This window comes from Pleurodeles waltl, chromosome 6, assembly GCF_031143425.1.
Source record: "Pleurodeles waltl isolate 20211129_DDA chromosome 6, aPleWal1.hap1.20221129, whole genome shotgun sequence".
In the NCBI taxonomy this organism is placed as follows: domain Eukaryota; kingdom Metazoa; phylum Chordata; class Amphibia; order Caudata; family Salamandridae; genus Pleurodeles; species Pleurodeles waltl.
In genome coordinates this window covers 964,839,473-964,983,651 of record NC_090445.1, presented here as the reverse complement: position 1 = coordinate 964,983,651, position 144,179 = coordinate 964,839,473, and the positions used below count along the sequence as shown (strand labels likewise).

General features: G+C 46.7%; 1 protein-coding gene across 1 annotated transcript; it reads right to left on the bottom strand.

Moving 5' to 3' along the window:
• Positions 1–26,414: 26,414 nt before the first annotated feature.
• LOC138300433 (uncharacterized) lies at positions 26,415–135,797 on the bottom strand. Its single transcript, XM_069239794.1, has 11 exons — positions 135,663–135,797; positions 135,376–135,423; positions 113,046–113,121; positions 108,299–108,430; positions 108,074–108,197; positions 97,519–97,579; positions 97,385–97,431; positions 90,575–90,650; positions 87,212–87,289; positions 40,103–41,503; positions 26,415–27,011 (listed from the first exon to the last, which is right to left on the bottom strand). Exons 2-11 carry the CDS (start codon positions 135,402–135,404, stop codon positions 26,741–26,743), a joined length of 2,295 nt encoding a protein of 764 aa, XP_069095895.1. The 5' UTR covers positions 135,405–135,423; positions 135,663–135,797; the 3' UTR covers positions 26,415–26,740.
• Positions 135,798–144,179: the final 8,382 nt, after the last annotated feature.

Here is a 144,179-nt window from a genome sequence, read left to right as displayed (position 1 = left end):
GAGACTAGGGATGCCCCGGTTCCAGTCTGCCAGCAGGTAAGTACCTGTGTCCTCGGGGGGCAGACCAGGGGGGTTTTGTAGGGCACCACGGGGGACACAAGAAGGCACAGAAAGTACACCCTCAGTGGCACAAGGGCGGCCGGGTGCAGTGTGCAAACAGGCGTTGGGTTTTGGATAGGAAGTAATGGAGGGACCTGGGGGTCACTTCAACGATGCAGGCAGGCACAGGGGGGGCTCCTTGCGGCAGCCACCACCTGGGCTAGGCAGAGGGTCGCCTGGGGGTCGCTCCTGGAGTTCGGTTCCTTCAGGTCCTGGGGGCTGCAGATGCAGTGTTGGTTCCAGGCGTCAGGTCCCTTGTTACAGGCAGTAGCGGTCAGGGGGAGCCTCTGTATTCTCTCTGCAGGCGTCGCAGTGGGGGCTCAGGGGGGTCGTCTCTGGTTACTCACTGGCTCGCAGTCGCCGGGGAGTCCTCCCTGAGGTGTTTGTTTTTTGCAGGTCGAGCCAGGGGCATTGGGTGCAGAGTGGAAAGTCTCACGCTTCCGCCGGGAAACATGAAGTCTTTAAAGTTGCTTCTTTGTTGCAAAGCAGTTGCAGGATTTTGAATAGAGCCGCTGTTCACGGGTGTTTCTTGGTCCTTGGGTGCAGGGCAGTCCTCTGAGGCTTCAGAGGTCACTGGTCCCTGTTGGATGCGTCACTGTTGCAGTTTTCTTCAAAGTTGGGAGACAGGCCGGTAGGGCTGGGGCCAAAGCAGTTGTCATCTCCGTCTTCTCTGCAGGGCTTCAGGTCAACAGTCCTTCTTCTTGTTAAGGTTGCAGGAATCTAGTTTCCTAGGTTCTGGGGTGCCCCTAAATACTGAATTTAGGGGTGTGTTTAGGTCTGGGAGGGCAGTAGCCAACAGCTACTGTCCTTGAGGATGGCTACACCCTCTTTGTGCCTCCTCCTGTGGGGAGGGGGCACATCCCTAATCATATTGGGGGAATCCTCCAAACTCAAGATGGAGGATTTCTCAAGGCAGGGGTCACCTCAGCTCAGGACACCTTAGGGGCTGTCCTGACTGGTGGGTGACTCCTCCTTGTTTTATCTCATTATCTCCTCCTGCCTTGCTGCCAAAAGTGGGGCAGTGGCCGGAGGGGCGGGCATCTCCACTAGCTGGGATGCCCTGGGGCGCTGTAACAAAAGGGGTGAGCCTTTGAGGTGTTACAGTTCCTGCGGGGGGGGTGAGAAGCACTTCCACCCAGTACAGGCTTTGTTCCTGGCCACAGAGTGACAAAGGCACTCTCCCCATGTGACCAGCAACATGTCTGGTGTGTGGCAGGCTGGCAGAAACTGGTCAGCCTACACTGGAAGTCGGGTATATTTTCAGGGGGAATCTCTAAGATGCCCTCTGGGTATATTTTACAATAAATTGTACACTGGCATCAGTCTGCATTCATTGTGTTGAGAAGTTTGATACCAAACTTCCCAGTTTTCAGTGTAGCCATTATGGTACTGTGGAGTTCGTGTTTGGCAAACTCACAGACCATATACTCTTATAGCTACCCTGCACTTACAATGTCTAAGGTTTGTCATGCACATATGCCCTCACCTGTGTTATAGTGCACCCTGCCTTAGGGCTATAAGGCCTGGTAGAGGGGTGACATACCTATGCCACAGGCAGTGTGAGGTTGGCATGGCACTCTGAGGGGAGTGCCATGTCGACTTAGTCATTTTCTCCCCACCAGCACACACAAGCTGAGAGGCAGTGTGCATGTGCTGAGTGAGGGGTCCCTAGGGTGGCATAAGACATGCTGCAGCCCTAATAGACCTTCCCTGGCATCAGGGCCGTTGGTACCAGGGGTACCAGTTACAAGGGACTTACCTGGGTGCCAGGGTTGTGCCAATTGTGGAGACAAAAGTACAGTTTAGGGAAAGAACACTGGTGCTGTGGCCTGGTTAGCAGAGTCCCAGCTCACTTTCAAATCATAACTTAGCATCAGCAAAGGCAAAAAGTCAGGGGGTAACCATGCCAAGGAGGCATTTCCTTACAGAACGCACCGGATTATCAATGATTTTTAGTATTTTTTTGTTCATTTATGGAGGATTCTTGAGTGAAATAGGTCAAAACTTGTTCATCATCAGTTAATGATCGGACCTCCAGTTGGGAATCCTTAGAAGGGCAGAAGAAATACTTAACAATGCATGCGAATGAATGTCCTCCAAAATGCCACAAACTAGTGATACTGCTTTAGACGTCAAAGGATCCAGAGTGACCACCTGCAAGGGGAACAATACAAACCAACTAATGGCATTTGAACCTGTCTGTGTTACTATAAAAAGCCTATTCAGAAATCTACGGTGGTCCATCGAAAGCCATGAACAAGTCCAGCATGCCTAGCTGGTAACTCTTTCCTTTGTCCTTATTGAACACGTAATTCCAGGAGTCAGTTAAGGTACCTTGTCTGCCTTCCTTTGGCTGAAAGTCCAGTTGAATTCTGAAAAAGATACCTCACTTTGATAACTCTCTGGTGAATACACTAAAACAGATTCTTACTAACGAATCTTCCTCCACAGACCAGGCAACATTCAGAAACTGTTGCAATATCGCCCATGAGATATTGTGACTGCACCATCATAATCAGTTACAAATCCATCTCAACTTTTGGTATGACCACAGTCACGTATGGGTACCATGCCACATGCTGACACCAGTTTATTGATTGGTCTCTTCCACCCCCTCAGACACTGAGCACCTTTTAGCTTGCAAAGCTAACTTGGAACCTTGCTTAAAATCCACCTCACAGAACAGGGAGATGGGCGGACAGTGAAAGGTCCATGGTTGGAAAGAGGGTAGGCAGCGTTAGAAGAGGTAAATAACGTATTCCTCTGATTGACAGTTATAACTGCAAGTCCTCGCTTAGTAACTCAATGCAATGCCCCCTTCAATGAGGTGGGGCAAAGGAGTGGACATTACATAAGGAAAACCTGTAAGGTGAAGGGGGCAGACACAATGACCCTCCAGGTATGAGAACAGATACAGTAGGGCCTGCTGAAAGTATGGAAAATGTCCAAAAGAGGGACAACCCCAAGCCAGGGCTGTAATCACAGCCTTTGTGGCTAGAGTATACCACAGTTTGAGCCAAAAGGCAATCAAATAGTGACAAGGTCTAATTTTGAACAATCTTTCCCATTTTGGCACTGGTGAATCCAACAAAAAGTTGATCATTCACTCTGTACTCCTGTCTTGCCACAACTGGTTTATCCTCTCCTCAGAGAGATGTGGCAGAGAGAAGTATAAAGGGATCACAATGGACTGCCCCAAATGGAAGGGTAACACCACTATCAAAAGAAAGTTCGCCTCAGTACTAAGTACTAGCTTGTCAGGGAAGTACTGCATGGATCATGGAATGACAATGCCTGTAGCTCACTGATGTGACATTCTAAATGAATGGAATGAGAAATAATCTTTGGAGTTAGGAGCCTCAAACTACATTCGTATGGAGGCTGGAAAGGAGCACATATCCTGGCACACCTGCTCAGCGCCAGGATACACTCCAGGTGAAAGCGCACTCTACAAATCTGCGTAACATTAAAGCAAAGTGAGAACTAAAATGAAGGTCCCAGTGCTGCATAAAGAAGTAGGGAAAAGGGCTACACATGTGAAAGTCACTTGAATAACATCACACCAGGTGGTTTGAATCAGGAGGGCTTATCAGACAAACTAAGCAAGGCCAAAAGGGCCAATAAGTAACCTACAGCACTAGCCACAGCAAAGCCTTGCTGGGCCGGAGACAACGTACACAAAAGGACATCAGACAAATTAGCTTGAAGAGAATCAACCTGCTTTTCTTTGAACCATGTAACAAACTTGGACCAAAGGTTTGAGACGATTGGAGTTGAGGGAAGGCAGCAAGCACCCAAAATGACATCTACCACCTCAGATGGGAGATCAAAACCTCTCCGCTGGTTATGCTAATGTATGGCGATGTAAATTGTGTGGATGCTGTGCTCTGCCCTGTTGCTGGGTCAGCAGATCCTCATGAAGAGGAAGCTGAGGAAGGCAGGTGCGGAGAGTCAGAAGTCAGGGTACCAGACCTCCCACCCCCTCTCAAATGCCCTTCAGCCCTGATGTTGAAGGATATTGCCAGGCAATTGACTGTGGGTGATATCCTGTGAAGTTTCAATCACTGCCACAGGCTCAGAGCTTTTTGAGACAGGGGTCACTCCGATCTGCTTGTAGCAGTATCAAATGGCGTTCATGTTGTTTATCAGTGCTTGTATCAACTTGAGTTTGTTGGAAAGCAGAAAGACCCTGAGGGCCAGAAGGTAGCATAATGCTCCAAAATGCTAGATAGGATGGCGGCTCCTAGGAAGACCAGAGGGCCTTGATCTCCATTTCATTCAGGTAACCTCCCTAACGCAGAGTGGCCACATCTGTCATCACCAAGACCTAAGGAGAAGAAAACAATTGCCACTCAAGTTGGAATCTGATATTTGGCATCTGCCACTGAATCTCCTATGCCACCTGCACAGAATGCATATCCTATTGGTGATGCATCGCCAGTGCTAAGCACACTACAGAAAAGAATTCCGCTGAAGGGCCTACATGTGCCAGTGAGAGCCCCCAGACAAATTCAAGGCACTGGAAGCAGTCTCAGAACCATCAAAGCTGGGACAGTAGCTCTCACTTGAAACAGTGGGATTATAGCCTGAACGTCACAATCTCTATATGGTAGTGGAAAAGCTTTCAAGGTAACAGCATACAGAATGATCCCACACAAGAGACGTCTCAATAACGGTAGACAATGGACTTGAGCTCGTAAATAGAAAACCTTAAAGTACAGTGCATTACCACTATTGTCTGAAGGTGGTCTGAGATGAGCCGATACCAACCAACTCTCAGCCACCAGTCAAGGCATGGGGCTACATGGATCTTTGACCAGTGAAGTTTGGCTGCGACCAACAACAGCATCTTGGAAACCTGAGGAGCACTGAGGCTGAAGGGATGGATGGCAAAAGGCATATCCATGAGGAAGGGCTGGACATTCCTGTAAAATCCAGACACACATCCAAACATTATCTCGTATGACAACACTGGTGCTCGAGCGACAGAGGCTGTAGTTTCCAGGTTGTACCTTAAAATGTATCTTTGCACATTCTGTCCATCCCGTTTCACCTGCCTGAAAGAATTATGAAATTCTTCAGGCAACGTGGGTACACCACCAGCTGCCATGACCCGAAGAGTGAGCATAGCAACTTAGGAGACAACCCGCATTCCACCATTAAAGCACTAGGCTGGTTGATGAGACGAATTCTAGGCGAGTCCATCACAGATAATTTGTTTGCAACATGCACAACACAATTTAAACTATCATTTTAGGCAATGACATCTCTGCATAGACAAATGTTTTTATAGAAATACTTTGGTGCAAAAAGACAGTTGGGAGTGAAGTTCCGGATCCACGTAGGAGGGTGTGGAAAAAGAGGAACTGGGGTGCGCCAATGTGCAGTTCTGTGTCCTCATGGCCAGAGGCAGGATGGAGGCTGTGGTGCCGTTTGCAGTCGCACATGGGGTATTGCAAGCGTTTCAGAATTCAGTCTGGCACTTGTTCATAGTGAGGACAATTCTACTCAGCACGGGCAAGTCTGTCATAGATCTGAAGTTAGACAAACTGGGAACTAAGCTGGATTTTTTTATTTTATTTTTAACAACAGGAAGAGTATTCCTTTTTCAGTTGTCTCTTAACATGAAAAGTTTGCCAGCTGAACAAAGAAAGGTGCGGACTCAATGAACAAGGTACTCTGGCAAGTCAGTTTGTTTATGCACTCAAAATGGCTTCAACATCCGCTAAGGGGCGGTGTTGTAAAATAAACTAACCTACTAAGAGACACAGTAGAGAGGCACACAAGTGGCGGCTCACCGTCTATCGGCCGCTGTCCGACCTAAGATTGTCAATTTCTTTTTTTAATATAAAGATTTACGTACCTCACATGTATGCGCGCAAGAGCCACCGCTGGTTAACGAACGAGACAGGGTATTAACAGAAGGGACCCGTTTAAATTGTTCTCTAGATTGATTTAAAACAAAATAGACAATACCATCTGAATCCAAAGAGATACCACCTAGAACAGGGGGTAACGGCTTCTCTCAGCTGGTTGGAATCGAAAATGAAAGTCCTAGACTGTTGTGAGGACGATCTCAGTCAAAATTCAGGGGGCATCCCCACCTCCCACTAATTTAATGGCACAACGTTTCTGCTGCGAGACTCGGATTTTCTCTAGGTGTACTAAATCTACCCATGAAGAGTCACTCACGAGTAGGTGTAGTTGCAGGAAATCTACTGGTGCCGCCATCCAGGGTAAGTAATCACGGAAGCAGCAAAGGATTGGCATGTCCACGTATTAGGAGCAAACATGTATGTGTTTTACAGAGAAGCACGACAAGAAATCAAAAGAGCGGATTGGAAGCCTCTAAGGTTTTCTCGGACTCCGGGTGAGACACGAAGAGAGGGAGCAAAGCTTAAACCGTCCGAGGCAGCGAAACATTTTCAAATTCAATTTAGAAGAACGAGATGGTAAAGAAGTGAGCGAATGCAATTTTCTTGTTCTAAGTTTGACAATTTTGCCTATTTTGGTTAATCTATCTGCTATTCACCATGTTGTCTCAAGAATGGGCTGTTCATGAATTTGAACAATGGATTACTACGTTTTTGTGGGCATAATCAACATAACCACCAGATGGTTCCCTCTGACTCATTTATACGTAATTGACAATTCGGACCGTAGTTTCATCCTAAACCCAATACTTTTGAATCCAATTATGTCGATTGTCTGAGTGAACAACCAACTGGAACTGACAAACTTCAAGTAGCTGGAAAAAAAAATCCCTCATTATTCAACGAAAGGTGGACGCATGTGAATCAAACAGCGGGCAGTAGGATAAGGAGTGTATAATGGTGGGCAATATGATCCTATACAGATTATTTGAGACTGGACCAGGCTATAAGGAGCTGCAATAAACATTTGGAGTGTTAATCATATGAACAGGATACTGTGCTTTAGACAATATACAAAATATTTTTCGATTGAAGATGCGAAGATTGAGCTCTTGCTTTCATACAGGCTGCAGTAGGACTACCTAGACTTCCAAACGCCAGATCTTCCGCAGCAAAACATTAATGTGACATCAGGGCATAATGCGTTATGCCTTTTCTGGAGAGAAGCTGAGATTGGCGTTTGGAAGGAAAGAATTCACAAGTTAGTGAACAAATATTGCATGGGCCGCCCAGTTCTATAAAGTCGAAGTTGCTGAACTGCCAAGTTTCAAAACTCCTCCTCTCGAGACTGTACCACTACTCGCGGGCAAACAAAGGTAATTTCCTTTTCTGCAGGGCTACGAATAAGTACCACTGGGGAAAGACCCTAACCTTCCCATTTGGGGCACTTTGATTTCTCCCTGCAGTGTCTGCTCGGTCAAGCAGTAATCCTGGAAACAAGTTCCATATTGAGGGTACCCTTGCGATGCCCCAGTACCACTGGTGCTGTGCTTCCTAAGGTGGACTTGGGTGTCCCTTCCTTAGGAATGTAAAAAAGTAACTCATGTTTTCTGTTGAGTTGTGATTTCCTTTTTGATGTGGTAGAAAAACTGAGCAACAGCCAGCCTGATCTACAACATATTTATGCATAGTTTTAAGTCTACTGGAGCTCAGGCATCACTTTCTACCAGGTCCTCCTGGTGGGCACCAGCCTTCAAATGATCTACCCGTTGTTCTTTTGGATGCAACAATAACTTTTAAAAAGATGTGTTCTGCCACCAAGTAAGGGCTTACCTTACATGTTAACTAAACTGGATTTTGTCAAACCACTGCCCTTTTGATTGCAGGTTTTGCTAGGCATTTAGCACTCCCTGTTTAACTAGCATATTAAGGCAGAAATCTGTTTTTTAATGGAACGCATGATGACATAAAACCCAGAACAGCATTGCCTTTCTTCACTGTGCAAGCACACACAACTCAATACCCTTGTGATACGAGATGTATTTTAACTTGACAAGACAACTACATCCACACGTAGTAATCTGGGCATTTCCCCTTTAGATATTAGGGAGGACCAGACCTTGTTGAGAACAGGGTCTTTTTTTTTTTTTTTTTAAACGAGTTTAAGAATGTTTAATGAGGCCTCAATACTGCTGTGGCAAGTTGAGAGTATGGTACACTAGTCATAAATGCAGGGTATATATTAACTTTTAACTGCTAGTTGGCATTGGATCCATGCACTTTGTGAATTATGATTTGAAGTCAAAGCAGCTACCATAAATAGGTAGAAGATTGTTGACCATAAAACAGTCATGCTTTGGGTGGATGGGAATAGAAAAACAGGCCTTCTAAAGGCATACAGATGGAGTAAAATCTCCAACAGCCAGAGACTGAAATATCATATATAGTAATCATAAAGAAAATGTTTACATCGGTATCTTGGGTACTTGTTTAGAGATCTTGGATTGGCCTCTACTCATCTGTTAACCCACTCACTAGCTAAAAAGTCAATTAGGCACCTTCATAATCTCTCCCTTTAGAAGTTGCTTTTTTTGGCTTGAAACTGTGCAAGTTGGTGTTATTTCTTTTTTGGAGGGCTTTAAGAAGGCAAAAACTCTACAGACGTTCCGATATTGTGTTTAACAGCTGTAGGAAGTTGGCTCTGTATGTGCTATTTCAAAGTAAGGAATAGCATGCACAGAGTCCAAGGGTTCCCCTTAGAGGTAAAATAGTGGTAAAAATAGATAATACTAATGCTCTATTTTGTGGTAGTGTGGTCGAGCAGTAGGCTTATCCAAGGAGTAGTGTTAAGCATTTGTTGTACATACACATAGACAATAAATGAGGTACACACACTCAGAGACAAATCCAGCCAATAGGTTTTTGTATAGAAAAATATCTTTTCTTAGTTTATTTTAAGAACCACAGGTTCAAATTTAACATGTAATATCTTGTTTGAAAGGTATTGCAGGTAAGTACATTAGGAACTTTGAATCATTTCAATTGCATGTATACTTTTCAACTTATTGACAAATAGCTACTTTAAAAGTGGACACAGTGCAATTTTCACAGTTCCTGGGGGAGGTAAGTTTTTGTTAGTTTTACCAGGTAAGTACGACACTTACAGGGTTCAGTTCTTGGTCCAAGGTAGCCCACCGTTGGGGGTTCAGAGCAACCCCAAAGTCACCACACCAGCAGCTCAGGGCCGGTCAGGTGCAGAGTTCAAAGTGGTGCCCAAAACACATAGGCTAGAATGGAGAGAAGGGGGTGCCCCGGTTCCGGTCTGCTTGCAGGTAAGTACCCGCGTCTTCGGAGGGCAGACCAGGGGGGTTTTGTAGGGCACCGGGGGGGACACAAGCCCACACAGAAATTTCACCCTCAGCAGCGCGGGGGCGGCCGGGTGCAGTGTAGAAACAAGCGTCGGGTTCGCAATGTTAGTCTATGAGAGATCTCGGGATCTCTTCAGCGCTGCAGGCAGGCAAGGGGGGGATTCCTCGGGGAAACCTCCACTTGGGCAAGGGAGAGGGACTCCTGGGGGTCACTTCTCCAGTGAAAGTCCGGTCCTTCAGGTCCTGGGGGCTGCGGGTGCAGGGTCTCTCCCAGGCGTCGGGACTTTGGATTCAAAGAGTCGCGGTCAGGGGAAGCCCCGGGATTCCCTCTGCAGGCGGCGCTGTGGGGGCTCAGGGGGGACAGGTTTTGGTACTCACAGTATCAGAGTAGTCCTGGGGTCCCTCCTGAGGTGTTGGATCTCCACCAGCCGAGTCGGGGTCGCCGGGTGCAGTGTTGCAAGTCTCACGCTTCTTGCGGGGAGCTTGCAGGGTTCTTTCAAGGCTGCTGGAAACAAAGTTGCAGCCTTTCTTGGAGCAGGTCCGCTGTCCTCGGGAGTTTCTTGTCTTTTCGAAGCAGGGGCAGTCCTCAGAGGATGTCGAGGTCGCTGGTCCCTTTGGAAGGCGTCGCTGGAGCAGGATCTTTGGAAGGCAGGAGACAGGCCGGTGAGTTTCTGGAGCCAAGGCAGTTGTCGTCTTCTGGTCTTCCTCTGCAGGGGTTTTCAGCTAGGCAGTCCTTCTTCTTGTAGTTGCAGGAATCTAATTTTCTAGGGTTCAGGGTAGCCCTTAAATACTAAATTTAAGGGCGTGTTTAGGTCTGGGGGGTTAGTAGCCAATGGCTACTAGCCCTGAGGGTGGGTACACCCTCTTTGTGCCTCCTCCCAAGGGGAGGGGGTCACAATCCTAACCCTATTGGGGGAATCCTCCATCTGCAAGATGGAGGATTTCTAAAAGTCAGAGTCACCTCAGCTCAGGACACCTTAGGGGCTGTCCTGACTGGCCAGTGACTCCTCCTTGTTGCTTTCTTTGTTCCCTCCAGCCTTGCCGCCAAAAGTGGGGGCCGTGGCCGGAGGGGGCGGGCAACTCCACTAAGCTGGAGTGCCCTGCTGGGCTGTGACAAAGGGGTGAGCCTTTGAGGCTCACCGCCAGGTGTCACAGCTCCTGCCTGGGGGAGGTGTTAGCATCTCCACCCAGTGCAGGCTTTGTTACTGGCCTCAGAGTGACAAAGGCACTCTCCCCATGGGGCCAGCAACATGTCTCTAGTGTGGCAGGCTGCTGGAACTAGTCAGCCTACACAGACAGTCGGTTAAGTTTCAGGGGGCCCCTCTAAGGTGCCCTCTGTGGTGTATTTTACAATAAAATGTACACTGGCATCAGTGTGCATTTATTGTGCTGAGAAGTTTGATACCAAACTTCCCAGTTTTCAGTGTAGCCATTATGGTGCTGTGGAGTTCGTGTTTGACAGACTCCCAGACCATATACTCTTATGGCTACCCTGCACTTACAATGTCTAAGGTTTTGTTTAGACACTGTAGGGGTACCATGCTCATGCACTGGTACCCTCACCTATGGTATAGTGCACCCTGCCTTAGGGCTGTAAGGCCTGCTAGAGGGGTGTCTTACCTATACTGCATAGGCAGTGAGAGGCTGGCATGGCACCCTGAGGGGAGTGCCATGTCGACTTACTCGTTTTGTCCTCACTAGCACACACAAGCTGGCAAGCAGTGTGTCTGTGCTGAGTGAGAGGTCTCCAGGGTGGCATAAGACATGCTGCAGCCCTTAGAGACCTTCCTTGGCATCAGGGCCCTTGGTACTAGAAGTACCAGTTACAAGGGACTTATCTGGATGCCAGGGTCTGCCAATTGTGGATACAAAAGTACAGGTTAGGGAAAGAACACTGGTGCTGGGGCCTGGTTAGCAGGCCTCAGCACACTTTCAATTGTAAACATAGCATCAGCAAAGGCAAAAAGTCAGGGGGCAACCATGCCAAGGAGGCATTTCCTTACACAACCCCCCCCCAAACGAAAGAGGATGAGACTAACCTTTCCCAAGAGAGTCTTCATTTTCTAAGTGGAAGAACCTGGAAAGGCCATCTGTATTGGCATGGGCAGTCCCAGGTCTGTGTTCCACTATAAAGTCCATTCCCTGTAGGGAGATAGACCACCTCAACAGTTTAGGATTTTCACCTTTCATTTGCATCAGCCATTTGAGAGGTCTGTGGTCAGTTTGAACTAGGAAGTGAGTCCCAAAGAGGTATGGTCTCAGCTTCTTCAGGGACCAAACCACAGCAAAGGCCTCCCTCTCAATGGCACTCCAACGCTGCTCCCTGGGGAGTAACCTCCTGCTAATGAAAGCAACAGGCTGGTCAAGGCCATCATCATTTGTTTGGGACAAAACTGCCCCTATCCCATGTTCAGAGGCATCAGTCTGCACAATGAACTGCTTAGAATAATCTGGAGCTTTGAGAACTGGTGCTGAGCACATTGCTTGTTTCAGGGTGTCAAAGGCCTGTTGGCATTCCACAGTCCAGTTCACTTTCTTGGGCATTTTCTTGGAGGTGAGTTCAGTGAGGGCTGTCACAATGGATCCATATCCCTTCACAAACCTCCTGTAATACCCAGTCAAGCCAAGGAATGCCCTGACTTGAGTCTGGGTTTTTGGAGCTACCCAGTCCAGAATAGTCTGGATCTTGGGTTGGAGTGGCTGAACTTGGCCTCCACCTACAAGGTGTCCCAAGTAAACCACAGTTCCCTGCCCTATCTGGCATTTGGATGCCTTGATAGAGAGGCCTGCAGATTGCAGAGCCTTCAAAACCTTCTTCAGGTGGACCAGGTGATCCTGCCAGGTGGAGCTAAAGACAGCAATATCATCAAGATAAGCTGTGCTAAAGGACTCCAAGCCAGCAAGGACTTGATTCACCAACCTTTGGAAGGTGGCAGGGGCATTCTTTAAACCAAAGGGCATAACAGTAAACTGATAATGCCCATCAGGTGTGGAGAATGCTGTTTTCTCTTTTGCTCCAGGTGCCATTTTTATTTGCCAGTACCCTGCTGTCAAGTCAAAGGTACTTAAGAATTTGGCAGCACCTAATTTGTCTATGAGCTCATCAGCTCTTGGAATGGGATGAGCATCTGTCTTGGTGACAGAATTGAGTCCTCTGTAGTCCACACAAAACCTCATCTCTTTCTTTCCATCTTTGGTGTGAGGTTTGGGGACTAAGACCACTGGGCTAGCCCAGGGGCTGTCAGAGCGCTCAATTACTCCCAATTCCAGCATCTTGTGGACTTCCACCTTGATGCTTTCCTTAACATGGTCAGATTGTCTAAAGATTTTGTTCTTGACAGGCATGCTGTCTCCTGTGTCCACATCATGGGTACACAGGTGTGTCTGACCAGGGGTTAAGGAGAAGAGTTCAGGAAACTGTTGTAGGACTCTCCTACAATCAGCTTGCTGTTGGCCAGAGAGGGTGTCTGAGTAGATCACTCCATCTACTGTGCCATCTTTTGGGTCTGATGACAGAAGATCAGGGAGAGGTTCACTCTCTGCCTCCTGATCCTCATCTGTTACCATCAACAGATTCACATCAGCCCTGTCATGGAAGAGCTTAAGGCGGTTCACATGGATCACTCTCTTGGGGCTCCTGCTTGTGCCCAGGTCCACCAGGTAGGTGACCTGACTCTTCCTTTCTAGTACTGGGTAAGGGCCACTCCATTTGTCCTGGAGTGCCCTGGGAGCCACAGGCTCCAGAACCCAGACTTTCTGCCCTGGTTGGAACTCAACCAGTGCAGCCTTTTGGTCATACCAAAACTTCTGGAGCTGTTGGCTGGCCTCAAGGTTTTTGGTTGCCTTTTCCATGTACTCTGCCATTCTAGAGCGAAGGCCAAGTACATAGTCCACTATGTCTTGTTTAGGCTCATGGAGAGGTCTCTCCCAGCCTTCTTTAACAAGAGCAAGTGGTCCCCTTACAGGATGACCAAACAGAAGTTCAAAGGGTGAGAATCCTACTCCCTTCTGTGGCACCTCTCTGTAAGCGAAAAGCAGACATGGCAAGAGGACATCCCATCTCCTTTTGAGTTTTTCTGGGAGCCCCATGATCATGCCCTTTAATGTCTTGTTGAATCTCTCAACCAAGCCATTAGTTTGTGGATGGTAAGGTGTAGTGAATTTATAAGTCACTCCACACTCATTCCACATATGTTTCAGGTATGCTGACATGAAGTTGGTACCTCTGTCAGACACCACCTCCTTAGGGAAACCCACTCTGGTAAAGATACCAATGAGGGCCTTGGCTACTGCAGGGGCAGTAGTCGACCTAAGGGGAATAGCTTCAGGATACCTGGTAGCATGATCCACTACTACCAGGATATACATATTTCCTGAGGCTGTGGGAGGTTCCAGTGGACCAACTATGTCCACACCCACTCTTTCAAAGGGGACCCCCACCACTGGAAGTGGAATGAGGGGGGCCTTTGGGTGCCCACCTGTCTTACCACTGGCTTGACAGGTGGGGCAGGAGAGGCAAAACTCCTTAACCATGTTGGACATATTGGGCCAGTAGAAGTGGTTGACTAACCTCTCCCACGTCTTGGTTTGTCCCAAATGTCCAGCAAGGGGAATGTCATGGGCCAATGTTAGGATGAATCCTCTGAACAGCTGAGGCACTACCACTCTCCTAGTGGCACCAGGTTTGGGGTCTCTGGCCTCAGTGTACAGGAGTCCATCTTCCCAATAGACCCTATGTGTTCCATTTTTCTTGCCCTTGGACTCTTCAGCAGCTTGCTGCCTAAGGCCTTCAAGAGAGGGACAGGTTTCTTGTCCCTTACACAGCTCCTCCCTTGAGGGTCCCCCTGGGCCTAAGAGCTCAACCTGATAAGGTTCAAGCCCCAAAGGCTCAGTTCCCTCAGAGGGCAGAACTTCTTCCTGAGAAGAGAGGTTCCCTTTCTTTTGCTGTGTTGCAGTTGGTTTCCCAACTGACTTTCCTGTTCTCTTGGTAGGCTGGGCCATTCTTCCAGACTCCAGCTCTACTTGTTCACCCTGTGCCTTGCACTGTGCTCTTGTTTTCACACACACCAGTTCAGGGATACCCAGCATTGCTGCATGGGTTTTTAGTTCTACCTCAGCCCATGCTGAGGACTCCAGGTCATTTCCAAGCAGACAGTCCACTGGGATATTTGAGGAGACCACCACCTGTTTCAGGCCATTGACCCCTCCCCATTCTAAAGTAACCATTGCCATGGGATGTACTTTTCTCTGATTGTCAGCGTTGGTGACTGTGTAAGTTTTTCCAGTCAGGTATTGGCCAGGGGAAACCAGTTTCTCTGTCACCATGGTGACACTGGCACCTGTATCCCTCAGGCCCTCTATTCTAGTCCCATTAATTAAGAGTTGCTGTCTGTATTTTTGCATGTTAGGCGGCCAGACAGCTAGTGTGGCTAAATCCACCCCACCCTCAGAAACTAGAGTAGCTTCAGTGTGGACCCTGATTTGCTCTGGGCACACTGTTGATCCCACTTGGAGACTAGCCATACCAGTGTTACCTGGATGGGAGTTTGGAGTGGAACCTTTCTTGGGACAGGCCTTGTCTCCAGTTTGGTGTCCATGCTGTTTACAGCTATGACACCAGGCCTTTTTGGGATCAAAGTTTTTACCCTTGTACCCATTGTTTTGTGAAGAGGCTCTGGGCCCACCCTCCTGTGCAGGTTTTTGGGGGCCTGTAGAAGACTTTACTATTTTTAGTTTTGGTTGTCTCATCACCCTTCCCCTGGGGAGTCTTTGTGACCCCTTTCTTTTGGTCACCCCCTGTTGAAGTCTTGGACACCCTTGTCTTGACCCAATGGTCCGCCTTCTTTCCCAATTCTTGGGGAGAAATTGGTCCTAGGTCTACCAGATGCTGATGCAGTTTATCATTGAAACAATTACTTAACAGGTGTTCTTTCACAAATAAATTGTACAGCCCATCATAATTACTTACACCACTGCCTTGAATCCAACCATCTAGTGTTTTCACTGAGTAGTCTACAAAGTCAACCCAGGTCTGGCTCGAGGATTTTTGAGCCCCCCTGAATCTAATCCTATACTCCTCAGTGGAGAATCCAAAGCCCTCAATCAGGGTACCCTTCATGAGGTCATAAGATTCTGCATCTTGTCCAGAGTGTGTGAGGAGTCTATCCCTACACTTTCCTGTGAACATTTCCCAAAGGAGAGCACCCCAGTGAGATCTGTTCACTTTTCTGGTTACACAAGCCCTCTCAAAAGCTGTGAACCATTTGGTGATGTCATCACCATCTTCATATTTAGTTACAATCCCTTTAGGGATTTTCAACATGTCAGGAGAATCTCTGACCCTATTTATGTTGCTGCCACACCATTGATGGGTCCTAGGCCCATCTCTTGTCTTTCCCTCTCTATGGCTAGGATCTGTCTTTCCAAAGCCAATCTTTTGGCCATCCTGGCTAACTGGATGTCCTCTTCACTGGGGCTATCCTCAGTGATTTCAGAGGTGTTGGTCTCTCCTGTGAGGGAACCAGCATCTCTGACTATTATTTTTGGAGTCAGGGTTTGAGGGACCCTGTTCTCCCTAGATAGGACTGGTAGGGGGGAATTTTCCTCCAAGTCACTATCCTCTTCCTCTGAGTTGCCACCCTCAGAGGGGTTGGCCTTTTCAAACTCTGCCAAAAGCTCCTGGAGCTGTATTTTGGTAGGTTTGGGGCCCATTGTTATTTTCTTTATTTTACAGAGTGACCTTAGCTCCCTCATCTTAAGATGGAGGTAAGGTGTGGTGTCGAGTTCCACCACAGTCACATCTGTGCTAGACATTTTGCTTCTAAAAGTTGGAATACTTTTTAAGAATCTACAACTGGTTCTAGAATCTAATTCAAACTTTTACAAACTTTTAAACTCTAAAAGAAATGCTAAACAGGATCTAACACAAGGCCCTAGCAGGTCTTTTAAGAATTTAGAAAACTTTTCAAATTGCAAAAATCAATTTCTAATGACAATTTTGGAATTTGTCGTGTGATCAGGTATTGGCTGAGTAGTCCAGCAAATGCAAAGTCTTGTACCCCACCGCTGATCCACCAATGTAGGAAGTTGGCTCTGTATGTGCTATTTCAAAGTAAGGAATAGCATGCACAGAGTCCAAGGGTTCCCCTTAGAGGTAAAATAGTGGTAAAAATAGATAATACTAATGCTCTATTTTGTGGTAGTGTGGTCGAGCAGTAGGCTTATCCAAGGAGTAGTGTTAAGCATTTGTTGCACATACACATAGACAATAAATGAGGTACACACACTCAGAGACAAATCCAGCCAATAGGTTTTTGTATAGAAAAATATCTTTTCTTAGTTTATTTTAAGAACCACAGGTTCAAATTTAACATGTAATATCTTGTTTGAAAGGTATTGCAGGTAAGTACATTAGGAACTTTGAATCATTTCAATTGCATGTATACTTTTCAACTTATTGACAAATAGCTACTTTAAAAGTGGACACAGTGCAATTTTCACAGTTCCTGGGGGAGGTAAGTTTTTGTTAGTTTTACCAGGTAAGTACGACACTTACAGGGTTCAGTTCTTGGTCCAAGGTAGCCCACCGTTGGGGGTTCAGAGCAACCCCAAAGTCACCACACCAGCAGCTCAGGGCCGGTCAGGTGCAGAGTTCAAAGTGGTGCCCAAAATACATAGGCTAGAATGGAGAGAAGGGGGTGCCCCGGTTCCGGTCTGCTTGCAGGTAAGTACCCGCGTCTTCGGAGGGCAGACCAGGGGGGTTTTGTAGGGCACCGGGGGGGACACAAGCCCACACAGAAATTTCACCCTCAGCAGCGCGGGGGCGGCCGGGTGCAGTGTAGAAACAAGCGTCGGGTTCGCAATGTTAGTCTATGAGAGATCTCGGGATCTCTTCAGCGCTGCAGGCAGGCAAGGGGGGGATTCCTCGGGGAAACCTCCACTTGGGCAAGGGAGAGGGACTCCTGGGGGTCACTTCTCCAGTGAAAGTCCGGTCCTTCAGGTCCTGGGGGCTGCGGGTGCAGGGTCTCTCCCAGGCGTCGGGACTTTGGATTCAAAGAGTCGCGGTCAGGGGAAGCCTCGGGATTCCCTCTGCAGGCGGCGCTGTGGGGGCTCAGGGGGGACAGGTTTTGGTACTCACAGTATCAGAGTAGTCCTGGGGTCCCTCCTGAGGTGTTGGATCTCCACCAGCCGAGACGGGGTCGCCGGGTGCAGTGTTGCAAGTCTCACGCTTCTTGCGGGGAGCTTGCAGGGTTCTTTCAAGGCTGCTGGAAACAAAGTTGCAGCCTTTCTTGGAGCAGGTCCGCCGGAGTTTCTTGTCTTTTCGAAGCAGGGGCAGTCCTCAGAGGATGTCGAGGTCGCTGGTCCCTTTGGAAGGCGTCGCTGGAGCAGGATCTTTGGAAGGCAGGAGACAGGCCGGTGAGTTTCTGGAGCCAAGGCAGTTGTCGTCTTCTGGTCTTCCTCTGCAGGGGTTTTCAGCTAGGCAGTCCTTCTTGTAGTTGCAGGAATCTAATTTTCTAGGGTTCAGGGTAGCCCTTAAATACTAAATTTAAGGGCGTGTTTAGGTCTGGGGGGTTAGTAGCCAATGGCTACTAGCCCTGAGGGTGGGTACACCCTCTTTGTGCCTCCTCCCAAGGGGAGGGGGTCACAATCCTAACCCTATTGGGGGAATCCTCCATCTGCAAGATGGAGGATTTCTAAAAGTCAGTCACCTCAGCTCAGGACACCTTAGGGGCTGTCCTGACTGGCCAGTGACTCCTCCTTGTTGCTTTCTTTGTTCCCTCCAGCCTTGCCGCCAAAAGTGGGGGCCGTGGCCGGAGGGGGTGGGCAACTCCACTAAGCTGGAGTGCCCTGCTGGGCTGTGACAAAGGGGTGAGCCTTTGAGGCTCACCGCCAGGTGTCACAGCTCCTGCCTGGGGGAGGTGTTAGCATCTCCACCCAGTGCAGGCTTTGTTACTGGCCTCAGAGTGACAAAGGCACTCTCCCCATGGGGCCAGCAACATGTCTCTAGTGTGGCAGGCTGCTGGAACTAGTCAGCCTACACAGACAGTCGGTTAAGTTTCAGGGGGCCCCTCTAAGGTGCCCTCTGTGGTGTATTTTACAATAAAATGTACACTGTCATCAGTGTGCATTTATTGTGCTGAGAAGTTTGATACCAAACTTCCCAGTTTTCAGTGTAGCCATTATGGTGCTGTGGAGTTCGTGTTTGACAGACTCCCAGACCATATACTCTTATGGCTACCCTGCACTTACAATGTCTAAGGTTTTGTTTAGACACTGTAGGGGTACCATGCTCATGCACTGGTACCCTCACCTATGGTATAGTGCACCCTGCCTTAGGGCTGTAAGGCCTGCTAGAGGGGTGTCTTACCTATACTGCATAGGCAGTGAGAGGCTGGCATGGCACCCTGAGGGGAGTGCCATGTCGACTTACTCGTTTTGTCCTCACTAGCACACACAAGCTGGCAAGCAGTGTGTCTGTGCTGAGTGAGAGGTCTCCAGGGTGGCATAAGACATGCTGCAGCCCTTAGAGACCTTCCTTGGCATCAGGGCCCTTGGTACTAGAAGTACCAGTTACAAGGGACTTATCTGGATGCCAGGGTCTGCCAATTGTGGATACAAAAGTACAGGTTAGGGAAAGAACACTGGTGCTGGGGCCTGGTTAGCAGGCCTCAGCACACTTTCAATTGTAAACATAGCATCAGCAAAGGCAAAAAGTCAGGGGGCAACCATGCCAAGGAGGCATTTCCTTACAACAGCCACTTGTCTTAAATATGGTGCTATGCATATAAATACTGAAGAACTACCCATCTAACCTGAATGGCATACGGACAGCTGGAAACGTAGGGCTAATCAAACTTTGTTGAACTGTGTTGGAGGCATCAATTTCCGAGATCCAGGATGATTTTTGCTTTTTCTTTTGATAGAACTATGAAGCGCTCAACCCTCATTCCCTCATTGTTCATGTAGGAAAGGAAATGTCTGCTTAATTTCAACCAGAAAGGCATTTTATGGAACTCTTGTCTGCATATCTGAACAGAATGATTGCAGGCAAGATATCACTCACCAATATTCTGCCAAGGACAGATCGAAGGGAAAGACTGGCAAAAGATAATATCAATTTACCAAAATGCCTGAATAAGCTTAAACTGTCTGGTAGGATGATCCAAAACGTATTTGGATTTAGTTGATGGGTGGAAACCGGTCTATGGATATTGGAGAGGGGTGGGTTTAAGTATCCTGGCTTTGCAGAGGTGCTCAAATGGGTTCTGTGATGGCCTCACTGAAAAGAAGCAGTGGTTCCAACGTTGTCTGTCCTGCTGCAGAACCTCAATCACTACATTTGTTTTAACCTCCACGAAGGGAAACAGAAGGGCAGACCTTCTTTCTCCTTCTAAACACCATGGCCAGTGGCAGATTCCTCCATACAGGGGGCAGGTGGAGAATGGAGTTTAGTACCTGGAAAGGTATGGAGGACACTGGCATTGGAGGGCCAGGAAAATACTTTTTGGGTGCCCTATATTATGTATTTATCATTGGCATTATAGTCATGCGGTTCTGGAAGCATGTCAGAATGTTGCTGTTGAAGGCCTCAAGTTGGGCATGACCTCTTTCAAGGGCGCAGTAGATTCACTTCAGTCTGAAAAGACTGGGTTCACCCGACATTTGTGTCACTGCTGGAGTTTACACGTGGAACCAGCATGGCATTTAGTACTGGGGGGAAAACTCTTACTAGGTGTCTTTCCTGGAGTGGGGTCCAGAGGCAGTCTGCATCAGATCCGCCAACTGGAAGCCTCCTGGGATCCATGTGAAGGGTACCAAACGTTTATTATAATTTTTTTTTTTTTTTAAATCATTTGATGAATCAGCAGGTGAGTCACTGTTGGCCCTGCAAACTCTGGCTGAACCTGGTCTAGTGCATAAGTCTGGAGTGGTGGGCAACCAAGATCTTGATGTACCCAGATATCCATGCAATAGCTCCAGACAAAAGTGGAAGGAAGAGGGGAGCCATGCCTGGACTTCATTTTTTTTTTTTTTTAAACTTACCTGAAAACTCGGAATGGGATGAAGATCTCTTCGGAGATCTACGTCCTTAACTTTGATTGGGCCTTCCAAGAAATCCTATGGTGCCCTCAAAGTAGAGTTTGCCCACACAATCCACAATTGCCTGCAGTTTTATTCATGTGCATTTGTTGTACAGCCATAATTCCCCACTGTAGGAAAGTGCCCTTTCTTGGCATGGTTACCTCCATTTTTGCCTGTTGTCAGTATGTTTGATTGTGTCAACTGGGTTCCTGCTAACCAGGACCATAGTAGTTTTGCTCTCTCCTCTAAATTGTACCCTTTTCTTCCCACAATTGGCATACTGCCTCCCCCCCAACCCCCATGTAAGTCCCTAGGTATTTGGTACCCAGTTATTCTGCCGCCCATGCACAGGGTTCAGCAGGCTTACCATTGCAGTCCGAGTGAACCGGGTGCGTGCACCCGGTTTCACTACAGGTCACTGCACAAGGTCACTGTAAGCCACACCTATCGTAGGCTCTCTCAGCCAGAGGGCAGGGTGCAGGTACCTGTATGTGAGGGTACCCCCTGCATAAGCAGAGGTGCCCCACGAACTCAAGCACCATTTTACTGGACTTTGTGAGTGCAGGGACGCCACTTAAAATATTTACTGGACATGGGTCACTATGACGAGCTACATAATGGTAACTCCGAACCTGGGCATGTTTGTTATCAAACATGTCGGGATCACACCCCAATACTGTTGCAAGTATTAAAAGTACGATTCCCTGCACTCTGGGGCCTCCTTAGAGGACCCCCAGCATTGCTACCACCAGTTTAACAGGGTTTCTAGGACAGCCCGGCTGCTGCCACCCCTCAGACAGGTTTCTGCCCTCCTGCTACTTGGTCTGATCAAGCCCAGGAAGACAGAACCAAGAATTGCCTTTTGGAGAGGGGAAGTAACACCCTCTCCCTTTGGAAATAGGTGTGACTGACTTGGGAGAGGTAGTCTCCCCCAAGCCACTGGTTTTGCTTTGAGGGGCACATTTGGTGCCCTCTGTGCATAAACCAGTGTCTGCTCTGGAACAAAATTGGACAATGGAAAGGAGAGTGATCACCCACCTGCCCATCACCACCCCTGGGGTGGTGCCCAGGTCCCCCAGAGGGTCCCTCGGTTCTGCCATCTTGATTCCAAGTTTGGCAGGGAACTCTGGGTGCATCTAAGTGGAGTGGCCAGGCAGGTGACATCCGAGCCCCCTCTTGATAGGTGCTTACCTGGTTAGGTGGCCAATCCCCCCTTTCAGGGTTATTTAGGGTCTCTCTCTTGGGTGGGTGCTCAGATGTGGCTGGCAAGATTCCAGCAGGACTCCTCTGCAACCTTTACTTCGAATTCTGGCCTCCGGAACCACAACTGGACTCTCCGGGATCAGACAAGCTGCAGATCGACAAGGAAGACTCTTATGCAACATTGTTTAGTGTTCCTGCCAGCCTTTCAATAATTTCCCCACAGTGCATCCTCAAGCCTGCAACTCTTCACCCTGCACAAGAAGGAATCACTTCCCTGCAACTGCAGGCACCTACAACAAGCGACAAACGGCTGCGTGGATCACCTCTGCTGCTGGGCTGCGTGGATCCTGCATCACCGGCGGTGGTCCAGAGTAGCCCTCTTGGTCCTCTCTGCCAGCAGTCCAACTTTGGTGGAGGTAAACCATTACCTTCCCATGCAAGACAGCACCCTGTGCACGGCATCTCTTGCAGCTGCGGAGGCTTGTTTGCATCTCCTTCAAGGGATCTTCAGGCGACGTGCGGCTCTAGTCCCCAGCACTCATTCCTGCAAATCCCAGCCTCCTGCGGCGTGGGATCCACTTTTGTAGTGCTGCATGTGCTTCTCCTGTTACTTGTGTCCCGTCCAGTGAGACTCCTGTGGGTGCTGCCTCTGCTCCTGTGGACACTCAGACACTGAGGGTCAGTCCTCTGTGACTACCCCCTCCTGGGTTGAGACCTCCTGGGCCTTGCTGGTCCCCAGGCAGCACCTTTGTCCAACTAACCGCGAGTTTGCCTTTGTGCAGGAATTACACCAACAATCTTTTGCAGACATCGGTCTGCAATCTTCCTTCCAGCGTGGGACATCCTCTGCTCCGATCTGGAACTCTTCACCGACTCCTGGGCTGCAGTGTTGACCTGTTCAGAATAGTCAACCAACTCCTGCATCCACAGCTAGGTGGGTAGTACCTCCTACTCCTCCTAGACTCCACTGTGACTCTGGGACTTGGTCCACTCTCTCCACAGCTTCTTTCTTCAGAAATTCACAGCTGGTTTTCTTGAAGTCATCTCTGGGTGTCTTTCTGCTTTGCCTCCTTTTGGGTGTGTTAGAGATCGGGTCTCTAGTTAGCAGTCGGTTTGCACCCTGTCCAAGTAGGGACCCTCACTGTAGTCAGGATAAGGGAGATACTCGCTCAGATAACCCCTACTCACCCCCTTGGTAGCTTGGCATGAGCAGTCAGGCTTAACTCAGAAGCAATGTGTAAAGCATTTGCACTTAACACACAGTAATAAGTGAAAACACTACAAAAAGGACACCACACCAGTTTTAGAAAAATAGCCAATATTTATCTATATAAAATAAGACCAAAAACAATAAAAATCCAATATACAGTACGAAAAAAATGAATTCTGCAAGAGTTACTCAAAACTACAGTTACTTGGAATCGAAAGCTCCACCTGGGGCTATCACGGCGTTGTGATCACCAAAACCAACAGTTCAGGCTGGCCGTGGCACTGCGGGCCAGCTACGGTGTTGAGAAGACCTGCAAACAGTATCTTGGATTTGCAGGGTATCGTGATCCTCACGGTGAACTCCGGAGAGTGGCGTCACTGACATTGCGGTGTCTGTTCCGGAGTCATCAGGCCCTTGAAGTCACACACGTCGCAGATCGAACTCCAGGCTGAAGTCAGGTGCGCCGGCGAGGATGGCGTCAGTGCTGCGGTGCGAAGCAAGACGATGAGACGTGCGGTGCCCACAGGTCACAGTGCAGGCAGTGGCTCTGTGACGGCGTCCATTGGCGAGACCAGGGCTGCAGCGTGAAGCAGGGCGGTGTGACGTGTGCTGTCCACAGGTCACGGTGCAGGCAGCAGCGATGTTGAAGCGCTGTCATCGGTAGGCCCAAGCCAGCAGTGTGGGACGGAACGGTGCTTTGTCGCTATCACGAGCGGTGTCCACAGGCCACGGTGCAGGCAGGATGTCTGGTGATGAGACAGGAATCGATGGTGCTGGTGTCGGTGGACCGGGGCTGCAGTGGGGGATGGGATGTGCTTTGCGTACCTCACGAGCGGTATCCGCAGGCCACGGTGCAAGCAGCAGCGCCAGTGTCAGCAGGAGCAGTGTCGCCAGGGATGTCCAGGCTGCGGTGAGCAGGTGATGCCGGACCCACAGGTCGCGGTGCGAGCAGCGGCTCGGTGAAGTCATCTGATGACGCCATCGGTGAGACCAGGATTGCAGTGTGAAGCGGGGCAATGAGACTTTGGCGTCGGCAGGTCACAGTGCAGGCCAGCGGTGTCGCTGTGATTTCTCCTCTTGAACAGCACAAAACAGTTCTCATTGCTGCAAGTCAAGAAAACTGAAGTCTTTGGTGTTGGAGACTTCCAACAGGAGGCAAGCTCTACTCCAAGCCCTTAGAGAATTTTCTCAAGCAGGACACACAGCAAAGTTCACCCTTTTCAGGCAGAAGCAGCAACTGCAGGGCAGTCCAGCAAAGCAACACAGCAAAGGGACAGTACTCCTCCTCAGCTCTTCTCCTTCCAGAAAGATTCTAAAAGTCTGGGGCTTTGGGTCTTCTTATACCCAGTTCTGCCATTGAAATTGTCAAAGTGTTCGCAAGATCCTTCCTTGTCCAGGCACCAGACGCACACTGGGATTGGGGGAGGGGAAATCAGAGACTGCATTGTGTGAGGGCAGGCACAGTCCTTTCAGGTGTGAACGACCACTCCTCCCTCCTCTCTAGCTCAGATAGCTCATCAGGATAGGCAGGCTACACCCCCACCCCCTTTTGTGTCACTCTCTAGAGAGGAGCAAAACAGCCCAACTGTCAAACTGACCCAGACAGACAATCCACAAACAGGCAGTCACAGAATGTTATAAGCAAGAAAATGCCTACTTTCTAAAAGATGTATTTTTGAAACAGACAATTTAAAACCCAACTTCACTAAAAGATGTATTTTTAAATTGCGAGTTCAGAGACCCTAAACTCCACATTTTTATCTACTCTCAAAGGGAATCTGTGCTTTAAGGATATGTAAAGGCAGCCCCCATCTTAACCTATATAAGAGAGCGAAAGAGAGAGAGCGCTTGAGCGGTGAAAACCAAATTTGACAGTACTTCACTGTTAGGAAGTATGAAACACACTAATATATGTCCTACCTTAAACATACACTGCACCCTGCCACTGGGACTACCTAGAGCCTAACCTAGGGATGCATTACATATAGTAAAATTGAGGGTTGAGGCCTGGCAAGTGGGTACACTTGCCAAGTTGAATTGACAGTTTAACACTGCACACAGACACTTCAGTGGCAGGACTGAGCCATGTTTACAGGGATACTAATGTGGGTGGCACAACCTGTGCTGCAGGCCCACTGGTAGCATTTGATTTACAGGCCCTGGGCACCTCTAGTGCACTTTACTAGGGACTTACCAGTAATTCAAATATGCTAATCATGGATAAACCAATCATCACAATTTCCATAGGGAGCACTTGCACTTTAGCACAGATTAGCAGTGGTAAAGTGCACAGAGACAAACCAGCAAAAACAGGCCTGAAAAAAATAGGAGGAAGAAAGCAAAAAGTTTGGGGATAACCCTGCAAAAAGGGCCAACAGGGTGGTTTGGGGAAAATCCAATATTTTACTCCTGCCTTCCAGGTTGGGCGGAGGGGAGGCTTACTGTGGTACTTACTTTTGTGGTTTTATAATACCCAAAGCTCCCCTCCACACCGCTTACTTACCTAGGTGGAGTTACCTTATTTGCGTTCCTTTTTTTTTTTTTAAATTTATGATTTGTGCTCTCCCTAGGGTCACTAACCATTTCTCTACCCGATTGGAAGTGCATATATGAAGTGTAATACTTGCCTCTGAAGGGTGGGTCATCTGTCTAGTGATTTGTGATAATTTGTGCCAAAAAATTAAGTACCTTTATTTTTGAAACAGTGTTTTCTTTTGTGTAAGTGCTATGCGACTACAGTGGTATTGCATGAGCTTTGCATGTCTCCTATATACTGTCTACACTTCACTAAGAGGGGATACCTGGTATATGGTGTAAGTACCTTGGGTACCCACCAGGCCAGCTTCCTACACCCACCATACTAAATTGCATTAGGAAATTACCTGAAGAACCCCAAGGTTTAGAGGAAGCTACAGGTCCACTCAGGAAAGCAAAGAATTAAAGGAACTTGCTTTATGGAGCAGGGGGTGACACTAATAATCCACTGTCACTTCCAGGGTGGTAGAAATAACAGAGCCACATGTTGACATCTACCAGCATGCATGAGCACATCTGTTGAAGTTCTCAAGATCCAGTCTAGCCTATTAAGATTTTCTAACTATTAGGAAACTAATTATAAGTATCCAAAAATATGGAACAATGCAGGACCAAAATTGTTTAAGCTTTGGGGTGATAAGGGCACTTTGGTTTGAGGCTTTAATTTGAGTAAGTTATCATCCATTGCAGGATTTTCACCAGCAAAAGAATCTTGAGTGGAAGATATGTTGAAGGAAAGTTCACAAAACTTGTGGAGGGGGAATCTGGATCATACTTGTAATAGTGACTAACGATCTTACTAGTAGAGTTGACGCTTATACAATGGTGGTACTAATACAAAACTCAAGGGGACACCACAAGTCAATGGTAAGGCACTCAATATGCAATTGCCAATCTTTACCAGCTGGTCTTGATGAGTGAGAGACCTTAATGATTTATCTACTGTGTTCTAGCACATATAGCAGCTCATGTTGACAAACAGTATTTAGCACAAATGTTTGTGGTAAAGCAAGTATGAGAAAGTCAAATAAATCCACAAGAAAATAAATCCACAGAATGAGTTTATTCAGAAATTTTTGTAAAAAAAAAAGTAATAGTATCAGAAAGGCAAACAAAAACAACCACAACAGCTATGCTTTGTATAGCAGAAATCTTAAACTAACAAAATAAAGTTTTGCACCAATGTTTAATTTGTTGCAATCCACGAATGTGTGAGTGTACAATTGTAGTGGACATTCTACAATTTTTAGGAGCTTAACACCAACAGTTAGATGTATTCTGACAATATGAACAAAGGTCTTCTATTAAAGTACATTTCTGAAAAGGTAAAATGTGGAAGTTACAGTTTAAGCACAGTAAATTGCCAAATTTCAATTGAATCTACTCTTCCGCAGCAAGCCAGGACGCTCCCGCAAGTTTACTTCAGTTGTAAATTTTTGTCTTTCAGCCACACCATGACTGTAATTAAATGGTGCAGATGCGCTTTCGTTGGGTCTGTCAAATAGTGGCCGTTCATAGCGTCTTTGGTTTTCTGTTGGTCCCATTGGCTGACCTTGTGAACCATAGGGGGCAAATCGGTCTCCTTGACTTAGCTCATCAGAAAGACGCATCCTTTTACTTGACGCAGGATAGCCTGGCCCACTGTTAAAAGAAAGTTACAATACAAAAATCAATATCTGCAAGTCACTGTACACTAAATGATTCACAACCAATTTAAAAAATGGTGTAAACCCCTGACCATTAAATTCCAAGCAATGAACAATCTCACAAGTTACACATCCCCATTGTAAATTTTTACTTTTCAATGATCAACAAAGGACACTACAGAGAAAAGTTGCATATCCTGTTCCGATAACGTAGTGTGCTTTTGTATCAAATGAACCACCTATTTCAATGGATGTTTTGTGGTTCGATGAGAACCTGATGTAATACTGTCAGCCCACTTTTTAACCGGTATGCCATAGTGAGCCCTATACAAAAGGATTCTGGACTGGGTTGGTGATGGACAAACAGTGCAGAGGTGCATTACTCCTACCTTGTTTGGATCCTCTGTGTGTTGGGCGGATGGCTCTATAGAAAAGTTTTATTTGGGGGTAAAACCAACTGTCTCAATGAATGTGGACCTAAAACGTTGGGGAATCTCTTGTGTCCTTTATAACTCAAAATGTGTATTTAAATATTTTTGCATAATGGACAAGGACATTCCTGTAATCAGCTGTTGTAGAGGTATGCTTTGAGAAAGCCTGCTCAGAGGCTAAGAAAACCTTATGTTGCTGTAGGAAGTTGGCTCTGTATGCACTATTTCAAAGTAAGGAATAGTATGCACAGAGTCCAAGGGTTCCCCTTAGAGGTAAGATAGTGGCAAAAAGATAATACTAATGCTCTATTTTGTGGTAGTGTGGTCAAGCAGTAGGCTTATCAAAGGAGTAGTGTTAAGCATTTTCTGTACATACACAGGCAATAAATGAGGAACACACACTGAGACAAATCCAGGCCAATAGGTTTTTGTTTTTGTATAGAAATATATACTTTCTTAGTTTATTTTAAGAACCACAGGTTCAAATTCTACATGTAATACTTTGCATGAAAGGTATTGCAGGTAAGTACTTTAGGAACTTTGAATAATCACAATAGCATATATACTTTTCAAATAAAACACATAGTTATTTTAAAAACTAGACAGTGCAATTTTCACAGTTCCTAGGGGAGGTAAGTAATTGTTAGTTCTTGCAGGTAAGTAAACCACCTACGGGGTTCAAGTTTGGGTCCAAGGCAGCCCACCGTTGGGGGTTCAGAGCAACCCCAAAGTCACCACACCAGCAGCTCAGGGCCGGTCAGGTGCAGAGTTCAAAAGTGGTGCCCAAAACACATAGGCTTCAATGGAGAAGGGGGTGCCCCGGTCCCAGTCTGCCAGCAGGTAAGTACCCGCGTGGGGGGGGGGGGGGGGGGGGGGGGGGTGCGGGACGACACAAGTTGGCACAGAAAGTACACCCTCTTCGGAGGGCAGCCCAGGGGGGGTTTTGTAGGGCACCGGGGGGGGAACACAAGTTAGCACAGAAAGTACACCCTCAGCAGCACGGGGGTCCCGGGTGCACTGTGCAAACACACATCTGGTTTTCAATTGGAGTCAATGGGAGACCAAGGGGTCTCTTCAGTGATGCAGGCAGGCAAGGGGGGAGGGGGGGAAGGCCTCCTCGGGGTAGCCACCACCTGGGCAAGGGAGAGGGCCTCCTGGGGGGTCACTCCTGCACTGGAGTTCCGATCCTTCAGTTCCTGGGGGCTGCTTGTGCAGGGTCTTTTCCAGGCGTCGGGATCTGAGAGGCAGGCAGTCGTGGTCAGGGGGAGCCTCGGGATTCCCTCTGTAGGCGTCGCTGTGGGGGCTCAGGGGGGACAACTTTGGTTACTCACAGTCTTGGAGTCGCCGGGGAGTCCTCCCTGAAGTGTTTGTTCTCCACAAGTCGAGCCGGGGGCGTTGGGTGCAGAGATGCAAGTCTCACGCTTCTGGCGGGAAACGCTGTTGTCTTGAAGTTGCTTCTTTGGAAACAAAGTTGCAGTCTTTGGTGAACAGGGTCGCTGTGTTTTGAATTGAAAGTGTGCTGAGGCCTGCTAACCAGGCCCCAGCACCAGTGTTCTTTCCCTAACCTGTACTTTTGATTCCACAATTGGCACACCCTGGCATCCAGATAAGTCCCTTGTAAGTGGTACCCCTGGTACCAAGGGCCCTGATGCCAAGGAAGGTCTCTAAGGGCTGCAGCATGTCTTATGCCACCCTGGAGACCCCTCACTCAGCAGACACACTGCTTGCCAGCTTGTGTGCTGGTGAGAACAAAATGAGTAAGTCGACATGGCACTCCCCTCAGGGTGCCATGCCAGCCTCTCACTGACTATGCAGGTATAGATAAGTCACCCCTCTAGTAGGCCTTACAGCCCTAAGGCAGGGTGCACTATACCATAGGCGAGGGCACCAGTGCATGAGCACTGTGCCCCTACAGTGTCTAAGCAATACCTTAGACATTGTAAGTGCAGGGTAGCCATAAGAGTATATGGTCTGGGAGTCTGTTTTACACGAACTCCACAGCACCATAATGGCTACACTGAAAACTGGGAAGTTTGGTATCAAACTTCTCAGCACAATAAATGCACACTGATGCCAGTGTACATTTTATTGTAAACTACACCCCAGAGGGCACCTTAGAGGTGCCCCCTGAAACCTTAACCGACTATCTGTGTAGGCTGACTGGTTCCAGCAGCCTGCCACACTAGAGACATGTTGCGGGCCCCATGGGGAGAGTGCCTTTGTCACTCTGAGGCCAGTAACAAAGCCTGCACTGGGTGGAGATGCTAACACCTCCCCCAGGCAGGAGCTGTAACACCTGGCGGTGAGCATCAAAGGCTCACCCCTTTGTCACAGCACTGCAGGACACTCCAGCTAGTGGAGTTGCCCGCCCCCTCCGGCCACGGCCCCACTTTTGGCAGCAAGGCCGGAGGAAACAAAGAAAACAAGGAGGAGTCACTGGCCAGTCAGGACAGCCCCTAAGGTGTCCTGAGCTGACTAACTTTTAGAAATCCTCCATCTTGCAGATGGAGGATTCCCCCAATAGGATTAGGGATGTGACCCCCTCCCCTTGGGAGAAGGCACAAAGAGGGTGTACTCACCCTCAGGGCTAGTAGCCATTGGCTACTAACCCCCCAGACCTAAACACGCCCTTAAATTTAGTATTTAAGGGCTCCCCTGAACCTAAGAATTTAGATTCCTGCAACTTACCTGAAGAAGAAGGACTGCTGAGCTGAAAAACCCCTGCAGAGGAAAAACAGAAGACACCAACTGCTTTGGCTCCAGACTTACCGGCCTGTCTCCTGCCTTCCAAAGAAACCTGCTCCAGCGACGCTTTCCAAGGGACCAGCGAACTCTGAATCCTCTGAGGACTGCCCCGCTTCAAGAAAGACTAGAAACTCCCGAGGACAGCGGCACTGCTCCAAAAGAACTGCAACTTTGTTTCAAGTAGCAGATTTAAAGACCCCTGCAACTCCCCGCAAGAAGCGTGAGACTTGCAACACTGCACCCGGCGACCCCGACTCGACTGGTGGAGAAACAATGCTTCAGGGAGGACCCTCCGGCGACTCTACGACTGAGTAACCAAAGTTGTCCCCCCTGAGCCCCCACAGCGACGCCTGCAGAGGGAATCCCGAGGCTCCCCCTGACCGCGACTGCCTGAACTCCATTTCCCAACGGCTGGAAAAGACCCTGCACCCGCAGCCCCCAGCGCCTAAAGAAACAGAACTCCTGTGCAGGAGTGACCCCCAGGAGGCCCTCTCCCTTGCCCAGGTGGTGGCTACCCAGAGGAGCTCCCCCCTTGCCTGCCTGCAACGCTGAAGAGATCCCTTGATCTCTCATAGGAAACCATTACAAACCCGACGCATTTTTGCACACTGCACCCGGCCGCCCCCGCGCTGCTGAGGGTGTACTTTTTGTGCTGACTTGTGTCCCCCCCGGTGCCCTACAAAACCCCCCTGGTCTGCCCTCCGAAGACGCGGGTACTTACCCGCTGGCAGACTGGAACCGGGGCACCCCCTTCTCTCCATTGAAGCCTATGTGTTTTGGGCACCTCTTTGACCTTTGCACCTGACCGGCCCTGAGCTGCTGGTGTGATAACTTTGGGGTTGCTCTGAACCCCCAACGGTGGGCTACCTTGGACCAAGAACTGAAACCTGTAAGTGACTTACTTACCTGTGAAAACTAACATTACTTTACCTCCCCCAGGAACTGTGAAAATTGCACTGTGTCCACTTTTAAAACAGCTTATTGTGTTTTATGTAAAAAGTATACATGCTAATGAAATGATTCAAAGTTCCTAAAGTACTTACCTGCAATACCTTTCAAAAAAGATATTACATGTAGAATTTGAACCTGTGGTTCTTAAAATAAACTAAGAAAATATATTTTTCTATAACAAAACCTATTGGCTGGATTTGTCTCTGAGTGTGTGTTCCTCATTTATTGCCTGTGTGTATGTACAACAAATGCTTAACACTACTCCTTTGATAAGCCTACTGCTCGACCACACTACCACAAAATAGAGCATTAGTATTATCTCTTTTTGCCACTATCTTACCTCTAAGGGGAACCCTTGGACTGTGTGCATACTATTCCTTACTTTGAAATAGTGCATACAGAGCCAACTTCCTACACCTCCGCAGGGGGCTTGAATCTTCCTCTAAATTGCTGCTTATGAAAGGAGCCTCTGTAAGGTGTTGTGTATAAGGCTCCCATTGCTTTAGCTGTGTCCGAGTCGTTCCTGAGTTTTTCTATTGTGGCGTCAACCTCAGGACCAAACAGGTTTTAAATTTATTATTATTTTGTTTTTTTTAATCTAAGGGCATATTCAGTCCTGCCTCCTGTATTTCTTGTTTGAATCCATGTCTGTATGGTTACAGTACTATTTACACTTCTAGCTGCTTTATCTGCAGCACCAAGGGCAGACCGTATCTGGTTATTACTTGTGGCCTGACCTTCAACAATTTGAGCTCTTTTTTGATGCTCTTTGGCAGGTGTTGTAATAGCTCCTGCATCTCGTCCCAGTGAGCTCTATCATACTTTGCGAGCAAGGCTTGTGAGTTTGCAATTCACCATTGGTTAGCTGCTTATGTAGCTACCCTCTTGCCAGCAGCATCAAATTTCCTACTTTGTCAAGGGGAAGGGGCATCCCCGACAATTGACTATTGCACCTTGTAAGGAAATGCCTCCTTGGCATGGTTGCCCCCTGACTTTTTGCCTTTGCTGATGCTATGTTTACAATTGAAAGTGTGCTGAGGACTGCTAACCAGGCCCCAGCACCAGTGTTCTTTCCCTAACCTGTACTGTTGTATCCACAATTGGCAGACCCTGGCATCCAGATAAGTCCCTTGTAACTGGTACTTCTAGTACCAAGGGCCCTGATGCCAAGGAAGGTCTCTAAGGGCTGCAGCATGTCTTATGCCACCCTGGAGACCTCTCACTCAGCACAGACACACTGCTTACCAGCTTGTGTGTGCTAGTGAGAACAAAACGAGTAAGTCGACATGGCACTCCCCTCAGGGTGCCATGCCAGCCTCTCACTGCCTATGCAGTATAGGTAAGACACCCCTCTAGCAGGCCTTACAGCCCTAAGGCAGGGTGCACTATACCATAGGTGAGGGTACCAGTGCATGAGCAGGGTACCCCTACAGTGTCTAAACAAAACCTTAGACATTGTAAGTGCAGGGTAGCCATAAGAGTATATGGTCTGGGAGTCTGTCAAACACGAACTCCACAGCACCATAATGGCTACACTGAAAACTGGGAAGTTTGGTATCAAACTTCTCAGCACAATAAATGCACACTGATGCCAGTGTACATTTTATTGTAAAATACACCACAGAGGGCACCTTAGAGGTGCCCCCTGAAACTTAACCGACTATCTGTGTAGGCTGACTAGTTTTAGCAGCCTGCCACAAACCGAGACATGTTGCTGGCCCCATGGGGAGAGTGCCTTTGTCACTCTGAGGCCAGTAACAAAGCCTGCACTGGGTGGAGATGCTAACACCTCTCCCAGGCAGGAATTGTCACACCTGGCGGTGAGCCTCAAAGGCTCACCTCCTTTGTGCCAAACCAGCAGGACACTCCAGCTAGTGGAGTTGCCCGCCCCCTCCGGCCAGGCCCCACTTTTGGCGGCAAGGCCGGAGAAAATAATGAGAATAACAAGGAGGAGTCACTGGCCAGTCAGGACAGCCCCTAAGGTGTCCTGAGCTGAAGTGACTCTAACTTTTAGAAATCCTCCATCTTGCAGATGGAGGATTCCCCCAATAGGGTTAGGATTGTGACCCCCTCCCCTTGGGAGGAGGCACAAAGAGGGTGTACCCACCCTCAGGGCTAGTAGCCATTGGCTACTAACCCCCCAGACCTAAACACGCCCTTAAATTTAGTATTTAAGGGCTACCCTGAACCCTAGAAGATTAGATTCCTGCAACTACCAGAAGAAGGACTGCCTAGCTGAAAACCCCTGCAGCGGAAGACCAGAAGACGACAACTGCCTTGGCTCCAGAAACTCACCGGCCTGTCTCCTGCCTTCCAAAGATCCTGCTCCAGCGACGCCTTCCGAAGGGACCAGCGACCTCGACATCCTCTGAGGACTGCCCCTGCTTCGAAAAGACAAGAAACTCCCGAGGACAGCGGACCTGCTCCAAGAAAAGCTGCAACTTTGTTTCCAGCAGCTTTAAAGAACCCTGCAAGCTCCCCGCAAGAAGCGTGAGACTTGCAACACTGCACCCGGTGACCCCGACTCGGCTGGTGGCGATCCAACACCTCAGGAGGGACCCCAGGACTACTCTGATACTGTGAGTACCAAAACCTGTCCCCCCTGAGCCCCCACAGCGCCGCCTGCAGAGGGAATCCCGAGGCTTCCCCTGACCGCAACTCTTTGAACCTAAAGTCCCGACGCCTGGGAGAGACCCTGCACCCGCAGCCCCCAGGACCTGAAGGACCGGACTTTCACTGGAGAAGTGACCCCCAGGAGTCCCTCTCCCTTGCCCAAGTGGAGGTTTCCCCGAGGAACCCCCCCCCTTGCCTGCCTGCAGCGCTGAAGAGATCCCGAGATCTCTCATAGACTAACTTTGCGAACCCGACGCCTGTTCCTACACTGCACCCGGCCGCCCCCGCGCTGCTGAGGGTGAAATTTCTGTGTGGACTTGTGTCCCCCCCGGTGCCCTACAAAACCCCCCTGGTCTGCCCTCCGAAGACGCGGGTACTTACCTGCAAGCAGACCGGAACCGGGGCACCCCCTTCTCTCCATTCTAGCCTATGTGTTTTGGGCACCACTTTGAACTCTGCACCTGACCGGCCCTGAGCTGCTGGTGTGGTGACTTTGGGGTTGCTCTGAACCCCCAACGGTGGGCTACCTTGGACCAAGAACTGAGCCCTGTAAGTGTCTTACTTACCTGGTTAACCTAACAAATACTTACCTCCCCTAGGAACTGTGAAAATTGCACTAAGTGTCCACTTTTAAAACAGCTATTTGTGAATAACTTGAAAAGTATACATGCAATTTTGATGATTTGAAGTTCCTAAAGTACTTACCTGCAATACCTTTCGAATGAGATATTACATGTAGAATTTGAACCTGTGGTTCTTAAAATAAACTAAGAAAAGATATTTTTCTATACAAAAACCTATTGGCTGGATTTGTCTCTGAGTGTGTGTACCTCATTTATTGTCTATGTGTATGTGCAACAAATGCTTAACACTACTCCTTGGATAAGCCTACTGCTCGACCACACTACCACAAAATAGAGCATTAGTATTATCTATTTTTACCACTATTTTACCTCTAAGGGGAACCCTTGGACTCTGTGCATGCTATTCCTTACTTTGAAATAGCACATACAGAGCCAACTTCCTACACACCTTTTGCTGGCGGCACGGACAACCACTGAGTCTGGAGGTACCTGATGGGTAATGTAAGCAGGGTTTGTAGTTGCAGGGTCTCAGACTCTAGCTTTAACCGGCTCATTGGATTGGGAGGCACTGGTAACGCGAGTGCGTGGAGGATAATGTATTAAAAAGGAAATCCTCTTCCAAAAAGGTACACTGTGCAAAAGTACCCCATGGTACGCTGCTGCCCTAGAAATGACCTGCGTGTATGCAGTAGTGTCTTCTGGTGGGGAAGGTTCGGAAGGATATAAGTGTCTCATTAGTAGGTATGGGAACTGGATCATACAGATCCCAAGGATCAACCGTCCCACCATGAGAATAAGTTCAAGTAAGTTAGTGAAGGCAAAGGTGATGGGGGCTAGTGGTGGTGAAATAAAGTTGTGGTGAATGGAAGGGGGTGGGGGTGGGGGGGGGGGTTAAGAAGTATGCCGAGGTAATGGCTTCTCCAGTTTTGCTGGTGGTGGAGCAGTATCTAGATGTTCCTGAAAAGTCAACTTTTTTAGTCTGTAGAGGAGGTGCTGTAATGATTCTGCCAGCCTCTATGGATATGGATCCTTGATGGTCTCATCCTTGATTGAGAATGGGTTGAATTTCAGGGTCCTCAGAAATATATTCTGATGGTTTCGATGATTTAGAGGACAGTTCATCATATGGCTTGGAGCTCTGCTTTAGATGGCTCAAAGTCCTTGTTCCTCTGTGTAGGAATACTTTTTCGGCTTTGAAGTTTGCAGTTTTTTTCTGGACCGAAAATACAGCTTGTTTCGGCTCAGAGGCAGGACGTCGAGGTTTTGACTCCTCAGAGTGTGGACACAGACTCTGTTCCGAAGTTGAGCTTTTGCTCAACTCTGGTATCAAAGTAGGTGTAGCCTTTTTCGCCACCAAAGGTCGGTCGCTGAGAATTTTCTTACAGGTCTAACCATGGCTCTCTGGTAGTGGTGCATCCAAGGCCTTGGATAGACTTTTTTGGAGTGGGCGTTAGGGCAGATGTACTCGTAGCGTGGCCAGTAGTGATGATTTGGCTATCTTCCTCAGAGTCTTCTTCGGAGTATGTGTCCTGAATGGAAACTGTTGTCTGCTCCTGTTCTACCTCAAGTGTGTCAATATACTCGGTACTTTGACGTCATCTCCAATCTCTTGGCTTTGCGGACACGTAGCGTCTTCTTGGATCAGAACAAAGGACAGACTTAACAATCCTCTTCTTGGGGATTGGGAGACCAGCACAGATTACATACCAGGTGTTGATCGGAGCATGGAAATTTCGCGTGGCAGCGAGGACGGAATCTGGAGTCCGATCCATCAGGCTTCGATGCAGTAGTACCAAACAGGCCCGACATGGGCGCTCACTCCCAAAAGGGCGATCAATGGTTTTCAATGATACTATCACTCGACTATAGATGAAAATCACGATCGAAACAATACAGACTGTCAAAGAAAGTTATCTAAGGTTTCCAAATCAAAATCTTGGAGCAAGATCAAACACGTCCAAACCCGACAGCAGAAAGAAAACAAACAGTGAGTCTATGCCCATGTGCAGAATGACGAATGACCGAGAGGTGTCACTTGATCTTCTGACTCCAAAAAGACTTCTTCGAAGAAACAGATTAGCTGGCAGAAGCAATGCATAATGTGTATCTGCAGCTACACATGCCATCATCTAGTGTTGGGCTCTGAGTGTTACAAGTTTTTCTTCGAAGAAGTGTTTTCAGAGTCACAAGATTGAGTGACCCCTCTCGGTATTTTCTGTTTCACTTGTGTTTTATCTGGATACCCACAAAATAGTGTTTTAGCCCCTACTTCCTGGAGAGTGTGCAGGTAAACAATTCCCTGCTGTCTGTGAGCAGGGCTTGATAGTCTTTACTATCCTTCATCCAATGGTTCCATTCATGACTGGTATGCCCTTGCCTGCTCTTGCAAAGGAGTCAGAGTTGGTATCCCTTCCTTGGAGTTTGTGCCTCCTACAGGTGGTACATTACAGCACTTCACACGTCTAAGGTGTGGAGCTTCCTCTCAGCCTGGGTCTTTGGGTTCTGAAAGAAGCCAGGCACCTGGACACTCTGGCAGACATGAAGTTGTGACACCACCTTTGTTAGTAACTGGGAAATGTCTTTAGTACCACCTTGTCCTCATGGATCTGAAGATAGAGTTCTTGGGTGGTGCTGGCTCACCCTATGTAACAATGAGATCACCATTGAGAGTGAGGTAACTTCGCTCTACCTTGTGCACCAGCTTGAAAGGGTCCAGTCATTAGCTACACAAACATTATGTTTAAATTCCACAACAGTGGTGGAGCTACTCTTTTTGACCCCTCTAGGAACAGTTTTGCCCGCCCCAATTCCCATTGTTTCACAGGTGCAAGCAACTATCGCTACTAAGTGTACATTGAATGGTATGTACGTCAAGTCGATGTCCATTAAACGAGTGAGGTATAAAAGTTCTATGTTGTGGTCAGTCAATGACTGCCTTCTTGTGGTCTTCACACCATTGAATGTATCTGATCCCTTTGGCTTAAGGATTTTCTGTTGTGGGGCGGGAAAAATCCTTAAATGTGTAAGGTTCTCTGGAGCCATGCGGCCAGGCAGAGTGTGGCAACATACCCTCCTGTTCTGCATGTTTAAGACCGCTGGCAATGCCCTCAGTCAGGGAAACAATTGGACCCTTGGATGCCTCCAGTACCTCAGAAAAGTACATCTGTCTGGTCCAGGGCAAGGTGATGCGAATGAGTGTCACATGGATTGCATGAATTTATTCAGCACTCTTGGATTTCGGTGAATCAATGGAAAAGCATATGCACATTGCCCTTAACAGTTTAATCGACCAGGCATTCCCTTTCGAATGCCTGTTTATGATTTAGTCTCCCCCTACAGCATTCACTATTTGATCTACTAGATGCGAGGGAAGTAAAAAAAAAAAAGAAAAAAAAAAAAAAATTGCAGGGTGTTGGCTACCAACCAGTATGGGCCTGGTTATGCTCCCACCCCAACTGAAAGGGGTAACAGTCTTTCAGCTCTCCCCCCCGCACACTAAAATATCTTATTCCATGGCAAGCAAGAGGACATTTGATTATTTTGGGTTTAGTTTTACATTTGTGCCGTGAGAGCTTGGCTAACTCAAATTTGTCCCACTTGGAATGTTGTGGGCTGCACTTTGGACACTGCCATGTAGAAAAATCCACAAGCCCTAGCACATCTGAAAACTAAACATCTGGGTGATTGCAGGGTGGTATGCGTCACATGCATCCCACACCATTTTCTTAACAATGTCCTGCAAACCTCCAACTTTGCTGGAAATCACACATTTTTCCTACATTTCTGTGGTGGAACCTTCCAGAATCTGCATGAATCCACAAAATTCCTACCACCCAGCATTGTCTTATCTACAACAATAAAAATTCCGCACCACTTGCCAGCCTAAATATGCCCCCCCCCCCCCCCCCAAACTACCCTTTGGACCCGCTTTGGTTCCCCCTCAATTTGGATATGTTTTTGGCTCTTCCCTGTCACACCCCCTTAGCCCACCTATGCAAGTGAGGTTTAATTTTTTACCGGGAGACTGAGGGGAACGTTGGGTGGTAGGAAGTTTGTCCTGGTGCGGTGATCCCACACAGAAATGTGGGATTTTTTTTTTTTTTTAAGCTAAATTTGAAGTTGGCTGAGGATTCCAGGTAAGAAAACATTGAGGGAAATAAACTCAAGTCATACCTCCCTGGACTCCCTCGGGTATCTAGTTTTCAGAAATGTCTGGGTTTGGTGGGTTTCCCTAGATGGCTGCTGAGCCCAGGACCAAACGCAGGTCCTGACTAGGATTGCCTTGTGGTGAACAACTGGAAGGAAGGCTTTGAGAGCAAGGTCAATCCCAAGAGCTTGAGGCAGTTTGTGGTGACCCTGCTGCTGGGTCCCTGCTTGGATACTAGGCCTCGTAACCTGAATCTCCTTTACCCTCCTCTCCTGCCTCTGTGGACAATCTAGGAGTACCCATATGGTAACTGCAGTTGACAGGCAAGTAGGTTCTGGGAAGGTGGCATTGCAGCCTGCTCTATATGGATGCCTCCAAAAGACGTCCTAGGGGTTCGTGTTTGCAAGGAGCACATGGCATTCGCATTGTCGGTATCGTCTATTTTCTCTAGCATCTAGTCAACCTGCAGGCCAAAGGTGTATGCCATCGAAGGACAGGTTGAGCAGATGCTGATGGACCTCAGGTCTAAAACCCAGGATAGGGTAACACATGGTGCCTACCCAGGACACTAGTGTTAACCCCTTGTAATGTAGTGTTGGTCTATCCAGAGGGCAGCAGATGGTGTAAGAAATGGATAGAACCCTCAGATGTGTAGGGAAGTGGTGTGGGAGATGCAGATGTGCCCATATTCTTGCAGCGCTTGTGCTTAGGAGCTGGGAAGGTTTTAAAGTCAGCTGTTCCTCAAAAGCAGTGGCTGCTTCTTGTTGTTCGGGTCGGAGTCTGAAGTGCAAATAGTCGGCAGACTGGGCAGCTGCTGGAGTGTTTCCTGAGGATATGTCAGAGGCTTGCCCCTGCGTCCTTTCATGTGCCCACTTTCTTTACAACCATTACCACCCCCACCCCAAAAAATAATCTTTTGAATGGGAAATAGACCTCTAGTGTAGTTCTGTTGTGGCTGGTGAGACCAGCAGAGGTAACACCTCGTGGTGGTTGGTCCAAAATAATTTTGCACGGAGAACAAAGGCGTTCTTTGTATCACTCTGGGTACATTTTCTACAGAAGTACTTTGAGGATTTAGGGTGTGGGTGTGTAGAATTATTTCTACTGAAATCAAAGTCAAAACAGCAGGTTGGGCTACACAAAAAAGGTAAGTTGGCAAACTCTTGTTACAAGATGGAGGGTGGGTTTAAAAAAAAACAAAAAAAAAAAAAACACACAACAATTTGACATGGTCAGTGCCTATGTGCATTACCTGCGAAGGGAGGAGTCACCCTGTTCATTGTAACTCGAAAGACTTGAAGAAAAGCAACGTCCAAACATATGAACCAAACACTAGATGGCAGGACTATACAGATCATGTCTATTTACAGCAACATGCTACAAACATTTCCCTAACATGCAGGCACATTAACAAAAAAATGAAATGTCAACGTCATACAATTCACATGCAACCCACAAAGCCAAATTAATGATAATGCGGAATATTAATATGCTCAATGGCTGCAAATTAGTACCGTTAGCACAATCCAAATGGTTTGATTGCTCACAAAACTTCAACAAGTCAGAATATGATTTACATAAGGCATACTCTGAGAGGTCAATACATTACACTTACCTTTCTGAATACTGATCAGGTGGAAAACTGCTTTGTGACTGGCCTTCAAAAGCTCTTGGTCCTGGTCTGGTATACCCACGATCCTGCATTTCCCTCGGATTGTCATATAAAGATATTTGCCTCTGACCAGGCCCGTTATTAGAAAAACCACCCTCTTCTGGGTTTAGATCACGAGTAGCAAAGTCTTGAAAAGATTTTCCTCGTCTTGCAAGACCACTGCTAATTAAATCTGCATCTTCGACCTCAGATGGCATTTTAAAATGTGGTGTACGACTATCGGGAGGAAGTCGCATTCTTAGTTTATTTTCATTGTAAGAAACATCACGGTTCCCCATCTGCAAGTCCATTTCTAAATCACGCGACTGAGGACCATGAAATGGTCTTTGACCAAAATTGCGATCTGAATAAAAATTATCTTCCATGGGTCCATCATTCTGGTAACCATGGGATGATGAATGGCCATAAGGTGGCTCTCTGCGCTGGTAACCTCTTTTTGAGAAATCCTCTTCTGCTTGCACTGCTTCAAAAGGACGACCTTGAGGCCCACCATAACGCCTTAATCCTTGACCAGGGCCATAGTTTGAAAATTCACCTTCTTCAGTCTGTGCATCCATGCTTGAAATACGAGAATCTCGACCAAGAAAAGACCTTACTCTATTCCCATCATCGGCCTCTCTTTCTGCTTGAAGATCATTCATTAGAGGTTTTGGCCTTTGTCCTGGTGTACTGTCAAAAACATTACGTACCCGTTCTGCTGGAAATCCACGCGAGTCCCCTTCAATTGGAGGTCTGAATCTTTGTCCTGGTCTGTCAAGGAAATCATTTTCATCTGGTTGGCCTTGTGCTTTGAAATCATCATGGCCTGGATAGCCATAATGTTGTCTTTGTCCCTGTGACATAGCAAACGCATCCTGACTGCCACCTTCGCGAAAATCCCGATTTTCAAGAGGGAAAGGTCTTGCTCTTTGCTCAGGCCTGCTGCCATGAAAAGGTTTCTCCTCCATCGTTTTTTGGCCTTTTAGCTCTTCAAAGGCCCTGCTGTCATAAGGTTGTCTGGGAAAATGTTGGCTGTTGTACATTTCAAGATTCCTTCCACTTTCATAATCGTAACGTTCATCAGGAAATGGCCCAGGTCTTTGTCCAGGCCTATGAAAATCTTCCTCCACAAAATTCCGCTTTGATGCTAGGTCATCATTAGACAAGCGCCCGTGAACAGTTTGTTGTCTATGATCGGGCCTATTAAAGACTTCATATCCTTCCATACGCATCTTCTCATTTAAACTGTACTGGACTTGAGCATCCTGGAATGGGTTTACTGCAGCTCCATGGCCAAGCTCTCGCTGCCCTTGGAAGTCACCCCATGGTTGTCCACCAGGATAGGGTCTTTCACTCCATTCAGCCCTGTTACAAATACAAAATTATGGTAAAGCTAAACAATTTCGTTGAAAATATGAACAGTGCATTTAGTAAATACCAGCATGGCTGTGAGAAACTACCTTGAACTGGGTCTAATTGTTTTTCAGCCGGGACAATACACTGTTCATCACAAAATCGCCATTAATGCACCAACAATGGATTATCGATGCCTTTGTCAAGAATAAAGGAATACTCAGCACTAAAACACAGCCACTCGAAAGACATTTACTTTTTGCAGTACTTTTAAACTAACTTTAGATACAGCCAAAACGGGCAGCGTTTACCCTTATAAGTTAAGAGAACATAAAACAATGCACTGCACAGACAAAAAAGCTTAACTGAGGATTTAGACAGTCACTTTAAGGAAACGCAATGCTCTGGAGTATCAGTGTACTGTTTTGAGTGAGACTGCGCTCTCACTTCATTTTTCTGCTCTCCAGAGCAAAGAACGCCAAATATCCAGTCACTGCCCTTTCACCTACTTGCTTCATCAACAATACTTAATTATATGCATCAAAACACATGAAATTTAACATCAATAGACAAGGTTATGTTTCAGACCTTGCTTATAAACAAACATTCACAACTAAGCAATGTGGGTTCCTGTTTGGAACATGGCAAATAGGTAGCCGAAGGACAACAGGAGTTTTGCTTGCGGGAAAGGTATAAGTTACAAGAACAAATCATGCACCTTCATGGAAAAATCTATTAAGGTCCCTAGCCTCTAGTCCAAGCTTCAGTACCATAGCCAATCAGATGTTACAGCATACCACCAATATGGACCATGCTGGGAGATACTTTGATTACCATAAAGATCTAGAAAGGTCAGAGAATGACCATTCACTGTTAAGCAAATCTGCGCGTCAGTCATGTGATGGTCCTGGAGTGTATGGCTCAGTACTGGCCTTGTGGCATCCTGTCATTTATTTGGACAGAAATTCCCCATGTCCAATGGGGGTTTGCAAATATGATGTCAATTTGCAATGCTTTGTCCTCTGCTTGTCAAGGACATTTAGGAAAGGGGTGTGTTACTAGGCATTACTGTTTGGACTCCGATGCCAGAGGCAAGTGGGGCAAGCGTTGCTGAGAAATTTGTTTGCATGGTGTATATCTTTTCCTGCACTCCTATTAGACAGTCCGCAGAGTTAAGGGATGGGCTTGCTAATCTATTCAATGTTTGACTATTGATGAGGACCCCCTGGAAGAGAAGGATAAGTTACTTACCTGTAAATCCTAGTTCTCTTCCAGGGGTATCCTCAAAATCATAAACAACCCACCCTCCTCCCCGGACGCAGGTCTCCTAGAAGTGCAGGACAGACCATATCTCTCTAATCTGTTTGATGCGTTGTCGCCGTAAAAAAGTACTGGCCTAACTGAACCAACTGTCACCTCTCCTTCACCCCTGAGGCATGGTGGGATACTGGAGGTGCTCAGGGTCTTAAAGGCACGGTGCCAAATTTTATGGTTCTGCTGTGTTAACCTGCATGCAGCCTATTGGCTAATAATGCTCCATTGGTTTTCAATGTAGTTTTTTCCCTTTTTCACTTCTGTTGCTACTGCTTCTTTCCCTAGGCCCAACTATGGGGCTCTGGAAAGTTTCTTCTTCTAATTTTGAAAGGGAGTGTTTAAAATAAAAAATAAAAAAAAACTCCATAGAAATAAAGCATTTTAGCCTGTTTATCAATATAGTCTGCATTGCTGTTGTACAAATGTATACATGAGTTTGGTATGAAAATGGTCTACTAAAAATGCTATATTTTTCGTATATATATTTCATACTTATACATGTGTGTATTTTATGTATGCTTCAGGGTCCCCACACGAGGGCGGGAATATTCAATGTTTGACTATTGATGAGGATCCCCTGGAAGAGAATTGCAAATATCCTGTCTACAGCTCTCTGGATCTGATAGGTCATGGATGGTTTCAGATTTTATTTGGTGGTAAGAGCGTCTAAGATAGCCTTCGCATAGTATTCCTTTGTCGGATGCACACATTTTGAATAGGCATTTAATGCAGACTTTAGATGTTCCTTGTCCTCCACTCAGAAAGTGCCTATGCCATTTCTTTACAATGTAGCATGCATCAGGGACTCAGTACCAAAGAATAGAGGGCCTCTTGCACATTTTAACTTTTTCCGAGGCATTATTTTATCTAGGGTACTAGTAACCCAAACCAGAGTGTTATAGTGGTTGTCAACTGGGAACTTAGCATCTACATCTATTAACAGTTCAGAGATGTTAGTATTAACTGAGAAGAACTTGGACCAAGGTCTAAAGGGTGCTGACACTATCCATTGAACCTGAAAGTGTTTCAACTGTCCAACCAACATAAGATGACACCAATTTAAGGTCGGTCCAACATAAAGGCCTACTGGGGTAAAAAGGTCAAGCACAGGTTTGAATGTATGAATAGATCGGAGACCAACTGCTGTAAACCTAGGGCTTCAAGTGAACCTAATAACTCCTTAGAACACATAGCCAATTCACACACTGCCCAAATGTTAGTCACCCAAGATGAATCAGAAGGCAAGAGGAAGCAAAGTTAGCAAATGACTGCAAAAAGGGTGGAGCAGAGCCAGGTGGACAACAGCATAAGACCACAGAAAAGGAATTACCAGTTGGCCCACTCAGTGAAAAACCTAAGGTGTTTCCTTCCTTCAACCTGTCAGCAAGCTTTTGATACCCCAACACACCTTAAAAATCGTGGCTACTCCTCCCGAACTGGTCTCTCAGGGACCTGCCAGAAGAAAATGAGTTACTTACCTGTAACTGCAGTTATCCAGTTTTGGCATCCTTCATAGATTCACATGCTTGAATCATTCCCTGTTGTAGTGGGAGTCCCACTGTACCATAATAAAGCAGTACCTAAAACCATCATAGGCTATAAAGGCACTAGGTCATTAGTTTAACTAGGTCCTTCTTAGAAAAGGACCAAACCTGAACTATGACCACTCAGGCACTAGCATCCAATAGAACACTTCCTGGATAGGTTGTATCCCTCGGACTTTCAACCTCAAGTGGGAATAACATCCTTAGATAGAAGGGGAGCCTCTCAGGGAAGGAGGGTGGGTCGCATGTGAATCTATGGAAGATATTTTCTTATCCAGTATTACATCTTCCATAGATTCACATGCTTGAATCAGAATAGCAGGTAGTATTGTAACTACCCTTAGAGAATGGTGGGCAAAAACAATACACTTTATAGTAGATTAAACAAAAGATATATTATAATTACACATACATATTGTAGGAAGTTGCCTCTGTATGCACTATTTCAAAGTAAGGAATAGTATGCACAGAGTCCAAGGGTTCCCCTTAGAGGTAAGATAGTGGCAAAAAGAGAATACTAATGCTCTATTTTGAGGTAGTGTGGTCGAGCAGTAGGCTTATCAAAGGAGTAGTGTTAAGCATTTGTTGTAAATACACACAGGCAATAATGAAAATGTCACTTACCCAGTGTACATCTGTTCGTGGCATCAGTCGCTGTAGATTCGCATGTTTTGCATAGCTCGCCATCTGGTGTTGGGTCGGAGTGTTACAAGTTGTTTTTCTTCGAAGAAGTCTTTCGAGTCACGGGACCGAGTGACTCCTCCTTTTGTCTCCATTGCGCATGGGCGTCGACTCCATCTTCGATTGTTTTTCCCCGCAGAGGGTGAGGTAGGAGTTGTATTGTAGTAATAGTGCCCATGCAATGGAGTGACTAAGTATGTACCTATTTAAGGTTAAAATAATATATTTACAAATCGTTGAAGGTACCTTCCGAACTGCTACAGGCTCCCGGGGAGGCGGGTGGGCACATGCGAATCTACAGCGACTGATGCCACGAACAGATGTACACTGGGTAAGTGACATTTTCAGTTCGATGGCATCTGTCGCTGTAGATACGCATGTTTTGCATAGACTAGTAAGCAGTTCTCTCCCCAAAGCGGTGGCTCAGCCTGTAGGAGTGGGAGTAGTCTGAAACAATGTTCTTAATACGGCTTGACCTACTGTGGCTTGTTGTGCGGATAACACGTCTACACAGTAGTGCTTGGTGAATGTGTGAGGCGTAGACCATGTGGCTGCCTTACATATTTCTTGCATTGGGATGTTTCCTAGAAAGGCCATGGTAGCACCTTTCTTTCTGGTTGAGTGTGCCCTTGGTGTAATGGGCAGTTGTCGTTTAGCTTTAAGGTAGCAGATTTGGATGCATTTAACTATCCATCTGGCTATACCTTGTTTTGATATTGGGTTTCCTGCATGAGGTTTTTGGAATGCAATAAATAGCTGTTTAGTTTTCCTGATGTTCTTTGTTCTGTCAATGTAATACATTAATGCTCTTTTGACATCTAAAGTATGTAGTGCGCTCTCAGCTACGGAATCTGGCTGTGGGAAGAACACTGGAAGTTCCACTGTTTGATTTAGATGGAACGGTGAAATAACTTTTGGTAGAAATTTAGGATTAGTCCTTAGGACAACCTTATTTTTGTGTAGTTGTATAAAAGGTTCTTGTATTGTAAACGCCTGAATCTCGCTTACTCTTCTTAGAGAGGTAATGGCGATGAGAAATGCAACCTTCCATGTTAGGAACTGTATTTCGCAGGAGTGCATGGGTTCAAAAGGTGGACCCATAAGTCTAGTTAAGACAACATTTAGGTTCCATGAAGGAACAGGTGGTGTTCTTGGTGGAATAATTCTTTTAAGGCCCTCCATGAATGCTTTAATGACTGGTATCCTATATAGGGAAGTTGAATAGGTAGGCTGCAGGTATGCAGATATTGCTGCAAGGTGTATTTTAATGGAAGAGAAAGCTAGGTTAGATTTTTGTAAGTGAAGCAAGTAACCCACTACATGTTTTGGGGTTGCGTGTAATGGTTGGATTTGATTAATATGGCAGTAGCAAACAAACCTCTTCCATTTACTGGCATAGCAGTGCCTGGTGGATGGCCTTCTGGCTTGCTTTATGACTTCCATACATTCTTGGGTAAGTTGTAAGTGTCCGAATTCTAGGATTTCAGGAGCCAGATTGCTAGATTCAGCGATGCTGGATCTGGGTGTCTGATCGTTTGGTTGTGTTAACAGATCCGGCCTGTTGGGCAGTTTGATGGGGGGTACTACTGATCGGTCTAGCAGCGTTGTGTACCAGGGTTGCCTTGCCCAAGTTGGTGCTATTAATATGAGTTTGAGTTTGTTTTGACTGAGTTTGTTTACCAGATAAGGAAGGAGAGGGAGAGGAGGAAAAGCGTAGGCAAATATCCCTGACCAGTTGATCCATAGGGCATTGCCGTGGGACTGCCTGTGTGGGTATCTGGATGCGAAGTTTTGGCATTTTGCGTTCTCTTTTGTCGCAAACAAGTCTATTTGAGGTGTTCCCCAGAGCGTGAAGTAAGTGTTCAGAATTTGGGGGTGAATTTCCCATTCGTGGACCTGTTGGTGATCTCGAGAGAGATTGTCTGCGAGTTGATTCTGAATTCCTGGGATAAATTGTGCTATTAGGCGAATTTGGTTGTGAATTGCCCAACGCCATATCTTTTGTGCCAGCAGGCTCAATTGCGTTGAGTGCGTCCCCCCTTGTTTGTTTAGATAATACATTGTTGTCATGTTGTCTGTTTGGACGAGAATGTATTTGTGAACTATTATTGGTTGAAAAGCCTTTAGTGCTTGAAAAACTGCTAGCAGTTCTAGGTGATTTATATGCAGTTTTGTTTGATGTACGTTCCATTGTCCTTGTATGCTGTGTTGATCGAGGTGTGCTCCCCACCCTGTCATGGAAGCATCTGTTATTACGTATTGTGGCACTGGGTCTTAGAAAGGCCGCCCTTTGTTTAAATTTATATTGTTCCACCATAGAAGTGAGAGGTAAGTTTGGCGCCAGATCTGTAAGGTGACCCTGTGCTTGTGACCACTGTGATGCTAGGCACTGTTGTAAGGGCCTCATGTGCAGTCTTGCGTTTGGGACAATGGCTATGCATGAAGACATCATGCCTAGGAGTTGTAATATCATCTTTGCTTGTATTTTCTGTGTTGGATACATGCGTTGTATGAGGTTGTTGAAATTTTGAATTCTTTGTGGGCTTGGAGTGGCTACTCCTATTGTTGTGTTTATTATGGCTCCTAGGTATTGTTGTACCTTGCGCGGCAGAATGTTGGATTTTGCGAAGTTGACTGTGAACCCTAGTTTGTAGAGGGTTTATTTGATTTGTGTGGTGTGAGCACGTTATTAACGAATGGGTCTTGATTAGCCAGTCGTCTAGATACGGGAATACATGTATTTGCTGCCTTCTGATGTGTGCAGCGACTACTGCTAGACATTTGGTAAAGACTCTTGGTGCGGTTGTTAAACCGAAAGGCAGTACCTTGAATTGGTAGTGTATTCCTTTGAATACAAACCTTAGGTATTTCCTGTGCGATGGATGTATTGGTATATGGAAATACGCGTCTTTGAGGTCTAATGTTGTCATGTAGTTTCAGCAATGGTAACACTTCTTGTAGTGTGACCATGTGAAAGTGGTCTGATTTGATGTATGTGTTTAGTATTCTTAGGTCTAGGATTGGTCTTAGCGTTTTGTCCTTCTTTGGTATTAAGAAGTACAGTGAATAAACTCCTGTGTTTGTGTGTTTGGTACTAACTCGATTGCGTTCTTTTGCAATAGTGCTTGAACTTCTATCTCCAGGAGCTCGGAATGATGTTTTGATAAATTTTGTGCTCTTGGTGGTATGTTTGGAGGGAATTGTAGAAATTCTATGCAATAACCATTTTGGATAATTGCTAGAACCCAAGTGTCTGTAGTGATTTCCTCCCATGCTTTGTAATAATGACCTATTCTTCCCCCCACTGGTGTTGTGTGGAGGGGGTGAGTGACATGTGAGTCACTGCTTAGTTGTAGGGGTTTTGGGGCTTTGAAATTTTCCCCTATTCCTAGGGAATTGCCCTCCTCTATATTGGCCCCGAAAGCCTCCCCTGTACTGTCCCTGGTAACTGGATGGTGTTGCCTGTGAGGCGCTGGCTTGTGTGGCCTGACCCCGAAACCCCCCTCTAAAGGGTGTTTTGCGGAAGGTGCTGTAATTTCCTCTGCTCTGCGGGGAGTAGAGTGCGCCCATGGCTTTAGCAGTGTCCGTGTCCTTTTTAAGTTTCTCAATCGCCGTGTCCACTTCTGGATCGAACCGTTCTTTTTCGTTGAATGGCATATTGAGAACTGCCTGCTGAATCTCTGGTTTAATCCCAGACGTTCGTAGCCATGCATGCCTTCTGATGGTCACAGATGTATTTATTGTTCTTGCAGCTGTGTCTGCTGCGTCCATGGAGGAGCGTATCTGGTTGTTTGAAATGTTCTGTCCTTCTTCAACCACTTGCTTTGCCCTCTTTTGTAGGTCTTTGGGTAGATGTTCAATGAGATGTTGCATCTCATTCCAATGGGCTCTGTCATAGCGCGCAAGAAGTGCCTGTGAGTTAGCGATGCGCCACTGGTTTGCAGCTTGTGCTGCGACTCTCTTTCCAGCTGCATCGAACTTGCGGCTTTCCTTATCTGGGGGTGGTGCGTCCCCAGGTGTGTGGGAGTTGGCCCTTTTCCTAGCTGCTCCTACGACGACAGAATCTGGTGGCAGCTGCGAAGTTATGAAAATAGGGTCTGTAGGAGGCGCTTTATACTTTTTTTCCACCCTTGGTGTGATTGCCCTACTTTTGACCGGCTCCTTAAAGATGTCTTTTGCGTGCCGAAGCATACCAGGGAGCATAGGCAGGCTTTGGTAGGAGCTGTGGGTGGCAGAGAGGGTGTTGAATAGAAAGTCATCCTCGACTTGTTCTGAGTGGAGGCTTACATTGTGGAATTGTGCTGCTCTAGCCACCACCTGAGAATATGCAGTACTGTCCTCTGGTGGTGATGGCTTTGTAGGGTATGCCTCCGGACTGTTATCTGACACAGGGGCGTCTTATAAGTCCCATGCGTCCTGATCCTGGTCACCTTGGCTCATGGTGGTGTGAGCCGGGGAATGTGATGGAGTTTGTGCTGGCGAGACGTGAATTATAGGTGGAGGAGAGGGTGGCGGAGTAACCCTTTTCACCATTTTTGTTTGTGGTGTTTGGTCAGTTTGAAATTCCAGTCTTCTCTTTCTCCTAATAGGGGGAAGGGTGCTTATCTTTCCTGTCCCCTGCTGTATAAAAATACGTTTCTGCGTATGATCTACATCGGTGGATTGCAGGTCTTCCTCAAACCTATGCTTTCGCATTTGGGAAGTCATTGATTGCTCTTCGGTATAAGAGCCTGAAACTGGGTCGGTTGCAGGTTGTTTCGGCACCGAAACCCTGTCTGCATCTTTTTTCGGCTCCGAGGTGGCTTTTTTCTTTTTCGGAGTCGAAACATCTCGGCGCCGATCTTCATCGGTGCCGCTGTCTCGGCGTCGAGCCGTGTCTACACCGCTATCTCAGTGTCGATGTATGTCTCCAGCACTTTCTCGGTCCCGAGAAGGCTGCGTGCCGGTGTCTCGACCGGAGTCGGACGGTCTCGGCACTGATTGGGCCTTTTTCGGTGCCGACGGTCGGTCACCGAATTTATGGGTGGAGCCATGGCCTGGTGGCAGTGGCGTCCCCTGGGCCTTGACAATCTTCTTATGCGTGGTTTTCGACGTCTTACTCACGGTTCGTGGATCGTCGAATTCCTCGGAGTCCGATTCGTGTATCGAAAAGGTTTCTTCCTCTTCCTGTACCTCGAACTCTCGGTGCGCTGTCGGCGTGGACGCCATTTGAAGTCTTCTTGCTTGACGGTCTCGGAGTGTTTTTCGGGACCGGAACGCACGACAGGCCTCGCAGGTGTCTTCACTGTGCTCAGGTGATAGGCACAGGTTACAGACCAAGTGTTGGTCTGAATAGGGGTATTTTTTGTGGCATTTGGGACAGAAACGGAACGGGGTCCGTTCCATCAGCGTTCTTCTACACGCGGTCGGGCCGAGCAGGCCCCGACGGGGATCGAAAACTACCCCGAAGGGCTCCGGAGCTCTTCGATGCGGTGTTGATTCCGACTACGCCGATCCCGAACGCAACAATACCGATGAAAATCTTCCGAAATTTAGCTGTTTTTCCGTTCCGAAACCCGGAGCGACAGGAACACGTCCGAACCCGATGGCGGAAAAAAAACAATCGAAGATGGAGTCGACGCCCATGCGCAATGGAGACAAAAGGAGGAGTCACTCGGTCCCGTGACTCGAAAGACTTCTTCGAAGAAAAACAACTTGTAACACTCCGACCCAACACCAGATGGCGAGCTATGCAAAACATGCGTATCTACAGCGACAGATGCCATCGAACATGAGGAACACACAGACAATTCCAGGCCAATAGGTTTTTGTTATAGAAAAATATATTTTCTTAGTTTATTTTAAGAACCACAGGTTCAAATTTTGCATGAAAGGTATTGCAGGTAAGTACTTTAGGAACTTTGAATAATCACAATAGCATATATACTTTTCAAATAAAACACATAGCTATTTTAAAACTAGACAGTGCAATTTTCACAGTTCCTAGGTGAGGTAAGTAATTGTTAGTTCTTGCAGGTAAGTAAACCACCTACGGGGTTCAAGTCTGGGTCCAAGGTAGCCCACCGTTGGTGGTTCAGAGCAACCCCAAAGTCACCACACCAGCAGCTCAGGGCCGGTCAGGTGCAGAGTTCAAAGTGGTGCCCAAAACACATAGGCTCCAATGGAGAGAAGGGGGTGCCCTGGTTCCGGTCTGCCAGCAGGTAAGTACCCGCGTCTTCGGAGGGCAGACCAGGGGGGTTTTGTAGGGCACCGGGGGGGACACAAGTCCACACAAAAAGTACACCCTCAGCAGCGCGGGGGCGGCCGGGTGCAGTGTAGAAACAAGCGTTGGGTTTCCAATGGGAGTCAATGAGAGACCAAGGGGTCTCTTCAGCGGTGCAGGCAGGCAAGGGGGGCTCCTCGGGTTAGCCACCACCTGGGCAAGGGAGAGGGCCTCCTGGGGGTCACTCCTGCACTGGAGTTCCTATCCTTCAGGTGCTGGGGGCTGCGGGTGCAGGGTCTTTTCCAGCCGTCGGGATTTTAGAGTCAGGCAGTCGCAGTCAGGGGGAGCCTGGGGATTCCCTCTGCAGGCGTCGCTGTGGGGGCTCAGGGGGGACAACTTTAGTTACTCACAGTCTCGGAGTCGCCGGAGGGTCCTCCCTGAGGTGTTGGTTCTCCACCAGTCGGGTCGGGGTCGCCGGGTGCAGTGTTGCAAGTCTCACGCTTCTTGCGGGGATTGCAGGGGTCTTTAAATCTGCTCCTACGTAACAAAGTTGCAGTCTTTTTGGAACAGGGCCGCTGTCCTCGGGAGTTTCTAGTCTTTCTTGAAGCAGGGCAGTCCTCTGAGGTTTCAGAGGTCGCTGGTCCTGGGGAAAGCGTCGCTGGAGCAGGTTTCTTTGGAAGGCAGGAGACAAGCCGGAAGGACTGGGGCCAAAGCAGTTGGTGTCTTCTTCCTTCTTCTGCAGGGATTTTCAGCTCAGCAGTCCTCTTCTTGTAAGTTGCAGGAATCTAAATTCTTAGGTTTAGGGAAGCCCTTAAATACTAAATTTAAGGGTGTGTTTAGGTCTGGGGGTTAGTAGCCAATGGCTACTAGCCCTGAGGGTGGGTACACCCTCTTTGTGCCTCCTCCCAAGGGGAGGGGGGTCACAATCCTATCCCTATTGGGGGAATCCTCCATCTGCAAGATGGAGGATTTCTAAAAGTTCGAGTCACTTCATCTCAGGACACCTTAGGGGCTGTCCTGACTGGCCAGTGACGACTCCTTGTTATTCTCATTATTTCCTCCGGCCTTGCCGCCAAAAGTGGGGCCGTGGCCGGAGGGGGCGGGCAACTCCACTAGCTTGAGTGCCCTGCAGTGCTGGAACAAAGGGGATGATCCTTTGAGGCTCACCGCCAGGTGTTACAGCTCCTGCCTGGGGGAGGTGTTAGCATCCCCACCCAGTGCAGGCTTTGTTACTGGCCTCAGAGACAAAGGCACTCTCCCCATGGGGCCAGCAACATGTCTCGAGTGTGGCAGGCTGCTAGAACCAGTCAGCCTACACAGGTAGTTGGTTAAGGTTTCAGGGGGCACCTCTAAGGTGCCCTCTGGGGTGTATTTCACAATAAAATGTACACTGGCATCAGTGTGAGTTTATTGTGCTGAGAAGTTTGATACCAAACTTCCCAGTTTTCAGTGTAGCCATTATGGTGCTGTGGAGTTCGTGTTTGACAGACTCCCAGACCATATACTCTTATGGCTACCCTGCACTTACAATGTCTAAGGTTTTGCTTAGACACTGTAGGGGCACAGTGCTCATACACTGGTGCCCTCACCTATGGTATAGTGCACCCTGCCTTAGGGCTGTAAGGCCTGCTAGAGGGGTGACTTATCTATACTGCATAGGCAGTGTGAGGTTGGCATGGCACCCTGAGGGGAGTGCCATGTCGACTTGTTTTGTGCTCACCAGCACACACAAGCTGGCAAGCAGTGTGTCTGTGCTGAGTGAGGGGTCCCCAGGGTGGCATAAGCCATGCTGCAGCCCTTAGAGACCTTCCCTGGCATCAGGGCCCTTGGTACCAGGGGTACCAGTTACAAGGCACTTACCTGGATGCCAGGGTGTGCCAATTGTGGATACAAAAGTACAGGTTAGGGAAAGAACACTGGTGCTGGGGCCTGGTTAGCAGGCCTCAGCACACTTTCAATTCAAACCATAGCATCAGCAAAGGCAAAAAGTCAGGGGGCAACCATGCCAAGGAGGCATTTCCTTACACTAGGTGTTACAGTTCCTGCAGGGGGAGGTGCAGGGGGAGGTGTGAAGCACCTCCACCCAGAGCAGGCTTTTGTTTCTGTCCTCAGAGCACAAAGGCCCTCACCACATGGGGTCAGAAACTCTTCTCTTAGCAGCAGGCTGGCACAGACCGGTCGGTCAGTCCTGCACTGAACAATTGGGTAAAATACAGGGGGCATCTCAAAGATGCCCTCTGTGTGCATTTTTTAATAAATCCAACACTGGCATCAGTGTGGGTTTATTGTTCTGAGAAGTTTGATACTAAACTTCCCAGTATTCAGTGTAGCCATTATGGAGCTGTGGGGTTAGTTTCTGACAGACTCCCAGACCATATACTCTTATGGTTACCCCGCACTTACAATGTCTAAGGTTTTGTTTGGACACTGTAGGGGCATAGTGCACCCTGCCTTAGGGCTGTAAGGCCTGCTAGAGGGGTGACTTACCTATGCCACAGGCAGTGTGAGGTTGGCATGGCACTCTGAGGGGAGTGCCATGTCGACTTAGTCATTTTCTCCCCACCAGCACACACAAGCTGGCAAGCAGTGTGTCTGTGCTGAGTGAGGGGTCCCTAGGGTGGCATAAGACATGCTGCAGCCCTTAGAGACCTTCCCTGGCATCAGGGTCCTTGGTACCAGGGGTACCGGTTACAAGGGACTTACCTGGGTGCCAGGGCTGTGCCAATTGTGGAGACAACGGTACATTTTAGGTGTAAGAACACTGGTGCTGGGGCCGGGTTAGCAGGGTCCCAGCACACTTCTCAGTCAAGTCAGCATCAGTACTGCACTGAACAATTGGGTAAAATACAGGGGGCATCTCAAAGATGCCCTCTGTGTGCATTTTTTAATAAATCCAACACTGGCATCAGTGTGGGTTTATTGTTCTGAGAAGTTTGATACTAAACTTCCCAGTATTCAGTGTAGCCATTATGGAGCTGTGGGGTTAGTTTCTGACAGACTCCCAGACCATATACTCTTATGGTTACCCCGCACTTACAATGTCTAAGGTTTTGTTTGGACACTGTAGGGGCATAGTGCACCCTGCCTTAGGGCTGTAAGGCCTGCTAGAGGGGTGACTTACCTATGCCACAGGCAGTGTGAGGTTGGCATGGCACTCTGAGGGGAGTGCCATGTCGACTTAGTCATTTTCTCCCCACCAGCACACACAAGCTGGCAAGCAGTGTGTCTGTGCTGAGTGAGGGGTCCCTAGGGTGGCATAAGACATGCTGCAGCCCTTAGAGACCTTCCCTGGCATCAGGGTCCTTGGTACCAGGGGTACCGGTTACAAGGGACTTACCTGGGTGCCAGGGCTGTGCCAATTGTGGAGACAACGGTACATTTTAGGTGTAAGAACACTGGTGCTGGGGCCAGGTTAGCAGGGTCCCAGCACACTTCTCAGTCAAGTCAGCATCAGTATCAGGCAAAAAGTGGGGGGTAATTGCAACAGGGAGCCATTTCTTTACAGTTCCTCAATAGTGAAAGCCTGTATGTCACTAACTCTTCATAGTGAAGTGATAGCCGCTAGAAATGCCACTTTCCAAGTTAAGAATTGGATTTGACAATGCATGGGTTCAAAAGTTGGGCCCATGAGTCGTGTAAGTACAATATTAAGATTCCACAAGGGTACTGGTGGAGTTCTTTGAGGTATGGCCCTCTTTAGCCCTCCCATGAAGGCTTTAATGATTGGTATTCTAAATAGTGAATGTGTGTTTAATTTGCAAGTACGCTGAAATTGCAGTGAGGTGTATTTTGATGGATGAAAAAGCAAGATTTGCTTTTTGTAAGTGTAGTAAATAGCCCACGATGTCCTGTATGGACACACCTAACGGTGTAATGGGTTTTGCTTGGCAGTAGAAAAAAAATCTTTTCCATTTATTAGCTGTAAGGAAATGCCTCCTTGGCATGGTTGCCCCCTGACTTTTTGCCTTTGCTGATGCTATGTTTACAATTGAAAGTGTGCTGAGGCCTGCTAACCAGGCCCCAGCACCAGTGTTCTTTCCCTAACCTGTACTTTTGTATCCACAATTGGCAGACCCTGGCATCCAGATAAGTCCCTTGTAACTGGTACTTCTAGTACCAAGGGCCCTGATGCCAAGGAAGGTCTCTAAGGGCTGCAGCATGTCTTATGCCACCCTGGAGACCTCTCACTCAGCACAGACACACTGCTTGCCAGCTTGTGTGTGCTAGTGAGGACAAAACGAGTAAGTCGACATGGCACTCCCCTCAGGGTGCCATGCCAGCCTCTCACTGCCTATGCAGTATAGGTAAGACACCCCTCTAGCAGGCCTTACAGCCCTAAGGCAGGGTGCACTATACCATAGGTGAGGGTACCAGTGCATGAGCATGGTACCCCTACAGTGTCTAAACAAAACCTTAGACATTGTAAGTGCAGGGTAGCCATAAGAGTATATGGTCTGGGAGTTTGTCAAACACGAACTCCACAGCACCATAATGGCTACACTGAAAACTGGGAAGTTTGGTATCAAACTTCTCAGCACAATAAATGCACACTGATGCCAGTGTACATTTTATTGTAAAATACACCCCAGAGGGCACCTTAGAGGTGCCCCCTGAAACTTAACCGACTATCTGTGTAGGCTGACTAGTTTTAGCAGCCTGCCACAAACCGAGACATGTTGCTGGCCCCATGGGGAGAGTGCCTTTGTCACTCTGAGGCCAGTAACAAAGCCTGCACTGGGTGGAGATGCTAACACCTCCCCCAGGCAGGAATTGTCACACCTGGCGGTGAGCCTCAAAGGCTCACCTCCTTTGTGCCAACCCAGCAGGACACTCCAGCTAGTGGAGTTGCCCGCCCCCTCCGGCCAGGCCCCACTTTTGGCGGCAAGGCCGGAGAAAATAATGAGAATAACAAGGAGGAGTCACTGGCCAGTCAGGACAGCCCCTAAGGTGTCCTGAGCTGAGGTGACTAACTTTTAGAAATCCTCCATCTTGCAGATGGAGGATTCCCCCAATAGGGTTAGGATTGTGACCCCCTCCCCTTGGGAGGAGGCACAAAGAGGGTGTACCCACCCTCAGGGCTAGTAGCCATTGGCTACTAACCCCCCAGACCTAAACACGCCCTTAAATTTAGTATTTAAGGGCTACCCTGAACCCTAGAAAATTAGATTCCTGCAACTACAAGAAGAAGGACTGCCTAGCTGAAAACCCCTGCAGAGGAAGACCAGAAGATGACAACTGCCTTGGCTCCAGAAACTCACCGGCCTGTCTCCTGCCTTCCAAAGATCCTGCTCCAGCGACGCCTTCCAAAGGGACCAGCGACCTCGACATCCTCTGAGGACTGCCCCTACTTCGAAAAGACAAGAAACTCCCGAGGACAGCGGACCTGCTCCAAGAAAAGCTGCAACTTTGTTTCCAGCAGCTTTAAAGAACCCTGCAAGCTCCCCGCAAGAAGCGTGAGACTTGCAACACTGCACCCGGTGACCCCGACTCGGCTGGTGGCGATCCAACACCTCAGGAGGGACCCCAGGACTACTCTAAGACTGAGTACAAAAACCTGTCCCCCCTGAGCCCCCACAGCGCCGCCTGCAGAGGGAATCCCGAGGCTTCCCCTGACCGCGACTCTTTGAATCCTAAGTCCCGACACCTGGGAGAGACCCTGCACCCGCAGCCCCCAGGACCTGAAGGACCGGACTTTCACTGGAGGAGTGACCCCCAGGAGTCCCTCTCCCTTGATCAAGTGGAGGTTTCCCCGAGGAACCCCCCCCTTGCCTGCCTGCAGCGCTGAAGAGATCCCGAGATCTCTCATAGACTAACATTGCGAACCCGACGCTTGTTTCTACACTGCACCCGGCCACCCCCGCGCCGCTGAGGGTGAAATTTCTGTGTGGGCTTGTGTCCCCCCCGGTGCCCTACAAAACCCCCCTGGTCTGCCCTCCGAAGACGCGGGTACTTACCTGCAAGCAGACCGGAACCGGGGCACCCCCTTCTCTCCATTCTAGCCTATGTGTTTTGGGCACCACTTTGAACTCTGCACCTGACCGGCCCTGAGCTGCTGGTGTGGTGACTTTGGGGTTGCTCTGAACCCCCAACGGTGGGCTACCTTGGACCAAGAACTAAGCCCTGTAAGTGTCTTACTTACCTGGTTAACCTAACAAATACTTACCTCCCCTAGGAACTGTGAAAATTGCACTAAGTGTCCACTTTTAAAACAGCTATTTGTGCATAACTTGAAAAGTATACATGCAATTTTGATGATTTGAAGTTCCTAAAGTACTTACCTGCAATACCTTTCGAATGAGATATTACATGTAGAATTTGAACCTGTGGTTCTTAAAATAAACTAAGAAAAGATATTTTTCTATATAAAAACCTATTGGCTGGATTTGTCTCTGAGTGTGTGTACCTCATTTATTGTCTATGTGTATGTACAACAAATGCTTAACACTACTCCTTGGATAAGCCTACTGCTCGACCACACTACCACAAAATAGAGCATTAGTATTATCTCTTTTTGCCACTATCCTACCTCTAAGGGGAACCCTTGGACTCTGTGCATGCTATTCCTTACTTTGAAATAGCACATACAGAGCCAACTTCCTACATTAGCATAGCAATGCCTGGTGGTAGGTTTTCTTGCCTGTTTAATGACTTCCATACACTCGTTTGGAAGATTTAGATAGCCAAACTGTAGGAAGTTGGCTCTGTATGCACTATTTCAAAGTAAGGAATAGTATGCACAGAGTCCAAGGGTTCTCCTTAGAGGTAAGATATGGCAAAAAGAGATAATACTAATGCTCTATTTTGTGGTAGTGTGGTCGAGCAGTAGGCTTATCAAAGGAGTAGTGTTAAGCATTTGTTGTACATACACACAGGCAAAAAATGAGGAACACACACTCAGACAATTCCAGGCCAATAGGTTTTTGTATAGAAAAATATATTTTCTTAGTTTATTTTAAGAACCACAGGTTCAAATTCTACATGTAATATCTCATTTGAAAGGTATTGCAGGTAAGTACTTTAGGAACTTTGAATAATCACAATAGCATATATACTTTTCAAATAAAACACATATAGCTATTTTAAAACTAGACAGTGCAATTTTCACAGTTCCTAGGGGAGGTAAGTAATTGTTAGTTCTTGCAGGTAAGTAAACCACCTACGGGGTTCACGTTTGGGTCCAAGGTAGCCCACCGTTGGGGGGGGTTCAGAGCAACCCCAAAGTTACCACACCAGCAGCTCAGGGCCGGTCAGGTGCAGAGTTCAAAGTGGTGCCCAAAACGCATAGGCTTCAATGGAGAAGGGGGTGCCCCGGTTCTAGTCTGCCAGCAGGTAAGTACCCACATCTTCGGAGGGCCGACCAGGGGGCAAGGGAGAGGGCCTCCTGGGGGTCACTCCTGCACTGGAGTTCCGATCCTTCAGGTCCTGGGGGCTGCGGGTGCAGGGTCTTTTCCAGGCGTCGGGATCTGGGAGTCAGGCAGTCGCGGTCAGGGGGAGCCTCGGGATTCCCTCTGCAGGCGTCGCTGTGGGGGCTCAGGGGGGACAACTTTGGTTACTCACAGTCTCGGAGTCGCCAGAGAGTCCTCCCTGAAGTGTTGTTTCTCCACCAGTCGAGTCGTGGTCGCAAGTCTCACGCTTCTGGCGGGAAACACTGTTGCCTTTAAGTTCCTCCTTTAGAAACAAAGTTTCAGTCTTGGGTGAACAGGGCCGCTGTTCTCAGGAGTTTCTTGGTCCTTTTAGAGCAGGGCAGTCCTCTGAGGATTCAGAGGTCACCGGTCCTGGGGAAAGCGTCGCTGGAGCAGTTTTCTTCCGAAGGAGGGAAGCAAGCCCGTAGAGCTGGGGCCAAGGCAGTTGGTGTCTCCGTCTTCTCTTCAGGGTTTTTCAGTTCAGCAGTCCTCTTCTTAGGTTGCAGGAATCTAAATTCTTGGGTTCAGGGAAGCCCTTAAAAACTAAATTTAAGGGCGTGTTTAGGTCTGGGGGGGGGGGGGGGGGGGGGGGGGGGTAGTAGCCAATGGCTACTAGCCCTAAGGGTGGGTACACCCTATTTGTGCCTCCTCCCAAGGGGAGGGGGTCACATTCCTATCCCTATTGGGGGAATCCTCCATCTGCAAGATGGAGGATTTCTAAAAGTTAGAGTCACCTCAGGACACCTTAGGGGCTGTCCTGACTGGCCAGTGACTCCTCATTGTTTTTCTCATTAATTCCTCCGGCCTTGCCGCCAAAAGTGGGGCCGTGGCCGGAGGGGGCGGGCAACTCCACTAGCTGGAGTGCCCTGTGGTGCTGGAACAAAGGGGGTGAGCCTTTGAGGCTCACCGCCAGGTGTTACAGCTCCTGCCTAGGGGAGGTGATAGCATCTCCACCCAGTGCAGGCTTTGTTACTGGCCACAGAGTGACAAAGGCACTCTCCCCATGTGGCCAGCAACATGTCTCGAGTGTGGCAGGCTGCTAAAACCTGTCAGCCTACAGGGGTAGTTGGTTAAGGTTTCAGGGGGCACCTCTAAGGTGCCCTCTGGGGTGTATGTTACAATAAAATGTACACTGGCATCAGTGTGCATTTATTGCGCTGAGAAGTTTGATACCAAACTTCCCAGTTTTCAGTGTAGCCATTATGGTGCTGTGGAGTTAGTGTTTGACAGACTCCCAGACCATATACTCTTATGGCTAACCTGCACTTACAATGTCTAAGGTTTTGCTTAGACACTGTAGGGGCACAGTGCTCATGCACTGGTGCCCTCACCTATGGTATAGTGCACCCTGCCTTAGGGCTGTAAGGCCTGCTAGAGGGGTGACTTATCTATACTGCATAGTTCGTTTCTGACAGACTCCCAGACCATATACTCTTATGGTTACCCTGCACTTACAATGTCTAAGGTTTTGTTTGGACACTGTAGGGGCATAGTGCACCCTGTCTTAGGGATGTAAGGCCTGCTAGAGGGGTGACTTACCTATGCCACAGGCAGTGTGAGGTTGGCATGGCACCCTGAGGGGAGTGCCATGTCGACTTACTCGTTTTGTCCTCACCAGCACACACAAGCTGGCAAGCAGTGTGTCTGTGCTGAGTGAGGGGTCCCAAGGGTGGCATAAGCTATGCTGCAGCCCTTAGAGACCTTCCGTGGCATCAGGGCCCTTGGTACCAGGGGTACCAGTTACAAGGGACTTACCTGGATGCAAGGGTGTGCCAACTGTGTAAAACAAAAGTACAGGTTAGGGAAAGAACACTGGTGCTGGGGCCTGGTTAGCAGGCCTCAGCACACTTTCAATTCAAAACATAGCATCAGCAAAGGCAAAAAGTCAGGGGGTAACCATGCCAAGGAGGCATTTCCTTACACAAACTCTAAGCCAGATTGCTAGATTGAGCATTGGATTGGGGTGTCTGATCTGCTATTTGTGTTGCGTTGACAGGTCTGGTCTCTTTGAAAGTTTGATGTGGGGTACTACTGAGAGGTCCAACAATGTGGTGTACCACGGTTGGCGTGCCCACGTTGGTGCTGTATTAGTTTGAGTTTGTTTTGACGCAGTTTGTTGACTAGAAAAGGAATGAGTGGAAGAGGGGTGAAAAGCGTAAGCAAATATCCCTGACCAATTGATCCATAGAGCATTGCCCTTGGATAGGGGATGTGAGTTTCTGGATGCAAAGTATTGTCATTTTGCCTTTTCGCTGGTGGCGAACAGATCTAGGTCTGGGGTTCCCCACTGATGAAAGTATTTTTGAAGTACTTGAGGGTGAATCTCCCACTCGTGTGTTTGTTGATGATTTCTGCTGAGAACATCTGCTAATTGGTTGTGTATCCCTGGAATGTACTGTGATACCAGGTGAATTTGGTTGTGTGTTGCCCATTTCCATTTAAAAAAAAAAAACATTTTGCGTTAGGAGGGAAAGTTCAGACGAACGTGTCCCTCCTTTGTTGGTTTAGAAAATACATGGTGGTCATGTTGTCTGTTTTGATAGACATTTTTGTGAGTAAGGAGTAGAGGCTGAAAAGCTTTGAGTGCTAGGAATACAGCTAACCGCTCTGAGTGATTTATGTGCAGCTGTTTGTGTTGGGCATCCCATTGTCCTTGAATGTTGAGGTGAGCTCCCCAACCAATCATAGATGCATCTGTTTTAAGTATGGTCTGAGGCACAGGGTCTTGAAATGGCCGCCTTTGTTTTGATTTGTGGAATTACACCACTGAAGGGACATGTTTGTTTGGTGGTCTATCAACACTAGATCTTGAAGTTGACCCTGTGCTTGTGACCATTGTTGTGCAAGGCATTGTTGCAAGGGCTGCATCTTTAGTCTTGCATGTGGAGCAATTGCAATTACAGGACGCAACCATGCCCAATACTTTCAATGCAAATTTGACAATGTATTGTTGACCTGTCTGTATTTGTGCCAATATATTGTGAAATGCTTGTATTTGGACTTGCAAGCGCTTTGAGTATTTAGTATTGCCCCAAAATACTGTTGAATTTGCACAGGTTGTAGTTGTGACTTTTGGTAGTTTATGGAGAACCTGACTGTTTGATTTTATTAGCCAATCGTCTAGATATGGAAAGACATGTGTTGTCGTCTTAGGTAGGCTGCGACTACCACCAGGCATTTTGTGAATACCCGCTGAGCTTTTGCTATTCCGTAGGTTAACACTTTGAACTGATAATGCTTTCCTTGAATGACAAACCTGAGATATTTTCTGTGCGCAGGATGGATGGGAATGTGAAAATACGCATCTTTGAGGTCTAATGTTGCCATGAAATTGTGTTGCTGAAGTAGTGGGATAACATCCTGTAGTGTCACCATATGAAAGTGTTCTGACAGGATGTAAAGATTGAGGGTTCTGAGATCTAATATTGGTCTTAAGGTTCTGTCCTTTTTGGGAATGAGGAAATACAGTGAGTAAATTCCTGTCCTTATTTGATTTTGTGGCACAGATTCTATTGCTTGAGTAATAGAGATTTGGGGCCAGATGTATCAAAGGGTTTTATCCATTCTGTATCTATGGGAACATGTGTTCATACATATGACCCTTGGCTTCTTCCTGCAACCAAGTGATATGGTCTGTGGATAGCCTGTGTGGTTTTGGTGGAATGTTTGGTGGAGTTTGTATCAATTCTAGGCAATAGCCATTGTGGATAATTGATAATACTCAGCTGTCTGTGGTAATGTTAAGCCAATTGTTGTGGAATTTTTGTAGTCTGCCTGCCCCCCCCCCCCCGGAGGTGTGAATTGGGAAGGAATGGCACAAGTCACTGCTTACTTTGTTGTGAGGCTTGTTTTGATGTTTGATATTTCCCCTGCCTCTGGGGGTACTGGCCTCTATAAGTGCTTTTGAAACCACCTCGTTGGTATTGAGGTTAGTAGGCCAACTTTGGCTGTCAGGTGGATGCCTTCGCAGTTAGGGCTCTAAATCCACCTCTAAATTGGGGTTTACGAAAGAATCCCCTGTATTGTGTGGTGGAGTGCACCCATGGCTTTTGCAGTGTCTAAATCCTTTTTCATCTTTTCAATTGCAGTCAACCTCTGGGCCCAAAAGTTGTTTTTGGTTGAATGGCATACTGATCACTGCCTGTTGGATTTCAGGCTCTAACGGTTACAGCAGTGTTGATGGTTCTGGCTGCTGTATCTGCAGAGTCTAGGGCTGACCTGATCTGATTATTAGTGATGGCTTGCTCTTCCTCTAGCTGTTGTGCCCTTTTTTGCTGTTCCTTGGGGGAAGATGTTGGATTATGTCTTTCATCGCGTCCCAGTGGGCCCTATCATTTCTAGCCAACAATACCTGAGAGTTGGCTATTCTCCACTGGTTGGCTGCCTGAGATGCCACCTTTTTCGCCGCAGCATCAAACTTCCTACTCTGTCTGGTGGGGGTGCATTACTTGACGACCGCAAAATTGCTCTCTTCCTGGCAACGCTTACAACTACTGAGTCTGGAGGTAGCTGTTGGGTAATCTAGACAGAATAGGAAGGAGGTGGCAGATATTTTTTCCTCCAATCTAACAGTAATTATCCTAGCTTTTACTGGCTTTTTAAAAATCTGGTCAGCATGTTTTAGCATGCCTGGGAGCATAGGAAGCGACTGATATGCTGCATGCGTGGAGGAAAGTATTAAATAGGAAATCATCCTCTAATGGCTCAGTATGCATAGTGACATTGTGATATGATGCCACCCTAGCTATGACTTGTGTAGCCGCTATTATCCTCAGGTGGTAAAGGCTTAGAGGGATAGCAATCTGGGTTATTGTCTGAAATGGGGTCTGGATCATAAAGATCCCATGGATCCACATTGTCCTGCTGCGAATCAAATGAGTGCGATGGTGACTGCACAGGTGTAGGACTGGTATCCTCAGTATAAATAGGCTTTTTCGGCTCTGAAGCTGGCTTTTTCAGTATCGAAAAAGCTGGGGTTGAGGATGGTCTCGGCTCCGAAAATGATTTGAGATTTTGACTCAAAAGAGCAGTGTTTGCTCAATTCGGAGTCGGAGCTACGGCTCGAGTCTGATGGCTTCAGAGGGGTGGCCTTTTTCACTGCTGAGCTGGTGGGTTGGTCACCGAGCGTTTTCCTTTAGGTAGAGCCATGGTGTAAGGAAATGCCTCCTTGGCATGGTTGCCCCCTGACTTTTTGCCTTTGCTGATGCTATGTTTACAATTGAAAGTGTGCTGAGGCCTGCTAACCAGGCCCCAGCACCAGTGTTCTTTCCCTAACCTGTACTTTTGTATCCACAATTGGCAGACCCTGGCATCCAGATAAGTCCCTTGTAACTGGTACTTCTAGTACCAAGGGCCCTGATGCCAAGGAAGGTCTCTAAGGGCTGCAGCATGTCTTATGCCACCCTGGAGACCTCTCACTCAGCACAGACACACTGCTTGCCAGCTTGTGTGTGCTAGTGAGGACAAAACGAGTAAGTCGACATGGCACTCCCCTCAGGGTGCCATGCCAGCCTCTCACTGCCTATGCAGTATAGGTAAGACACCCCTCTAGCAGGCCTTACAGCCCTAAGGCAGGGTGCACTATACCATAGGTGAGGGTACCAGTGCATGAGCATGGTACCCCTACAGTGTCTAAACAAAACCTTAGACATTGTAAGTGCAGGGTAGCCATAAGAGTATATGGTCTGGGAGTCTGTCAAACACGAACTCCACAGCACTATAATGGCTACACTGAAAACTGGGAAGTTTGGTATCAAACTTCTCAGCACAATAAATGCACACTGATGCCAGTGTACATTTTATTGTAAAATACACCACAGAGGGCACCTTAGAGGTGCCCCCTGAAACTTAACCGACTGTCTGTGTAGGCTGACTAGTTCCAGCAGCCTGCCACACCAGAGACATGTTGCTGGCCCCATGGGGAGAGTGCCTTTGTCACTCTGAGGCCAGTAACAAAGCCTGCACTGGGTGGAGATGCTAACACCTCCCCCAGGCAGGAGCTGTGACACCTGGCGGTGAGCCTCAAAGGCTCACCCCTTTGTCACAGCCCAGCAGGGCACTCCAGCTTAGTGGAGTTGCCCGCCCCCTCCGGCCACGGCCCCCACTTTTGGCGGCAAGACTGGAGGGAACAAAGAAAGCAACAAGGAGGAGTCACTGGCCAGTCAGGACAGCCCCTAAGGTGTCCTGAGCTGAGGTGACTCTGACTTTTAGAAATCCTCCATCTTGCAGATGGAGGATTCCCCCAATAGGGTTAGGATTGTGACCCCCTCCCCTTGGGAGGAGGCACAAAGAGGGTGTACCCACCCTCAGGGCTAGTAGCCATTGGCTACTAACCCCCCAGACCTAAACACGCCCTTAAATTTAGTATTTAAGGGCTACCCTGAACCCTAGAAAATCAGATTCCTGCAACTACAAGAAGGACTGCCTAGCTGAAAACCCCTGCAGAGGAAGACCAGAAGACGACTACTGCCTTGGCTCCAGAAACTCACCGGCCTGTCTCCTGCCTTCCAAAGATCCTGCTCCAGCGACGCCTTCCAAAGGGACCAGCGACCTCGACATCCTCTGAGGACTGCCCCTGCTTCGAAAAGACAAGAAACTCCCGAGGACAGCGGACCTGCTCCAAGAAAGGCTGCAACTTTGTTTCCAGCAGCTTTAAAGAACCCGGCAAGCTCCCCGCAAAAGGCGTGAGACTTGCAACACTGCACCCGGCGACCCCGACTCGGCTGGTGGCGATCCAACACCTCAGGAGGGACCCCAGGACTACTCTAAGACTGTGAGTACAAAAACCTGTCCCCCCTGAGCCCCCACAGCGCCGCCTGCAGAGGGAATCCCGAGGCTTCCCCTGACCGCGACTCTTTGAATCCTAAGTCCCGACACCTGGGAGAGACCCTGCACCCGCAGCCCCCAGGACCTGAAGGACCGGACTTTCACTGGAGGAGTGACCCCCAGGAGTCCCTCTCCCTTGCCCAAGTGGAGGTTTCCCCGAGGAACCCCCCCCTTGCCTGCCTGCAGCGCTGAAGAGATCCCTAGATCTCCCATTGACTTCCATTACAAACCCGACGCTTGTTTCTACACTGCACCCGGCCGCCCCCGCGCTGCTGAGGGTGAAATTTCTGTGTGGACTTGTGTCCCCCCCGGTGCCCTACGAAACCCCCCTGGTCTGCCCTCCGAAGACGCGGGTACTTACCTGCAAGCAGACCGGAACCGGGGCACCCCCTTCTCTCCATTCTAGCCTATGTGTTTTGGGCACCACTTTGAACTCTGCACCTGACCGGCCCTGAGCTGCTGGTGTGGTGACTTTGGGGTTGCTCTGAACCCCCAACGGTGGGCTACCTTGGACCAAGAACTGAACCCTGTAAGTGTCTTACTTACCTGGTAAAACTAACAAATACTTACCTCCCCTAGGAACTGTGAAAATTGCACTAAGTGTCCACTTTTAAAACAGCTATTGGTGAATAACTTGAAAAGTATACATGCAATTTTGATGATTTGAAGTTCCTAAAGTACTTACCTGCAATACCTTTCGAATGAGCTATTACATGTAGAATTTGAACCTGTGGTTCTTAAAATAAACTAAGAAAAGATATTTTTCTATATAAAAACCTATTGGCTGGATTTGTCTCTGAGTGTGTGTACCTCATTTATTGTCTATGTGTATGTACAACAAATGCTTAACACTACTCCTTGGATAAGCCTACTGCTCGACCACACTACCACAAAATAGAGCATTAGTATTATCTATTTTTACCACTATTTTACCTCTAAGGGGAACCCTTGGACTCTGTGCATGCTATTCCTTACTTTGAAATAGCACATACAGAGCCAACTTCCTACATTGGTGGATCAGCGGTGGGGTACAAGACTTTGCATTTGCTGGACTACTCAGCCAATACCTGATCACACGACAAATTCCAAAATTGTCATTAGAAATTGATTTTTGCAATTTGAAAAGTTTTCTAAATTCTTAAAAGACCTGCTAGGGCCTTGTGTTAGATCCTGTTTAGCATTTCTTTTAGAGTTTAAAAGTTTGTAAAAGTTTGAATTAGATTCTAGAACCAGTTTTAGTTTCTTAAAAAGTATTCCAACTTTTAGAAACATAATGTCTAGCACAGATGTGAATGTGGTGGAACTCGACACCACACCTTACCTCCATCTACAGATGAGAGAGCTAAGGTCACTCTGTAAACTAAAGAAAATAGCAATGGGCCCCAAACCTACCAAAGTACAGCTCCAGGAGCTTTTGGCAGAGTTTGAAAAGGCCAACCCCTCTGAGGATGGCAACTCAGAGGATGAAGATAGTGACTTGGAGGGAAATTCCCCCCCTCCAGTCCTACTTAGGGAGAGCAGGGCTTCTCAAGCCCTGACTCCACAAATAATAGTCAGAGATGCTGGTTCCCTCACAGGAGGGACCAACAACTCTGAAATCACTGAGGATAACTCCAGTGAAGAGGACATCCAGTTAGCCAGGATGGCCAAAAGATTGGCTTTGGAAAGACAGATCCTAGCCATAGAGAGGGAAAGACAAGAGATGGGCCTAGGACCCATCAATGGTGGCAGCAACATAAATAGGGTCAGAGATTCTCCTGACATGTTGAAAATCCCCAAAGGGATTGTAACTAAATATGAAGATGGTGATGACATCACCAAATGGTTCACAGCTTTTGAGAGGGCTTGTGTAACCAGAAAAGTGAACAGATCTCACTGGGGTGCTCTCCTTTGGGAAATGTTCACAGGAAAGTGTAGGGATAGACTCCTCACACTCTCTGGACAAGATGCAGAATCTTATGACCTCATGAAGGGTACCCTGATTGAGGGCTTTGGATTCTCCACTGAGGAGTACAGGATTAGGTTCAGGGGGGCTCAAAAATCCTCGAGCCAGACCTGGGTTGACTTTGTTGACTACTCAGTGAAAACACTAGATGGTTGGATTCAAGGCAGTGGTGTAAGTAATTATGATGGGCTGTACAATTTATTTGTGAAAGAACACCTGTTAAGTAATTGTTTCAATGATAAACTGCATCAGCATCTGGTAGACCTAGGACCAATTTCTCCCCAAGAATTGGGAAAGAAGGCGGACCATTGGGTCAAGACAAGGGTGTCCAAGACTTCAACAGGGGGTGACCAAAAGAAAGGGGTCACAAAGACTCCCCAGCAGAAGGGTGATGAGACAACCAAAACTAAAAATAGTAAAGAGTCTTCTACAGGCCCCCAAAAACCTGCACAGGAGGGTGGGCCCAGAGCCTCTTCACAAAACAATGGGTACAAGGGTAAAAACTTTGATCCCAAAAAGGCCTGGTGTCATAGCTGTAAACAGCATGGACACCAAACTGGAGACAAGGCCTGTCCCAAGAAAAGTTCCACTCCAAACTCCCATCCAGGTAACACTGGTATGGCTAGTCTCCAAGTGGGATCAACAGTGTGCCCAGAGCAAATCAGGGTCCACACTGAAGCTACTCTAGTTTCTGAGGGTGGGGTGGATTTAGCCACACTAGCTGTCTGGCCGCCTAACATGCAAAAATACAGACAGCAACTCTTAATTAATGGGACTAGAATAGAGGGCCTGAGGGATACAGGTGCCAGTGTCACCATGGTGACAGAGAAACTGGTTTCCCCTGGCCAATACCTGACTGGAAAAACTTACACAGTCACCAACGCTGACAATCAGAGAAAAGTACATCCCATGGCAATGGTTACTTTAGAATGGGGAGGGGTCAATGGCCTGAAGCAGGTGGTGGTCTCCTCAAATATCCCAGTGGACTGTCTGCTTGGAAATGACCTGGAGTCCTCAGCCTGGGCTGAGGTAGAGCTAAAAACCCATGCAGCAATGCTGGGTATCCCTGAACTGGTGTGTGTGAAAACAAGAGCACAGTGCAAGGCACAGGGTGAAAAAGTAGAGCTGGAGTCTGGAAAAATGGCCCAGCCTACCAAGAGAACAGGAAAGTCAGTTGGGAAACCAACTGCAACACAGCAAAAGAAAGGGAACCTCTCTTCTCAGGAAGAAGTTCTGCCCTCTGAGGGAACTGAGCCTTTGGAGCTTGAACCTTATCAGGTTGAGCTCTTAGGCCCAGGGGGACCCTCCAGGGAAGAGCTGTGTAAGGGACAAGAAACCTGTCCCTCTCTTGAAGGCCTTAGGCAGCAAGCTGCTGAAGAGTCCAAAGGCAAGAAAAATGGAACACATAGGGTCTATTGGGAAGATGGGCTCCTGTACACTGAGGCCAGAGACCCCAAACCTGGTGCCACTAGGAGAGTGGTAGTGCCTCAGCTGTTCAGAGAGTTCATCCTAACATTGGCCCATGACATTCCCCTTGCTGGACATTTGGGACAAACCAAGACGTGGGAGAGGTTAGTCAACCACTTCTACTGGCCCAATATGTCCAACATGGTTAAGGAGTTTTGCCTCTCCTGCCCCACCTGTCAAGCCAGTGGTAAGACAGGTGGGCATCCAAAGGCCCCCCTCATTCCACTTCCAGTGGTGGGGGTGCCCTTTGAAAGAGTGGGTGTGGACATAGTTGGTCCACTGGAACCTCCCACAGCCTCAGGAAATATGTATATCCTGGTAGTAGTGGATCATGCTACCAGGTATCCTGAAGCTATTCCCCTTAGGTCGACTACTGCCCCTGCAGTAGCCAAGGCCCTCATTGGTATCTTTACCAGAGTGGGTTTCCCTAAGGAGGTGGTGTCTGACAGAGGTACCAACTTCATGTCAGCATACCTAAAGCACATGTGGAATGAGTGTGGAGTGACTTATAAATTCACTACACCTTACCATCCACAAACTAATGGCTTAGTTGAGAGATTCAACAAGACATTAAAAGGCATGATCATGGGGCTCCCAGAAAAACTCAAAAGGAGATGGGATGTCCTCCTGCCATGTCTGCTTTTCGCTTACAGGGAGGTACCACAGAAGGGAGTAGGGTTCTCACCCTTTGAACTTCTGTTTGGTCATCCTGTAAGGGGACCACTTGCCCTTGTTAAAGAAGGCTGGGAGAGACCTCTCCATGAGCCTAAACAGGACATAGTGGACTATGTACTTGGCCTTCGCTCTAGAATGGCAGAGTACATGGAAAAGGCAACCAAAAACCTTGAGGCCAGCCAGCAGCTCCAGAAGTTTTGGTATGACCAAAAGGCTGCACTGGTTGAGTTCCAACCAGGGCAGAAAGTCTGGGTTCTGGAGCCTGTGGCTCCCAGGGCACTCCAGGACAAATGGAGTGGCCCTTACCCAGTACTAGAGAGGAAGAGTCAGGTCACCTACTTGGTGGACCTGGGCACAAGCAGGAGCCCCAAAAGGGTGATCCATGTAAACCGCCTTAAGCTCTTCCACGACAGGGCTGATGTCAATCTGTTGATGGTAACAGATGAGGATCAGGAGGCAGAGAGTGAACCTCTCCCTGATCTTCTGTCATCAGACCCAAAAGATGGTACAGTAGATGGAGTGATCTACTCAGACACCCTCTCTGGCCAACAGCAAGCTGATTGTAGGAGAGTCCTACAACAGTTTCCTGAACTCTTCTCCTTAACCCCTGGTCAGACACACCTGTGTACCCATGATGTGGACACAGGAGACCGCATGCCTGTCAAGAACAAAATCTTTAGACAGTCTGACCATGTTAAGGAAAGCATCAAGGTGGAAGTCCACAAGATGCTGGAATTGGGAGTCATTGAGCGCTCTGACAGCCCCTGGGCTAGCCCAGTGGTCTTAGTCCCCAAACCTCACACCACAGATGGAAAGAAAGAGATGAGGTTTTGTGTGGACTACAGAGGGCTCAATTCTGTCACCAAGACAGATGCTCATCCAATTCCAAGAGCTGATGAGCTCATTGATAAATTAGGTGCTGCCAAATTTCTAAGTACCTTTGACTTGACAGCAGGGTACTGGCAAATAAAAATGGCACCTGGAGCAAAAGAAAAGACAGCATTCTCCACACCTGATGGGCATTATCAGTTTACTGTTATGCCCTTTGGTTTAAAGAATGCCCCTGCCACCTTCCAAAGGTTGGTGAATCAAGTCCTTGCTGGCTTGGAGTCCTTTAGCACAGCTTATCTTGATGATATTGCTGTCTTTAGCTCCACCTGGCAGGATCACCTGGTCCACCTGAGGAAGGTTTTGAAGGCTCTGCAATCTGCAGGCCTCTCTATCAAGGCATCCAAATGCCAGATAGGGCAGGGAACTGTGGTTTACTTGGGACACCTTGTAGGTGGAGGCCAAGTTCAGCCACTCCAACCCAAGATCCAGACTATTCTGGACTGGGTAGCTCCAAAAACCCAGACTCAAGTCAGGGCATTCCTTGGCTTGACTGGGTACTACAGGAGGTTTGTGAAGGGATATGGATCCATTGTGACAGCCCTCACTGAGCTCACCTCCAAGAAAATGCCCAAGAAAGTGAACTGGACTGTGGACTGCCAACAGGCCTTTGACACCCTGAAACAGGCAATGTGCTCAGCACCAGTTCTCAAAGCTCCAGATTATTCTAAGCAGTTCATTGTGCAGACTGATGCCTCTGAACATGGGATAGGGGCAGTTTTGTCCCAAACAAATGATGATGGCCTTGACCAGCCTGTTGCTTTCATTAGCAGGAGGTTACTCCCCAGGGAGCAGCGTTGGAGTGCCATTGAGAGGGAGGCCTTTGCTGTGGTTTGGTCCCTGAAGAAGCTGAGACCATACCTCTTTGGGACTCACTTCCTAGTTCAAACTGACCACAGACCTCTCAAATGGCTGATGCAAATGAAAGGTGAAAATCCTAAACTGTTGAGGTGGTCCATCTCCCTACAGGGAATGGACTTTATAGTGGAACACAGACCTGGGACTGCCCATGCCAATGCAGATGGCCTTTCCAGGTTCTTCCACTTAGAAAATGAAGACTCTCTTGGGAAAGGTTAGTCTCATCCTCTTTCGTTTGGGGGGGGGTTGTGTAAGGAAATGCCTCCTTGGCATGGTTGCCCCCTGACTTTTTGCCTTTGCTGATGCTATGTTTACAATTGAAAGTGTGCTGAGGCCTGCTAACCAGGCCCCAGCACCAGTGTTCTTTCCCTAACCTGTACTTTTGTATCCACAATTGGCAGACCCTGGCATCCAGATAAGTCCCTTGTAACTGGTACTTCTAGTACCAAGGGCCCTGATGCCAAGGAAGGTCTCTAAGGGCTGCAGCATGTCTTATGCCACCCTGGAGACCTCTCACTCAGCACAGACACACTGCTTGCCAGCTTGTGTGTGCTAGTGAGGACAAAACGAGTAAGTCGACATGGCACTCCCCTCAGGGTGCCATGCCAGCCTCTCACTGCCTATGCAGTATAGGTAAGACACCCCTCTAGCAGGCCTTACAGCCCTAAGGCAGGGTGCACTATACCATAGGTGAGGGTACCAGTGCATGAGCATGGTACCCCTACAGTGTCTAAACAAAACCTTAGACATTGTAAGTGCAGGGTAGCCATAAGAGTATATGGTCTGGGAGTCTGTCAAACACGAACTCCACAGCACTATAATGGCTACACTGAAAACTGGGAAGTTTGGTATCAAACTTCTCAGCACAATAAATGCACACTGATGCCAGTGTACATTTTATTGTAAAATACACCACAGAGGGCACCTTAGAGGTGCCCCCTGAAACTTAACCGACTGTCTGTGTAGGCTGACTAGTTCCAGCAGCCTGCCACACCAGAGACATGTTGCTGGCCCCATGGGGAGAGTGCCTTTGTCACTCTGAGGCCAGTAACAAAGCCTGCACTGGGTGGAGATGCTAACACCTCCCCCAGGCAGGAGCTGTGACACCTGGCGGTGAGCCTCAAAGGCTCACCCCTTTGTCACAGCCCAGCAGGGCACTCCAGCTTAGTGGAGTTGCCCGCCCCCTCCGGCCACGGCCCCCACTTTTGGCGGCAAGACTGGAGGGAACAAAGAAAGCAACAAGGAGGAGTCACTGGCCAGTCAGGACAGCCCCTAAGGTGTCCTGAGCTGAGGTGACTCTGACTTTTAGAAATCCTCCATCTTGCAGATGGAGGATTCCCCCAATAGGGTTAGGATTGTGACCCCCTCCCCTTGGGAGGAGGCACAAAGAGGGTGTACCCACCCTCAGGGCTAGTAGCCATTGGCTACTAACCCCCCAGACCTAAACACGCCCTTAAATTTAGTATTTAAGGGCTACCCTGAACCCTAGAAAATCAGATTCCTGCAACTACAAGAAGAAGGACTGCCTAGCTGAAAACCCCTGCAGAGGAAGACCAGAAGACGACTACTGCCTTGGCTCCAGAAACTCACCGGCCTGTCTCCTGCCTTCCAAAGATCCTGCTCCAGCGACGCCTTCCAAAGGGACCAGCGACCTCGACATCCTCTGAGGACTGCCCCTGCTTCGAAAAGACAAGAAACTCCCGAGGACAGCGGACCTGCTCCAAGAAAGGCTGCAACTTTGTTTCCAGCAGCTTTAAAGAACCCGGCAAGCTCCCCGCAAAAGGCGTGAGACTTGCAACACTGCACCCGGCGACCCCGACTCGGCTGGTGGCGATCCAACACCTCAGGAGGGACCCCAGGACTACTCTAAGACTGTGAGTACAAAAACCTGTCCCCCCTGAGCCCCCACAGCGCCGCCTGCAGAGGGAATCCCGAGGCTTCCCCTGACCGCGACTCTTTGAATCCTAAGTCCCGACACCTGGGAGAGACCCTGCACCCGCAGCCCCCAGGACCTGAAGGACCGGACTTTCACTGGAGGAGTGACCCCCAGGAGTCCCTCTCCCTTGCCCAAGTGGAGGTTTCCCCGAGGAACCCCCCCCTTGCCTGCCTGCAGCGCTGAAGAGATCCCTAGATCTCCCATTGACTTCCATTACAAACCCGACGCTTGTTTCTACACTGCACCCGGCCGCCCCCGCGCTGCTGAGGGTGAAATTTCTGTGTGGACTTGTGTCCCCCCCGGTGCCCTACGAAACCCCCCTGGTCTGCCCTCCGAAGACGCGGGTACTTACCTGCAAGCAGACCGGAACCGGGGCACCCCCTTCTCTCCATTCTAGCCTATGTGTTTTGGGCACCACTTTGAACTCTGCACCTGACCGGCCCTGAGCTGCTGGTGTGGTGACTTTGGGGTTGCTCTGAACCCCCAACGGTGGGCTACCTTGGACCAAGAACTGAACCCTGTAAGTGTCTTACTTACCTGGTAAAACTAACAAATACTTACCTCCCCTAGGAACTGTGAAAATTGCACTAAGTGTCCACTTTTAAAACAGCTATTGGTGAATAACTTGAAAAGTATACATGCAATTTTGATGATTTGAAGTTCCTAAAGTACTTACCTGCAATACCTTTCGAATGAGCTATTACATGTAGAATTTGAACCTGTGGTTCTTAAAATAAACTAAGAAAAGATATTTTTCTATATAAAAACCTATTGGCTGGATTTGTCTCTGAGTGTGTGTACCTCATTTATTGTCTATGTGTATGTACAACAAATGCTTAACACTACTCCTTGGATAAGCCTACTGCTCGACCACACTACCACAAAATAGAGCATTAGTATTATCTATTTTTACCACTATTTTACCTCTAAGGGGAACCCTTGGACTCTGTGCATGCTATTCCTTACTTTGAAATAGCACATACAGAGCCAACTTCCTACATTGGTGGATCAGCGGTGGGGTACAAGACTTTGCATTTGCTGGACTACTCAGCCAATACCTGATCACACGACAAATTCCAAAATTGTCATTAGAAATTGATTTTTGCAATTTGAAAAGTTTTCTAAATTCTTAAAAGACCTGCTAGGGCCTTGTGTTAGATCCTGTTTAGCATTTCTTTTAGAGTTTAAAAGTTTGTAAAAGTTTGAATTAGATTCTAGAACCAGTTTTAGTTTCTTAAAAAGTATTCCAACTTTTAGAAACATAATGTCTAGCACAGATGTGAATGTGGTGGAACTCGACACCACACCTTACCTCCATCTACAGATGAGAGAGCTAAGGTCACTCTGTAAACTAAAGAAAATAGCAATGGGCCCCAAACCTACCAAAGTACAGCTCCAGGAGCTTTTGGCAGAGTTTGAAAAGGCCAACCCCTCTGAGGATGGCAACTCAGAGGATGAAGATAGTGACTTGGAGGGAAATTCCCCCCCTCCAGTCCTACTTAGGGAGAGCAGGGCTTCTCAAGCCCTGACTCCACAAATAATAGTCAGAGATGCTGGTTCCCTCACAGGAGGGACCAACAACTCTGAAATCACTGAGGATAACTCCAGTGAAGAGGACATCCAGTTAGCCAGGATGGCCAAAAGATTGGCTTTGGAAAGACAGATCCTAGCCATAGAGAGGGAAAGACAAGAGATGGGCCTAGGACCCATCAATGGTGGCAGCAACATAAATAGGGTCAGAGATTCTCCTGACATGTTGAAAATCCCCAAAGGGATTGTAACTAAATATGAAGATGGTGATGACATCACCAAATGGTTCACAGCTTTTGAGAGGGCTTGTGTAACCAGAAAAGTGAACAGATCTCACTGGGGTGCTCTCCTTTGGGAAATGTTCACAGGAAAGTGTAGGGATAGACTCCTCACACTCTCTGGACAAGATGCAGAATCTTATGACCTCATGAAGGGTACCCTGATTGAGGGCTTTGGATTCTCCACTGAGGAGTACAGGATTAGGTTCAGGGGGGCTCAAAAATCCTCGAGCCAGACCTGGGTTGACTTTGTTGACTACTCAGTGAAAACACTAGATGGTTGGATTCAAGGCAGTGGTGTAAGTAATTATGATGGGCTGTACAATTTATTTGTGAAAGAACACCTGTTAAGTAATTGTTTCAATGATAAACTGCATCAGCATCTGGTAGACCTAGGACCAATTTCTCCCCAAGAATTGGGAAAGAAGGCGGACCATTGGGTCAAGACAAGGGTGTCCAAGACTTCAACAGGGGGTGACCAAAAGAAAGGGGTCACAAAGACTCCCCAGCAGAAGGGTGATGAGACAACCAAAACTAAAAATAGTAAAGAGTCTTCTACAGGCCCCCAAAAACCTGCACAGGAGGGTGGGCCCAGAGCCTCTTCACAAAACAATGGGTACAAGGGTAAAAACTTTGATCCCAAAAAGGCCTGGTGTCATAGCTGTAAACAGCATGGACACCAAACTGGAGACAAGGCCTGTCCCAAGAAAAGTTCCACTCCAAACTCCCATCCAGGTAACACTGGTATGGCTAGTCTCCAAGTGGGATCAACAGTGTGCCCAGAGCAAATCAGGGTCCACACTGAAGCTACTCTAGTTTCTGAGGGTGGGGTGGATTTAGCCACACTAGCTGTCTGGCCGCCTAACATGCAAAAATACAGACAGCAACTCTTAATTAATGGGACTAGAATAGAGGGCCTGAGGGATACAGGTGCCAGTGTCACCATGGTGACAGAGAAACTGGTTTCCCCTGGCCAATACCTGACTGGAAAAACTTACACAGTCACCAACGCTGACAATCAGAGAAAAGTACATCCCATGGCAATGGTTACTTTAGAATGGGGAGGGGTCAATGGCCTGAAGCAGGTGGTGGTCTCCTCAAATATCCCAGTGGACTGTCTGCTTGGAAATGACCTGGAGTCCTCAGCCTGGGCTGAGGTAGAGCTAAAAACCCATGCAGCAATGCTGGGTATCCCTGAACTGGTGTGTGTGAAAACAAGAGCACAGTGCAAGGCACAGGGTGAAAAAGTAGAGCTGGAGTCTGGAAAAATGGCCCAGCCTACCAAGAGAACAGGAAAGTCAGTTGGGAAACCAACTGCAACACAGCAAAAGAAAGGGAACCTCTCTTCTCAGGAAGAAGTTCTGCCCTCTGAGGGAACTGAGCCTTTGGAGCTTGAACCTTATCAGGTTGAGCTCTTAGGCCCAGGGGGACCCTCCAGGGAAGAGCTGTGTAAGGGACAAGAAACCTGTCCCTCTCTTGAAGGCCTTAGGCAGCAAGCTGCTGAAGAGTCCAAAGGCAAGAAAAATGGAACACATAGGGTCTATTGGGAAGATGGGCTCCTGTACACTGAGGCCAGAGACCCCAAACCTGGTGCCACTAGGAGAGTGGTAGTGCCTCAGCTGTTCAGAGAGTTCATCCTAACATTGGCCCATGACATTCCCCTTGCTGGACATTTGGGACAAACCAAGACGTGGGAGAGGTTAGTCAACCACTTCTACTGGCCCAATATGTCCAACATGGTTAAGGAGTTTTGCCTCTCCTGCCCCACCTGTCAAGCCAGTGGTAAGACAGGTGGGCATCCAAAGGCCCCCCTCATTCCACTTCCAGTGGTGGGGGTGCCCTTTGAAAGAGTGGGTGTGGACATAGTTGGTCCACTGGAACCTCCCACAGCCTCAGGAAATATGTATATCCTGGTAGTAGTGGATCATGCTACCAGGTATCCTGAAGCTATTCCCCTTAGGTCGACTACTGCCCCTGCAGTAGCCAAGGCCCTCATTGGTATCTTTACCAGAGTGGGTTTCCCTAAGGAGGTGGTGTCTGACAGAGGTACCAACTTCATGTCAGCATACCTAAAGCACATGTGGAATGAGTGTGGAGTGACTTATAAATTCACTACACCTTACCATCCACAAACTAATGGCTTAGTTGAGAGATTCAACAAGACATTAAAAGGCATGATCATGGGGCTCCCAGAAAAACTCAAAAGGAGATGGGATGTCCTCCTGCCATGTCTGCTTTTCGCTTACAGGGAGGTACCACAGAAGGGAGTAGGGTTCTCACCCTTTGAACTTCTGTTTGGTCATCCTGTAAGGGGACCACTTGCCCTTGTTAAAGAAGGCTGGGAGAGACCTCTCCATGAGCCTAAACAGGACATAGTGGACTATGTACTTGGCCTTCGCTCTAGAATGGCAGAGTACATGGAAAAGGCAACCAAAAACCTTGAGGCCAGCCAGCAGCTCCAGAAGTTTTGGTATGACCAAAAGGCTGCACTGGTTGAGTTCCAACCAGGGCAGAAAGTCTGGGTTCTGGAGCCTGTGGCTCCCAGGGCACTCCAGGACAAATGGAGTGGCCCTTACCCAGTACTAGAGAGGAAGAGTCAGGTCACCTACTTGGTGGACCTGGGCACAAGCAGGAGCCCCAAAAGGGTGATCCATGTAAACCGCCTTAAGCTCTTCCACGACAGGGCTGATGTCAATCTGTTGATGGTAACAGATGAGGATCAGGAGGCAGAGAGTGAACCTCTCCCTGATCTTCTGTCATCAGACCCAAAAGATGGTACAGTAGATGGAGTGATCTACTCAGACACCCTCTCTGGCCAACAGCAAGCTGATTGTAGGAGAGTCCTACAACAGTTTCCTGAACTCTTCTCCTTAACCCCTGGTCAGACACACCTGTGTACCCATGATGTGGACACAGGAGACAGCATGCCTGTCAAGAACAAAATCTTTAGACAGTCTGACCATGTTAAGGAAAGCATCAAGGTGGAAGTCCACAAGATGCTGGAATTGGGAGTCATTGAGCGCTCTGACAGCCCCTGGGCTAGCCCAGTGGTCTTAGTCCCCAAACCTCACACCACAGATGGAAAGAAAGAGATGAGGTTTTGTGTGGACTACAGAGGGCTCAATTCTGTCACCAAGACAGATGCTCATCCAATTCCAAGAGCTGATGAGCTCATTGATAAATTAGGTGCTGCCAAATTTCTAAGTACCTTTGACTTGACAGCAGGGTACTGGCAAATAAAAATGGCACCTGGAGCAAAAGAAAAGACAGCATTCTCCACACCTGATGGGCATTATCAGTTTACTGTTATGCCCTTTGGTTTAAAGAATGCCCCTGCCACCTTCCAAAGGTTGGTGAATCAAGTCCTTGCTGGCTTGGAGTCCTTTAGCACAGCTTATCTTGATGATATTGCTGTCTTTAGCTCCACCTGGCAGGATCACCTGGTCCACCTGAGGAAGGTTTTGAAGGCTCTGCAATCTGCAGGCCTCTCTATCAAGGCATCCAAATGCCAGATAGGGCAGGGAACTGTGGTTTACTTGGGACACCTTGTAGGTGGAGGCCAAGTTCAGCCACTCCAACCCAAGATCCAGACTATTCTGGACTGGGTAGCTCCAAAAACCCAGACTCAAGTCAGGGCATTCCTTGGCTTGACTGGGTACTACAGGAGGTTTGTGAAGGGATATGGATCCATTGTGACAGCCCTCACTGAGCTCACCTCCAAGAAAATGCCCAAGAAAGTGAACTGGACTGTGGACTGCCAACAGGCCTTTGACACCCTGAAACAGGCAATGTGCTCAGCACCAGTTCTCAAAGCTCCAGATTATTCTAAGCAGTTCATTGTGCAGACTGATGCCTCTGAACATGGGATAGGGGCAGTTTTGTCCCAAACAAATGATGATGGCCTTGACCAGCCTGTTGCTTTCATTAGCAGGAGGTTACTCCCCAGGGAGCAGCGTTGGAGTGCCATTGAGAGGGAGGCCTTTGCTGTGGTTTGGTCCCTGAAGAAGCTGAGACCATACCTCTTTGGGACTCACTTCCTAGTTCAAACTGACCACAGACCTCTCAAATGGCTGATGCAAATGAAAGGTGAAAATCCTAAACTGTTGAGGTGGTCCATCTCCCTACAGGGAATGGACTTTATAGTGGAACACAGACCTGGGACTGCCCATGCCAATGCAGATGGCCTTTCCAGGTTCTTCCACTTAGAAAATGAAGACTCTCTTGGGAAAGGTTAGTCTCATCCTCTTTCGTTTGGGGGGGGGTTGTGTAAGGAAATGCCTCCTTGGCATGGTTGCCCCCTGACTTTTTGCCTTTGCTGATGCTATGTTTACAATTGAAAGTGTGCTGAGGCCTGCTAACCAGGCCCCAGCACCAGTGTTCTTTCCCTAACCTGTACTTTTGTATCCACAATTGGCAGACCCTGGCATCCAGATAAGTCCCTTGTAACTGGTACTTCTAGTACCAAGGGCCCTGATGCCAAGGAAGGTCTCTAAGGGCTGCAGCATGTCTTATGCCACCCTGGAGACCTCTCACTCAGCACAGACACACTGCTTGCCAGCTTGTGTGTGCTAGTGAGGACAAAACGAGTAAGTCGACATGGCACTCCCCTCAGGGTGCCATGCCAGCCTCTCACTGCCTATGCAGTATAGGTAAGACACCCCTCTAGCAGGCCTTACAGCCCTAAGGCAGGGTGCACTATACCATAGGTGAGGGTACCAGTGCATGAGCATGGTACCCCTACAGTGTCTAAACAAAACCTTAGACATTGTAAGTGCAGGGTAGCCATAAGAGTATATGGTCTGGGAGTCTGTCAAACACGAACTCCACAGCACTATAATGGCTACACTGAAAACTGGGAAGTTTGGTATCAAACTTCTCAGCACAATAAATGCACACTGATGCCAGTGTACATTTTATTGTAAAATACACCACAGAGGGCACCTTAGAGGTGCCCCCTGAAACTTAACCGACTGTCTGTGTAGGCTGACTAGTTCCAGCAGCCTGCCACACCAGAGACATGTTGCTGGCCCCATGGGGAGAGTGCCTTTGTCACTCTGAGGCCAGTAACAAAGCCTGCACTGGGTGGAGATGCTAACACCTCCCCCAGGCAGGAGCTGTGACACCTGGCGGTGAGCCTCAAAGGCTCACCCCTTTGTCACAGCCCAGCAGGGCACTCCAGCTTAGTGGAGTTGCCCGCCCCCTCCGGCCACGGCCCCCACTTTTGGCGGCAAGACTGGAGGGAACAAAGAAAGCAACAAGGAGGAGTCACTGGCCAGTCAGGACAGCCCCTAAGGTGTCCTGAGCTGAGGTGACTCTGACTTTTAGAAATCCTCCATCTTGCAGATGGAGGATTCCCCCAATAGGGTTAGGATTGTGACCCCCTCCCCTTGGGAGGAGGCACAAAGAGGGTGTACCCACCCTCAGGGCTAGTAGCCATTGGCTACTAACCCCCCAGACCTAAACACGCCCTTAAATTTAGTATTTAAGGGCTACCCTGAACCCTAGAAAATCAGATTCCTGCAACTACAAGAAGAAGGACTGCCTAGCTGAAAACCCCTGCAGAGGAAGACCAGAAGACGACTACTGCCTTGGCTCCAGAAACTCACCGGCCTGTCTCCTGCCTTCCAAAGATCCTGCTCCAGCGACGCCTTCCAAAGGGACCAGCGACCTCGACATCCTCTGAGGACTGCCCCTGCTTCGAAAAGACAAGAAACTCCCGAGGACAGCGGACCTGCTCCAAGAAAGGCTGCAACTTTGTTTCCAGCAGCTTTAAAGAACCCGGCAAGCTCCCCGCAAAAGGCGTGAGACTTGCAACACTGCACCCGGCGACCCCGACTCGGCTGGTGGCGATCCAACACCTCAGGAGGGACCCCAGGACTACTCTAAGACTGTGAGTACAAAAACCTGTCCCCCCTGAGCCCCCACAGCGCCGCCTGCAGAGGGAATCCCGAGGCTTCCCCTGACCGCGACTCTTTGAATCCTAAGTCCCGACACCTGGGAGAGACCCTGCACCCGCAGCCCCCAGGACCTGAAGGACCGGACTTTCACTGGAGGAGTGACCCCCAGGAGTCCCTCTCCCTTGCCCAAGTGGAGGTTTCCCCGAGGAACCCCCCCCCTTGCCTGCCTGCAGCGCTGAAGAGATCCCTAGATCTCCCATTGACTTCCATTACAAACCCGACGCTTGTTTCTACACTGCACCCGGCCGCCCCCGCGCTGCTGAGGGTGAAATTTCTGTGTGGACTTGTGTCCCCCCCGGTGCCCTACGAAACCCCCCTGGTCTGCCCTCCGAAGACGCGGGTACTTACCTGCAAGCAGACCGGAACCGGGGCACCCCCTTCTCTCCATTCTAGCCTATGTGTTTTGGGCACCACTTTGAACTCTGCACCTGACCGGCCCTGAGCTGCTGGTGTGGTGACTTTGGGGTTGCTCTGAACCCCCAACGGTGGGCTACCTTGGACCAAGAACTGAACCCTGTAAGTGTCTTACTTACCTGGTAAAACTAACAAATACTTACCTCCCCTAGGAACTGTGAAAATTGCACTAAGTGTCCACTTTTAAAACAGCTATTTGTGAATAACTTGAAAAGTATACATGCAATTTTGATGATTTGAAGTTCCTAAAGTACTTACCTGCAATACCTTTCGAATGAGCTATTACATGTAGAATTTGAACCTGTGGTTCTTAAAATAAACTAAGAAAAGATATTTTTCTATATAAAAACCTATTGGCTGGATTTGTCTCTGAGTGTGTGTACCTCATTTATTGTCTATGTGTATGTACAACAAATGCTTAACACTACTCCTTGGATAAGCCTACTGCTCGACCACACTACCACAAAATAGAGCATTAGTATTATCTATTTTTACCACTATTTTACCTCTAAGGGGAACCCTTGGACTCTGTGCATGCTATTCCTTACTTTGAAATAGCACATACAGAGCCAACTTCCTACACATGGCCTTCCGGCAGTGACGTTCCCAAGGCCTTATGTTTGGGCTTAGATGACATGGGGCAGGCGTACTTGAGTGTTGTCCTGCCGTGACCAGTCTGTCGCCCTCGGAATCCTGGTCAGAGTCGGATCCTCGAACTGAGACTGCAGTCTCCATGATTTCTTCCTCTTCGATGTGGATATGTTCGGTTGTTTTTGATGCCATCTAGAGTCTCCGTGCTCTTCTCTCTCTCGGAGTGTCTTTTTCGAACGGAAGGATCTGCAGGCCTCGCAATTTTCTTCCGGATGGTCGGGGGAAGGCAGAGATTACAGACGAGGTGTTGGTCCGAATAATGGAATTTAGCGTGGCACCGAGAACAGAATCGGAATAGAGCCCAATCCATGAGGCTTTCATGCGGTCGGCGCGACGCGGCCAGAGTTGGGCGCGCACCCCGAAGGGCGAGTCAAGTTGTCTTCTGCGACAGTACTGATGTGTCGATGGAAGATGTAAACCCGATCGATACAATACAGACGAAAATAAAGCGTTTTCAAAGTTCTCTGCATCGAACTTTCGGAGCGAAAGGAAACCCGTCCGAACAAGAAGGCGGAAAGAAAACAATCTAACATGGAGTCGATGCCCATGCGCAATGGAAACGAAGAGGAGTCACTTGATCCAGAGACTCGAAAACACTTCTTCAAAGAAAAACACTCCGAGCCCAACACTAGATGGCAGAAGTATAATGCACTGCATGTGTATCTGCAGCTACACATGCCGCCAAACATAACATATATACACACACAATTCAAGGAGTGCCAGGCAACTACACCATTCAACATCATAGGCTCCGCCTTACAGTAAAGTTCTGCTTCCCTACATTTCGATGAAACAACTGCCTTTCAAGCATTTAAAACAGTCAATTCTCTCAGTGACGCTAGACCGTTGTGTTTGTGGGGCATGAAGTAGATAAGACAGACAGGGGAGGCCATGTCTGATGGGCAATGGCAGTATTGCTGTATATAGCAAAAAATATCCCTTAACAGTAAACAGGCTAAGCTCCTACACAGACTACTACACACTATCAGGCCTACACAAAACAGGCCTCAGTGTATACCCAGGTTGTCTGCGCTGTTGAAAGTGTGCTGTGGATTTTAAAAACACATGGCCTTCAGCTGGTAGTGGTATTGGGATATATTAAAAACATACCTAAGGAGCTCCTGGGATTCATGGCTACTGTCTGCATGTTTGCTAAACAAAAGGTTGTAATACCACTGAAATCACACCCTAGGGTTATTTTGAGTCCACCCATCATGCACCTATGTTACAAATAAAGATGTAAAATGGGGATGATCTGGACATGGATAGGACAAGATATCTTTGAGATGCAATGACAAGTCTCCAAGTCAGAGGGGACACGCAAAATGTACGCAGCTATCAGGGGTGTGGAATTTATTAAAATATCTACTTGTCCAGTGGACAGGTTGCTTCTCAAATCTACTTGTCCTGTAAAAAGATCTACTTGTCCCTTTGGTGCCATGTAGTGTGGCGACAAATTATGGCAGCAATCTCATTATGTAAGTGCTCTGATAATAGCCTCTCTGATTATGCCAGGGGTACTACCATAGTAGGGCTTGAATACTTGCAGTTTCAATCCCTACTGTAGCAATTTCCTTATTTTGCCACCTTTCTGCAGATCTGCATACTGAGGCTGGAGGAAGCAGTAAGCAATAGTTCTAGGGCTGGAATGCCTTTGAGTCTGCAAACCTACTAACCTGCATGTTTTAAAGATTTTTACCAGCTTCTCTCTAATATTTTCCCATAATAAGAAAGGTTGGACATTTACTCCTGACAATGGCAGAATTAGAACTTCTTCCAGGGTTGGGAAGAAAGTGGCTGGAGGGAAAATGAACTTGCAAATGCTCAATAGATTTTTACATGAGCAAATCTACACATCGTATTTACCCATGCTAAAATACAGTTCACAAATATTTTATAGGGTACGACATATACCATGGGTGCACTTTTGTGACTTTCTTTAAGAATTTGGGGCCACATGTAGGTAGGTTCAGATTTGCGACCTGCAAATTGCGAGTCACAAATCCGAATGTAGGATGGTGTCCCTGACACCATCTGTGATTCGCAAGGGCTTCGCAAATGCCCACCTCATGAATAATCATGAGGTGGGTCGCAATTTGCGACCCCCTCGCGAATGGCGGCCCTCACAGGGATGGTGGACTGCTGGAGACAGCAGACCACCATGTCTGTGACTGCTTTTCAATAAAGCAGTTTTTTTTTTGTAATGCAGCCCGTTTTCCTTAAAGGAAAACGAGATGCATAACAAAAATGAAAAATGAAACGTTTTTGTTTCATTTTTTCAGAGCAGGCAGTGGTCCTCAGGACCACTGCCTGCTTTGAAAAAATGTTTACAGTGACATTCACAATGGGGAAGGGGTCCCATGGGGATCCCTTCCCTTTTGCGAAAGTGTTAGCACCCATTTGAAATGGGTGCAAACTGCGATTGGTTTGCGCCCGCGTTCGCGGTCACAAAACAATCCCACATTGCATTGCGAGTCGCAATTAGGAAGGGAACACCCCTTACTAATTGCGAGTCGCAAACCCGTTTTGCGATTCGGTAACCAGGTTACCGAATCGCAAAACTGGGTTTGTCGTCGCAGTGTGCTTTTTGCATGTCGCAAACAGCGAAAGTCGCTGTTTGCGACATGCAAAAAGCTACCTACATGTGGGTCATGGTCCCTAATTAGGTCTGGTGTTAACAAAGACATTTTGTTTTTATTAAACTTCTATTTCTCTCTCTTTCGGCCGGCTTTACTGTGAGTGATCGCATTCTGCTCTTCCACAAGGAGCATATTGTCACACAAAGTAGTTTTGTTCAGTGTCAGGTACTACAGTGGCAATCAGTGACGTAACTAAACTGGAGGGTGCCCCTTTGTAAAGAACATGGAGGAGCCCCCTCTCCAGACTCACTCAGGGCAGGTGCTGTGCTGAAGGGGCCCCCTGGAGGGCGGCTGCCGGGCCTTTGTTATGCCGCTGGTGTGCTTTTAGAGAGTTCAAAAACTTTTTTTTGGGGGGGGAGGGGGGGGGGGTTTGCCAGTGTTTGTTACAATGTTGAGGGCCTGGTAGCTCCCACAACAATAAAGTGTTAGAAAAGAGATGTCAAAACAAGACACGCATTGATGAAACTAAAAAACTTATAAAAATATGTCAGATCAGTTGGCTTTGTCAGTGTTTGTTTATTTTCATGCTTCCCATAATCGTGTTGAAAATGGTTACACTGATTTTCCATTAGAAATATTTTTGGGAAATACTAGCATGCATCAACACATTTTACTAAATGACACTTCATTTGCATATAATCAGAGAGCATTCTGGGAGCATTATACTTAGCCTCATAGCCTAAACTTTTCAAACATGTACATACACGTTTTTTTTTTTGGGTACTGGAACCAACGTCAGTAGTGAAGTGTGACCTTAAAACATTTATTTACAGCACTCACCCTAATAATGAAGGCTTTCAAATAATGAACCATAAATACAAGTTCGAACAGCATTATCTTTAGGAAACACATTACCTCAACTGCAGAGAGTTCCACTCTCTGTAATCGGCAGCCAAAGGGTTTGTGCTGCAGGGGGTTGGGCCTACTTGTCCCAAGGACAAAGTAAACATAAAAACTTGTTGCCCTTGACCCCAAACAAGATGTCCCGGGCGTCGGGCGATAGGAATTCCACATCCCTGGGCTATGTAATCACACTGGGGTGATGGCTGAAGGGGCAGATGGAATCTTGTAAGGAAATGCCTCCTTGGCATGGTTGCCCCCTGACTTTTTGCCTTTGCTGATGCTATGTTTACAATTGAAAGTGTGCTGAGGCCTGCTAACCAGGCCCCAGCACCAGTGTTCTTTCCCTAACCTGTACTTTTGTATCCACAATTGGCAGACCCTGGCATCCAGATAAGTCCCTTGTAACTGGTACTTCTAGTACCAAGGGCCCTGATGCCAAGGAAGGTCTCTAAGGGCTGCAGCATGTCTTATGCCACCCTGGAGACCTCTCACTCAGCACAGACACACTGCTTAATCTGTTACCCTGCCACAAGCAAACGGGTCTTCCCTAAACGGGGGTGGGGGGGAAGAGATTTCATGCAATGTTACACTCTCTCTAGGACTCTGTACGTTTTAGAAATTATCAGTTTTACTATGCAAGTGCTCTTTGACAGATGGCATGTGATGGCACAGACTTCCAAACAAATGAACTCTAGAGGATACCAAGATGCCTTTTTGGGAGGCATGGAAGGAGGAAGGAAAAAAGTTGAACAGCTAAGGGAGAACTTACCTCCCCTTGATCTTACACACCTCTGCGGGACAACCACTGACACGGTTTTGCTCTTCATAGTTAATACTAGAATGGGGTTTTGTGTCAGACATAATTTAAATAAAGTTAAGATGTTACCTCTTTAGGCATTTTTGTAGTCAATACTTTTATATTTGAAACGTATGCTAAGAAGTACTGGGATATCGGCACATGGACAGACTGAATTTTATTAATGCCATAAGTTATCAGTACAAACTAATGGAAAGAAATGAAAATTGGCCCTTTTTTTTTTTTTTTTTTTAGGGAGAGGTTACTGCTGATCTTTTAAATTCACTGAGTGATTGAACTAACAAAGATTAGTTCAATCACTCAGTGAATTTATAAGGTGAAAACTAACAGAAATTAGTGTCCTGGGCCTAAGCAGGACTATTAATAGGTATAAAGAGAAAGGTGAAGATAAGAGATGAACTAGACAAGATAAAGAAGTCAGTACCACATATCTGCCGTAATCTTATTACTGAAATAATCATCTAAAGGCATAAGATCTGTAACTTCCGATTTTCCTTCACTATTTAACAACAAAAAGGGATTTGTGCAAATCCTCATGGCTCGGATACTCACCTGTAGTGTCAGACCATGATGTAGGTTAAACTCCATCTTTGCATCCAGCTTGTGGACAGTCTGCACAAACTAGTAACAGTCAGTGTCTGGGTTACCCCCTACTTACTCTTTAGATTATGAAAGGAGGCTGGAACTGCAGAGGTACCAAGGCTAAAAGTAAAGGATCATATGAAGAGGCATGCAATTTCATGGTCACACATGGAAATGGCAGCAGACATTTCAATGTTCTATTCGGCTTAGCACTAATGTAAGTGGAACTATTCAAGTTTGAACAAGCTAGTAATTCAGATTAAACAATTACCGTGCAGGATCAGCAAACTGTGGTACACTAACAGGTGCAACCTCTTCATCAGGATCAACATCATCAATTCCCTCGTTGCTGAAACAAAATAAGTAGGTGTGTGAACAAACTGAAGGACAAACTGGTTCTGGAAGGCTACACAATCAGCCAACAACAGAAGTCATACCAAAAACAGATATTGAGGTTAAAGTAATATCACTTTACAGGTCGTGGATGATGAACATCAAGTTCTATTCAGACCAGTCACTGAGAACTTAAACTGCCTACATAATTTTATGAGGCTTTTTGTCAGCTTGAACAATTTTCTAGAATTACATGCTGTGCTTTGTTCCACCATCTAGTGGTTGGGTCTGGAACACAATAGTGAATTATTTTTGCCGGATGCCATCTTTAACCACTTGAAACTATCACGGTCCCCTTGTGACATTAGACATGTACATGCACCCTTGCACTACCAGGTCACCCCTATGGCAGGCCCTCCTAGCCACGAGGGCAGGGTTAAAGTATGTGGGGGGTGGGGGCACCCCTGCGTCAGCAGAGGCACCACCACAAGCTCTAGCTCCATTTTCCTAGACTTCGTGAGTTCAGGGATGCCATTTTACGTGTGTATTGGACATAGGTCACTACCCATGTCCAGCTACATAATGGTAACCCCGAAGCTAGGAATGTTTAGTATCAAACATGTCGGAATCATACCCCAATACTGTTGCAAGTATTGTAAGTATGATTCAATGCACTCTATGAGCTCCTTGGAGGACCCCCAGCATTGAAACCAGTCTTACAGGGTTTTCCAGGCAACCCAGCTGTTGCCACACCTCACACTGGTTTCTGCCTTCCTGCTGCTTTATCTGATCAAGCCCAGGAAGGCAAAACAAAGGATTTCCGAGAGGGCGGTAACACCCTCTCCCATTGGAAATAGGTGTGACTGGCTTGGGCGGGGTAGCCTGCAAGCCACTAGTTTGCTTTGAAGGGCATATTCGGGGCCATGTGTGCATATGCCAGTCCACAATGGTTCAGCCCCCCCTCCTTTCCTCCCCTGTCCATCACCAACCCCAGGGGTGGTGCTCAGAGCACCTCCAAAGGGTCGGTTCTGCCATCTTCTTTACAAGGTTGGCAGAGAACTCTGGAAGCATCTGAGTGGCCAGTCCAGGCAGGTGACGTCAGAGCCCCCTCCTGATAGGTGCTTTACGGGTTAGGTGACCAGTCACCCTTTTAGGGTTATTTAGGGTCTCTCTTAGGTGGGTCCTCAGATTTGGCTTGCAAGACTCCAGCAGGATTCCTCTGCAACCTCCACTTCTGGCCACTGGAACTGCCACTGGACCCTTCAGGAACCGACACCTCTGCAAACCACGAAGATGACCTTTCTGCAACTTTGTTTCCACAACTCCTGCCAGCTTTGCAACATTTCCCTAGCCGTGCATCATCAGAAGACAGCAACTCTTCAGTCTGCACAAGAAGTAGTAATCTCCCTTGGAGTAAAGGAGTCACTCCCCTGTAACCGCAGGCACCTACAGCAAGCGATGACTGGCTGCGTGGATCTCCCCTCATCTTGAGTTGCTGGATACTGCATCGTGGGTGGTGGTCCGGAGTAGTCCTCTTGGTCCTCACTGACACCTGTCCAACTTTGGTGGCATCTTTTGCAAGGGATCTTCAGGCGACATGCAGCTCCAACCCTCCTTCCTGTAAAGCACAACCTCCTGCGTGGTCCTCCGGCGGCGTGGGAGTCTCTTTTGTAGTGCGGTATGGGCTTCTTCCGTGACTCCGGTGGTCACATCCTGGGGAACTCTTGGGGGTGCTGCCTTTGCTCCTGTAGACACTGTGCAACGCTAAGGGTTCCCTTTGACTCCCCACTCCTGGGTTGAGTCCTCGTGGGCCTTGCTGGTCCCAGCAGCATTGCTTTTGCTGTAACTGTGATTGTGCATTTGCCATGGCTTGCTGGTGGAATTCCTGCACCGATACCCTCCGCAATCTTCACTGCAGCATGGGACATTTTTTGCATCCACCAAGGAACTCTTCTCCGGCTCCAGGGCTGCCCTGCTCATCACGGTCGACCAACTCTTGCAAGTACAGCTGGCTGGGTAGTAGCTTCTACTTCTCCTGGACTCCACTGTGACTCTGACTTGGTCCCCTCTCCACGGGTCTTCCTTCTTCAGGAATCCACCGCTGGTTTACTTGCAGTCTTCTCTGGGTGTCTTCTTTTGGGTGATTTGGGGAAATTCCAGTAATGTATTACTACTTTCCTGGTCGGTACTGTCTTACTTACCTCTGTCATTTTCTAGTACTCCCAGCTCCCCTCTATGCACTCCACTTACCCAGGTGAGAGTCCTGTGTTCGTATTCCTTTTTTTTTTATATATGGTTTGTACCCCCACCCAGTCATTATTGGTTATTGCTATTTGCACTGCTTTCTAACATTTCATATGCCAATTTCAGATTACTAGTGCATATATTTAGTGTATTACCTATTAGGGCGTTGCCCTTCTAGTAAGCCTTGGCTGCTCATCCACAGCTACTTCTATAGCCTGGCTTCTAGACACTGCTTACACTTCACTAAGAGAATACCTGGAGCTGGTATAAGGTGTGAGTACCTTCGGTGCCCACCACACACCAGGTCATCTTACTACACCCATATTAAAGTTGTACAATTTTAGGTTGTGCAGGAAAGGTCTTCAGACTCTTAATGATCAAATAATATGCTTTACTGTTTCCAGTTTAAGACATCTGTATAGTATTGTTCTGCCACAAATGGGAGAAATGGCTGGACGAGCCTTTATTCCAATTGTGATTTATTTGTTGATGGAGAGAACAGAAGTCAAAAGAATCATTGCTGTAGGCAATCAAGACACTTGTTGCAGTCATTAAAAACGTATTTGGGCACATATGAGGAAATGGCCTAACGTTTTTTGCTGTTCAAGGGTATAGCGTGGTAACAAGGAGGGGGGCGGAATTTTGAGAAACAAGTATTTACCTGAACAAGAGCAGATTTCTTAATGTACTCCCTCACAAGTATGGATTGGAAACCTGACCACAAGTGCATTCTAAAGGGGGCCGGCGTTGCAGCACATTCATTACATTGACAGAAACCAGTGAGTTTTCCAAGGTGAATGTGGTGCTAAAGAAAGTCTATATTTTGGCCTTCAGACCGGTTAATACAGCTGTATGCATAGTGCTTGAAACTCCGGAGCATGACAAGCTTGGGAGTCCCAAGCAAGACAATGGTGAATGGTTTAAGCCTGTGGAATGACTGCAATAGCGATTCTGGTTCTCTAGCAATGGTTAAGTACATTAGGTTTATATGCAAGACAAACAGTACAACTTGCCAAACCAACCAGAAACTCAATCAAAACAAATTGCTTCGGCTTACGTTCTATGTTTTCCAACTTTAAGATCCGCCACATATACTTTTCCGTCCAAAGGAAGGCCTCTAGAATCCTGGAAGGCTAAAAGAAAAAAAAAAAAAAAAAAAAAAAAAAGGTAAGAACATAAGTACATAAACAGTTTGAAAGAATATATGATACAACCATAACATGTATACGTGGTCGTTTGACCAATTTTTGACACTCTTGCCCCTTTATAGTGGTAGGGAAAGGGTGGGAGAATCTTTCACTGCAGCAAAGGTAACAAGTGCAAATGTAATGGGACACCCCATACTTTGGCGACACCCCTCTAGAGTCTTACCTCGCAATTCTTTTTCATTTCCATCTTCCTACCAAGGAGGTTAGCAGGAAAAAAGCTCAAGCAGGGGAAGGTATGATAGTATGTTGCACAAAACAAAGCTTTCTATAGGAGGAAAAATAACTAGCACAATTATCAAGTATAGTTTATTTCAGTTTTACTTATAGCGCACCATTAGGGTATTTACCTAATTTGTGTTCCTGTGTACTGAATCCTGGGGAATATAAAACAGGATGAAGTCTCCAATTTGAACATAGCAGCCCAACTGCTTTAAGTATAAAATACACACTGTTCTACCACCTTAGACTTGTGGTGTGACCAGGGATTAATGTGTGGGTACTGTTTAACACTAATGTCCCACTACCAAAGTACCACTGCATGCCAAAGCAAAGTCCCATCCTTTTGGTCAATTCTATTTCTGTAAGTAGTAGTGGCGAGCAGTCAATGAATACCTAAAGAGGTGGCAAGTAATAACACCCAATAACTCCGATAGCTCGTCTGTCACAACTTTGACATACAAAATGACTCATTCATATTGAAACGTACAATAGTTACCGGTTGTAGGAAGCTGGCTCTGTATGTACTATTTCAAAGTAAGAAATAGCATGCACAGAGTCCAAGGGTTCCCCTTAGAGGTAAGATAGTGGCAAAGAGAGATAATTCTAATTCTCTATTTTGTGGTAGTGGGGTCGAGCAGTAGGCTCATCAGAGGGTAGTGTTGAGCATTTGTTGTACACAAACAGGCAATAAATGAGGAACACACCCAGACAATTCCAGGCCAATAGGTTTTTGTATAGAAAAATAGATTTTCTTAGTTTATTTTAAGAACCACAGGTTCAAGATTTACAAACAATACTTTAAATGAAAGGTATTTCACTCCGGTATCTTAGGAATTTTGAATCACCACAATAGCAAGTACAGCTTTGGCAAAAATGGCAAAAAGCTATTTTAAAATTGGACACAGTGCAAAAATCAACAGTTCCTCGGGGAGTTAAGTATTTGTTAAGTTCAACAGTTCCTGGGGGGAGTAAGAGTTAGTTATTGCAGGTCAGTAAACCACCTACGGGGTTCAAGTTTGGGTCCAAGGTAGCCCACCGTTGGGGGTTCAGAGCAACCCCAAAGTTACCACACCAGCAGCTCAGGGCCGGTCAGGTGCAGAGTTCAAAAGTGGTGCCCAAAACGCATAGGCTTCTATGGAGAAGGGGGTGCCCCGGTTCCAGTCTGCCAGCAGGTAAGTACCCGCGTCTTCGGAGGACAGACCAGGGGGGGTTTTGTATGGCACCGGGGGGGGGGGGTTGGGGGCACAAGTTAGCACAGAAAGTACACCCTCAGCGGCAAGGGGGCGGCCGGGTGCAGTGTGCAAACACACGTCGGGTTTCCAATGTAAATCAATGGGAGACCAAGGGGTCTCTTCAGCGATGCAGGCTAGGGGGGGGGGGGGGGGGGGCTCCTCGGGGTAGCCACCACCTGGGCAAGGGAGAGGGCCTCCTGGGGGTCACTCCTGCACTGGAGTTCCGATCTTTCAGGTCCTGGGGGCTGCGGGTGCAGAGTCTTTTCCAGGCGTCGCGATCTGGGAGTCAGGCAGTCGCGGTCAGGGGGAGCCTCGGGATTCCCTCTGCAGGCGTCGCTGTGGGGGCTCAGTGGGGGCAACTCTGGCTACTCACGGTCTCGTAGTCGCCGGGGAGTCCTCCCTGAAGTGTTGTTTCTCCACAAGTCGAGCCGGGTGCAGAGTTACAAGTCTCACGCTTCCGGCGGGAAACGCAGTTGTCCTGAAGTTGCTTCTTTGGAAACAAAGTTGCAGTCTTGGGTGAACAGAGCCGCTGTCCTCAGGAGTTTCTTGGTCCTTCTAGAGCAGGGTAGTCCTCGGAGGGTTCAGAGGTCGCTAGTCCTGGGGAAAGCGTCGCTGGAGCAGTGTCTTTTCAAAGTGGGGAGACAGGCTGGTAGAGCTGGGGCCAAAGCAGTTGGCGTCTCCGGCTTCTTCTGAAGGGTTTTTCCTGCTCAGCAGTCCTCTTCTTAGGTTGCAGGAATCAGAGTTCCTAGGTTCAGGAGAGCCCCTAAATACAGAATTTAGGGGTGTGTTTAGGTCAGGGAGGGCAGTAGCCAATGGCTACTAGCCCTGAGGGTGGCTACACCCTCTTTGTGCCTCGACTGTAGATAAGCCCCCCAGCCTTCCAGAGAGGCATCCATAGTAATGACCAGCTGAGGTCGATGGAGCAGAAAAGAAGACCTATTGTCATGTTAGACTGGTCTGATTACCATTGGAGTCACTGAGTGTTGTCAAGTTACCCTTCTTTTTTGCGTCCATTAAAAGATCCAATTCTTCCTGCAGGGGGTGAATTCTTGGAATAAGCTGAATGCAAGATGACATCCCCAGTAGAGATTTGTAGCTACGTACTGAAAGAAACTTCTTTTTGAGATCCAATTACTAAGGACTGGAGTTATGTTTGTCTTTCTAATGTTGTGAAGGCCTTGTCACTGACCATGTCTATTGACGCCCTCAAGAATGTCGTTACTCTTGCCGGCAAGATCTTTGATTTGTTCCAATTTAGCATGAGACCCAGTTTGAATGGTTCCATGCAAGCCGTTGAGTTGTGAGCCGTTGGGTTAGATTGCGATTTTATGAATAAGTCTAAATATGGAAAAATCTGGTGTTTTTGCTTTCTCAGCAAAGCGGCTACTGGTGCTAGACACTTTGTGAATATTCTGGGGGCTGATTTGATGCCAAACGGAAGACCTTTGAACTGGAAATGGCTGCCGGCTACTGTAAAAGCGAAGGAATTTTCTGTGGGAAGGTGAGATTGGGATTTGAAAGTATGCATCCTGTAGATCCAGGGTTGTAAAAGTCTCCGTAGGTCATACGGAGGAGAATCTCTCGTAATGTGACCATACAAAAGGTTTGGCACTTGAGGTACTTGTTAAGGTCTCCGGTAAGGATAGGGTGCCATTCTCTCCAGTTCTTGTGTATTAGAGAAAACCTGGAGTAGAATCCTTTCCCCCCACTTGTCCAATGTCATTTCTCGCCATTTTTTAAATAAATGGCAAGCTAGGCCCCCTATTTTGCGAATTGTGGTGGGGAAGTGGCCGGAAGCTTGAACTCGGTCATTGGCAATGACCTGTGTCTTTCCCTTGACGTGCTCTACCTCTAGGAGAGGGTCTAGCATAGGACGCTTGGAGTACCGTGTCAAAACTCCCTCGATAGGATTGTACTCCTCGCCCTCTAGGGGGCACAAAAAGGAGTTTCTTAAATTGTAGGGTCCACAGTGAGCTGGAGGTGTCTTGTCAGTCTTAATCGCGTGTAGGGCTTCGTCTTTGCCAAAGGGGCTTCTCTGTCAAATGGAAAGTCCAAAATCTTATTTTGCACCGCCAGGTGAAAAGTAGTGACTTTACGCCACACTTGCCTAAGCAGCACCGCACCACCTGCTAGTGGTCTGAAAGCTGTGGTAGCAGTATCCATTGCGCAGTCAATGATCTCTGCAGGAGTGTTGTCCTTCCAGCAAGATCTTCTTTGCTTCCACGTTCGACTCTTCTGGAAGCAGGTCCAAACATGGGGCAAGGTCAGCCAATAATGGCATGTCCTATGTGCCCGAAACAGCTATGGAATTTGCTGCTCTCACTTTAAGCCCAGACATGGCAGAAAACCCTCTTCCTAATGCTGTCCAGCCTCCTTCCCTGTCTGGAGGTGCTGTAATAGGTGCCGACTGATTCTTTGAAAGTCTCTGCACCGCATCAGTTATTACGGAGTCAGATTCCCAGTTAAGCAGAATGGAGCGTCTTCTGGGGCTTTATACTTTGTCTAATCTTGGTAAGACAGCAGTAACAGTAGCTGGGTTCTTCACTTTTAAAGCTTCGTCCCAAATGTAACTTACTATGGACATGGATCACACATTTCTTTGAAAGGGCTCATTAAAAAAAATCATCGAGAAAGCAGTCCATTTGTTTAGATGGCATTAGCAGCGCAAATCTTTTTGCTGCTCTTTCCAGCAGATTATGGAAACCCCTGGTGTCTTCTGGGGGTGAATCTACAGGAGTAGGTGATGTAGATGATGGAGTTGGTATTACATAGTTGTCCCACTCAGATTGTGTGTCCTGGAGCTCTCCTTCCCTTTCATTTTCTGAGGAGTCTGTAACCTGCAGAAAAGCTCTGCGGGGTACTTCTCACTGATCTTGGCAAAGGCGTAGGTCTTGGCACTGGGGTGGAGGGATGAGGCAGGGTCTGAAGAGACTCCCTTGGGATTTTGTCTAGCTGTGGTGTTGACTGAAATCTCTTTTTACAGTCAGACAACATAAGTTGGAGATCCGCGATAAGGGACCTTGGAATAGACACCATATCTTCTGGTACACTTCCTTGGTCCCTCAGAGGAGAATAATCTTTTTTGTCATTATGTTGGCTATATTACTCTTCATCCTCTTGATACTTGACCTGAAGCTGAGAAGGACTATGAGCTACTCCAAATGGTCCATCGTCATCCAAATAGTCATCCAATAGATGGGCCAGGAGTAAGGGAGTGACTTTACATGGAGACGTGGTATACGGCAGCAAGTGTTCTTTCCTATTTGAATCCTTGATTTTTCTCATTGTCAACAGTACAGACGGTGAGGCAGTCAACTGAGTCGTCTCCATATGTGAGATTCTGCCTCTGGTTGACGTAAATCGGTGGAATGGCAGATGAAAACTTTATCTTCAGTGTCAACGGTCTGGTCTTAGATACAGTTGACAAGGACGCAATGGTCGACAGGCTGGATACAGTGGATGTTGTAGTCGATACTGGTGTTGTTTAAGTCTTCGTCGACGGTGGTATGTCACTTGAAGGAGCTGAAGAAGGCTTTTTAAGAGTAGTAATTACCTTTGTTGGACGTGTGCATGGTTCATAAACTTTTTTGAAGTAGAAGGCTGTCGTTTTGATTTTTCAGGGGAAGATTTCGCTTCGTGAGGCGAACCGGATAGGATGCAGCCTCTACCAGACCCTGTGAGGTCTTTTTCAAAGCTTTAGAGGGCTGTTCTGAACCCTTTTTGAAATGAGGTGATCTTTGTCTTATCTGAGACTGTTTTGAACACCAGGAAGACTCATCACTGTCTACATTGAAGACAGGGTTTTTCCTGGTTTTTAATTTTTGGAGCCATATAAGCGGTCTTCCCTCTCTAACCTCTGGAGTTTTAGAAGAAAAGGTACAACATACCTTACAATCTTTTGCAGAGTGATCAGAATAGAGGCAATATATACAGTTTTTATGTAGGTCTTCAGAATGAAGTCTTTTCTTCCCACACGTATTGAAAGCTGTGAAGAGACCTTTTTTCTCCTTGTCGGACATTTTGAAGATAATGTAAATCCAGAGGTGGTTCTGAGTGTGAAAACAACACTCTAGGACAGTAAGAAAGTAAGTTGTGGTGATAACTTTATTCCCAAATTGGAAAAGAAAAAGCAGAGCACAATGGAGACTCCCTAGCATGACGTGCAGTAGAAAATCTGAGGTACTTTACTTCCATTGCCTTCATGCAGCACTGAAATCTTCAACCACTCTAGAAATCTTCAACCACTCTAGAAATCTTCATCGCTTCTTTTTCGCCTCACAGCCATTTTTTGCTATGAAACTGCACAATGAGCTGGTCCTTAATTCGTCAATCATGTCTCCAAACTGACACTAACTTCAAATCTTTCTACAAAATCTTCAACTAACCCAATTTTTTGAGGTGCAGTTCAGAATTTATGACATACCATTGCGATGTTAAGAGTTTTAGCGAATCTTTGTTTTCCTTCCCTAAACATATCAATGAGATACTTGTCAACCTGTTATTGAATGACTTTATACTGAAAATTCTACAAGTACTGCAGCCTTTGGCAACATACCCAGATTCATGGAAATAGTCAATGCATTTAGTATGGCTGTCTTCTGAACACATCATCCTTGCTCTAAAAAAAGAATAAGTCCTTAAGAGACCTGGAATGAGAAGGTGGATCAGCAAATGTAGATGGTGCTCTCAGACCTATGACACCCAGGAACAAAAAAAAAAGGGGTAGAAACTACTTGCCTCCATTGCTGGGTGAGAAGCAGCACTAAGACAGACAGACCAAGACGCAAACAAGTTTTAATGACGAAAGCAGAGCTCACAGAATTGCTGTCCGTCTGGTAGAGATGCATTAGAAGATCTGATAGTATGAGCCTCTGAGGGTTAGTGCGGAGTCCTTCTCCATCTAAATGGATTTCAGGAAGATTTTCTATATGTGGTCTGGCTGCATATGCCTACATTTCTAATCACAAGCATGTCAGGATGACGCAATGACAGACAAGTTATAAGTGGCACACCAGCCAAGTATTTAAGTCAGTTACTCCTGAGCCCTCAGTCATTCAAATAGTTAGACATTTGCCAGAAAGAGTACTTTGTTGATAACAGCTAAATCAAATCAAACAAGGGCTATCAAGATGGCTATGTTCCAGCAGCCTCAAGTTGTATATTACATTTGTATAAAACACGCAATTGATTTAGCTAGCAGAAACATACCTTTCATTGCAACATCTGGATTCCAACCGTCAACATCAACCAAATACCTGTGCAAAAAACATCCAACAAAAGACACCATGAGTCAGGAAAACATCAACGTTTACAGAGTCCTTAAAAATGTATAGTCCACTTACCGACATATCAGATAGCCTGTTCTACTAAGTCCAGTTGTACAATGCACACCAATCAGTTTATCTAGAAAACAAGCACAAAAAAAAGTATTTCATAACATCTGGCAAAATAGTTGACATAGTATACATCAATGTCTGCTTTAGTGTTTCACACCGATTATTTTTCAGGGTTAGCACTAAAAGTCAGACTGACGTAAATATTAGACAAACCGGCCTAGGTCTTCACATTAATGGCTAAAATGAACATGTTTACAAAAAGAAAAAAAATAACACCCGCTAACATTATACACACTAATTTCCACAATTTATTCAGAGCACAAACACAAAGCACAGTCTACATTGCTATTTTAAGTCAAAGGTGCCCAATTTAAAGCATTAAAACCTGGAGAACAGAAGCAGTGCAAACACCTACTGCATATTAATATGCATAGAACCTGCCTCCGGATTACAGGCAGTCGTTACAACATTGCAAAAAGCGATTGCTGTATCCAGCCCAAGGCTGAAATGACAAATAGACGTCTTGAAGGAGATTATACTTTTAAGCATAGCATTAGCTCAACGCTCCTTTAACAAAGTGATGAAGGCTTCCTGGCAAGCATAGAAGTGGCTTTTTGTTCACCACTTGAGTGCCGGCGTTGGCCACTGGCTGACGCCAGCACTACCTTCGTGGTGCGGGTCGCAACCAGTGGCCGACACCAGGGAGGAGTGCATTGCACCAGAGGATTTGTTTTTTTAGAATGTAAATACCCCTTGGGAGACACCAGAAGAGCTTCCGTGTCTCTCCCCCCCCACCCCTTTGACGTCTGTGTGCTGCGATGCACGCTGACGTCACAATCTGTTTTCCCCAGCAGAGCAGGAAGCGGAGTAAGTTCGCTTTCAGCTCCGGTGGGGAAGACGAGTTAGTTTACGCCGGGGTGAGGGGGCGACCGCGCCATCTCAGCGTTTAAAAATTATTGTAAAAAACGTAATAAAATAATGAACTTGACGGGGGTGTCGCCTGGGAGCAGGGCACCTTTTTTTTTTTATATAGTCGACTGATGATTGGTAGGTAAAAGGTTAAAGGGGAAGAAGCAAAGGTAAGGTGACCTTTACTGATGCATGCATCTCACACCCCCACCAGCAATTTTGTGACCGTCTACATAGGCTAGTCTTTTAGAACGAGAGTTTAGCCAGTAGCAGAGACGGTGTCTTGTTGGATGACTGCTGCTCAAGCCCCAACTCTGGTTATAGAGAACAGCTCTGACGTAGGATCAGAGACTGAGACAGCATCTAAGGGATAGGACAATGGCACAGACTCTGGGAGTGATTTTTCTGGCAACTCTTCCAGTGAGGGAGGTGATAAGGACAGTCCTCTCCTGTCCCTTCACAAGCAGTCTTTGCAGCAGGAAAATAGCGAGTTAGCCAAACCCAGAAAGCAGGTGCATGTGGCGGCAAGCACAGAGAGAGTGCTGTCTTGGGAGCTCCCCAATTTAGTTCACCCCCAAATTCCACGCCTAAATTGTAATGTGGAGACGTTAAAGTCATCCATCACAAAACAACCTGTTTTTTGGTTGTTTTTTTTTATAAGAAAAGCACCTGTGTTTTTGGTCCCGGGCTCAGCGGCCATATAGGGCAACCTAACAAACCCTGGCATTTCTGTAAACTAGACTGAAGGGGGGGGGGGAGGAGGAGAGAAATGTTGTGGTGGTGGAAGAGTGCGGGAATGCTGCTTGAGAGTCCAGAGGTGTGGACTGTGGGGATTCACCAAAAACTTTTCTTACCCAGAATACCCTGCAAAAGTGAAATGCTGAATAAAAACTAAATTTTTTCTTGCATTTCTGTAACACAAACTACAGCAATATGCTGGGACCTAAAAAATTCCTACCACCCAGCGTTTCCCCACCTGCCTGATAAAAACGCAACCCCACTTGAGTGCATGTACCTAGTGCCTGCGTCAGGAATAGACCACCCCAGGGTCACCAGTTGCCCTCATGTAAGGACTAACACTGGCCATTGTGTGATCCATTCCTAACACAGGCACTAGGCTTACCAACACAAGTGAGGTACAATTTTTAATCTGGAGACTTGGGGGAATGTAGGGGGGAAAGACGTTTGTGGCTCCTCTCACATTTCAGAACTTTCTATCACCCAAATTGGGGTTTGCAAAGGTTTGTGGGTAACAGACCCTGGAGAGAGCCCCACAAGTCCCCAATCCTGGATTCCCATAGGTGTCTAGTTTTCAAAAATGCACAGGTTTGGTAGGTTTCCCCAGGTGCCGGCTGAGATAGAGGCCAAAATCCCCAGCTAAGCACTTTTCAAAATACGTCAGATTTCAATGTAAAAATGTGGTGTCCCCATTTTGCGTTTCCTGTCGCGGGCACTAGGCCTACCACACAAGTGAGGTACCATTTTTATTGGGAGACTTCAGCAAACAGAATAGAAGTGTTATTGCCCCTTGTCTTTCTCTACTTTTTTTCCTTCCAAATATATGTGTGTAAAAAAAGTCTATTTGAGAAAAGACCTGAAATTCACACGCTAGTATGGGGACTCAGGAATTCACAAACATGCAAATAACCACTGGTTCTCAACACCTCACCCTGTGCCTATTTTCAAAATACAAAGGTTTTCTTGATACCTATTTTTCACTCTTAATATTTCACAAAATGAATTGCTGTATACCCGGTACACAATGAAAACCCATTGCAATCAGAAATGACAAGTGGAAAGGGGACCAAGTAAAGTGAAGAACCACTTCACATATAAAAAGGTAAAGATATATATGGAAAATGTCACTTACCCAGTGTACATCTGTTCGTGGCATTAGTCGCTGCAGATTCACATGCTGTGCACATCCCGCCATCTGGTGTTGGGCTTGGAGTGTTACAAGTTGTTTTTCTTCGAAGAAGTCTTTGAGTCACAAGACCGAGGGACTCCTCCCATTTCGGCTCCATTGCGCATGGGCGTCGACTCCATCTTAGATTGTTTTCCCCCGCAGAGTGTGAGGTAGGAGTTGTGTATGCTAGTAATAGTGCCCATGCAATGGAGTAATGTACATAATGTAGTTTAAAGTAATATATTTACAAATATACAGATGTTCAAGATCAACTTCTAAACCGCTATAGGCTCCCAGGGAGGCGGGTAAGCGCATGTGAATCTGCAGCAACTAATGCCACGAACAGATGTACACTGGGTAAGTGACATTTTCCGTTCAATGGCATGTGTAGCTGCAGATACACATGCTGTGCATAGACTAGTAGGCAGTTATCTCCCCAAAAGCGGTGGTTCAGCCTGTAAGAGTTGAAGTTGTTTGAAACAATGTTCGTAGTACTGCTTGGCCTACTGTGGCTTGTTGTGCCGTTAGCACATCTACACAGTAGTGTTTGGTAAATGTATGAGGCGTAGACCATGTAGCTGCCTTACATATTTCAGTCATTGGAATATTTCCTAGAAAGGCCATGGTAGCCCCTTTCTTTCTAGAGTGTGCCTTTGGTGTAATAGGCAGTTCTCTTTTTGCTTTAAGATAACCGGTTTGAATGCACTTAACTATCCATCTAGCAATGCCTTGTTTAGAAATTGGATTTCCTGTATGAGGTTTTTTGGAAAGCAATAAATAATTGTTTTGTTTTTCGAATTAGTTTTGTTCTGTCAATGTAGTACATTAACGCTCTTTTGATGTCTAATGTATGTAGTGCTCTTTCAGCTACAGAGTCTGGCTGTGGGAAGAACACTGGTAATTCTACTGTTTGATTTAAGTGGAACGGTGATATGACTTTTGGTAAAAATTTAGGATTTGTCCGTAGAACTACTTTATGCTGGTGTATTTGAATAAATGGTTCTTGTATGGTAAATGCTTGAATCTCACTTACTCTTCTTAAAGATGTGATGGCAATTAAAAATGCAACTTTCCATGTTAAGTATTGCATTTCACAAGAGTGCATGGGCTCAAAAGGTGGACCCATGAGTCGTGTTAAGACAATGTTGAGGTTCCATGAAGGAACTGGTGGTGTTCTTGGTGGCATAATTCTCTTTAGACCTTCCATAAATGCTTTTATGACTGGTATCCTAAATAGAGAAATTGAGTGCGTAATTTGCAGGTAAGCTGAAATTGCTGTAAGATGTATCTTAATGGAAGAAAAAGCTAGCTTTGACTTTTGCAAATGTAGTAAGTATCCTACCATGTCTTTGCCAGATGCGTGTAAGGGTTGAATTTGATTATTATGGCAGTAATAAACAAATCTTTTCCACTTATTTGCATAGCAATGTCTAGTGGTAGGTTTCCTAGCTTGTTTTATGACCTCCATACATTCATGTGTAAGGTCTAAGTGTCCGAACTCTAGGACTTCATGAGCCAGATTGCTATATTCAGCGATGCTGGATTTGGGTGTCTGATCTGTTGTTTGTGTTGCATTAACAGATCTGGTATGTTTCGTAGTTTGACATGAGGCACTACTGAAAGGTCTAGTAGTGTTGTGTACCAAGGTTGTCTTGCCCATGTTGGCGCTATTAGTATGAGTTTGAGTTTGTTTTGACTCAACTTGTTTACTAGATATGGAAGGAGTGGGAGAGGGGGAAAAGCGTAAGCAAATATCCCTGACCAACTCATCCATAACGCATTGCCCCGAGACTGATCTTGTGGGTACCTGGATGCGAAGTTTTGGCATTCTGCGTTTTCCTTTGTTGCAAATAGATTTGTGGTGTTCCCCAACACTGGAAGTAAGTATTCAGTATTTGGGGGTGAATCTCCCATTCGTGGATCCGTTGGTGATCCCGAGAGAGATTGTCTGCTAACTGATTCTGAATTCCTGGAATAAATTGTGCTATTAGGCGAATGTGGTTGTGAATCGCCCAATGCCATATTCTCTGTGCCAGGAGACACAACTGTGTTGAGTGTCCCTCCCCGTTTGTTTAGGTAATACATCGTTGTCATGTTGTCTGTTTTGACAAGCATGTGTTTGTGGCTTATTATGGGTTGAAATGCTTTCAGCGCTAGAAATACTGCCAATAGTTCTAAGTGATTTATGGGAAACTGTTTTTGGTGAGTGTCCCATTGTCCTTGGATGCTGTATTGATTGAGGTGTGCTCCCCACCCTATCATGGAGGCATCTGTTATTACATATTGTGGCACTGGGTCTTGGAAAGGCCGCCATTTGTTTAAATTTATACTGTTCCACCATTGAAGCGAGGTGTATGTTTGGCGGTCTACCAACACCAGATCTAGAAGTTGACCCTGTGCCTGTGACCACTGTGATGCTAGGCTCTGTTGTAAGGGCCGCATGTGCAACCTTGCGTTTGGGACAATGGCTATGCATGAGGACATCATGCCTAGGAGTTTCATCACCATTTTGACTTGTATTTTTTGTTTTGGATACATGGCCTGTATTACATTGTGAAATGCCTGTACCCTTTGTGGCCTTGGAGTGGCAATCCCTTTTGCTGTGTTGATTGTCGCCCCCAAGTATTGCTGTGTTTGACACGGTATGCGGTGTGACTGTGTAGTTGATTGAGAAACCTAGTTTGTGGAGGGTTTCTATGATATACTTTGTGTGTTGTGAACACTTTTCTAGCGTGTTGGTTTTGATTAACCAATCGTCTAGGTACGGGAACACATGTATTTGCTGCCTTCTGATATGTGCAGCTACGACTGCCAGGCACTTTGTAAAAACTCTTGGCGCAGTTGTTATTCAGAATGGCAACACCTTGAATTGGTAATGTATCCCTTGGAATACAAACCTTAAGTACTTTGGGTGAAGGATGTATCGGTATATGGAAATATGCATCCTTTAAGTCTAGTGTTGTCATGTAGTCTTGTTGTTTGAGTAGTGGGATTACGTCTTGTAATGTCACCATGTGAAAGTGATCTGATTTGATGTAGGTATTTAATGTTCGGAGATCTAATATAGGTCTCAGACTCTTGTCTTTTTTGGGTATGAGAAAGTACAGAGTAAACTCCTGTTCCTTTCTGGTGTTTTGGTACTAATTCTATTGCTTCTTTTAGTAGCAATGCCTGAACTTCTAGTCCTAGAAGATGTATATGTTGTTTTGACATAGTGTGTTTTCGGTGGGACGTTTGGAGGGAATTTGAGAAATTCTATGCAATAACCATGCTGGATAATTGCTAGGACCCAATTGTCTGTTGTTATTTCCTCTCAATGTTTGTAAAGTTTGGTTAGTCTCCCCCCCACAGATGTTATGTGTTGGGGATGTGTGACTTGGAAGTCACTGCTAGTTTTGAGGAGTTTTGGGACTTTGGAACTTTCCTCTATTCTTTTGGAATTGTCCCCCTTTATATTGTCCCTGAAAACTTCCCCGCTGATACTGGCTCTGGTAAGTGGGTCTTGTTTGTGAGGTTGTGGGTTCTGTGCTTTGTCCTCGAAACCCCCCCCTCTAAACTGTGTTTTTCAAAATGTGCCTCTGCCGTGTGGAGAGTAGAGTGCGCCCATGGCTTTGGCCGTGTCAGTGTCTTTTTTTAAGTTTTCCGATCGCAGTGTCCACCTCCGGCCCAAACAACTGCTGTCCGTTGAATGGCATATTCAGCACAGCTTGCTGTATTTCTGGTTTAAATCCTGATGTACGCAGCCATGCATGTCTCCTTATTGTTACTGCTGTGTTGACAGTTCTAGCAGCTGTGTCTGCAGCATCCATTGCGGACCGTATCTGATTGTTGGAGATACTCTGTCCTCCTTCTACTACCTGCTGCGCTCTCTTTTGGAACTCCTTGGGCAAATGTTCTATAAAGTGTTGCATTTTGTCCCAATGGGCCCTATCGTATCTGGCCAACAAAGCCTGTGAATTGGCAATACGCCACTGGTTTGCTGCCTGTGCCGCCACCCTCTTGCCTGCTGCGTCGAATGTTCTACTTTCTTTATCTGGAGGTGGTGCATCTCCTGAAGTATGCGAGTTCGCTCTTTTGCGCGCTGCCCCTACTACAACTGAATCCGGTGTTAGGCGTTGTGTGATGTACACGGGGTCTGTTGGTGGCAGGTTATATTTTTTCTCCACTCTTGGAGTAATGGCCTTTCCTTTTACAGGCTCTTCAAACACTTGTTTGGAGTGTTTTAGCATTCCAGGTAGCATAGGAAGACTTTGATACTGGCTGTGTGTGGACGACAGTGTGTTAAAAAGAAAGTGGTCTTCAATGGGCTCAGCATGCAGGCTGACATTATGAAATGCCGTTGCTCTCGACACCACCTGTGCGTAGGCTGTACTGTTCTCTGGTGGCGATGGTCTAGCTGGATAACATTCAGGACTATTATCCGACACTGGTGCGTCATAAAGGTCCCATGAGTCAGGGTCATCTTGACTCATTCCTGTATGAGTTGGGGATTGCATCATTGGTGGAGTGGCTACCGGTGATGGTTGCGGAGAGCATTGTGGAGATGGTGGTGGGGTTACTTGTTTAGCCACCTTTGCCTGTGGCTGCTTGTCTTTTTCCTGAAAGGCAAGTTTGCATTTCATTTTAATCGGAGGGAGAGTACTGCTCTTCCCTGTTTCTTTTTGGATATGGAGCCTTCTTTGTGGATAGTGTGGGAAGTTGGCTCTGTATGTGCTATTTCAAAGTAAGGAATAGCATGCACAGAGTCCAAGGGTTCCCCTTAGAGGTAAGATAGTGGCAAAAAGAGATAATACTAATGCTCTATTTTGTGGTAGTGTGGTCGAGCAGTAGGCTTATCAAAGGAGTAGTGTTAAGCATTTGTTGTACATACACACAGGCAATAAATGAGGAACACATACTCGGAGACCAATCTAGCCAATAGGTTTTGTTATAGAAAAATATATTTTCTTAGTTTATTTTAAGAACCACAGGTTCAATTTCTACATGTAATATCTCATTTGAAAGGTATTGCAGGTAAGTACTTTAGGAACTTTGAATCATTACATTAGCATGTATACTTTTTACTTAAAACACAATAAGCTGTTTTAAAAGTGGACACAGTGCAATTTTCACAGTTCCTGGGGAGGTAAGTTTTTGTTAGTTTTTGTCAGGTAAGTAAATCACGTACAAGTCTCAGGTTTGGGTCCAAGGTAGCCCACCGTTGGGGGTTCAGAGCAACCCCAAAGTTACCACACCAGCAGCTCAGGGCCGGTCAGGCGCAGAGGTCAAAGAGGTGCCCAAAACGCATAGGCTGCAATGGAGAGAAGGGGGTGCCCCGGTTCCGGTCTGCCAGCAGGTAAGTACCCGCGTCTTCGGAGGGCAGACCAGGGGGGTTTTGTAGGGCACCGGGGGGGACACAAGTCCACACAAAAAGTACACCCTCAGCGGCACTGGGGCGGCCGGGTGCAGTGTAGAGGTCGCTGGTCCCTTGGAAAGCGTCGCTGGAGCAGGTTTCTTTGGAAGGCAGGCGACAGGCCGGTAAGTCTGGGGCCAAAGCAGTTGGTGTCTTCTGTTCTTCCTCTGCAGGGGTTTTTCAGCTCAGCAGTCCTCTTCTTCTTGTTAGTTGCAGGAATCTAAATTCTTAGGTTCAGGGAAGCCCTTAAATACTAAATTTAAGGGCGTGTTTAGGTCTGGGGGGGTTAGTAGCCAATGGCTACTAGCCCTGAGGGTGGGTACACCCTCTTTGTGCCTCCTCCCAAGGGGAGGGGGTCACATCCCTAATCCTATTGGGGGAATCCTCCATCTGCAAGATGGAGGATTTCTAAAAGTTAGTCACTTCAGCTCAGAACACCTTAGGGGCTGTCCTGACTGGCCAGTGACTCCTCCTTGTTATTCTCATTATTTTCTCCGGCCTTGCCGGCAAAAGTGGGGGCCGTGGCCGGAGGGGGCGGGCAACTCCACTAGCTGGAGTGTCCTGCTGTGCTGGCACAAAGGGGTGAGCCTTTGAGGCTCACCGCCAGGTGTGACAGCTCCTGCCTGGGGGAGGTGTTAGCATCTCCACCCAGTGCAGGCTTTGTTACTGGCCACAGAGTGACAAAGGAACTCTCCCCATGGGGCCAGCAACATGTCTCGGTTGTGGCAGGCTGCTGGAACCAGTCAGCCTACACAGATAGTCGGTTAAGGTTTCAGGGGGCACCTCTAAGGTGCCCTCTGGGGTGTATGTTACAATAAAATGTACACTGGCATCAGTGTGCATTTATTGTGCTGAGAAGTTGGATACCAAACTTCCCAGTTTTCAGTGTAGCCATTATGGTGCTGTGGAGTTCGTGTTTGACAGGCTCCCAGACCATATACTCTTATGGCTACCCTGCACTTACAATGTCTAAGGTATTGCTTAGACACTGTAGGGGCACAGTGCTCATGCACTGGTGCCCTCACCTATGGTATAGTGCACCCTGCCTTAGGGCTGTAAGGCCTACTAGAGGGGTGACTTATCTATACCTGCATAGGCAGTGGGAGGCTGGCATGGCACCCTGAGGGGAGTGCCATGTCGACTTACTCGTTTTGTTCTCACCAGCACACACAAGCTGGCAAGCAGTGTGTCTGTGCTGAGTGAGGGGTCTCCAGGGTGGCATAAGACATGCTGCAGCCCTTAGAGACCTTCCTTGGCATCAGGGCCCTTGGTACCAGGGGTACCACTTACAAGGGACTTATCTGGATGCCAGGGTGTCACCTATTTTTCGGGTTAAGCCATGGCCTGTTGGCGGTGGCGTCCCCTGGGCTTTAGTGGTTTTTTCCTGAGTTTAGTGTTTAGACGTCTTACTCACGGTTTTCGGTGTTTCTTCGGGATCGATCTCATCCGAGTCCGATTCCTGGATGGAGAATGTTTCTTCCTCCTCTTCGAAACGCTCTTGTCCTGTCGGCGCCGATGCCATTTGCAGTCTGCTTGCTCTTCGGTCTCTTAGTGTCTTCCTGGACCGAAACGCTCGTCAGGCTTCACAAGTATCTTCCTTGTGTTCCGGCGACAAACACAAGTTACAGACCAGATGCTGATCTGTATATGGATACTTGTTATGGCATTTTGGGCAGAAGCGGAATGGGGTCCGTTCCATCAGCCTTGAAGAGACACGTGGCCGGGCCGACCAGGCCCCAACGGGGGAAATCGAAAAAACCATGAAGGGCCACCGGAGCTCTTCAAAAGTCGGTGTCGATCTGTTGTAACTAACCCGATACCGAACGCAAACAATACAGACTATTTTTCCGAAATTCTAACTAACTTTCCGACCCGAAACACGGAGCGTAACGGAACACGTCCGATGGCGGAAAAAAAAAAAACCACAATCTAAGATGGAGTCGACGCCCATGCGCAATGGAGCCGAAATGGGAAGATTCCCTCGGTCTCGTGACTCGAAATGACTTCGAAGAAAAACAACTTGTAACACTCCGAGCCCAACACCAGATGGCGGGATGTGCACAGCATGTGTATTTGCAGCTACACATGCCATCGAACATATATATAAATATATATTTTTTTATACTTCCCGCTCCGCTACAGCTATTTATTCAACAGTGTGGGAAGCTGATCAAAAGACCTGTTTTCCTTCGATTTCTTAAAAATTAAGTGGTAAACAAGTGGATTCGGCCTGTGATAAAATCAAGACATCTGGAGTAAGTGAAACCCCAAATAAGAACTCACACTTCAGGATACGTAAACAACTCTTTACATCATGAATTACGGCATAAATTGCAACTGAACTAATAGATTACCGTTATGTTGATTCTGGCGCAGAAATTTTCTAACTATTTTTTTGAATTGCAGAATAGCATCATCGTCAGGAACTTCAAGCCCAGCAGTTGGCAGTTTCTGGTAGCTCACGTTTTTAGGTAAATCCTGAAAATTAAAATTATGGTAAGCAACATCCCAAAATGCAAACACTGCCTCAAAACATTTTTTTTTTTTTTAAAGCGCGTAACTCAAACTGATGAAATTACCTTGACTTCATAATAGCGATTTGTGTTAGTTAGGTCGATAACTATTCCAAGTTCTTCTCCTTGAGCTCGAATTTCAGCTATCAAATCTTTGGGTGTAAATTTCTGATTTGGAGTAAGTCTCTGGTTTATCACCTACAACATTAAAATTATAAGTTTTCAATACAGCTCAAAACGTCATACTAATGAGGGTAGTGAGGACGAGTAAAATAATGTTTACACCGTTCTACATGCCTAAAACTTCTTCAGAACTCGGCACTAAACGGATTTCAAAACTGTACCCCTAGTCTCCCTAAAATATTTTATAAGTTAAACACAGCTGTCTGTAAAAGCAAAATATGCTAAATTGCTAGAACTCCGATCCTGCATTTTTAAAAAAAATTATTTTAATTTTTTACAAAAAGCACATTTTACTTAGTTAGAAAACAAAAATAAGAATGCCTTTCTAGTATCTTTTGCACAAACACATTTGGCCTCAAACTATTTTGCAATAAAATAGGTATGCATTACCTTTGTAAACAGCTGTTTCTCCTTCTTGGTCGAGCAACAGAAATAGAAGCAGATTTGTCCATGATCTAGATACACAACTTAACTAATTGGGAACATCGGCGTACACTGCATATTTAATGCTAGCAAGTTATCCAAACGTGATCATAAATGGAGTTACATTATGAGGCGTAACAGTACCAACCCCTACACTTTTGGCAATGCTGCACAGCATCACTATACGCCACTAGGAGCCAGATGTATCATTCTTCACAACAGCGATTACCTAATTGTGATTTTTAGCGAATCGCAATTAAGTAATCGCTATTGGAATGATTGAAACTCCAGGACTTTCATACTGCGATTCGCAAGGGCTCGCAAATGGACCTATCTTATTGATATTCATGCGATAGGTCACAATTTGCGAGCCACTGCACATGGCTACAATCACAGGGATGGTGGCCTGCTGGGCTCAGCAGACAACCATGTCTGATTGCTTTTCAATAAAGCATTTTTTTTTTTTTTTTTTAATACAGCACGTTTTCCTTAACAGAAAAACGTGATGCGTTTAGAAATGAAGTTTTCTTTTCATTTTTCCAGAGTAGGCAGTGGTCCTTGGACCACTGCCTGCTCTTAAACATTTTCACATCACTTGGGGACCACTTCCTCTGCAATTTGAAATGGGTGGTAACTGATTGTTTTGCAACCGCATTCACGGTCACAAAATAATCATATATACACCTCTGTAATTCCGTATTAGGAAGGGACGCCCTTGACACGCCCCTTCCCAATACAGAATCGGTATATAGACGCAAATCCAATTTGCGATTGGGTAACAAGCTACCCAATCGCAAATTGGACTTGTTGCATATCAAAATGCATTTCTCCAACCAGCCCAACGAAAAAGTGATCTAGGGTCAGCTGTATTAAACAAAGGGAAGAACTAGCTTTGCCAATGGTGTCTTTATGCCCAGTCAGTCACTTTGGTTTTAAATATAGAGCAACTTCCAATTTAACTATCAGGTAATTTAGCCTTTATGGGTTTTGCAGCTCAGGAAGTTGGCTCTGTATGTGCTATTTCGAAGTAAGGAATAGCATGCACAGAGTCCAAGGGTTCCCCTTAGAGGTAAGATAGTGGCAAAAAGAGAACACTAATGCTCTATTTTGTGGTAGTGTGGTCGAGCAGTAGGCTTATCAAAGGAGTAGTATTAAGCATTTGTTGTACATACACACAGGCAATAAATGAGGAACACACACTCAGACAATTCCAGGCCAATAGGTTTTTGTATAGAAAAATATCTTTTTAGTTTATTTTAAGAACCACAGGTTCAAATTTTACATGTAATACTTTGCATGAAAGGTATTGCAGGTAAGTACTTTAGGAACTTTGAATAATCACAATAGCATATATACTTTTCAAATAAAACACATATAGCTATTTTAAAACTAGACAGTGCAATTTTCACAGTTCCTAGGGGAGGTAAGTAATTGTTAGTTATTGCAGGTAAGTAAACCACCTATGGGGTTCAAGTTTGGGTCCAAGGTAGCCCACCGTTGGGGGTTCAGAGCAACCTCAAAGTTACCACACCAGCAGCTCAGGGCCGGTCAGGTGCAGAGTTCAAAGTGGTACCCAAAACGCATAGGCTTCAATGGAGAAGGGGGTGCTCCGGTTCCAGTCTGCCAGCAGGTAAGTACCCGCGTCTTCGGAGGGCAGACCAGGGGGTTTTTGTAGGGCACCGGGGAGGTGGGGTGGGGGGGGCGACGACACAAGTTGGCACAGAAAGTACACCCTCAGCAGCACGGGGGTGGCCGGGTGCAGTGTGCAAACACACGTCGGGTTTTCAATTGGAATCAATGGGAGACCAAGGGGGTCTCTTCAGCGATGCAGGCAGGCAAGGGGGGGCTCCTCGGGGTAGCCACCACCTGGCCAAGGGAGAGGGCCTCCTGGGGGTCACTCCTGCACTGGAGTTCCGATCTTTCAGGTCCTGGGGGCTGCGGGTGCAGAGTCTTTTCCAGCCGTCGGGATCTGAGAGTCAGGCAGTCGCGGTCAGGGGGAGCCTTGGGATTCCCTCTACAGGCGTCGCTGTGGGGGCTCAGGAGGGGCAACTCTGGCTACCCACAGTCTCGTAGTCGCCAGGGAGTCCTCCCTGAAGTGTTGTTTCTCCACAAGTCGAGCTGGGGGCGTCAGGTGAAGAGTAGCAAGTCTCACGCTTCCGGCGGGAAAACGCAGTTGTCTTGAAGTTGCTTCTTTGGAAACAAAGTTGCAGTCTTAGGTGAACAGAGCCGCTGTCCTCTGGAGTTTCTTGGTCCTTCTAGAGCAGGGCAGTCCTCTGAGGATTCAGAGGTCGCTGGTCCTGGGGAAAGCGTCGCTGGAGCATTGTCTTTTCAAAGTGGGGAGACAGGCCGGTAGAGCTGGGGCCAAAGCAGTTGGTGTCTCAGTCTTCTCTGCAGGGTTTTTCAGCTCAGCAGTCCTCTTCTTAGGTTGCAGGATTCTGAGTTCCTAGGTTCTGGGGAGCCTGTAAATACTGAATTAAGGGGTGTGTTTAGGTCTGGGAGGGCAGTAGCCAATGGCTACTGTCCTTTAGGGTGGCTACACCCTCTTTGTGCCTCCTCCCTGAGGGGAGGGGGGCACATCCCTATTCCTATTGGGGGAAATCCTCCACCTGCAAGATGGAGGATTTCTAAAAGTCAGAGTCACCTCAGGGCACCTTAGGGGCTGTCCTGACTGGCCAGTGACTCCTCCTTGTTTTTCTCATTATCTCTCCTGGACTTGCCGCCAAAAGTGGGGGCTGTGTCCAGGGGGCGGGCATCTCCACTAGCTGGAGTGCCCTGGTGCATTGTAACACGAAGCCTGAGCCTTTGAGGCTCACTGCTAGGTGTTACAGTTACTGCAGGGGGGAGGTGTGAAGCACCTCCACCTAGAGCAGGCTTTTGTTTCTGTCCTCAGAGAGCACAAAGGCCCTCGCCACATGGGGTCAGAAACTCGTCTCTCAGCAGCAGGCTGGCACAGACCAGTCAGTCCCGCACTGAACAATTGGGTAAAATACAGTGTGCATTTTTTAATACATCCAACACTGGCAGTGTGGGTTTATTATTCTGAAAAGTTTGATACTAAACTTCCCAGTATTCAGTGAAGCCATTATGGAGCTGTGGAGTTCGTTTTTGACAGACTCCCAGACCATATACTCTTATGGCTACCCTGCACTTACAATGTCTAAGGTTTTGCTTAGATACTGTAGGGGCATAGTGCTCATGCACCTATGCCCTCACCTGTGGTATAGTGCACCCCGCCTTAGGGCTGTAAGGCCTGCTAGAGGGGTGACTTACCTATGCCACAGGCAGTGTGAGGTTGGCATGGCACCCTGAGGGGAGTGCCATGTCGACTTAGTCATTTTCTCCCCACCAGCACACACAAGCTGGCAAGCAGTGTGTCTGTGCTGAGTGAGGGGTCCCTGGGGTGGCATAAGACATGCTGCAGCCCTTAGAGACCTTCCCTGGCATCAGGGCCCTTGGTACCAGGAGTACCAGTTACAAGGGACTTACCTGGGTGCCAGGGTTGTGCCAATTGTGGAGACAATGGTACATTTTAGGTGAAAGAACACTGGTGCTGGGGCCTGGTTAGCAAGGTCCCAGCACACTTCTCAGTCAAGTCAGCATCAGTAGCAGGCAAAAAGTGGGGGGTAACTGCAACAGGGAGCCATTTCTTTACAATTGTGTTGTTGCATGTAATGAACATCTATTGATTATTGCACATTGTGCTGCCAGGTCACCTTTAATAGGAGGTAGCCAACACGTGCCTCTTAAAGACATCATGCGTTGGGTGGCTAGTTGAAAGACAAATTGAAAGGTGATTCTTTGCGTAGAAAAGATCGCTTTTTCTTTCAGAAGGTAAAAACATTGCCCCCTCAGCCGGAAAAAAAAATCCGGTAGAGGACTACTATTTAAAACATTTAAATTATAGTATTTTATCTTCAGCAGGGAATCCCTGGTGTAGCTTATGGGTTGTGGAGACATTCTTGTGGACTCCGCTGTATGTGTATTCAAACTAATAGTATGGCTGGCACCCTCTGTACAGAGCTGAGAGCATAAACACTGGCCTTTGGCACACCTTCTGCAGCAAACAAATGTAAAAACGCATGGTCTTGTTGGCTCACAGAACAACTAACCCGACAGCCAAAATGGCATCTGGATATGGTTCACCAGTGAGATTTAAAAGAAACTGCTGCTGGGGAGGAAAAACAAATCACACACCACAAACACTTACCCCCTTTAAAGGTACTTTGAAAGCTATGAAACGAGTTCCTTCCACACGAGCCCCAACTGCTTGGAGTGACCGCCATCTGTAAAAGAATAAAAAAAAAAAAACAACCTTAGTGAATGTTTGCCAATGCCATATAGCAATCAAACATAACGTGCACGGTGTCAATACAACAAGGATAATACATTTCCCCCCCCCCATATTCAGTATAGTGCAGGTCTATCTTCCTTAAGCAAGAGCGTATTACAGTGCATATTTTTTACTGCAACAGGAGCTGCTCAAACATGGTGTTGTACATAGAAAAGTGTTGCAAGAACGTGGTCCGGTTGGGTTATGTGGTCAAAATACTCCTACTAGGCTTTCCCCTTAAAATCAAGAAACATTAACAAAAACTATAGTAGTTAGAAAGCTTCTATAAACTACTGGTGGATACTAAAAGGCTAGGCTACTCCTCTTCCTAGCCACACATGATAACTCAAAAACATTGCAGAACTGAGGAAGCAACAAAATAGGTGTTTACCTTTCCCAGTTATGAAAAGGAGCCAAAGTCCAGCAAATCATGTTTGCACACAGATAGGTGCCTAGGTCCTTAAGGCACTAAGGGCCATATATACGGAAGAGTGACGGAGTGCAGCGCTGCAAGTCACCCTGCTGTCCCTCTGCAACACCTATTTCCAAGGGAAAGGGTGTTGCATTCCCACTCCCATAGGAAGCCATATGTTCTGCTTTCCCTGCTTAAGCTGGTCAAGCAGCAAGAGGGCAGAACTCTGTCTGAGGGGTGGCAGCATGAGCTGAATGGGGGAGATAGCACAATCACTGGGGTCCTGGTTAGCAGGATCCCAGTAAACACAGGTAATGAGTGGGGGTAACCATGACAAAAAGAGTGACTTTCCTACACCCATTCCCTGGCAAGGCGTAGCATTTTGGCAAATTCACAGATTTACCACTTCTTTTTAATCCGGGAACGCGTCAAACTCCATGGGTGTTGCGTGGGAAAGCATTCCCTGGGAAGAGCACGCCAATGCAGCGATTTTTACTGTGTGGTGTTACTCCAGATTTATAAAGCCATGCAAGAGCCACAGTAAGGTTGCATTGAAACTTAGAAGTTGCATCGCTCTGCGAAAAAAACAGGGTCGTAAGTATGGTCCCAAAAGACTAGCATAGTCATAAGGGTACACAATTTGATTACTGTTGAGATTGGGGAGGTCACATGACTCAAGCAAATATGTGAGGCAAACTGAAAGATGCTTACATAGAAGTGGGCAGCCTTTGCGAAAGAGCAAGCCATCTTGATAAGGGGCAGAGGGGACACAAACTGAATTAAGAGCAGAACTTGGGCATCACACGTTCTAAACTCCAGCCACAAACATAAGAATGTAGTTTATGGTTGTGTGATTTGACACTTTCCAACAAAATATTGTGTACTTAATAGTAAACATAATATCAGCATTAAAAGCAGCAGAATTCCAATCAAAAGAAATTTACAGACTAATTTCATGCACTTGATTTGTGGGACATATCATCCTTCCAAGGTACAGCAAAAGTACCAACGTAATGTCTATTAAAGATGTGTATGAATGAAAAGTTGGTGAGAGGTCATGGCACATCAAGTCAGAGCCACAGTCAACTTTCATAATCAAAAAGTCCCAGAAAAAAAACAAAAAAAAAAAAAAAAAAAAAACACACCACACAATACTGCTTCTGGCAACATCCATTTTAGCTGGAGAAAAAAAAAGTATCTTAATTAAATTCCACTGTCTCCACCTGAGAGGCTTAAACTGCATTCACAGCCCTCCACTCTGAATACATCGTCCAATCTTGTTAGCATACTGTTTCCTAATGCCTTTTGCTTTACATGAAGATAAACACTGTCTATTTTCCACGAGGTCCTGAAACATTTAACCTTACTGTAGGAAGTTGGCTCTGTATGTGCTATTTCAAAGTAAGGAATAGCATGCACAGAGTCCAAGGGTTCCCCTTAGAGGTAAAATAGTGGTAAAAAGAGATAATACTAATGCTCTATTTTGTGGTAGTGTGGTCGAGCAGTAGGCTTATCCAAGGAGTAGTGTTAAGCATTTGTTGTACATACACATAGACAATAAATGAGGTACACACACTCAGAGACAAATCCAGCCAATAGGTTTTTATATAGAAAAATATATTTTCTTAGTTTATTTTAAGAACCACAGGTTCAAATTCTACATGTAATATCTCATTCGAAAGGTATTGCAGGTAAGTACTTTAGGAACTTCAAATCATAAAAATTGCATGTATACTTTTCAAGTTATTGACAAATAGCTGTTTTAAAAGTGGACACTTAGTGCAATTTTCACAGTTCCTAGGGGAGGTAAGTATTTGTTAGTTTTACCAGGTAAGTAAGACACTTACAGGGTTCAGTTCTTGGTCCAAGGTAGCCCACCGTTGGGGGTTCAGAGCAACCCCAAAGTCACCACACCAGCAGCTCAGGGCCGGTCAGGTGCAGAGTTCAAAGTGGTGCCCAAAACACATAGGCTAGAATGGAGAGAAGGGGGTGCCCCGGTTCCGGTCTGCTTGCAGGTAAGTACCCGCGTCTTCGGAGGGCAGACCAGGGGGGTTTTGTAGGGCACCGGGGGGGACACAAGTCCACACAGAAATTTCACCCTCAGCGGCGCGGGGGCGGCCGGGTGCAGTGTAGAAACAAGCGTCGGGTTCGCAATGTTAGTCTATGAGAGATCTCGGGATCTCTTCAGCGCTGCAGGCAGGCAAGGGGGGGGTTCCTCGGGGAAACCTCCACTTGGGTAAGGGAGAGGGACTCCTGGGGGTCACTTCTCCAGTGAAAGTCCGGTCCTTCAGGTCCTGGGGGCTGCGGGTGCAGGGTCTCTCCCAGGCGTCGGGACTTTAGGTTCAAAGAGTCGCGGTCAGGGGAAGCCTCGGGATTCCCTCTGCAGGCGGCGCTGTGGGGGTTCAGGGGGGACAGGTTTTGGTACTCACAGTATCAGAGTAGTCCTGGGGTCCCTCCTGAGGTGTTGGATCGCCACCAGCCGAGTCGGGGTCGCCGGGTGCAGTATTGCAAGTCTCACGCTTCTTGCGGGGAGCTTGCAGGGTTCTTTAAAGCTGCTGGAAACAAAGTTGCAGCTTTTCTTGGAGCAGGTCCGCTGTCCTCGGGAGTTTCTTGTCTTTTCGAAGCAGGGGCAGTCCTCAGAGGATGTCGAGGTCGCTGGTCCCTTTGGAAGGCGTCGCTGGAGCAGGATCTTTGGAAGGCAGGAGACAGGCCGGTGAGTTTCTGGAGCCAAGGCAGTTGTCGTCTTCTGGTCTTCCGCTGCAGGGGTTTTTCAGCTGGGCAGTCCTTCTTCTTGTAGTTGCAGGAATCTAATTTTCTAGGGTTCAGGGTAGCCCTTAAATACTAAATTTAAGGGCGTGTTTAGGTCTGGGGGGTTAGTAGCCAATGGCTACTAGCCCTGAGGGTGGGTACACCCTCCTTGTGCCTCCTCCCAAGGGGAGGGGGTCACAATCCTAACCCTATTGGGGGAATCCTCCATCTGCAAGATGGAGGATTTCTAAAAGTTAGAGTCACCTCAGCTCAGGACACCTTAGGGGCTGTCCTGACTGGCCAGTGACTCCTCCTTGTTATTCTCATTATTTTCTCCGGCCTTGCCGCCAAAAGTGGGGCCTGGCCGGAGGGGGCGGGCAACTCCACTAGCTGGAGTGTCCTGCTGGGTTGGCACAAAGGAGGTGAGCCTTTGAGGCTCACCGCCAGGTGTGACAATTCCTGCCTGGGAGAGGTGTTAGCATCTCCACCCAGTGCAGGCTTTGTTACTGGCCTCAGAGTGACAAAGGCACTCTCCCCATGGGGCCAGCAACATGTCTCGGTTTGTGGCAGGCTGCTGGAACTAGTCAGCCTACACAGACAGTCGGTTAAGTTTCAGGGGGCACCTCTAAGGTGCCCTCTGTGGTGTATTTTACAATAAAATGTACACTGGCATCAGTGTGCATTTATTGTGCTGAGAAGTTTGATACCAAACTTCCCAGTTTTCAGTGTAGCCATTATGGTGCTGTGGAGTTCGTGTTTGACAGACTCCCAGACCATATACTCTTATGGCTACCCTGCACTTACAATGTCTAAGGTTTTGTTTAGACACTGTAGGGGTACCATGCTCATGCACTGGTACCCTCACCTATGGTATAGTGCACCCTGCCTTAGGGCTGTAAGGCCTGCTAGAGGGGTGTCTTACCTATACTGCATAGGCAGTGAGAGGCTGGCATGGCACCCTGAGGGGAGTGCCATGTCGACTTACTCGTTTTGTCCTCACTAGCACACACAAGCTGGCAAGCAGTGTGTCTGTGCTGAGTGAGAGGTCTCCAGGGTGGCATAAGACATGCTGCATCCCTTAGAGACCTTCCTTGGCATCAGGGCCCTTGGTACTAGAAGTACCAGTTACAAGGGACTTATCTGGATGCCAGGGTCTGCCAATTGTGGATACAAAAGTACAGGTTAGGGAAAGAACACTGGTGCTGGGGCCTGGTTAGCAGGCCTCAGCACACTTTCAATTGTAAACATAGCATCAGCAAAGGCAAAAAGTCAGGGGGCAACCATGCCAAGGAGGCATTTCCTTACACAACCCCCCCCCAAACGAAAGAGGATGAGACTAACCTTTCCCAAGAGAGTCTTCATTTTCTAAGTGGAAGAACCTGGAAAGGCCATCTGCATTGGCATGGGCAGTCCCAGGTCTGTGTTCCACTATAAAGTCCATTCCCTGTAGGGAGATGGACCACCTCAACAGTTTAGGATTTTCACCTTTCATTTGCATCAGCCATTTGAGAGGTCTGTGGTCGGTTTGAACTAGGAAGTGAGTCCCAAAGAGGTATGGTCTCAGCTTCTTCAGGGACCAAACCACAGCAAAGGCCTCCCTCTCAATGGCACTCCAACGCTGCTCCCTGGGGAGTAACCTCCTGCTAATGAAAGCAACAGGCTGGTCAAGGCCATCATCATTTGTTTGGGACAAAACTGCCCCTATCCCATGTTCAGAGGCATCAGTCTGCACAATGAACTGCTTAGAATAATCTGGAGCTTTGAGAACTGGTGCTGAGCACATTGCCTGTTTCAGGGTGTCAAAGGCCTGTTGGCAGTCCACAGTCCAGTTTACTTTCTTGGGCATTTTCTTGGAGGTGAGTTCAGTGAGGGCTGTCACAATGGATCCATATCCCTTCACAAACCTCCTGTAATACCCAGTCAAGCCAAGGAATGCCCTGACTTGAGTCTGGGTTTTTGGAGCTACCCAGTCCAGAATAGTCTGGATCTTGGGTTGGAGTGGCTGAACTTGGCCTCCACCTACAAGGTGTCCCAAGTAAACCACAGTTCCCTGCCCTATCTGGCATTTGGATGCCTTGATAGAGAGGCCTGCAGATTGCAGAGCCTTCAAAACCTTCCTCAGGTGGACCAGGTGATCCTGCCAGGTGGAGCTAAAGACAGCAATATCATCAAGATAAGCTGTGCTAAAGGACTCCAAGCCAGCAAGGACTTGATTCACCAACCTTTGGAAGGTGGCAGGGGCATTCTTTAAACCAAAGGGCATAACAGTAAACTGATAATGCCCATCAGGTGTGGAGAATGCTGTCTTTTCTTTTGCTCCAGGTGCCATTTTTATTTGCCAGTACCCTGCTGTCAAGTCAAAGGTACTTAGAAATTTGGCAGCACCTAATTTATCAATGAGCTCATCAGCTCTTGGAATTGGATGGGCATCTGTCTTGGTGACAGAATTGAGCCCTCTGTAGTCCACACAAAACCTCATCTCTTTCTTTCCATCTGTGGTGTGAGGTTTGGGGACTAAGACCACTGGGCTAGCCCAGGGGCTGTCAGAGCGCTCAATGACTCCCAATTCCAGCATCTTGTGGACTTCCACCTTGATGCTTTCTTTAACATGGTCAGATTGTCTAAAGATTTTGTTCTTGACAGGCATGCTGTCTCCTGTGTCCACATCATGGGTACACAGGTGTGTCTGACCAGGGGTTAAGGAGAAGAGTTCAGGAAACTGTTGTAGGACTCTCCTACAATCAGCTTGCTGTTGGCCAGAGAGGGTGTCTGAGTAGATCACTCCATCTACTGTACCATCTTTTGGGTCTGATGACAGAAGATCAGGGAGAGGTTCACTCTCTGCCTCCTGATCCTCATCTGTTACCATCAACAGATTGACATCAGCCCTGTCGTGGAAGAGCTTAAGGCGGTTTACATGGATCACCCTTTTGGGGCTCCTGCTTGTGCCCAGGTCCACCAAGTAGGTGACCTGACTCTTCCTCTCTAGTACTGGGTAAGGGCCACTCCATTTGTCCTGGAGTGCCCTGGGAGCCACAGGCTCCAGAACCCAGACCTTCTGCCCTGGTTGGAACTCAACCAGTGCAGCCTTTTGGTCATACCAAAACTTCTGGAGCTGTTGGCTGGCCTCAAGGTTTTTGGTTGCCTTTTCCATGTACTCTGCCATTCTAGAGCGAAGGCCAAGTACATAGTCCACTATGTCCTGTTTAGGCTCATGGAGAGGTCTCTCCCAGCCTTCTTTAACAAGGGCAAGTGGTCCCCTTACAGGATGACCAAACAGAAGTTCAAAGGGTGAGAACCCTACTCCCTTCTGTGGTACCTCCCTGTAAGCGAAAAGCAGACATGGCAGGAGGACATCCCATCTCCTTTTGAGTTTTTCTGGGAGCCCCATGATCATGCCCTTTAATGTCTTGTTGAATCTCTCAACTAAGCCATTAGTTTGTGGATGGTAAGGTGTAGTGAATTTATAAGTCACTCCACACTCATTCCACATGTGCTTTAGGTATGCTGACATGAAGTTGGTACCTCTGTCAGACACCACCTCCTTAGGGAAACCCACTCTGGTAAAGATACCAATGAGGGCCTTGGCTACTGCAGGGGCAGTAGTCGACCTAAGGGGAATAGCTTCAGGATACCTGGTAGCATGATCCACTACTACCAGGATATACATATTTCCTGAGGCTGTGGGAGGTTCCAGTGGACCAACTATGTCCACACCCACTCTTTCAAAGGGCACCCCCACCACTGGAAGTGGAATGAGGGGGGCCTTTGGATGCCCACCTGTCTTACCACTGGCTTGACAGGTGGGGCAGGAGAGGCAAAACTCCTTAACCATGTTGGACATATTGGGCCAGTAGAAGTGGTTGACTAACCTCTCCCACGTCTTGGTTTGTCCTAAATGTCCAGCAAGGGGAATGTCATGGGCCAATGTTAGGATGAACTCTCTGAACAGCTGAGGCACTACCACTCTCCTAGTGGCACCAGGTTTGGGGTCTCTGGCCTCAGTGTACAGGAGCCCATCTTCCCAATAGACCCTATGTGTTCCATTTTTCTTGCCTTTGGACTCTTCAGCAGCTTGCTGCCTAAGGCCTTCAAGAGAGGGACAGGTTTCTTGTCCCTTACACAGCTCTTCCCTTGAGGGTCCCCCTGGGCCTAAGAGCTCAACCTGATAAGGTTCAAGCTCCAAAGGCTCAGTTCCCTCAGAGGGCAGAACTTCTTCCTGAGAAGAGAGGTTCCCTTTCTTTTGCTGTGTTGCAGTTGGTTTCCCAACTGACTTTCCTGTTCTCTTGGTAGGCTGGGCCATTTTTCCAGACTCCAGCTCTACTTTTTCACCCTGTGCCTTGCATTGTGCTCTTGTTTTCACACACACCAGTTCAGGGATACCCAGCATTGCTGCATGGGTTTTTAGCTCTACCTCAGCCCATGCTGAGGACTCCAGGTCATTTCCAAGCAGACAGTCCACTGGGATATTTGAGGAGACCACCACCTGTTTCAGGCCATTGACCCCTCCCCATTCTAAAGTAACCATTGCCATGGGATGTACTTTTCTCTGATTGTCAGCGTTGGTGACTGTGTAAGTTTTTCCAGTCAGGTATTGGCCAGGGGAAACCAGTTTCTCTGTCACCATGGTGACACTGGCACCTGTATCCCTCAGGCCCTCTATTCTAGTCCCATTAATTAAGAGTTGCTGTCTGTATTTTTGCATGTTAGGCGGCCAGACAGCTAGTGTGGCTAAATCCACCCCACCCTCAGAAACTAGAGTAGCTTCAGTGTGGACCCTGATTTGCTCTGGGCACACTGTTGATCCCACTTGGAGACTAGCCATACCAGTGTTACCTGGATGGGAGTTTGGAGTGGAACCTTTCTTGGGACAGGCCTTGTCTCCAGTTTGGTGTCCATGCTGTTTACAGCTATGACACCAGGCCTTTTTGGGATCAAAGTTTTTACCCTTGTACCCATTGTTTTGTGAACAGGCTCTGGGCCCACCCTCCTGTGCAGGTTTTTGGGGGCCTGTAGAAGACTCTTTACTATTTTTAGTTTTGGTTGTCTCATCACCCTTCTGCTGGGGAGTCTTTGTGACCCCTTTCTTTTGGTCACCCCCTGTTGAAGTCTTGGACACCCTTGTCTTGACCCAATGGTCCGCCTTCTTTCCCAATTCTTGGGGAGAAATTGGTCCTAGGTCTACCAGATGCTGATGCAGTTTATCATTGAAACAATTACTTAACAGGTGTTCTTTCACAAATAAATTGTACAGCCCATCATAATTACTTACACCACTGCCTTGAATCCAACCATCTAGTGTTTTCACTGAGTAGTCAACAAAGTCAACCCAGGTCTGGCTCGAGGATTTTTGAGCCCCCCGGAACCTAATCCTGTACTCCTCAGTGGAGAATCCAAAGCCCTCAATCAGGGTACCCTTCATGAGGTCATAAGATTCTGCATCTTGTCCAGAGAGTGTGAGGAGTCTATCCCTACACTTTCCTGTGAACATTTCCCAAAGGAGAGCACCCCAGTGAGATCTGTTCACTTTTCTGGTTACACAAGCCCTCTCAAAAGCTGTGAACCATTTGGTGATGTCATCACCATCTTCATATTTAGTTACAATCCCTTTGGGGATTTTCAACATGTCAGGAGAATCTCTGACCCTATTTATGTTGCTGCCACCATTGATGGGTCCTAGGCCCATCTCTTGTCTTTCCCTCTCTATGGCTAGGATCCGTCTTTCCAAAGCCAATCTTTTGGCCATCCTGGCTAACTGGATGTCCTCTTCACTGGAGTTATCCTCAGTGATTTCAGAGTTGTTGGTCCCTCCTGTGAGGGAACCAGCATCTCTGACTATTATTTGTGGAGTCAGGGCTTGAGAAGCCCTGCTCTCCCTAAGTAGGACTGGAGGGGGGGAATTTCCCTCCAAGTCACTATCTTCATCCTCTGAGTTGCCATCCTCAGAGGGGTTGGCCTTTTCAAACTCTGCCAAAAGCTCCTGGAGCTGTACTTTGGTAGGTTTGGGGCCCATTGCTATTTTCTTTAGTTTACAGAGTGACCTTAGCTCTCTCATCTGTAGATGGAGGTAAGGTGTGGTGTCGAGTTCCACCACATTCACATCTGTGCTAGACATTTTGCTTCTAAAAGTTGGAATACTTTTTAAGAATCTACAACTGGTTCTAGAATCTAATTCAAACTTTTACAAACTTTTAAACTCTAAAAGAAATGCTAAACAGGATCTAACACAAGGCCCTAGCAGGTCTTTTAAGAATTTAGAAAACTTTTCAAATTGCAAAAATCAATTTCTAATGACAATTTTGGAATTTGTCGTGTGATCAGGTATTGGCTGAGTAGTCCAGCAAATGCAAAGTCTTGTACCCCACCGCTGATCCACCAATGTAGGAAGTTGGCTCTGTATGTGCTATTTCAAAGTAAGGAATAGCATGCACAGAGTCCAAGGGTTCCCCTTAGAGGTAAAATAGTGGTAAAAAGAGATAATACTAATGCTCTATTTTGTGGTAGTGTGGTCGAGCAGTAGGCTTATCCAAGGAGTAGTGTTAAGCATTTGTTGTACATACACATAGACAATAAATGAGGTACACACACTCGGAGACAAATCCAGCCAATAGGTTTTTATATAGAAAAATATATTTTCTTAGTTTATTTTAAGAACCACAGGTTCAAATTCTACATGTAATATCTCATTCGAAAGGTATTGCAGGTAAGTACTTTAGGAACTTCAAATCATAAAAATTGCATGTATACTTTTCAAGTTATTGACAAATAGCTGTTTTAAAAGTGGACACAGTGCAATTTTCACAGTTCCTAGGGGAGGTAAGTATTTGTTAGTTTTACCAGGTAAGTAAGACACTTACAGGGTTCAGTTCTTGGTCCAAGGTAGCCCACCGTTGGGGGTTCAGAGCAACCCCAAAGTCACCACACCAGCAGCTCAGGGCCGGTCAGGTGCAGAGTTCAAAGTGGTGCCCAAAACACATAGGCTAGAATGGAGAGAAGGGGGTGCCCCGGTTCCGGTCTGTTTGCAGGTAAGTACCCGCGTCTTCGGAGGGCAGACCAGGGGGGTTTTGTAGGGCACCGGGGGGGACACAAGTCCACACAGAAATTTCACCCTCAGCGGCGCGGGGGCGGCCGGGTGCAGTGTAGAAACAAGCGTCGGGTTCGCAATGTTAGTCTATGAGAGATCTCGGGATCTCTTCAGCGCTGCAGGCAGGCAAGGGGGGGGTTCCTCGGGGAAACCTCCACTTGGGTAAGGGAGAGGGACTCCTGGGGGTCACTTCTCCAGTGAAAGTCCGGTCCTTCAGGTCCTGGGGGCTGCGGGTGCAGGGTCTCTCCCAGGCGTCGGGACTTTAGGTTCAAAGAGTCGCGGTCAGGGGAAGCCTCGGGATTCCCTCTGCAGGCGGCGCTGTGGGGGTTCAGGGGGGACAGGTTTTGGTACTCACAGTATCAGAGTAGTCCTGGGGTCCCTCCTGAGGTGTTGGATCGCCACCAGCCGAGTCGGGGTCGCCGGGTGCAGTATTGCAAGTCTCACGCTTCTTGCGGGGAGCTTGCAGGGTTCTTTAAAGCTGCTGGAAACAAAGTTGCAGCTTTTCTTGGAGCAGGTCCGCTGTCCTCGGGAGTTTCTTGTCTTTTCGAAGCAGGGGCAGTCCTCGGAGGATGTCGAGGTCGCTGGTCCCTTTGGAAGGCGTCGCTGGAGCAGGATCTTTGGAAGGCAGGAGACAGGCCGGTGAGTTTCTGGAGCCAAGGCAGTTGTCGTCTTCTGGTCTTCCGCTGCAGGGGTTTTTCAGCTGGGCAGTCCTTCTTCTTGTAGTTGCAGGAATCTAATTTTCTAGGGTTCAGGGTAGCCCTTAAATACTAAATTTAAGGGCGTGTTTAGGTCTGGGGGGTTAGTAGCCAATGGCTACTAGCCCTGAGGGTGGGTACACCCTCCTTGTGCCTCCTCCCAAGGGGAGGGGGTCACAATCCTAACCCTATTGGGGGAATCCTCCATCTGCAAGATGGAGGATTTCTAAAAGTTAGAGTCACCTCAGCTCAGGACACCTTAGGGGCTGTCCTGACTGGCCAGTGACTCCTCCTTGTTATTCTCATTATTTTCTCCGGCCTTGCCGCCAAAAGTGGGGCCTGGCCGGAGGGGGCGGGCAACTCCACTAGCTGGAGTGTCCTGCTGGGTTGGCACAAAGGAGGTGAGCCTTTGAGGCTCACCGCCAGGTGTGACAATTCCTGCCTGGGAGAGGTGTTAGCATCTCCACCCAGTGCAGGCTTTGTTACTGGCCTCAGAGTGACAAAGGCACTCTCCCCATGGGGCCAGCAACATGTCTCGGTTTGTGGCAGGCTGCTAGAACTAGTCAGCCTACACAGATAGTCGGTTAAGTTTCAGGGGGCACCTCTAAGGTGCCCTCTGTGGTGTATTTTACAATAAAATGTACACTGGCATCAGTGTGCATTTATTGTGCTGAGAAGTTTGATACCAAACTTCCCAGTTTTCAGTGTAGCCATTATGGTGCTGTGGAGTTCGTGTTTGACAGACTCCCAGACCATATACTCTTATGGCTACCCTGCACTTACAATGTCTAAGGTTTTGTTTAGACACTGTAGGGGTACCATGCTCATGCACTGGTACCCTCACCTATGGTATAGTGCACCCTGCCTTAGGGCTGTAAGGCCTGCTAGAGGGGTGTCTTACCTATACTGCATAGGCAGTGAGAGGCTGGCATGGCACCCTGAGGGGAGTGCCATGTCGACTTACTCGTTTTGTCCTCACTAGCACACACAAGCTGGCAAGCAGTGTGTCTGTGCTGAGTGAGAGGTCTCCAGGGTGGCATAAGACATGCTGCATCCCTTAGAGACCTTCCTTGGCATCAGGGCCCTTGGTACTAGAAGTACCAGTTACAAGGGACTTATCTGGATGCCAGGGTCTGCCAATTGTGGATACAAAAGTACAGGTTAGGGAAAGAACACTGGTGCTGGGGCCTGGTTAGCAGGCCTCAGCACACTTTCAATTGTAAACATAGCATCAGCAAAGGCAAAAAGTCAGGGGGCAACCATGCCAAGGAGGCATTTCCTTACACTTACTTTCAGTGCCAACCCTCGTCTCCCTCTTTTCCTAGGCGGCAGCAGTTGCACACATACTGCCATAGCTGTTCCTTAAACAGTTATTTATTTATTTTTTCTTTATCTGTACATTGCTCACCTTCCAACAAAGAGGTCTGCGCTATGTTAACAGGTACAGGTCTCACTGGTTGTAGAGCTAGTTCAACATCTGCACCCAGACATTTGGGTTCACATGGGACACTACCAATGGAAATCAGTTGAGGAGCCACTTTTCCCCCAAATCTTTGCTAGTATTTTCCATGAAGAAAGCTGTAGTAGTGTGTCCGTACATATTAGAAGATCCTCGCAGGGACACCAATTTTGATTATGGTTAACATTTTCAGTACAGGAGTGCGCATGAGAATGGCATCCACTGGACCATAGGTATTGACTAGCCCCTTTGGGAACTGGGAGACAGTATTACAGTAGGACAACTACTTTAAAATGTGTGACAAATTTTTCACATGGCTATGTTATAAGGGACTTGGTGCCACCACTCAGGCTGAACCCCAACAGAAGAGAAAATACCTTGCTCCGTTGGTCTAGAGGGAAGCCTAAAAACAGTGCAGTCACCAACATGCCCACCCATAAGAGGTTCTAGTTTGTCCCCAAGTGAGATTTTGCGTTTTGGGCTACCTCTTGAGAAGCAAGGATCTCAACTTAAAGTTGTGTATAAGCCAAATCAATGGACCAGTAAGACGGGCTTTGCAGATGTCTTGTTAGTAGTACGCGATTAGGTGCTCATCCAGCCAGACATTTTGCCATCCTTCCTCCACATCCATGCAGGGCTCACCGCAAGAGTTAAAACCTGGTTCACAGATTTAAGAGAAGGCAGTGACCTCCTTATTTCAGACATTACAATCATTCATTCAGCAAAGGTCTGCAGAACGGATTCAAAGTATGATGAATTACAAACCACTGTTAGTGGAAGCTTGGACATTAGTACCCCTCCCTGCTGGAGGTACTAAAGGGTAATCAATTAAAGCAAACTTTCATTAAAGTACCATCTGCAGGGATTCAAGCAGGGGAGCTTCCTCTGAAGAAGGAACTGAGAAAATGACCAGATTTAATCTGCGATTAGGGAACACAGGTGTGAAGTTCTGAGAGAATACAGACAAACTACCACAATAAATAACTCTCTCCTCCATTATGGGGATGTCCCCTGCTTTCATAAAGGACAGAAGTCTAAACCCAACATCAGACGCATACAGCCAAGGGAATAAAGAATCCTCAAGCAGATTGTGCAAGTAAAGCCAAGCCTTGGTGTTCTAGTTCAGTTAACAATACTTTGCAAAAATATTGCAAAACGTTAAGTGCTTGAAATAGGTACATTCCTCATTACAGCAACAGATGCTTTCCCTCTTGATGGACTGTCTGCTTCTACCCAGAAGGAGCTAGTTTTCTACGACAGCAGGTGATAATAAAAAAAAAGTAATTATGGGCTGATTGGCAGAAGGTAGGCCCATGAGCACCGCTTCATAATCAACAGCGAGTTGTTCTTGTGCACATTTTGAGGAAATGGGGTGTACTACTGGCTGGGATGGTACGACCTCACTGTGTGATACACTCACCAACCCCTTTAGGACCAGCTGGCTTACGTTATTAAAACCTCTAGCTCAACCATGGGTAGCTGTGACTGTGCAGCAAGGCTCACATGAAGGAACAAATGTATAGCATTTAAAAACAGCCTTAAAATAACTGAAGAAATACATGATACACTTAAAAATCCCCAAAAAATCTATTAAAATAGAATATTTTTAGACAACACATTAAATAAAAAAATATCCACGGGAGAGTTCCATAAATAGATATTACAAAGTACAGTAAATATGATCTTTTTACTCAACCATGAGTAAGCACTGGCAAATTCAACAAATTTGACACTTTGAGCAGAAACTTTTGGCAATTTGTATTGTGGCTGGTAAGAGTTACTTTGGGCGGCCAACCCTGACAGGGAGCCAACCAGAGAGGCCACCAAGGCTCTTAGAAACGGATACCTCAGCAAGTGAAGCAGTCTTCAGTCAGTCCCAGACATATTTGTGCTTTGCTGCAGATTCTGATGAAAGTGGTCCGGATGCAAGGGATGCAGCACTGTGAAGATGCTTGAGGATGCTGTGGATCAAACGCAATTGAAGGGGCTTCTTGTTACTGCTTAGTCCATGGAGAGGTGAGGTAGTCCTGATAAAGGGCTCAATATTACTCAAAGACCTCTCTGTTCTGGCAGACGGCCAGAGCCACTGGACTACCAGTGGCACAGTACCATGGTCGTAATCAAATTCTTCCCATGGGAAACAAGTCCTCTACTGGGTGACCAAGCTGCACTCTTAACTAATCTTTCAGGTCCAATGGACTCAGGTTCAACTTTTATCATCTTTTTATGGTCTCGGGTGCTGCACAGCAGCAGTCTGAAGAACCTGAGCTACCTACCTGCCAGTGCAGGCGTTGTCAGCTGGTGTGCCCCTGTGCTGTGAACAGACGACCAGCCAACTGACCCTTGGAGTCTCTAGCTTTGGCTGGGCTCTGGGAAGGACTCGTTCACACGCAGGACACTATTCTCCTTTGCTAGCAACTAGGTTCAGCTAGAGCACTCTATGTCAGTGCGGCTTCTGTTTGCCAGTTCCACATTGCAGCAGGACAGATCCTAGGTTCTTCTTTCAGCCCAGATAACATATGGGTGCCAGCGGTGCCCTATTTATCTTCGGAAAATACCATCAGGGTAGGATGTGGCTGGTAGCCAATTGATTACCAGGTTCACTCCCTGGTGATCACTTTCTGTGAAGCGCGTTAACTGGCTATCCCAGGATGCACCACTGTGCCCACTTCCAGCCTGGCAAAACCCCTCACATCCAAAGCTCCCTAGCCCAACACAGAGATGTGGCTACCAAGAAGGATAAACGCCCCTGGAAAACCAGTATGGCAACTCTTTCCCCCTTTCCTACTGCTAGCTTGTCTACCTGGACATGGAGCAATGTCTGATGATGGAGACATTGGACTGAATTTATTCTCATCAGCAGATCCACGAGTGGCTCATTAATATCTTCCCATGCATATCCCTCCTGGGTTTGCTAGAGGATGAGGGAAGGTCCAGAGAGGGGCAGTCGTTAATGGGACAGGGTACTCATTCCAAAAAGGGCCATTGCCCAGGCCTGAAACTCTAAAGCCACCTACACTGCTAGCCTGGGGCAGGGAGATGTACCAGTGCGCAAAACGCAAGAAGCAATTTTTAATCGAGAGAGGATACCCCTACAAAAACAGTTTGGGGCAAGTGGTGGCCTCACTATAGACTTGAATAACCTGCGAAATGCCAGATATAGCATGCTAGTCATTTCTGTTGTGCATGACCACCAATGCTGTACGGTTTATTGGCAATTTAGCAAACAATAATAAGATCGTAGGAAAAAAAAAAGCTCTTACGTGTCTTGCTTCCATGGAGTGTAGAATCGCACACTGGACGTATCACACCCACCAGATTGATGATCGTTACGCAATGGCAAATAATTATCATGGCTTATCAGAGAGGGTGGATGACATTCCTTTACGCGAGACCACTCGTGTAATCCTCAATGTATTTGATGTCCCCCAGACCCAAGCAAGTCCAAACAATTCTGGATTCCTGAACCACAATCTTTGATGGGATTTTTCAATACAATGTCCTAAATTCGCCACTTGGTCACGCTTATTCTCCTATGTACAGCGTCCTACACATTTATTCCAAGAAGGGGGTGTTATTGGGGGGTGGGGGGCTTGTGGGTGCAAATACGTACATTTTCAGGCATCTGAACAAAGATATGGCCATCAGAAAAATGTCTAGGCAATGATCTGCTCCCAGTTTAATTCCAGGATTACCCCATATTAAACAAGCATTTACAATGCAACGAGTCTCGCATTTGCTGTAGTTAGAGCTATTAGCGTTGTAAACTCCTAACCGGACTTTTCCTGCCACACAAATTCAACTGATTTTTTTTTTTTTTTTTTTTAAAGCATACCACCAATAAACAAAACTGCTGCTGCATACATTAAAAAAAAAAAAACAAGTGGAAGAACAGGGTCAATCTGGATACAGAGTTATCTGGCAAGCTAGATTTACAAAATACTATCTTGAACACTAATGTTAGAAAATTAGATAGTTATGTTTTTGGGCCAGATGAATCCTCCAGCATTCACAAGTCGTTTAGTGGTGTAATACTATAAGTTTTTTTTTTTTTTTAAGCACTGACTACATCTTGACCACTGGCTCCATTTTGTGTCTAGCCTCAGGTGCAGTCACAGTGTAGCGCAGGGCTTTTCCATACCAAGCTTGTTTTCCACAGTGAACATGTTTTTGCTTGTCTCACCAGAGCAGGCCCATACTGTGCTAGAACACATCATAGAAGATGAGGCTATGTAACAGTGTACAAGGAGAATGTTTTCATCAGGGAAAGGTACAGCTCTGTCTCAGGAATGCGCAATGGGGCCTGGCCAGTTCTTTTGCATATTTTTGCCACAGAGTTCTGCCAGTGTGTGAATTTCATAATCAATGGGAGGGCAGTGGTTACTAGAATCTTCCTCTTGAGTTAGTTTAAGGTATAAAATGTGAGGAAAACTTAGGGCTGAGACACAGGAGCTCGTCTGAGAGTGGATGCCCAGCTCAGCAGAACAATCCCATTTCAGGGACGTTCTTCTGCTTAGCCAGCCCGGGACCACGGCTTGGTGCTGGCAAGAGTGATGGATTCAACCCCCATGGTGATGCATTATAGTTCTTAATTATTTACCTTGAAAAAAATATATATATATATATATATATATATTTATATAATGCACAACATTTAATTTATTTTTAATAGACTACATGTCCCACAATGCACCAATAGGGGTCATAGGAGAGACACTATAAATAGGGGACATGGAGATAGGACTAAGTTACTGTGATCAAGACCAGTAGGTCGAAACGCGTCAGTGGTGAAGGATGGTGATTTAATCCTGACTGCAATAAAAAGAAATAATTTCCTCCTGGAGTGCGGTGGTGAAGTTGCTTGCAACTGTTTGTTTTTGGATATATATATATATATCTGATGTATTGCACATTTACTTATCAGCGTTTATCTGTCATATTTTAGCATATGTACGTGTTTCACGGCATTGGGAGTTTAATGCTTATGTTGATATATTCATTTGCTTTTATTTGGTATCTGCGAAGTGCCTTAATAAATTCATTACTCAGACTAAGAGTGCTGCATTCTCTTTCACATAGTTTCCTCTTAGTTTAAAGCAGTGGAGCTGGCTATCAAAGATTGTGATCTGATCATCATAAGAATTGACTAGCCTTATTTCTACAAAGTCCTAGAGTGGGTATGAGTAACACTCCCTCCTACAAGAACAGGCGCCATTTAAATACAGGGACGATTTGCTTGACTTTTAAGAACCAAACCCATAGATTGGTCATGAAATTTGAAAAGCATTAGCTACCTCCAGCAAAGGTCCAGCATGTCTATGCAAGTCTGTAGTAGACCATCTTAAACCTCTTCCCAATAAACTTTTGCGCGTGAGAGGGAAAGGAGACAAAATGATAGGTTAATTCCTGGATTCAAAGAAATGCTGAATCATTTATTTCCCGCAAGAATAGACTAGATTAAATACTAAAAAACAAAAAGACCAAACAGATACTTTAGTGCACGACAAACCAGACTATTTCTTCCCTGGCTTGAGCATCAACTGTGGTAGTTGCAATTCAGCATGGTAGGTATGCTGCAATCTATTCCTACTACTGGCATGCATAGACTGAGGGCAAGCCTGCCATGTCTGACTGACTGGGGACGTTCAGTTCCTTTTAGCTCTTGGTAGCAAGAGAGATTAGCTACTCTAAAAGGCAAAATTAATTTGTAAATTAAGGAGGAGACTAATGTTCCTTTTGTTGCCGGAGATAACGCCACAGAATTCTGAAAGCTGTACCAGTACTAATTTCTGCCTTATGAGTGCATAAGGCAGTCTCCTGCCAATACGTAAAGAGGGCTGTCAGAAGGCTTGCCCATTTTCATGAGGCCTAAAGTCACACGCCATCACATTTTCGTTAGGGTTACAAGAGGCTGCACCCTGACCTAAAGATCAGTTACATCTACCAACATACCTAGCCATTCTAGGTGCAAGCATCACTGCTTTACATTTCCCCCTATGTAGGAACGCTAGGTCACCATGACTCCTGGTTATGCTGTACAAGATTAGCCAGTCTTTGCCCAACCTAGTGTGAAAGCACGTGCAACAGAAGCCTTCCTGCTTAGATGATGCGGCAGGGTACCTTCCCGATTCAACATGCATGCCTCTGGATTTAGATTGGTAGCATTGTCCTACTGTTAAATCTGGAAGGCTGATGGCCCCTGGGAAGCTGGGTTTTACTGGGGGCATCTGTACACTTTCTTTGACGATTTAAAGGAAAGCTCCAGAGCAGAGTGACTTTAAAGCACTGGAGATGCAAAACCAATATTGGTGGTAAGACTAGAGCAACAAGAAAAAAGGATGTAAATAGAAAACAAATCTTGCCTTTACACTTAAATGAGAATACGACTCATGGCCTACATGAGACCAGAGTTCAGAGGTCAAAGACTTATTGGTGAAGGTCTCACAGGAAGAAATCCATCCTCGCCCAAGGAAGGGTATCCTGTAGTATTCCTGAACACTGTCTTGAACAGGAAAAAAATACATGTATCATGCCCACAGTCAGAACGTCGTCAGCTGTATTAAGTCCAATTCAGGGAGCAATACCCTCCAAAAATGTAATGGCAAAACTGACGGTATTAACGACTCCTATAAAAGAAAGTGCGGATTAGCCTTGAGGCTGGGTCAAATTTACGAGTAGGTGGAGGGGAGAGAAGGGGCAGTCAGGTTCCTAACTCGGCAATTTCTTATTTAAAGCCGACGATGTTGACATCTTTAGCAGAAACATTCTACAGGTATTCTCTTTTTGGGCAAAAGCATGTTTGAAAGCAGCCGATATCACTAGTGGGAAAAGCAACTCTGAATTCTTAATCTCAGAGTAAGGCTTTGATTTACGAGCCCTCAACTTCCAAATCCTCTGGTGAAGGAGAATGGAGTTACTAGCATCTCATCTTAACGCTCAACTATTTGGTCTTTTCCTTCACTTCCCAATTATGATAGCCTGCAGTTTTAAAAAGGTTCAGGTTTCCGATGATAAATACGATTTTAGTCAGAAATGTCAATTTTTCTATACGCAAAGCTAAGTTGTTTCTAGTAACAATTGTAAAACTAGTCGAGAACCGTGGTAATGGAAAAGGGGATGGCTAACTACGAACATCTGAGCAAAACAAAAATGTAGAACACAGAAAAAATTAGGAAGGAAAAACACACTAGTTAGGAAAAACACTACTATCAGAAATAAGCATTTAAGTAATTTGTCTATGGATCTTCACACAAAAGATGGATGGAAACTGGATACTTGCACAGATGTTTCTATATCATGAGGGCCTAACAAAACAGACACCCAACATTAAAATCTCAACAAAAAAAAATAGCGGCCACTTGGGTAGATGGCAAGAGTGAAGCAGTAAACCTTCAACGCAGAACATTAAAGGCATAAATACATACCTGAAGTTGAGCAGAGGCCAATGTTTTAGGATGCTAGACACGAAACTCTGGGAATTGATGAGTAATGAACAACTGAAATGTTCACGGCACGAAATTCAGACCAGGCATTTTTACAAATGCATGGGAAAGGCTTATAAAAACAGGGCTTTACTAAATAGGACAACTGCACTACGAAATGACAGTTACACACTATAGTACCAAAACGGCCGTCAAAGGACCCGTGCTGCGTGAATTGATAAAACACGGTAGCACACAACCAGACTGTCATTCTGCTAACCTTTTAATTACCAACCATAAAGGGTAAACATTTCTTCGGCAATCAAGCCATACTCGTGCATGGAAATAAGATTCATATATTGATTTTAATAATAATTTACTGCTAATTTCAACACTGCCTAAAGAGTAGTTGTACCCGCACACATTAAATATGGTTTAAGAATAAACTCTTGTGGGCGAGTATTACAGTCAAATGCGAGGCGGTCAGGAGTACCCAAAACAATACTGTCAGAAGACAAGCAAACAATAGGACAGCAACTCAAAAATGGGCCAAGGTTATTATTTTTATTTATTTTTAAGATGGAAATTGGTTATGCACGTTGCACAAGCAACAACCAGTTTGCACTTTAAGTGGCTAAACTCTTTAGAAAACAAGACTGAACCCTAGTTGCAGTAAGAAAACAGTTCAGTTTAAAAGACACAGACAAGCATTGGCAAGGCAAAAGTTGGAGGTAGGTTGCTAACCTTTTGGTTTTGTTATGGTTCTTTCACCGGCTAAGAGCAAAAAACGTTTTGTTCCAAATAAGCACACACTGCAATTGTCGCCCCTTAAGAGAACTGCTTTGTATGCTCCTTGTGGTGTGAATTTGTGAAGGGGAGAATGCAATCACTCACAGTAAAGTGAGCCAATGGCTGAAGTAGGCTAACCTACTGAAACATGAATGAGAGTAAAGGGAGAAGAGGATTGGCTAAAAAGCTCTATAAGTAAGTCTGTGATTCATAGCATTCAGTAAAATCAAAAAAGGTATTGGTACGTTCAAACACAGCATTGGGTAAAGTGCAAAATGGGAGGCGAGGCCGCCCTCGCAGACGATCCGCAACATGTGTTGGATTTAAAAGGCTAATTTCACTAAGAACTGGAAGCTTTAGGCACAAGTCCGAAGACACAACACCACTGCCCAGTACACCACCTAGCTTTAGAAAATCACTCAAACAATGTAAGTGTTCGAGTTTCAAATTGTCGCACAATTAAACCACAAAAATACATACCTTGAAGCGTGTGACTTCCCATTTCACAGATGCCAGTATACAGGCTGCAGTCACCGTGTCATGTTTAAACAAAATGAACAATGCCAGTGAAGTATAACTTGATTAATAACTCGAGCAACCAAGCATATGAGGAAAACAGACAAATACTACCTTACGTGGTACGTGTAGACCTCATAAATTACTTATCAAGCTGGGCTCAATGGTGAGCAGAGTGACAGAAAGCTAGTCTCCCAAAGGGGTCGGTCGCTCCGGCAGGCACCATTCTAGGGTTTACAGTGTTGTTATGTAAGGTGTTAACACACTTGGCCATTAATATTATTGGGGGAAACTATCAGGCTGTCAAAAGTGAAAGAAGCGGCATTCCGATTGGTCGAAGACGTGTTTAACATTAATTGATTTGAGGAATATGAATAATTTCTTTAATGTACTTGTAGATATGGAGTTGCAAAAAAAAAAAAAAAAACAGAAGAGGAACCCCCGATTACTCAGTGTGCAACCTGCATAGCGTGCATAGGGGAAGCAAAGTTGCTGCCAACAAATAATAGATTGTTGTTAAGTTTACTAAGGGCTTTTTGGGGGCATTAACGATTCTTTGTTAGGATAATCTCCATGAGCTGATTTTTTTTTTTAGCATACCCTTTAATTGTGCCCCAGATAGGGGAAGCTTTGCTCCTTCTACCCTTCAACTTGGCCAACCATGATCGGGCGTTTCTGAGCCCAACCTGCACTGCACATAGTGCCAATTTCGACTGCCCTGCTCAGTCCTGGCGTCTGGTAAAGCTGGTTGCACACTGGGTGGAGTCGGGAACGCCTGTAGACTAAGGTTACCGCCAGAGGATACAGTGGTTTCCCCTCAAGGGCGCCCTAGAGCTCCAGAAGTAGGATGGAGCGTCATCCATTGGCCCTCTGGAAAGCTGGGGTACGGGCGCAAGTCATGGATGCCCCACTGCCCCTGGTCCTAACCCACCCTTTACCAGCCACAGATGAAAGACGTTTTAACGGGCTCATACTTACCCCACTGCTCTGGAGGTACCTACCTGAGCAGCACTCCGGGTCAAAGGGGAGGGAAAGTCTCTAGAGATCGCTATCACTACATCCGCCTCGGCGTGGAATACTTACCCGTAAGGGACACTATTCTTCTTAGGCATGATTAAAAGACGGCGAGGGCTGCAGAAGAGACAAACAGAGAGACCCGCGGTTAAAACGTTCCAAATTCGGCAACGGATTTTTTCTCCTGATCACACGGCTCCCATTCCCAGGCGAGCGGAGCGAGGGGCGGCCGCAACCACCGGGCCCCGGCACACACACACACGCACAGCCACCACGCAGTCGAAATTCTGGAACTTCTGGCACAAAAAGACTAGCCAATCTTCCGTTTGCAGGTAAATTCACTGTGTAAAACCTACCACGATCGTTGGTTTGGAGGGACGACAGCCGCAGGCCCGCAACTACGCAGTATACACGCTCGTCGAGGGAGGCTGTGGCGCGCAAACTCCGACGGGAGGGAAGCGGGCTATGGCGTCTTACACACAGGGGCAGGCTGGGGGTTTTGCGACGGAAGTGCTTGGCGGCTCGTGTCTCTTTACGGCGGACTCGGAAGACCACAGGGTGCGTCACAGGCTGGTTGTGGCCTGTGACAGTAATTAAAAAAAATCAATACGTTTCCATCTGAAAGTACGCAGATTTATTAAAAAGACACGAAGGCAAAGAGTACGCGCTTCCTTTAATTACCGAATTCACCAGCCAGCCCCAAACAACTATTAAGCAGTACTATATCATACTAAAAACTACACACCCTATGAGCCTTGAAACAAAAGCAGTGTACAATGCAAAGCGTAGCCGTAAAACGCCTTTCCGATACTGGCTGCTTTCTTTCTTTCGCAGCTAAGCAGGCAAAACAGCTAGTCTTCATTCTTGTTTATCATTCTGTACAATAAAGAAGTACGCTTTAAAAGTAGCTCTCTTTCTCAACCATGGAAACTTAATCTCCCGTCACAGCCTTTGTATCGACTAACGAGCAGTGCATGCTTTTTAAATTACATGGGCATAAAGAAACACTCAGATTATAAATTAAGTACCGTTGTGCGTTATAGCTTTCCAAGGTGGCATGATCATCACCTCTGTGTTCTTCATAGAAATTATAACTTTCAGGAGTAAAAGCTAGGACATTTTACCCTCGTGTAACAAGACCAATATTTTACAACTGGAAAGAGGGAATTTGTGTTAAAAAGATTCGTAGGAATATATTTTGCCCATTGAGATATTTAAACCGAGGCAATTTCAGGAAGGAGACAGCTAAAATAAAGCAATTTTTGTCTTAAATTAGGAGCCTCTCGCATGAATAGGGTCTGTTGACATGTATGCTTATGTAAGGACCAAAGACAAGTATTATCATAGTTCAAAGCTTATCACTAACCGTTTCATACACCTTTGAAATATGCCATACATGGCAACATTTAAAAAACAGAAGAAGCGAGATTAAAAAAAAGTTATTAATCCTCCCCAGACTTCGGTTCAAGTGGGAACAATTTGAGACGGGAGAAAGCTGAATTTGAGCAATTTTTGGCTTGCCACCTAAGTCAGGTCTATTGGCACGTATAGTTTGTATACATACCAACAAGCCGATTCAGTAGGAAAACTCACAATTTTTGAAGCAAAAAAGCCTTTGTTTTATCTGTCTCCCACCTAAAATTGCATCCACTCAAAATAAAAGACAGTTGGGAAAATACCCTGCCCTGATTTGTTTTTTAAATTACCTACTTTCCACTTTTAAAATGTTGGCATGTATGAATATGGTTGAATAAAAAAAAAACTTTAAATGCTTATTCACAGACTGAATCAGGGCACTTCATTATTTCTTCCAGACAAAAAACATCCACCAAAGATCCATAGCCTCTCTCAGCTTCTGTGCGACATTTAGAGATATAGCAATGCCAGCTCCAGACTTTTCTTGACCCATACTTACTCAAACATGCAAACATCCACCAAAGATCCATAGCCTCTCTCAGCTTCTATGCACCATTTTAGAGATATAGCAATGCCAGCTCCAGACATTTCTTGACCCGTACTTACTCAAACATGCTTCATATTCCTAACAGTATATGAATTAGGCTTTTCAGTTGGTCATTTTTGTACTGGCCTACATTTTAAGCCCAAGAAGGTAAACTATTGACTAAAACAGCTAAAATCTGTATTTCTACCCATCTGAAACAGAAACCTAAACCAGCAAACATACAACTAAATCATTTATAGAGTATTTGGAAGCTGTCTAAATCGTTTCAGAATGATTATTTGAGCAAAAGTGGAATAATTGCTAGGCTGGGGCAAAATTCAAATGACACCAGCATAATTTAGGGAATTTCGCATTCTGCTTGTTATGTAAAAGTCCTAAAATTTGGTGTTCACAGTGCTTTGTTTAAATGCATCCTTTCGCAACAAATTGGGTCAAGGACGCATTTAGTGCTAAAATACAGTACAAGATAACACCTTTAAGCGCAATTATGGATGGAGTCCAGTCAAGATCTAGGCTGGACAGTATCAAGAACATATCCAAGATGTTGCTGGGCGTGCCAAAATCTACCCGAGTCTCTCTTTGACACAGAGTTACAAGAAGTGTTTGTTTCCAACCCTCTTTTTCAAAATATTCTTTCGACTGGACATCTAATGACCCTGAGCCAAAACCATTGTGCTCAGGATCTGAGCTCATAGGCTTAGGCATATATCCCCCATCATAGGGCTCCCAGCTTGTCTAAGAAAGGGGGCTTACATTTTAAAAGGCACGTGCAATATGCTTAGTGAGGGTTCAAACCTGAGCATGATGTTGAGGCAGCAGCTACTCTGTACTTCAGCCCCTATGAAGGAGGCTGGGGGCCAGGATCAATGAGCTCTTGCCCATGCGGTCTGGTGAAGTACAGCGTGTATCACATTGAGGTGGTCGCCAATGGGTTTCAGCACCACCAAAATTAGTTTTTGGACAGAGCCCTGAACAGAGGTATCCTCAAAATAATTATGCTCTTCTTCGCTGATCCTTTCCCCATGAAAAATGCTGACACCATCTCTAGATAGCAGGCCCACACTAGCTCACAACAGAGGTACTTGCGGAAGGAAAGCTCACAGATGTGAGAAAACCTCTGAGGCTATAACAACACCCACTACTAGTAAATCGTCTGAACACTGTAACTCCGCAAGTAAAGTCTGCTAAGCCTACTAACCTCAGAGTAATCAGTAGTATATGGGATAAGCTTACCAGAAAACCCTTTACTAAAGGATGGACAAGAGTATATAAGTCCCATGGGCTAGCTTGCATTGCAATAAAGTATAGAGGATGTTGAATATTTATTTCTCCCTGCACCAGGGCTGCTAATATAATTGTACAACCTCATACTAAAGGTAGGATGTAACATAACTGGGAACACTATGCCCTCCCTACCTATTTACCCACCACACAAAACAGCAACAGAGAAGAGAGTGTAGGCTGCGCTATCTTAAAGACAGAGTCCATGCACCTCCATAGCTTCTGGGGGTTGTATGGTTGTCTGCACATAATATCCCAACTGCCCTGCAACATCACCCACTTAAATGAATCACCACATGAAAGGGCTGAATAGCCTGAATTTCAACTGCAGTGGCGCATGAGTACCTGGCAATGAGCCCCGCAGTAACCTTTATCCTGTAACTGGGCTGCTGTGAGGACGTAGAAGTGTGCAGCATCTCATATAAACTACAAATACAATCACAAAGGTGCAATCCAATATTCAAACTATGAAAATCCCACATTTAGCACACAAATAAAGAAAATAGTTCTTATCTCAGCCATGGAGCAACAAGAAAAAGGGGAGATTGGCAGTGGAAAGATGGTCTTTTGGCTATGCTTCATCTGAATTAGATACTGTGCTTGAAGTCTTCTTGTGGTTTTGTTCTTAATTTCAAGGCTCATGGCATATGCAGTTCTTGATTTGATCTATTACGGTTTGTTGTTAGAACATGGAAAAAGTAAAAGAAAAGGAGGCATACGCTTCGCCTTCAATCCCGATCTAGAATAGGATGATCACATTGGTTGCTAATGGTGAAACTAAACATATTTGGGTCAGTGTGTTTGTCAGTTTACCTGTATTTAAGAGGGATTTCTCTGAAACAGGAACTGGAAAGCTAATACAGATATTCTCTCAAAGAAATATTTGTGTTAGCCAATGCAAAAATATCTTATCCGTATTTTCTCTATTTTGTTGTCACCTCAAATGCCACTTACCCCTAAAGAAGGCTCTGGACAAACACAATTTTCGCTTCAAAGTCTCAAGCTTGGGGGCTCCAAAATATTGGGGGCATTGAAATGCTGGTTCACCTTTGAATGCTCCATTGATATTCTTTGGTGCATTCAGACATTTTAGATGGTCACAGCACATTCAAGTAAGTCGTTGCTGCTGCTTTTCTGCTGGTTCAGCGGCACTTCATCTTTGTTGGGACGGAATAGATTCCTGCATGGTATGTTGGTGTGTTCCCCTGCCTGTTGACAAATACATGTATATCTGTAATCCTGGCTTTCATTTTGACACTAACATCATTCTCATGTGGCATCTATGCAGAGGCCCAGGCCTGTCCCTGACCATGAGAGGTCTTGAGCCTGATTTGTGACCTGGAGGGACACACAAAGTATGCCCTCTTAGTGAATAGAGGAATACTGTTCCTGTCCTAGTTATAGCACATAAAGTAGCGATGACAGCATCATGTTTCTTTGTGACTGATGGTGTCACCAGACCTTTTTATCTGTTTTACCAAGAGTGCGGCCTATAGGACGCTTTTGTGTAAAGTTCTCCTGTTATGTATATGTCCAGAACCTTGAGTTGGTATCCAATGTGTATGTTGAGTGCATGTTTAGTGTGCAAGTAGCATATGTGCATAAGTAAGCCATGAGTTCGAGCCTGACTTAAAACTGCCCTTTCAGCAGATGGAGCTAAGGGTCTACCTAATGCTTAGAAGCCTTTCTGCTTGCTGAGAGAGTGAAGGAGCCTGCCTAGTCCTGCAGGAGGAGAAACTGTGAAGGGGTAGAGGCCCTCTGGGTCTCTGGGACGGAAATACACCCAGAGGAAGTGGGCAATCTGAGAGTGAAAACAGAAGCAACAAGTTTCTTGGCAGGAATGGCTTCAACTAATGTCCTTGTGAGTAGAAACCAAGAAATCAGGGAGTCAGATACCATCATCCTCATGAATAGAGATACAGATTGTAGGTTGATACTCAGGTTCTCTGGGAAGTCAGGTACTGACCAAAAACAGCGCCAAGTCCTTTAAGGCTGGTATCCACAGTTATGAATGATTTAGCTGAAGAAACAAAGGACTTCAGAGCAGGAGCTGAGCTTACTAATTGCTTATTTCTCTCAAAAGCACTATCGATCTGGCCATCCCATTCAAACTTGTTGCCTTTCTTGAGCAGTGATCTAAGAGGTTGCACTGTCATGGCATACCCTAGAACAAATCTGGCATAGTACTTGCAGAGTTCCAAGAAAGAATGCAATACATCCTTGTCTATGGGAGGTTGAACATTTTTGATTGTTTCTAGATTGCAAAGCTTAGGTTATATACCCTCACCTGAAATAGTGTGGCCTAAATATTCAACTTTATTTACCATAAGTTTGCATTTTTCTGCCTTAACTGTCATACCACATGATTGTAAAACAAGAAAGACTTTTTGCAGAACCTGAATGTGTTCCTCAGCAGTTTCAGTATAGACTAACATGTTGTCCTGGAATGCTTGGACATTTGCCATATTCCCAAATAAGGTGTCCCTTACTTTTTGAAAGACATTTGCTGCAGATGCAAGTCCAAATGTAGACGTAGGTACTTGTAAGCACCATATGGAGTCACAAAATTAGAAAGTGCCTGAGAATTCTTACTTAGGGAACTCTGATGATAAGCAGAGTGTAAGTCTATAGTGGAAAAGAACGTGAAATAACCAATATTATTAATCATTTCTTGTATGCGCGGAAGAGGTTGACAATCCACCAATACATTCTTGTTGAGGGATCTCAAGTCAATACATAACCTGAGATCACTCAACCTCTTGTAGTAAGAACAATGGGGGAAACCCATTCTGAAGAATTTGTTGGTGCAATAATCCCCTCAGAAACCAACTTATCCAATAACTCCTTCAAATTCTGCCTGTCAAAGGCACTGGTCTCACCTTGTGTATTACTAATAGTGCCTTTTTTTAATTTGATACAATGCTCGAAAACTTGAACAGTTCCCACTTTATCAATGAAAACATTAGGAAATATAGACATAATTTGTTCAGTTACCATACTTGCAACATTTACTGACATTACTAAATCAGTCTCACAGAGTTTTGGTAGTTCTTTGAACACAATCAGAATATCGTGACCGGTATGTATAATAATACCCAGCATGGCTAAATCTTTCCACCCTACAATGTCTTTCCTATCGATGCAACATACACTTTGGTGACAGCAGATATCCCTAAACATTCTAAGGTGGAGCAGAAGAATACCAGTTGATCTATATTCTGGTCACCTAATGCCTTAGGGCTGATATCAGGATGTTCTAGTACCCTTGACTTGAGCCATAATCTAAAGTAAGTTTAATCTGCTAGTACGGTAACAGGTGCTCCTCAATCTGCCTTTACAGTCACGGACTTACCATCTTTGATAGCTTCACAAATTGGCCCCTTGATCTTTTTGCTTTGCTTTACAGTCACATCAGGCAAATCTATAGTCAATAACAAATTTGAAAATTTGCTCACATATTTTTGTGTATTCTCATCCAAACCCCCAGTGTAGACATTACTAATCTTCATTTTATTATCGTTGTTAGCTGTGCTAAGGCCTGGATTTGTATTTTTGCACACGGCTTGAAAATGGCCTATTTTTTGACATTGCGTGCATTTTTTCACAATGGCAGGAGAGGGAGGCTTATTTCCGATATGACTATGGGAACCACAACAAAAACAAATTATCAGTCCTTGAGCTTGCGCCTTTTTTGACTTATTTGTGTTATCACCAACAGCACCAGCCATATCTTACTCCATCACACAACTAACATTTGGCTGTCCACCATGACTAGACAAGACTTTAGAAGTAATATTGGACCCTTCAATGCTTTTCATAATGTCATTTTTTTCCGCTAAAGTGGGATTACGACAAGTTAATAGATGTTGCTACACCATTATAGAGAAATAATAAAATACAAACTGGTCCTTTATATATACATCAACATTGTTGCCAAAATCACATTTTGAGGCTAACACATGTAGAGTAGCTATGTACGTTTGCACTGATTTGTCAGCAGACTGTTTACACATGGCAAAATTGAATCTTTCCAACAGCACGCTTGAGTCATCCGAGTACTGTTTCTTCATTCTCTCTTTGCCTTCCAAATAAACACTCTATGGAACACCTTCACCATGTGGTGCTGGGATTGGTGGTAAATTATCAAACATGCGTTGCCCAGCAACCCTCAAGTGATTGAATAGTATTTCCATTTTCCTAACATTCATATATTCGTTTGCATCTTTTGCTGTAAAGTAATAAAAAAAATTGTAACCACTCACACCACTTTATTTCAGGTTTACATGGTCTCTGCTGAAAAGGTGGAGGCTGGACAACACCTTGATTCATAGCCAGACCCAAATTACAGATATATAATTAGGCGTATAGAATAAGGTATTAATGTGGTGATAAGCTAAAAGCCAGAAGACTGGAGGGCAAGTTTGTAGAAATGTTCATTAGAGGAAAATCTGTCACCAGTAATACAAATAAGCTCCACTGAGAGGAAATAGAGCCTAACAAGAGTTATAGTAAATACCACAAGAATGTAAGAAGTATTGCCATCAGTTACTAATGAACATGAGAAATATTGACTGAAACAGTATCAACCTCATCAACACGCATGGTGTGTGGTCTTCTTTTAAGACCTGTTGGTATATTGTCACCCTTCCTACTCAGGAGTTCCCTGACATCCCAAAGATTTGGACGAGGTGGGTTCACTTACATAAAATACCCACTCTGAAGCATTGAGTCAAGAGGAATGCACAACGAAATACCAATAATTGATCCCTCGAAGTGAATAACAGCATACTTTAAACAAAGCTGCTCCTGTGGAACCTGATCCCTCAACGTCGATAATAGCATAAGTAAAACAACGCTATTGCACCAGAACCTGCTCACAGAGATGAACCGGAAGACCTCCCTCAGAGCTGTGTCATGATGCTCATGCTCCAAGCTGCGACATGAAACTCACACTCCAAGCTGCCATGGAACTTGGAGATAGTGATAGAGTAACCAGGGCAACCACACCTCCTTCGAATCTGCACCAGGGCTTTAAAATGGAATGCCTTCATAAAAACATAACCAGGTAACACAACAGACTGTTGATTACTGTTAAGAAGCAAAAGTTGCTCATTGCCATGAATCAAAATGATTCCAAAAATGAGTGTAACACAGCAGAACAAATTCAAAGCACGCGTTGTTGGTGGGTCCATTAATGGCTTAGCGAATTCCTTACCCCACTCCTGGTACCATTTTATGCAGCACGCTGCAAGCACTGCAGAGCATATAGGTAAGGTCCCTCCAAATCAAAGAACCGCTAGAACCAATGTAGTAATAAATAGATGAATCCTTCGTTAAAAAGGACCCACAACTGCATCAGACACTGTTCAGGTCCAGAGTCCGCACGCAAGTGCCTCAGTGCATAACAGTCTAGAACCTGGACAGCATCTAATGTAATCTGGGTTATAACTCCATACAAGGATCAAACAACAGACTAAGTCACATTGTAAAATAGATTAACTGATAGAGGAATGTAAAAGAGGTAACATACTCACTGCCCTCAATGGAAATGTGGAAGAAATAGGGATTTCATAGGCCTACCTTTGACACGTAGTTGGTATTCTGGGCACGAAAATGGGCTGTGATGCAC

Coding starts and splice junctions, on each gene's coding strand:
- LOC138300433 (XM_069239794.1), bottom strand. CDS start 135,404: ATGCCTAAGAAGAATAGTGTCCCTTACGG. Junction 97,432..97,518: donor ACAGGCTATCTGATATGTCG/GTAAGTGGACTA, acceptor TTTTTTGCACAG/GTATTTGGTTGATGTTGACG. Junction 27,012..40,102: donor CCTGATCAGTATTCAGAAAG/GTAAGTGTAATG, acceptor TTCTTTTAACAG/TGGGCCAGGCTATCCTGCGT.